General features: G+C 39.9%; 1 protein-coding gene across 1 annotated transcript; it reads right to left on the bottom strand.

Annotated features, from left to right (window-relative positions):
• Positions 1 to 33,584: 33,584 nt before the first annotated feature.
• Positions 33,585 to 121,641, bottom strand: CACNG7 (calcium voltage-gated channel auxiliary subunit gamma 7). Its single transcript, XM_063436269.1, has 6 exons — positions 121,587 to 121,641; positions 68,108 to 68,345; positions 54,604 to 54,690; positions 43,273 to 43,413; positions 39,247 to 39,392; positions 33,585 to 35,233 (listed from the first exon to the last, which is right to left on the bottom strand). The coding sequence occupies exons 1-6, from the start codon at positions 121,620 to 121,622 to the stop codon at positions 34,976 to 34,978; spliced, it is 906 nt and encodes a 301-aa protein (XP_063292339.1). The 5' UTR covers positions 121,623 to 121,641; the 3' UTR covers positions 33,585 to 34,975.
• Positions 121,642 to 144,179: the final 22,538 nt, after the last annotated feature.

Below are 144,179 nucleotides of genomic sequence, written 5' to 3'. Positions count from 1 at the left end.
CATTCGTATGCTGACGGCATGAAAACCGCCAGCATTCAGGTAATCGTTTCACGAACGGTGAATTTCAACACCATTCGTGAAACGAACAAACTACCGAATGGAGACCACACACAGGAGGTCGTGTGGCCCCCATTAAGGATTGCAACAATGTTGCAATCGGTATTTAATAAGGATTCAGGGTGGCCGTCGTTCGACTACCGACCATGCGGCGGTCGGCCATTTTTGGATCCTTTGTTCGTCCAGCGGTATTTGGTCGTCGAGCGCCTGGAACTAAAATTGGCTACTCGATGGCACGAATACCGCTGGACTTCCAAGCCGTTCGGGAGCCCCGGTCTTTCGGTAATGTGGTCTCCTAAGCTCAATCGGTAGTTTGAAGCAAGCATAAGTATAATATGTATTTCGTGCGGTGTTCGGTTAGTTAAGCTGGGATCGGAGCGGTACTTTCACGAAATGTGCACTCAGACCCCAGCTATCTACCGAACGTCCAGCCATGTTAATGTACCGAATATTACCCAAGTTATGGATTTTAAATGTAAATTGTCGGTTCTGCTGCACGAGGGGATAATCCACTTAGCGGTATATTCCAGTGGGAGTATCCCTCTTGTCCAGCAGTGCCTGATGGGAGAAATGCAATGCATGATGGGAGAAATGTGGGGAATGCCCCTGCTATGTCATTATGGAAACCCCTTGCATGGGGACCTGCATAAATGCTGGAACTTGGAATAAAGCACTCAGTTGACTCCCAGCCTATGTCTCGTCTAGTTCTTGGGAGGGAAGGATTCTTATTACGCTACCTGGAATATTGTATGCTGTACCTGCCTATGCTGATTATTGCCTGTGTTCCTGTCTACCAGCGGAGACCTTGTGGATTATACTGCCTCTCCGCTACAACAACAATGTAGTAGAAAATTATAGGCAACACCCCTGTCTGAGATACTTGCTAGTCCACAGTGCATCCATCAAAAAACATCCAGAGAGTTAGCTACATTCTATGTCTACTCACTGACATGTCCTCTAAGGCGCATGAAGAGTAACTACAAATATTAATATAGCAGCTTTGTAAAAGAGAGAAATGTGGGGTAATCCCAACCCACCTCTCAGGGTGTGACTCTAGCACTCTAGCTTTATGGCAGTCCCAAATAATTGAGAATAGGGATTGCAGGGTTTGCAATAAGAAATAGGTATAGTAATAGGAAGTAGCTAGAACATATATAACAGGCAGGGATGGATCATCATTTTGATCTTATTTATTTTGGCTATCCATGACATCTTAACCGCTTTTTTATATTAGAATTTCCTCTCTACAGGCATTAAATAACTACAGCTTAAGAGAAAAGCTTCATAGAAAAGGCAGTGTTTACATTCCCCCCTAGGGACATCTCCAAGTGGCCACTCCTCAGATGGCCACTGGAGGTGCTTCCTGGGGCAGTGCTGCACAGTAGGCAGTACTGTCATTCAGTGCCTCCATGCTCTGCTCTAATGCAATGCATCTCTATGAGTAGGTGCCTATTAGCTAAAACGGTTTTAGCACCACCCCCATCCCGCCTCCTTGCCGATTTCAGCCAATCCAATGATTTCCCAAAAATCTGCAGTTCTGATTATCTCACCAGGAAGGTGGATCGAGGGCAGGTCGAGCATTGGTGGACCCATGCGGCGCTGGATATAAGGTGAGTTTTTACCGTTTCTAAGCCACCTAAATTGTTAATTAAACACTGTTAGGTCAGGAATACATGTCTTCACCCTATAGTGTTCCTTTAAAGGAACACTATTGTCACCTAAATTACTATAGCTAAATAAAGCAGTTTTAGTGTATAGATCATTCCCCTGCAATTGCACTGCTCAATTCACTGTCATTTAGGAGTTAAATCACTTTGTTTCTGTTTATGCAGCCCTAGCCACACCTCCCCTGGCTATCATTGACAGAGCCTGCATGAAAGAAAAACTGGTTTCACTTTCAAACAGATGTAATTTACCTTAAATAATTGTATCTCAATCTCTAAATTGAACTTTAATCACATACAGGAGGCTCTTGCATGGTCTAGCAAGCTATTAACATAGCAGGGAATAAGAAAATCTTAATTAAACAGAACTTGCAATAAAGAGAGCCTAAATAGGGCTCTCTTTACTGGAAGTGTTTATGGAAGGCTGCGCACGTCACATGCAGGGAGGTGTGACTAGGGTTCATAAACAAAGGGATTTAACTCCTAAATGGCAGAGGATTGAGCAGTGAGGCTGCAAGGGCATGTTCTATACACCAAAACTGCTTCATTAAACTAAAGTTGTTCAGGTGACTATAGTGTCCCTTTAAGTAAGGGGATATAATTGTGTTTAAAAATAGTATCCAGACATACTGTTGGTTTTAAACCCAAACAGGTGGGATGGGTAGTTCTTCAAATAAATTCATAATTAACATGAAAGGATTGCACTATATCTATCTGTAATTTTATCAGAAGGGCTTGTGTTTCGGCTTGGTTAAGCATAAGTGGGGTCATAGTAAGACCATAGTCCTTCAAGAGAAACAACAAGGCTGATATCACCTAGAGGTAGAAGGATGACTTAACGTGAGGATAATATCACAGCAAATAAGGGCAAGCTATATTCCACCCCATTGATCCTAATTCCCATAATGTCAGAATGTTGCCTGATCTTGTGCTCTAAGGAAGGAATTAGTAGCAAAGGGGAAGTGTGCACCCTTGACTAATGCCATTTGTGATATTAAAAGGCGTTGAGATAAAGCCAGTATTGGAATCTCTGGCGGCAGGGGCCCCGTATAGAAAACTCAATAAAGGGAGAGAGAAATCCAAATTCTCCAAGGACACCTCTCATGAATGACCAATTCAGCATATCAAAGGCCTCCTTAGTATCTACAGCCAAAAGAAGGCCTCCACAACCAGAAGCACCCAAGTGGGCTATACAATTTAGTATTTTGTAATTATCAGAGCCCTGGCAAGCACGGATGAAACCAGATTCATAATTGAGAATGCTTTCTGGCTAAAATTGGTGAGAGTCTATTAGCAATGAGTTTAGTGTATTATTTAGTGTCACTACTGAGTAGCAAAATGGAGCAAGTAAACACATTGTGCTGTAAGATCTGATTGCAAACGAAACCTTTTTTTAATTGAGACTGTGTTATAGCTAGTGGGTGTGACTAGGGCTCCATAAACAAAGTGATTTAACTCTTTAAAAACTCGTTTATTAAGCTACAGTTATACTGGTGATTAGAGTATTGCTTTAATGTGTATTACATATGTGTCACGTGTGTATAGTCAACGTATGAATTTAGCAAGGGGTCATTATGCATTATTCATCTGGCATCCGCATTCACAGGATGTGATACTCCTGGTGCAGATAGATTGTGTGTTAGAATACATGCATATAAGCTGTTTGCAGTCTAACTGTGACATATACCAGGGTTATGAACAGCTTTAGATATAGTTAGAGTTCCTGGTAATTGAATGCAATATTTTGCTTAGATCTCTGTGCAGGATGTTGAACATAATGTAGTGCTGTCTTACCCATAGTTTCCCATGATGTAAATGTTATACTACACTATTGTATATTTATAGGTAGCACTTAAAGGGATCCTATAGTGCCATGAAAACAAAGCTGTTTTCCAAGCACTAAAGGGTTATTAGGTCCCCCCTTGTAGAACTGAAGGGGTTAAAACCCCTTCAGCCACTTAACTGAATACAGTGCTGATGTCCCTCGGCGCTGTGTCAGGCTCCGCCCATGCTCCTCCTCCGCCGATGTCAGCCGGCAGGGGATAACTAATGCTCATGTGCGGCGATGTCCGCGTACATTAGACCTCCCCATAGGAAAGCATTTTTCAATGAGGTCTGCGAGGACGTCTAGAGTCAGACAACGGATCAAAAGTCTGTTTGGATTCCGGAAGCCCTCTAGTAGCTGTCTCGTAGACAGCCACTGAGGGCAGACTTAGAGCTGCAATGTAAACATTGCAGTTCTCTGGAACTGCAATATTTAACATTGCAGCACTAAGTGCAAAACGGTCACAGCACCCAGACTGCTTCAATTAGCTGAAGTGGTCTGGGTGCCTACAGTGACCCTTTAATATCAAAACTCTTGCAAGATTATTCACTAAAGTGTGTATACTTTAGACTTCAAAAGTGAATTTTAATTCTATAAAGTGGCAAACAGAAAACATTCTGTTAACCCTTAGCAAACGAAAGTGCTTTGGAGTTGTGGAGTGTGCCTTTAACTGAGTATCCCTGCAGGAGACTTCTTTGTTGGCTGCTTTTCTCCCCTGTAACGTTAATAAATCTGCTCCACAGTTTTTTATAGTTTCAATGTCAACTATTAATTATCTTAGGACATCATTGAATCATCCTCTAGTTAAAGCTTTCAGCTTATCTGCTCCAGAACAACTTGATATCCCTGTGAGGGTCAGTAGACGGGGTTAGAGACTATGTGAAAGCTAGATCATACAATGTATTTTGACTGTGACTCTGTTTCATAAATATGATATTTATTTTATAAATAATTATGCAATTCGCATTACTTTTTATATAAGGAATGTATAATAAGTGATTAAGGTTCTTATTTAAAGATTACCACCAAACAATAGATTAAAGGCACAGTTGTGTCCAATGCATATTTGTAACATATTTAAATTAGGTTAGGAGATTTAAAAAGCTAAACTGATTTAATCCTCTAGTTTAATGTGAATGATAAATGGAAATGCATGAAGTAGTTTCATTATTTAAAGCATATATTCTAGCTTCTATGCGTTTTCCAAGATCATGCAGTTTCAAAGCTCAATTCTCTGCCAAAAGGTTTTATTTTCAACACAGCACAGTGTGTTTCTTTGGAAGGTTGTATCTTCTTTTCTGCTACTCAAATAACAGAATGGGAAATACAAATTACCAAAGTAAATACAATGTGCAACAAGAGAGGTTTAAAATAAATATCTCTTTCAGGAAATTTGTAGGGAGACTTTATGTTTGAGGCATTGTGAAGTGAGTCCTGGGCTACTTAAACAAACTTATTTAACTACCAATTGACAGAGAATTGAGCAACATGATTACATGGGCAAGGATCTATACACATACTGACACATAAATACACACACTGACACACATGCAGATACACAGACACGTAGTAATACAGATACACAGACACACATGCAGATACACATATACACGCAATGACACACATACAAATACTTAAACACTTACAGATACATAGGGGCACACATTGACACACAGATACACACACATACAGACACACAGATAGACACACATACAGACACAGATTGATACACAGACACACGTGCTGCTTATGGTGTTGCATGTCTGTAGGAACACATATGAGGGATGCTGCTGAGGTATTGCATGACGAGAGGCTGCTTGTTGTATTTTGTGTTTGTAGGTGTACGAGAAAATAGAGGCTTGTAGTGTGTGGGGGTAAATAGGGGCTTTAGTGTGTGTGACAGGATATGGGAGGGTAGGGCCTGCAGTGTGTGGGCTAAGACCTGCAATGTGTGTAGAGGGGATAGGGGCTGTAGGGTATGAGGGGGAAATAAGGGTTGTAGTGTGTAGGTGATAGTAGTGTAGTGTAGAGGTAGGTGCTGTACTGTGTGTGTTTTTGGAGTATGGAGAGTAGTGTGTCTTTAATTAGGGAATAGGGGATATAGTGTAGGAGAATGTGGCTGTAGTATAGGTCAGGATAAGGAATGTAGTTTGTGGGAAGGTAGGGGACGCAGTGTGTGGCATAGGGGCTGTACTGCAGTGGGGGAAACGGCCTGTATTGTAGGGTTTGACAGGGTCTGCAGTATTAGGTTAAGGGTCGCAGATTGTGGGATAAGGGCAAAGTGAAGTTGCAGATAGGAGCTGTAGTGTAGTGGCATATAGGTGGTTTAGTGCTGTATGGCTGTAATTGTTGCTTAGGGTTCTATGTGTTTCTGGAGCATGTTACATAGTTACATAGCTGAAAAGAGACTTGTGTCCATCAAGTTCAGCCTTCCTCACATATGTTCTTGCTGTTGATCCAAAAGAAGGCAAAAAACACAGTCTGAAGCGCTTCCAATTTTGCAACAAACTAGGAAAAATTCCTTCTTGACCCCAAAATAGCAGTCAGGTGTCTCCTTGGATCAATCAGCTATTACCCCACCAATTAGAAATGATATCCCTGTATGTTATGTTTTTGCAAGTATTTATCCAATTGCAGTTTAAATATCTGTATAAACTCTGACAAAACCACCTCTTCAGGGCAAGAATTCCATTTCCTTATTGCTCTTACTGTAAAAAGAACCTTTTGCCTTAGATAAAATCTCCTTTATTCCAGCCTAAATGTGTGACCTCGTGTCCTATGTATAGCCCTGTTTATGAATAGATTTCCAGATAATGGTTTGTACTGGCCCGAATATACTTGTATAATGTTATCATATCCCCTCTCAGGTGCCGTTTTTCCAAACTAAAGAAATTCAAATTTTTAAGCTTTCTTCATAACTAAAATGCTCCATTCCTTTTATCAATTTTGTAGCTCGTCTCTGCACGTTTTCTAGTGCCATGATATCTTTCTTTAGAACAGGTGCCCAAAATTGCACAGCATATTCAAGATGTGGCCAGCGATTTATAAAGAGGCAAAATTATATTTTCATCTCGAGAATTTATGCCCCTATTTATACATGACAAAACCTTACCGGCCTTAGCAACGGCAGATTGACATTGCATATTGCTGCCTAATTTGTTGACTATAACAATTCCCAAATCCTTCTTGTGTGTGGTTATCCCTATTTCACCACCATTTAGGGTGTAAATTGCTTGTGCATTCTTAACCCCGAAGTGCATAACTTTGCATTTCTCTACGTTAAATTTCATCTGCCATTTTAGTGCCCAGTCCCCCAATCAATCTAAATCCATCTGCAGCAAGGCAATATCCTGCTCACATTTTATTACTTTACAGAGTTTTACGTCACTGATACGTGGCTTTCAATGCCCATTTCATGTTAAAATGAATTATTAAAAATGCTAAAATAGATGTAAACTGAAATGGAGAAAGGCCAACCCATGAAGGGAATAGAAAGGGGGGAGCATGACTGCTGCCCTGAGGGGTTGGCATAGCAACCAAATGGATACAGTTGGTTTACAGTTGGAAGCAGGGAATTCTGGGAAAATTACCAGACTACTGGTGAACAATGCTGAGGGAGCCTGGCAGTGTCTTTCCTCCGGTAGTCCCTGTAGAAATTACATTTATGAAACTAGAAAAGCTACAATTTCTGGGGAAATTGTGTGAAGTGTTCTTGCCTCCACCAGTAGTCTACAACTGAAGTGGGCGGAGTAACTGTTATCATTTATATAGCACATTTAATTGCAACGTTGTTGCACACTTACATTAAAACATACATTTATAAAAAACATTAGCAGGTGTACAAAAGGCTCTGTCTATGACATCACTTGCTGCTGCAGCCTGGCACAGGTCAGAGTATTTTGGCGGTAGCCATCTTCAAACGGTCGTATTTTAAAAACTATAAATGCTACAGCGAAGAGCTTTATATTGTGAGAATCACAAGACCCAGACCTACATTTTGATGCATAGTATCTCTGCAATATTAACAAAAAAGGCACAGTCACAGTTTAGAAATTGCCCTTCAAATGTGAGCTTTGCAGAGTGGAGTTTCAATGAATGTCAATGGACGGCGTGAGTTGCAAACAAATGGCCATATTGTGAAAACTATCAGGACTATGGCTTAGCTGTGGACATTTTTAGTGGCAGCAGGGGTAGCTGAACATTTTGATATAAGATTTGTGTAGGTGGGCCTAAAAATGAGGGAGTGGTGGCAGTTTAGAAATCATGTCCTGATTTTTCAGCTTTTGCCAGCTCCCACTCTAGCTTTGCCATTCATTCCTATGGGACAAATTTCGCAACAAGAACGACAATATTCCGTGAACCATTCGGCGAAACGTTCCACAAAGTAATAGCACACCAATCGGGAACAATCCGCACGTTTCGGTATATTTCTGTCTATGTAGTGTAAAAACTGAGGGAGGAGTTCATCTTGCAAGGCCTAATAGCGCCAGATTCCAGGTTCCTGAGCCCTAGTAGGCCCTCTCTTCTGGCTGGGCAGGATGTCACACCAGAGCATATGGCCACATGCCAGTGGAGATGGAGTGATGCTCGAACCTCCCCCAGGGGCGCATCCGTGATGTCCGTATGCACCGCTGCATGGACATCACAGGCCCCTACGTAATTCAGTTGATGACAGATCAAATTCAGGAGAAGTTTGTGCATTGCATTCAGAGGCAATTTAGCAATTAGATTCGGATGTCATTCAGGATTAGAATGTTATTCAGTCGCTGGATTCTGAGGCAATTCACAGGATGGAATCAGAGTACGTTCACTGGAGTACTCGGAAGCAGTTCACAAAAATTTGACGCAGGAATTCTGCTTTCAGTGCGGTTCGGTGAGCCAAAGAGAGCAAAGTGCAGTTTTCTGCACATTCGGCCGATTATCAGAGGATGAGAGAGAGACTGGTTCCCTTGCTCCAGGTTTGTGAGTATGCTTGCGCTTGCACTTGGGCTGCGCAGACAGAGCCAGCGGGGAGTAGTGGGTCTAAAAGGGAAGTGGTGCAGTTGCATAGAGCAGTGTTAGAGCGCTTCATCCCTGAGCAGGATTCAGGGTCTATACTGCATCCGCGGGTGGGAGTGCATTACAGGAGTTATGGATTTAAGACGAGAATTAAGTAGTACCCCCTCTCTGGGTCCAGTATGTAATGAAACTACGCTGGGTTTACACGTGCCCTTGGATATAATAAATACATTTTTTTTTTTTTTTTTTTTTTTTAAATACATTCGAATTTATGACTTTTGGCATTGTGGAACATCCATTTTAATGGATTAGTTTATATCAGCTCTTTCCATTTGACGCCTGATTGATGTAATTTCCTGTCTCCCGGCAGCATCAGCGAAGGGCGCAGAGGGAGCAGTGCTGGAAAGTCAGTGCTCCCTCGCAGCCCTCTATCCCCCTTACCCACCAACAATATGAAAGCAGATTAGGCGCCCACCGTTTTGGGCAGGCAGGTGCCTACTCTGCATTGCTGCCTGGGGGGGGGGGGCCTAAGGCTGCCGACCGATGCCAGCAGCACCCCCCATAAGGTACACTGGCCCTGAGTAGCGATCCAACAATCTATGGCTGGCTTCATGCCCACAAAGAGGGCTTGGCGTGCCTGCTGTGGCACGCGTGCCATGGGTTCGCCATCGCTGCATATGTTATTAAGTAAATAAAGGACTGTTTTGCCATGCTATATTTTATATTGTCAAATTGAATTGCATGTTCTGCTATTTCTAAATAACGTTTGGTTTTGTCCAGATTAACTGTGCAATGGTCAATATAAAATAAGGATTAATTAATTTACTTTGTAAAAGTTAAATCATTAAGCCCTGCTTAAGGCAAAAAACAAAAAACAAAAAAAAATAATCATATAGAAAATAGTACAAAATGAATTACTATAATGTTAATATGTCCACATGGCTACTACTTTTATGATCTGATATATAAACCATTTACTATTTCTTCTTAGCACTATGAGAAAATAAAATGCAGTGTATTTTTGTAAATGCAGGAGTTCTTTCTTTCAATCACAATGTTCATAGGTGTCAGCATGATTTAAGAAAGAAAAAAATCTTTCTCAGACTCGGCCTACTGGAGCCAATACATTGTTGATTCGTGAATGAACACGTTGCCATGGCAGCACAGCAGGTTTACACAGACACAGTCTAACATCAATACCATGTTGTTTCATGCAAATGCACATTGGCAGGGCTTTCAAAAGCTATTGAATGAATGATTAGCTGATTTGGAGGGAGAACATTTTAGGGGAAGGCACACTAAGGAGAAGGGATGAACATATATAAAAAGATCAAAATGGTTGCAGGCAAACTCTCCTGCTCTATATTTCAACACCTACCCACCATGCAGGTTTTGGGGATAGGTGGAAGCAGAGTTTACTGGTGTGAGGAGTGTCTGTTGGATTCACACAAACTATTTTTAACCCCTGATCCACAACACATTGAGTTACTTACTCAGTGACTACTGAGTAAGAACTCCTGCTTGAATTAAAATAACCAAAGGACCATTCATTAGGCCCATGCTACGTTCCTTCTACTAGTCAGCGATTGACTGGCAAGGGAGGCAGAAGAATATTTGCCCAAGAAGAAGTCTACTGCAGTCTTTTAGTACAGTACTGCAGCAGGTAGGAAATGTGCAAGATGTCTGCTGACCCTATACTGTGTGACTTTGTGATTGGACTGGTGGACTGGAATCTCAGTGGTCTCCATGTAGCCAATACATTTCATGCATGCAGTTATAAAACACAATATATGTTTTTAGATGTTTCATGCCTGCAATTACCAGTTAATAAATTCATCAAACTCACTTTATCCTCCGCATATTTGTGGGCAGGGTGGAGGTTTTCTCAGTGGGCAGGGTGGTGCCTTCTGTGTCTACAGACACCCAACATGTAAATCCAGCCCTGCCTATGAGACAGCTTCAAATAGCATTTACATTATTAACTATAAAACTGCTTTTCAAAATGTTATTTCGATGTCCACTTAACCAGTACAGGATATGTTCATTGGATTGTTATTTTTTTTTAAATTTCTCCATGAATCCTAGAGTGTAACATGAGGTTTATTGAATCCTTGAGATTCATGTATGGTTTTCTAAAGAACCAGTGAGTTTGAAATAAAATAAAGAATATTCAGCTTAAGAGTGTAAGTGCAAAACTGCAATGATCTGTTTAGTTCTGTAAAGTTAACCAGATTCCCCTGCAAAAGCCTGGAAGCAGGGGCTGTAGCCATTGGCTCCCAACAGGATCCAGGTAAGTTTTCAGTCTGTACTAAAATGGTTTCAATACTTAGCGTGGGATGTAACCTCTGGCACTATTACCACTACAGCAGTCTGTAGTGGTTATGGTGCTCATAATGCTCCTCTAAGTTTAGCTTTTCTCTGGAGCAATGGTGATCAGGAAGATCTTACACAGCAAAGCCCACTTAATTTGTGTCTCCTGCTCTGACTTTTACATGCTGCTGTGTTAATGAAACTCTGCTAAATCTCATAATTTGAGCTATGGGTTGATGCTACAAGGATGTCTACATATACTGTAGTTGTGCATCTTATGGAAGTTGCTGTGCCTGTTCTCACATCTACACATTACCTGGTTTTCTAGTTTAAAATAGAGAATGAGTTTTTGAGAATGGATTTTTGGGACACAGTGGAAGAGTCCTCACCAGCAGGAATGGGGGAGAGATCACATTTATGTGATTCATGCAACATTAAAAACTTTAAGACAGGCAAGTAGTTGGTTAGAATTGTATGGAAGTAGCAGTCTACAGTTGTAATGAAAATTATTCAACCTCCATTGAAAATTAAGTTTATTGTAAACATGTACAGACTTTCAGCTGTTTGCAATGAACAAACCAAACAAAAACAATTGAAATAGTTCAACACATCGAATGCTTCAAGTGGATTCCCCACATTCACTTATAATGACTTCTCCAGTCTCAAAATGATTCGACCCCTTTATGGCAAGCATCTTTAGTACTTAGTAGAGCATCCTTTTGCTGTTATGACCTACTGCAAACAAAATGCATAGCCAGCTTCTGGCAGCATTCCTGAGAAATCTGTCACAAACTTACCTTTATGCAGTGCCAGCGCTGCTCCTCTCCTCTGGCCACGCAGGCAGAATGCACCACATGGCTGCATTACCTCACTCCTCGAGCCGCATGGCCTGAATGATCCATGTGGCCGTGCAGCCTGAATAGATTGCTTACCTTCTGCTGTTTCGTGGGACGAACTGCAGCCCCTATAAATGAAATATTGCCATGATGTCATGACCTAAACGGACCATGTCATCTACGTGACCCAATGCTGTTTATTGTAGCAGAGATGATGTGGACCAGTGGAAACTCTTTTGAGCCTGTTTAAGGCTTGTTTTGGCCTCATTCATTGCCCTATCGTGGTTTCTTGTTAGATCCTCATTTAGTGCTCCTAGAGATTCCCTTGTGATTTCCTGTGTTTGACCTCGGCTTTGTATTTGAATTGTGATTTCTGGTATCCTGACCCAGCCTTGTCTTGACTTTGTGTATTTCTGTATCCGGGACATTAATTTGTTCTTTATCTTAATTCTCGCTAATTGAATACATTAAGTCTGGCCATTCTAAGACTCGTTAATACGTCTTTTGAATCCAAACGTCTTTTGTGGGTTTCCCAATTTTATGCGTGTTGGGGTACAACTCCGCTGACATTACAATGGGTCCATGGACCCTGCAAGAATGGGAGCTCCACAGAACCCTTGCCAGGCTAAATTTTAGGAAATGGATCATGAAATTGATCAATTTGCTCAGGCCTTCCAGACTTTGTTAACCAGAACAGCCCACCTCTCTCCTGAAAACCTTCCCCCTATGCCTCACCAGCCTGTGCCTTTCGTGTTTGAAGCTTTTGGTCTTTTATTTTTTTTCCCTCTTATTATTATTATTATTATTATTATTATTATTTTATTTGTTATTCTTATTTTTTATTAAATTCTATATTTCTTATTATAATTTTCCTAAGAATAAAGAAAGAATGGAAAAAGAATATGGAACATAGAAAGATAGAAGGATAAGTAAATCTAAATCTGTACTGTTAATTAGATTTTTTAATAATATTTTTAATATTATTGTATTATTATATTTTGTTTTATTTCTCATAATTGTATTACATTTTTCTAATCTCCAGCATCATCTGTTCTACATATATATTTCTACTCCATACACTTAGTTTTTTCATATACATTTTTATATACCCTCATGTAATAAATGTAACATAACTTATTACCCATCCTTTATATATATATATATATATATATATATATATATATATATATATATATATATTCCACATCTCTCTTTCTGCCTATTTAGAATGTTTATTACTACCATTTTACCACCCCCAAGGTATACTTCCTGTGGGTTTAATAGCCCTGAGGATATTTTCCCCTCTATACACTTGTGTGTCATGTGCGCAGGTGCGCCCGGATCTCTTGGTGATAGCAGTGTTTCATGCCACCAGAGACACAGACGCACACTACACACCAGGTCCGGCTGGGATTTCTGTCCCCTCCTTCTCCTCATCGGATGCATGTAGACACATGCGCACTATTGAGAGAGATTATTTCCCAAGTACCACAGCACGAGACCTGTGACACGGAAGCAAACTCGCTCGTTACGTGATTTTCTCTCCTTTTTTACACTTGTTCTAAGCTTCTTTCTTAAGTAAGATGTATATCTTACACATCCTTAATACCAATGCTTGTTATCTGCACATAAGAAAGGTATTTTTATATACTGAGAATTTATCTGTAATGTCTCTTTGATAATGTAATTTTGGCACCAAAATTCAATAAGATATGTTTGTTAATCCCTATATTATTATTATTATTATGATTATTATTATGTTATTTATATAGCGCCATCAAATTCCGCAACACTTTACAATGGGTGGACGAACAGACATGTAGTTGTAACCAGACAAGTTGGACACACAGGAACAGAGGAGTTGAGGGCCCTGCTCAATGAGCTTATATGCTAGAGGGAGTGGGGTAAAATGACACAGAAAGGTTAGGATAGTATTAGACTAGTGACAGTTGCAGAAGAGGAATCAGTTGGGAGCTATTAACAGTTTAATTGAAACGCTTTTATGAAGAAGTGGGTTTTTAACGATTTTTTGAAGGAGTGGAGACTGGGTGAGCATCTAATGGAGAAGAGGGATTTAGATAGACTGGGGGACTGGGCACTCAAATGGCAGATGAAATTTAATGTTGAAAAATGCAAAGTTATGCACTTCGGCGTATAGAATGTACAAGCAACGCATACCCTTAATGGAAGCAAATTAGGGATAACAACACACGAAAAGGACTTGGGAATTGTTATAGACAACAAACTATGCAACAATGTGCATTGTCAATTAGCAGTGGCTAAGGCCAGTAAGGTATTGTCATGCATGAAAAAGGGCATTCATTCTCGGGATGAGAATATCATTTTGCCTCTTTATAAATCACTGGTCATACCACATATTGAATATGCAGTGCAATTGGCACCTGTTTTAAAGAAGGATATTATAGCACTGAAAAAGTGCAGAGGCAGGCTTCAAAATTACTAAAAGGAATGGAACCTATCAACTATGAAGAAAGGTTAACAAATTTAAACCTCTTTAGTTTAGAAAAATGTCGCCTGAGAGCGGATATGATAACATTATACAAGCATATTCAAGGCCAATACAAACCATTGTGTGGAAATCTTTTACAAACCGGACTTTACATAGGACACAAGGTCATACGTTTAGACTGAAAGAAATAAGATTTTGTCTAAGGCAAAGAGAAGGTTTTTTCTACTTTAAGAACAGTAAAGATGTGGAATAGCTTCTTGATCTAAGAATAAATGTGACTACCATTCTGGGGTCAAGAAGGATTTTTTTTCCTAGTTTGTTGCAAAATTGGAAGTTCTTCAAACTGGGTTAGTTGCCTTCTTTTGGATCAACAGGAAAAAACAAATGTGAGGAAGGCTGAACTTGATGGACGCAAGTCTCTTTTCAGCTATGTAACTATGTAAGTACATGTACATGTCTCAGGTTTTACAAACACTTCTCAACAATGGTCTGTATTGAAAACTGAACAAGTGTTTGTTTGATCAAGCAGATGTCCATTTCTTGGGTTATGTTATCTCGACCTCGGGGTTCAGTATAGATCCCAAGAAGTTGTCAGCTGTTGTTGAGTGGCCTTTGCCTCAGGGATTAAAACCTATCCAGAGATTCATAGGGTTCGCTAACTATTACAGGAGGTCTATCAAAAACTTCTCCACCATTATAGCCCCTATCACGAACCTCACTAAGAAGCCTGCCAACCACTGTGCATGGCCCCCTGAGGCAAGGGAAGCCTTTGAGAGCCATAAAAGAGCTTTTGTGTCTGCTCATATCCTCAGACATCCTGACCCGTCACTTCCTTTAATATTGGTAAGTAGATGCTTCTGAGGTAGGAGTAGGAGCTGTTCTTTCCCAACACTTGTCCCCTGACCAACCTTTACACCCATGTGGTTTCTTCTGTAAGAAACTCTCACAGGCGCTATTACCGGACTTTACATAGGACACGAGACCATGCGTTTAGACTGGAAGAAAGAAGATTTTGTCTAAGGCAAAGGAAATGTTTTTTTACTGTAAGAACAATCAGGATGTGGAATCCTCTGCCTGAAGAAGTGGTTCTATCAGAGTCCATACAGATGTTCAAACAGCTACTAGATGCATACTTGCAAAAACAGAATATTCAAGGATATAATCTTTCAATGTAGGGTAATAACTGCTTGATCCAAGGATAAATCTGACTGTCATTCTGGGGTCAAGAAGGACATTTTTTCCTAGCTTGTTGCAAAATTGTGCTTCAAACTGTTTTTTTTGCCTTCTTTTGGATCAACAGGAAAAAAAAAACAAATGCGAGGAAGGCTGAACTTGATGGACGCAAGTCTCTTTTCAGCTATGTAACTATGTAACTATGTAACTATGATATTGGCAATAGAGAACTATTGGCCATTATCGTAGCCTTGAAGGAGTGGAGACAACTCCTAGAAGGTTTGAAAGATCCCATCATGGTGCTAACTGATCATAAGAACCTTCTGTACATCAGAGAGGCAAAATGGTTGAATTCCAGGCAGGCAAGATGGTCTCTCTTTCTGTTCAGATTTGATTTTATAATTGCTTACAGACCTGGACCATGCAATGCCAAAGCCAAAGCTTTGTCCAGGCAGTTTAATGTGAGTGAAAAGGAAAGACCCGAGGAGTGTTATATCATTCCCCCGGAAAGAATTGTAGCTTCAACAGTTCTTTCCGTATCCTCTTCACTGTTACGTCGATCATATCTACTCAATCTGAGTCCCCTGAAGACAAGCCTAGTGATGCATTGTTTATTACCCCTACTGTCAGACAGGAACTTATGACTTTAAAAGACTTTGTGCTTGCTTGTGACAAATGTGCAGATAACAAGACCATTCACAGGGTCCCATGTGGATTACTCCAACCTTTACCCATACCCACTAAACTCTGGTCCAATTTGTCTATCGATTTTATAGTAGAACATCCCCCTTACAGTGGAAATACTGTCATAATTATGGTTGTAGATATGTTTTCTAAGATGGCGCAATCTCACTGTAAAATATTTTAGAGCATGCTTAAAGAAGATTCAGTAAGGAGAGCTGAAAAATGCAGTGTGTGGTTAAACACAAGTATTTGAAATTCAAAACACTGAGAAAGGCGTCATATGAAACAAACCAGCTTATCACAGGAGTATAGGCAATACATTTGTACATGAAAGGGCACAAATAAATATTTTATTTATGGAGATAAATCACGTTAGAAACTGCTTAATTTAAAAAGCTACCATAGACAAAAAAATCTCTCTACATGGCCTAAGAGAACACAGTGAAAATGATCTTACTGTTATCTTGTTATCAGGTTAGAATATCTACTCTCCATACATGGTTCAAAGACTGAGACCTTAGCAACAAATGTCTTTACTAAAATGCGTACACAAGCATTTTGGTAATGAAGCAAGTTAATCACATTTCTGAGCCAAATGCTTCTTATCAAGCTGATTATTTTTAGAACCTACTCCTAGATGTTAATCCAGAAAGAACAAGGAAGTTCCATCTACTTGCCTATCCTACATTACAATATCAGTGTCACCATATGAACCATCTTGAATTGATATTGGTAAACATCAAACTACAGAATCCACTAGGTGGAAGGATGCAGCAAACTGTTCTTATAAAAAAATCAAAACATGGATTCTCACGGAGTTACTTTGTCACGTTCACAGTAAATGATGTGGAACACAACTGCAGATTTCTTAGGACTTTGATCTTTTATTAAGACACTTAGATGGAACTGAGATTTCAGTTCCAGAATTACAGTTACTGTTGCTTTAAATAATAAACGGTTTGTTTCATTTAGCATTGACAAGGTTCAGAATTCATTAGAGTCCGTTATTCTTGTTAACAGTTCAAATTATAAGAGATTATATACATTGGAATTATCAGTAGCAAGACTGGTGCAGCAAAACTTAAATAGTACTTGTTTTGAGGGATGCTGTAGCAGGATTGCTGAACAACTTGATAGCAGACTTTAGTATGAAGAAATAAGATTATCTGTAGCAAGACAGGTACAGCTGATCTTGAATAATACTTGATTTGAGGAAAGCTGTATCAGGCTTGCTGGACAACTTGATAGCAGACTTTAGTATGAAGAAATAAGATTATCTGTAGCAAGACAGGTACAGCTGAACTTGAATAATACTTGATTTGAGGAAAGCTGAAGCAGGCTTGCTGGACAACTTGATAGCAGACTTTAGTATGAAGAAATAAGATTATCTGTAGCAAGACAGGTACAGCTGAACTTGAATAATACTTGATTTGAGGAAAGCTGTAGCAGGCTTGCTGGACAACTTGATAGCAGACTTTAGTATGAAGAAATAAGATTGTCTGTAGCAAGACAGGTACAGCGGAACTTGAATAATACTTGATTTGAGGAAAGCTGTAGCAGGCTTGCTGGACAACTTGATAGCAGACTTTAGTATGAAGAAATAAGATTATCTGTAGCAAGACAGGTACAGCTGAACTTGAATAATACTTGATTTGAGGAAAGCTGTAGCAGGCTTGCTGGACAACTTGATAGCAGACTTTAGTATGAAGAAATAAGATTATCTGTAGCAAGACAGGTACAGCTGAACTTGAATAATACTTGATTTGAGGAAAGCTGTAGCAGGCTTGCTGGAGAACTTGATAGCAGACTTTAGTAAGTTGAAATAAAGCTTTAGCATTGTTAGCTCTTAACCCAGAGACTGTAAGTTACTTAACTTCTAGAAGTAGAGGGATTGTGTCCCCAGCTCTCCTCCGAGGCGGTTGCTTCAGTGAATGGTTGCCGAGAGTGCTGGTACCTGTCTGTGATGAGGAGAGATGTTGGGGACTTGAATATTCCTCCAGTCCGGTCCAGTAGCGAGTGGTTGTCTCAGCGAGGTATGTGAGCCGGTGAGTTTGGCGCGGTACGCGTTTCAATAATCCAGCCTCTATCAGCTGGTGCGGTCGCATTAAATAGCAGACCGCGGCAATGGGGGTGTGGCTAAGCTCCGTCAAACCCAGAAGCATGAGGAGACATCGGGAGGCTTAAGGCCTGACAGTACCCCCACCTTAATGAGCAACCTCAGGGTGCTATCTCAACATGGTTTAGAAGGGTAGCGTCTGTGAAAAGCGGAAATCAATTTATCAGCATGGATTCCAGAGGAGTTTTCCCAAGTATCTTCATCAATTCCATATGCCTTCCATCTAATGAGGTATTGTAAAGAGCCACGATGAACCCTTGAATCAAGAATTTTCTGAATCTTGTATTCTTCTTCACCCTGGACTAAAACAGTATCAGGAGAAGTAGTTACAGCTCCATGGAAAGGATGAGGATGATGAGTTTTAAGTAAGGATACATGGAAAACAGGATGAATTTTCAAAGTAGATGGAAGCTTCAATTCAACAACATTACAGTTGATTATTGACTTAATTGGAAATGGACCATGAAAAAGGGAACTTAACTTCTTAGATGGCCAATTTATGAAAATGTCCTTTGAGGAAAGCCAGACAAGATCCCCAATCCCATAATCGGGGGAAGAGTTTTCTTTAATATCAAAATTTTTTCTTTGAGTGGATGATGCAAATTCCAAAAGTTCATGTAAAAATTTGAATAAGGATGACATGTGAGAGATTTGATTCGAAACAGAAGAGTTAGACGAAAGATTTGTTTGAGCAGGAAACAAGGAGGGATGAAATCCATAGTTGGAGAAAAATTGAGTCATCTTGCTATTAGTATGATAGGAGTTGTTGTATACGAATTCTGCCATGGGCAACCAGGTTATCCAATCATCTTGTAAGTGAGAACAATAACATCGTAGATATTGCTCTAAGCATTGGTTGACTCCTTCAGTTTGTCCGTCAGTTTTGGGATGATATGCGGATGTCAGTTTACGTTGGATATGAAGAGAAGCACATAATGCGTTCCAGAATTTGGAAGTAAACTGAGTCCCTCGGTCTGAAATGATTTCGTCAGGCAGTCCATGAAGTTTTACAATATTGTCAAGAAATAATTTTGAAAGTTCAGAGGATGAAGGTAACATCTTTAAAGGGATAAAATGGGACATTTTCGTGAAGCGGTCCACTACCACTAGAATGGTGGTATGCTGTTGAGAAGGGGGAAGATCCACCAGGAAGTGCATAGAAATGGATTGCCAAGGTTTTCCGAGAATCGGTAGGTTCAATAATTGACTACTTAGGTGCTGATGTCCTTGTTTGGATCTTTGGCAGATTGAGCAAGTTTTAACATATGATTTAACGGTTTTGTCTTGATGAGGCCACCAATAATATCTCTTGGACAATTCAAGGGTCTTTTTTATACCTGGATGATCTGCCAGGTTAGAATCATGAATAAAATTGAGCACTTGATTTCTGAAAGCAGGAGGTACATAAATTCGGTCCTTGAAATAGTAGAGTCCGTCTTTCTTCGATAGTTTAACTGATGTAGGAAGATTAAGAGTATCTTTACTGAGTCCTTTTATGTCGTCGAGAAGGGAAGATAAAGTCCCAACGACTGCATGAGGAGGAGGTTCCAGTTCGGTGTTCGAATAACAAGAGGTTATAGCTGGTTCTTTAGTAGGCTGAAGGATTGGAATATGTTGCAAGCATGTTTCCTTGCAATAATCGGAGTTAAAAGTAAGAGAAAAGGGGGACCAAGAGATTTGAGGGTTGTGGTTCCTTAACCAGTTGATCCCTAGTATAATAGGAAAAAAAGGTGATGGGATAACATCAAATATAAGATTTTCAGTATGAGTATGATTGGTGGTTACTTTTAGAGGGATGGTTTCATGAAGTATTGGTCCCGATGAGATGAGGGACCCGTCAATCAATCTAACAGGAACAGAAGTTCTTTTATGAATACAAGGAATTTTATTCTTTGTTACAAAGGCTGAGTCGATGAACACTCCATTTGCACCGGAATCTATGACAGCCTTGGTCATAATTCTTTTATTGTCCCACTGTAATATGAGAATGATAGGGGACATTTGAGTATTTGCTGTAGAGGGGAGTGCACTTAGGATGGAAGAGGCATGAGTCTGCCTACTGCCCTTTATCCGTTTCAATAAAGGGCAATCAGAGACCAAATGAACTTGAGAGGCACAATACATGCAGAGGTTTAATATACGTCTTCGATTTTTCTCTTCAGGAGTGAGGGGACTTCTTATTACCCCTATTCCTATAGGTTCAGTTGGTAAGAATGAGTTGTCTGAAGGCTTTGGAGGATGAAATGATTTTTTCCCAGTTGAAGTTGAGAGAGCCTTTTCGGCCTTTCTTTCTCTAAGCCTTCTGTCAATGCTGATCGATAGATGAATCAGAGCATTCAAAGTAGTAGGGAGTTCTATTCTAGATAGTTCATCCTTTCCAGCTTCAGATAAGCCGATTCGAAATTGGTTGCGCAATGCGATGTCATTCCATTGCGTTTCTACTGCCCATCTTTTAAACTCAGCGATATAATCTTCAACGGGTCTATGTTTTTGCAGCAAGGTTCTAATTGTTAATTCAGCAGTATTTTGTTTGTATGGATCTTCATAGAGAAGAGACATGGCTTTAAAGAATTCCTCCAGTGAATCTAAGACGGGGTCATCATTGTCCAAAAAGGAATGGGCCCAGGACATAGGTTCACCTCTCAGAAATGAGAACTGAAAAAACCTTAGATCATTCTGTGGGATAAGATCTAGGTTTTAAAGCAATCAATAATTTGCAGGAATTAAAAAACTCCCTATATTTGGAACGATCACCATAAAATTTTTCAGGGTTACATACAGCAGGATCGCTAGTTGAGTGCAGAACAGTATGAGGAGAATGCGTTTGTAAGTCTCTGACATAAGTGAGAATTCTTTCATTTGTAACCTGCAGGTCTTGCACACCTTGGTTAAGTGAATCGACTCGTTGATTCAGCAACAATACTTTAGAATCGAAATCTGCTGGTTCCATTACAAAGGCTGGATTATTCTGTGACGTTCACAGTAAATAATGTGGAACACAACTGCAGATTTCTTAGGACTTTGATCTTTTATTAAGACACTTAGATGGAACTGAGATTTCAGTTCCAGAATTACAGTTACTGTTGCTTTAAATAATAAACGGTTTGTTTCATTTAGCATTGACAAGGTTCAGAATTCATTAGAGTCCGTTATTCTTGTTAACAGTTCAAATTATAAGAGATTATATACATTGGAATTATCAGTAGCAAGACTGGTGCAGCAAAACTTAAATAGTACTTGTTTTGAGGGATGCTGTAGCAGGATTGCTGAACAACTTGATAGCAGACTTTAGTATGAAGAAATAAGATTATCTGTAGCAAGACAGGTACAGCTGATCTTGAATAATACTTGATTTGAGGAAAGCTGTATCAGGCTTGCTGGACAACTTGATAGCAGACTTTAGTATGAAGAAATAAGATTATCTGTAGCAAGACAGGTACAGCTGAACTTGAATAATACTTGATTTGAGGAAAGCTGTAGCAGGCTTGCTGGACAACTTGATAGCAGACTTTAGTATAAAGAAATACGATTATCTGTAGCAAGACAGGTACAGCTGAACTTGAATAATACTTGATTTGAGGAAAGCTGTAGCAGGCTTGCTGGACAACTTGATAGCAGACTTTAGTATGAAGAAATAAGATTATCTGTAGCAAGACAGGTACAGCTGAACTTGAATAATACTTGATTTGAGGAAAGCTGTAGCAGGCTTGCTGGACAACTTGATAGCAGACTTTAGTATGAAGAAATAAGATTATCTGTAGCAAGACAGGTACAGCTGAACTTGAATAATACTTGATTTGAGGAAAGCTGTAGCAGGCTTGCTGGACAACTTGATAGCAGACTTTAGTATGAAGAAATAAGATTATCTGTAGCAAGACAGGTACAGCTGAACTTGAATAATACTTGATTTGAGGAAAGCTGTAGCAGGCTTGCTGGACAACTTGATAGCAGACTTTAGTATGAAGAAATAAGATTATCTGTAGCAAGACAGGTACAGCTGAACTTGAATAATACTTGATTTGAGGAAAGCTGTAGCAGGCTTGCTGGAGAACTTGATAGCAGACTTTAGTAAGTTAAAATAAAGCTTTAGCATTGTTAGCTCTTAACCCAGAGACTGTAAGTTACTTCACTTCTAGAAGTAGAGGGATTGTGTCCCCAGCTCTCCTCCGAGGCGGTTGCTTCAGTGAATGGTTGCCGAGAGTGCTGGTACCTGTCTGTGATGAGGAGAGATGTTGGGGACTTGAATATTCCTCCAGTCCGGTCCAGTAGCGAGTGGTAGTCTCAGCGAGGTATGTGAGCCGGTGAGTTTGGCGCGGTACGCGTTTCAATAATCCAGCCTCTATCAGCTGGTGCGGTCGCATTAAATAGCAGGCCGCGGCAATGGGGGTGTGGCTAAGCTCCGTCAAACCCGGAAGCATGAGGAGACATCGGGAGGCTTAAGGCCTGACATACTTGAATGTAAAAAGGCCATAGGTTGGCAGTACGTATTCAAGCAAAAACTGAATGCAGAATGAAACGTAACCCTTTTACAAAGTTAGATTAATAGCAAAAGGATTTACTCGGAAGTATGGAGAAAGCTATGACAAGATCTTTGCACCTGTAGTCAAGGTCAGCCCAATTAGAACATTACTTACTATTGCAGGATTTTATCGGCTTCATGTAGAGCAGCTAGATGTAAAGTCAGCTTTCTTGAATGGCATAATAGATGAAGGACTTTTCATGATGGAGCCGGAGGGATTTGAACCAAAGGTCTAGTATGCAAGCTGCAGAAATTAATATATGGATTCAAACAAGCTGCAATGTGTGCAGTGTGGAATGGGAACTTATGTGAATTGCTCATAGAACATTTAATTTAGAATAAAGCAGACTAATGTCTATTTAACAGACAAAGAAATGTAGAATTTACTTATTTACCATTAAATGATATTGTGCAGTAAAAAGGCTGTAAAGTGATAGTAGTGAAAAGACTGTACAGAGACTGTACAGATAATGTTAGGTAATTGAATAAAGAAGTAGAAGTTAAAAGAATGGGAAAAAAATCTCTCAAAATGCAAGTAGTTCTCAAAAATACAGAGTTTTCGTTTTAATAGAGTATATGCATCTCAAGAAAGCCAATGCTGTAGCTCCACCCATCTGTACAAACTAGAGCCTGATAAAAGTGAGATTTAACCAACAACAATATGTATAAAAATATAGCACATAGGCTTTTGTACCTAGCTACAACTGGCATTGCATCTGCAGTGGGAATTGTGCAGAAAAAGTGAGCTCTAGTTAAGAGACTGGATTGCACCCGAGAGTAGTAAGAAATCTCAAAGGGTCTGTTCATCTTAATCAAAAGTTTCAGCTGTCAGATATCCTGACCTAGACTACTAGGACATACAGATGCAGATTGGGCTGGAGACACATGGCACAATGGCTTAAGCAAATTATTGAGGATATGAGAATGCCAGAGCCAAAGCTGTATAAATATGGTGCAAACAGAGGAACGAAATGCACGCACCAAGCACAATGACATTAGATGTCATGCAATAAGAGAAGAAATATCTTCTTATTTTATATAACTTCTTCTCTCTCTCTCTCAAAAGCCATTTTGCCTTGGAGGTGTAGCACATTTTTTTCTTCTTTTATTAAATACATTTGTTCCTGTTTAGGCAAACCACTGACTGATGATTCTTTATTACCTAACTTCATATGTGTTCCCTGCTTTGATGTCTATCGGCTGCTTTTTCTGCTGTGCTAATACACCTCTGCTATATTTCAACAGGTACATGGGGTGGTGACACCAACCCTAGTGACACCACTGCCAACTATGACTATGACACTGGTATCAACAGATATTCAGAAAACATTCTTGAACTCTTGTTATGATTAACTTACTCTGTACACTATAATGGACGGTCATCAAACAAGTTTGTAGATTTTATTTCTCATCTGTTTCAGATGCTGTTGTAGACTGTAGACTGATGTTGCAGACATAGCATGTCTTCCTTCCAGATACTAAGCACTTCACATGTATATGTATTTGCATAATACGATCTTCAAGTGCAAGCAACTCAACCAAAATGTGATCAACTCAAGGAATAAAATGCCTTATTGGAATTGCAGCTTACACAAACTCAAAACAATCACTTTGATTTTGCTGTGTAGCCATTTAAGGTGACAATGCACTTAGGCTTAGTCAGTTATTCTTGGAGATAAGTGAAACCTTCTCAATGAGTCATGAGCACAAAACTGTGCGCTGAGAGAGCTTGTCTTGCTTATAGACACACAAGAATCCATGCAGGGAACATAATGTAGATGCTTTTGCATTGAAAGAAAAAAAGTGAACTAAACTCCTAATGACCTTCTACTCTGTTTTTGTTGATTAAATAGATTTTCGTTTAAAATAAAATTGAGTAATTCAATGTTCTTGCTCTTAAAGAAGCACTCCACTCTCTCTTTCTACCTTATAAAATTGCTGATTTTGAGCATAATCCATAGTTATATAAAGCTTCTAAATTGCACCCTCCAGTATCTTAATCAGACAGCACAAAGTGGAAGGCATGCTTCTCATAGAGAAGTATTTGACTTAGTGTTTCTTAATTAAATGTATTGCTGGTGCAGCACAATGATTGCGGCTGTGTGGCTGCTATCTAAAATTTAACAGTGTATATTTATATTTTTAAAACCTTAAAAGTAAAAAAAAAAAATGTATATGGTTGGTGCCAGCATGATTGAAAATATCAAAAAAATTTGTTTTCAATTACTTAAAATTGTGTTATTGACCTCCCCCTTGACAAAATGATGTGTACATGTGCTACATTTTGTTTTACACTGTAAAGCATTGAAAAGGCAATTTGGCCCTTAACCTCTTAGTGACCAGACCGTTTTAAATTTTCTTACCGTTAAGGACCAGGGCTCTTTTTACATTTCTGCGGTTTTTGTGTTTAGCTGTAATTTTCCTCTTACTCATTTACTGTACCCACACATATTATATACTGTTTTTCTCGCCGTTAAACGGTCTTTCTAAAGATACCATTATTTCCATCATATCATATAATTTACTATAAGAAAATTATAAAATATAATGCAATAAAATAAAACAAAAAAAACACACTTTTTTGAACTTTGACCCCCAAAATCTGTTGAATATCTACAACCCCCCAAAAATACCCATGCTATAGTTTCTAAATTTTGTCCTGAGTTTAGAAATACCCAATGTTAAGATGTTCTTAGCTTTTTTTTGGAAAGTTATAGGGCTATAAGTATAAGTAGCACTTTGATATTTCCAAACCATTTTTTCAAAATTAACACAAGTTACATTGTAACACTGATATCTGTCAGGAATCCCTGAATAACCCTTCACATGTATATATTTTTTAAAAGAAGACAACCTAAGGTATTAAACTATCGGTATGTTGACTCTTTTCATGCAACCATCTTACCACCAATCTATGCCAAATTTAAAAAAAAACCTAAAATAATTGGTGATTTTTTTTATGTTGCCTTTAAGACAGTATAGCAGCCAAGGAATGAAAATTAACCCCATCATGGCATACCATTTGTAAACGTAGGCAATCCACGGTATTCAAAATGGGGTATGTCCAGTCTTTTGTAGTAGCCGCTTAGTCACAAACGCTGGCCAAAGTTAGCATTTTTATTTGGGGTTTTTTGCATTTTTTTGGGTGAGTCCAGGGCTCCTATTTGCTGCAGTCGTACTAGGTACGTCCGTGGTCCTTAACCCCTTAACCTCTTAAGGACACATGACACGTGTGACATGTCATGATTCCCTTTTATTCCAGAAGTTTGGTCCTTAAGGGGTTAACTACCATTTTTTTATCGGATGTACATAGTACGTCCACGATTGTTAAGGGTATATACATAGATATATATATATATATATATATATATATATATATATATATATATAATTTAATATATATATATATATATACATATATTAATATAAAAATACAGTTAGAATAAAATTCTATATATATATATATCTATGTATATTGATTTATTTTTTAATTATTTTTACAGTTTATTTATTTTTTATTATTTATTTTTTCATTTTATATATATATATGTATATAATATACATAGTTGTTATATATGTTATATATATATACATGTGTAATTTTACTATAAGTGTATGTTTACATTAATATATGTATTAATAAAAAATACACTTAGTATGATGTTATATATAAGATATATATATATATTATATAGATATAATGTATGTGTGTGTGTATATATATATATATATATATATATATATATATATATATATACACACACACACACATATATATATATATATATATATATATATATTCTTTATTACCTTTTATTTCTTTATTTTTTTTACTTTTTTCAACTTTTTAAAAAACGTTTTTCACCAGCAGGCAGTACTGTGAACACCTATTGGGGCCATGTGACCACTCTTTTAGAGCAGAGGGGGGACTCTCTGGGCTCAATCCAGAGAGTCCCTCCTAAGCAGAAGACGATCGCCGGCGATTGGTAAGTACATGAGGAGGAAGAGGGAGGGTAGACGGTTAATTATTTAAAAATGTATTTATTTATTTTTTATTTACTCGAGGCACTCAGTACAAGCTGAGCATCGGAAGCCTGCCTGAAGGCTTACGATGCTCTGTCTCACTGCTGGGCTCCACGTGGGGGGAGCGATCACCCAGTGTTCTCCAGTGGCCCTCGGCAGTGAGGGGGTATTGCAGCGATGCCTCAACATTCTATTCCTGGAAGATTCCTTTATCTTTTATATTTTATATTTTTGTTTTAATAAATTTCATTGTTATACCTTAATCTGCTGCTGAGACTCTATCTGCTTCCGTGATCCATCTGGTTCCAGTGGTCCATGGGAATTCGAGTCTAGCCTGTATAGGCACCTTTGGGCTTCATATACAGAGCCTGGCACGGCTCTGAAATCTGTGAGTTGTACTATTTACCCACATCCACTAATTCTGATCAATACAGTACTCACTATGTTTTGTGTTATTGTTGTTTTTTAGATTGTGTAAAGATTACCCTGCCAACCATCCATCCATATACATAAGTATCTGTTAATCTTATATTTATACTTTGTGCTTGAAGGATTCACTTACACTTTGCCGTTGTGGTCAGAAGTCTGTCATTTTTACTGGATTGTCTCCATCCAGACAATCAGGTATTTAGTGATAACCCTTTAGTGATAATCTTCATTATACTTCTAGCTAGTCTTTGTCATTTTTTTCTAGGTTTTTAAAGTCATGTTTTATTGTCAGTAATTACTCACAGCCAAATCCTGCCATCTAGTACTGTCAATTATGACCAGCTTCCAGCACATTCATTTATAAGTGTCAATATCTCCACTCCTTAAGCATTCATAGTCAATATAGTAAGTACGTCCTTGTTCTAGCTCAGTCATAGTGATTCTCTACTACAATTTCTGATCTGACTCTGTTATCCAGTATCTGAAACATGTTTCCACTTTTTACTTTCCTTTTTTTTTGCCAGCAATATATATGATAAGCAAAGTCATAAGCTCGTCAAACTTAATAGTTTTCATCTGTAGAAAAAAAGTGTTTAAGAAGATTGTTCCAACATATCAAGTTCTCATGCATAAAGTCAAAGGAGTGCCGCACACAAGTAAGTTTACATAGACGCTCTGTGGAGGGGGGTCCTTAGCCCACCAGAAACAACAATAAATACAGTTCCACAGGTATCATAATGTAGGATGAAGGCAAAAAAAAGATTTATTGGAGTTCAAAAAGGCCAAAAAAAAGATACAACGTTTTGGCCTATGATTAAGGCCTCTAGTCCGAAACTTATCTTTTTTTTTTTTGTCCTTTTTGAACTCCAATAAATATTTTTTTGCCTTCACTCTACATTGTGACGTCTTTAGAACTCTATTTCATATTAATTGTTCAAAGTGATCCACCATGCGAAAAGTAAAGTTAGGTTAACAATGGGAGAAACTGATAATCTTGCATACATATTTTGTGGGAAAATCTTCCAGGAGTACAATTTTGTTTTTGTTATAAATGCAAAAGTTACAAACGATGATAAAAGTCCAAGATGTAATGGGATTTAAAACCATGCTATTGTAAATCTGAAGACGTGCTTTTTTAGAAGCAGTATCGTGATTTAATCTAAAATAAATATATACCACTTATAGATAAAAAAAAGCCTTACATGCAACACATTTTTACAAACAGTGGTCTCATAAGTGTAAAGAGTTTTTATAAGTAGTGTGTTCATTAATGACAAACATTTTTTAATACATCACTAACCATCAGTGTTAGGTTTTCGAGTAAAAATTATCTATCTGAAACAGTTAAAAAATAAATTCTTGCCTGGGTGCTGACCACAAGGCACATATATAACAAAAACAGCATGTACTCACACATGTTAACAAACGTGGGGTTAATGGTATTGAGTGTTATAATAACATGTGGATTGATGTTTTCACCTATGCAGGTTGAATGGTTAAATTGTCAATCCACATGTTTTTTTGAACATATAACACAATTTAAACCATGTTCACCAAGACCTGTGAGTGCACACTATTTTTGTGATATAAATATTTTTAGTAATGTTTTGTTTTTTTCCAAGCACAAACCTTGCTTTATAAGACAGCAGTACTCTATGTAGAATCATACACACTTGGTAAAGAATGCTGTTTGTTTATTAAGCAAACGAGAATCAGATTGCTTTTACTGAGAGAAGACTGTTTCATATGCACCAGGCGTACTAAACCAGAGTCTTGTCGCCTTAGGATAAAAGTACAGAAATTGTCTTTATTAGATGTTCCAAGATTGAGAATAAATGTACAGTCATATTTTGTGTGTGTTTGTGTGTGTGTGAGACAGGCTTTCTGTCATTGCAGACACATGCTACAGTATCTCAATATGGCAATACAAAATTCTGATAATTTTGTAACTTTCACAGATACAATTAATGTAAAATATCTAACTGGTTTAATTTGTAAAGGCACCAGTCACAGCAATTTACACTTTCAGTGCCAGAGAGGGTCACAATTGCATCGTTCTCTCCTCTGACAATGAATGGTAAACCCTTCAGTCAATTACATTCATACACCTTGATTCTAAGTTTGCACATATAATTACATGGGTGGCAGAGATGTTTCGTAAGGAATGGCATGCAAGATAATTGTAATAAAGGTGTTCATTTCTGCACCCTGCTCATTGTTTTCTACTGTTATATTAGGTGTTCATTCACTTTAAATTAACCAACCTATTTCTCAATATCATTGATGTCTAGTTTTCACTACAGTTGCTATGGACATACTTTTGACCAGCTAAACACGAGAAAATTAAGTCACCACTGCTTAATAGCCAAATGCTATCCATCTTTGCCTTTTTTTTAATATAATCTTTGCATCTAACTGTTAATGGCTTTAATTCATTTTGAATTTTTAGCCCTATCATCACCTTATTAAAAAAAAAAAAAAAAAAAGGAATGCAGAGAAAAACAATATTAGCGTAAAACAAATGAAAAGGTTAATAATAGGGTCAACATTACATTGCAATGAAAACTAAGCAATCTGTTTGGTCTGTTAGAACGCATAATATACAAATTTTTCTCATTTTGTGTAGGCAATATTTTGAATATCCCCACATTTAAATCATTTAACAAATGACATGATATGAAAGCACAGCTGAAATCTAAACTATTGCAAAAATATAATATCCTTAATTAGTAAGGAGAACATTATCTTATCGATAATGATCTATCCAGAAGTCTTTACCAGCTTAAGCTTTAAGTTTTCAATACAGTATATTTTTTATTAGCTAACCTATCACTGGTAATGATTTCCGGACAGTTCATTATTTAATCACTATTTCTTGTGTTACATTTCTTGCATTGCATTGATATATATCAACAATCTACATACATTTCAGTGCTATTTAGTCACTATCATAGTCTGCTCACGGCAGAAACAAAATGTCTTCCATGGATGAAAGGATATAGGATGAACAAATGCAAGCCATATCTCCTGGGTCCCTGTGAAAATCACAGCAACGAATTCAATAAATTCAGTCTACAAGTTTTGCTATAGTTATTAACCCAACACTTTAGAATGTGTCGTGAAGATAGTGCAACATGGAAAGTATATAGCCAATGTGTTGTTTGATGTCATCTTCGAGAAGTTGATTGGACCTTCCTTGAGGTTTGTTAGTCTAAATGCTGCCCTGGTTTTAAAAAATAAAGTTTCGTGTTCACTGTGTTATCAATGTTTAGATACAATAAGATGCTGAATTATGAGTATTCCCAAAAATTGTACTTTGCAAAGTTTCAGAATATCTTCTTGCTTCCCCTGATTATTTCTTGCTGGAAGAGGAAACAAGACCTCATGAACCATCAGCTTTAAAGAATTAATGAAATATAAAAGAAAAAAAATCCTAAAATAATGAAAATGTGTTGAACTGTCTGATAAGTATCTAATAATACCTCATACTGCATTTTCTAGAATGACCCCTTTTGGTAGACTTGGAGATTTATTTTGGTCAAAACTGCAATTCACAGAATTTGGACCAATTGGGTGATCGGTCGAAATGCCGAATTCCAAATTAAAATGTACCCAAAAATGAAACATGCAATGGCTTAGCATGTGTGTTTTGGTTCATGAATCTGGAATCTGATCATGGCATCATAAAAAAATAGATGATTGATGGAAAATGATATTGATTGCTAGGGGACAGTCATTGAATCAATAATTAAATCAACTCACAGATAAAGTGAGAAGTGAGCAATAAAGGGGGGGGGAAGGAAGCGCAATAAAAAAATTATATATCATATATTTATTAAAAATATTATTTATAAATAGAGTTTTTTTTCTGGCCCATCTCTTTTGGTTACATTTCCCCTTTGATCTGTAAGACAAATGGCGTGTAAATGCTTGTATCAGTGTACTGCAAAATATATACATAGGTATATAGATAAATAGTAGTCTAGGTTGAAAAAAAGACTTAAGTCCATCAAGTTCTACCTTGAAACCGACTCTTTTATGCTGTCGATCCCAAAAGAGGCAAAAAAAAATATAAACATATTTTTTTTAGCCTTTTAGCCTATTCTAATTATGCAACAGAAAGGGGAAAATATCCTTCTTCACTCAATAAAGGCAATCTTATTTCTTATTGGATCAACAACCTGTTTGCATTGATATCAAGAATATCGTTTAATATTTTGTTTTTGCAAAGAAAATCATCTAAGCCTTTTTTAAAAAAAAATGTCTGATCAAAGAACCCCTTTAGGTAGAGAATTCTACATCTTAACTTTTCTAACTATAAAGAATCCTATACTCTTGGATATTATAGTCATTAAAACTTTTTTAGCTTAATGAAGCAGTTTTTGTGTACAGATCATGCCCCGGCAGTCTTTTGGTGACTATAGACATGAACCATGTCTCACAAGTTTCACAAAATCATGTTTATTCCTGCTAATGATATTGCTGTTAAAATTATTTTTTAATATTATCCCTTAACAGCCCTTGCAGTAATTTCCCTACCACAAATGTTAAGCTCATGGGTCTATAGTTTCCAGGCTGAGCTTTTAAACCCTTTATAAATATAGGCACCACATCAGTTTTTTTCCAATCCTCTAGAAAGAAAAGTATCCTGAAAGATTAAAAACAGTGTTATGTATATTTCTACACTAAGCTCTCTAAGCACTCATGGGTGAATATCATCTGGCCCTGGGGCTTTGTTTACACTAACATAATTGCTGTAGAACTTTATCCTGTGTTAACCAATCACCTGTTTGCTGTTATCAACAGCTTTAGATTCTTCTTATCTATATACTGTAGAAGTAAAATAATCTAGAATTTCTGCCTTATCCTAATCATTCTTGATTAACACATCTGAGATTCCAATTGACCAACACATTCTTTCTTTACCTTTTTGTCATTAATAAACTTACAAAAAAGTAGTAAGTTCCCCCATATTCTTACACAAGACTCTTGCATTAGCAAGCAGACATTTAAAGTTACCATTTACATTATTGCTCTGTCTGCTAATTTAACTATTTTTGCCATCTCTACCCTGCCAACCCCCCTGCTCCCCACACACTACTTGAGTTTAAAGCCTCCTCCAACCTTCTAGCCATCACCCAGCAGAAAAGACCATCTTCCATTCAGGTGCAATCCATCACTGCTGTAAAGGATGTAATTTAAGCACAAAATCAGCCACTACTGAGCTGATACACTCAATAGGGCAAATCTGCAGGGGTGTACAGAATCAGGATTGGCTACAGCCTTTCTCTACCCTACTCCTTTGCTACCATGTATAACTCTCACCCAGTTACCTGCCTGGTCCACAACTGGCTCATCTCCTCCCATTCTACTAGCTGCCCCCACTAAAACCTGCTCAGTGAGCAGTAAGCCCCTTTCAAGGTTGTCACGCCACCTCAGTGTTGCAGTTTGCTTCTTCAGATCTCTAATCTGAGCTTCCAGAGAAGTGACTCACTCACATTTGTCACATAAGTATGCACCAGACATTTATATACACAGCAAACTGTAAGTAAAATTTTCAATTTTGCCCAACATTAATATTTGCCCCACTAAAACAACTGCAGAATTTAAAAGTCTGTTCTAACTTTTGTATTGTTCTATCTCCTGTGGGTTCATACTCCTGCTTAAGTATATACTAAGATAGACTAAAAGAGAATATTACATAGTTACATATAGTTGCATAGCTGAAAAGAGACTTGCGCCGACAAGTTCAGCCTTCCTCACATATGCTGTTGCTGTTGATCCAAAAGAAGGCAAAAAACCTAGTCTGAAGCGCTTCCAATTTTGCCACAAACTAGGAAAAAATTCCTTCTTGACCCCAAAATAGCAGTCAGATGTCTCCTTGGATCAAGCAGCTATTACCCCACTAATTAGAAATGATATCCCTGTATGTTATGTTTTTGCAAGTATTTATCCAATTGCAGTTTAAACATCTGTAGTGACTCTGACAAAACCACCTCTTCAGGCAGAGAATTCCATATCCTTATTGCTCTTACTGTATAAAAACCTTTTCCTTGCCTTAGATGAAAGCTCCTTTCTTTCAGCCTAAATGTGTGACCTCGTGTCCTATGTATAGCCCTATTTATGAATAGATTTCCAGATAAAGGTTTGTACTGGCCCCGAATATATTTGTATAAAGATATCATATCCCTCTCAGGCGCCGTTTTTCCAAACTAAACAGATTTAATTTTTTTTAATCTTTCTTCATAACTAAAATGCTCCATTCCTTTTATCAATTTTGTAGCTCGTCTCTGGACTTTTTCTGGTCCAAGTCAAAGTGTGGAAGCTCTGTGAGTTGCTACTGTGTATATAAGTGCATACAAAGTCACAGAGATGAAAATTAAGTAATCATTCAATAACTTAATTAACTTTAGCGGAAAAGTGCACTCAGAAAAAAAAAAAAGGATTTTCAAAACCCTTTAAATACACTAGCAGCTTCACGATATAATAACAAACCAAAGTATTGGGTTTTACTTTCCACATCCAGCAGATAACTATAAATAATATTATAAAATATTTTTGAAATACAGTTATATATTTTGCAGTTCACTGATTGGCCTATTTCCTGAATAAGATCTTCTTTACTTAAATTCTGCCAAAAATTTGAAAAAAATGTGAAAAATATTCTGTTTTGGGGGAAATTTTTGGATGAGCCAAATTTTCTTACCATTCATAATTATACTTATTGGGTAGCAAAGAATAGTCTCTTATAGAATATAAAACTATAATTTTCTTTTACATCACTACAAGCTAGCCATTTTTCACTAGGTTTTGTGGTCTATCTGTATGTGATTTCAAGGGAAGGAGGTAAACTGAAGGTGCATAGACTTCTGGATGTGTGGCATACAATTACATATATGTACAAAGATAAGGAAGACTATTAAATTTGTGTGCAAAGATGTAGATATAGGTATTCCTGCCTGAGAAACATGATAGGAAATTAAATTAGAAAATAAAAATATAAAAAATTAAATGGAAGTCAGATGGAAATAAATGGGTAGTCCTTCAACATAATTTTGTTTTCCATTTTCTCCAGAGGACATGAGACAGGATATATTTCACTGTTATATTATATCATCCCAGAAAATTATTTAGTCATTTTTGAAAAGCATAAGATGTTAACAGTGGCTGAATCTGTCACTTTTTCCTGAAAGGCAGAGAAAAGTTTTCGAATGTTCAAGGTTCAGCATGGAATAGCTAATTTTTTTAGTATATTTTTACCAAGTCATCATTTTATATGAAGCTATGCTGTCCTCCTTGAATTATGGTCTTTGAATTTCCTTTTTAACTGATTATCTTTGAGTTGGCATTTCTTTGAATTGAGCCTGATGAGGTTTCCTTCATATAAAGTTTGCTCAGGAACAAAGGAGAATTCTGAATGTGTTCATTGTAATTCATGAAGAAAAAAAAGTTTGTTGCAATTCACAGGTTTCTTGATAGAATTAAGAAACAATTCCTAGATTGGCAAGATATATCTATCCCTTCTGAAAATGAATAACGTAGCTTCTTAGTTGTAGAAGCATGTGTAATAAAAGCTATAAATGCAGCCAGATTTTTTAAAGAGTGAAATAGAGATGACATCCAGTCATGTATAAGGTTTAAAATAAATTCAGTAGAATCAAACAAGAGTTCTGACTGTCAGTAAAAAGTATAGCATAACTAAAAAAATGGATTAAAAGAAAAGAGGAGCTATAACGTTCCGGACTCTTGGAAGCAATAGTTTACATTTTAGGATCCACAATATGCTGTATCTGATGAAACAGGTCAAATTGTGAATTTTAACCTAGGACGATGCTTAGCAACTTCCAAAAAGTTTGAAACAGGCCCCACCTTTAGCAAGGTGAAGTAGAAATGTGTATGTGGTCTGGATACTTGATAGCTGGAGGATAGTTCTGAGTCATCTGAATTGACACATCACTGGAGATGTCAGAAGGGCTTCGACCACGGTGCCATACTTCCGGATGCAGGAACTGACCTGAGTAGTCTGAGCAGTCGCTAAGTCGTGGACGGTAGAAGGCAGGGTGAGGACGATACATCTCTTCTTCAGCGTAACGTTTGGTGAAGAGATATACTGACATTACACCAGCACCCTGCAGCATTGAAAGATAAATAGAATAAAGTGAATGCTCTTTTTTTATCTATAGTGTTAGTATGATAAATTTCAAATGACGATTCATAAAAATACAGATATGTCTTAAAGCGAGTCCTTGTCCAAATGATTGTACAAATAAGTAATTAGAATTGTGTAAACTGTTAAAAGGGTTCTATAGTGTTAGAAATACAAAGTTGTATCCCTAACACTGAAGTACACTCTGTCCCCCCTTCCCCCTCACTTCCCCTGGCATTTACCCGATTTCAGCACTGATGTCCCTTTCTTGATTTCAAAGACATTGGATGTCCTCATGCCTGGAGTCCATTAACTTACAGGAAGTGCCTCTAGTAGCTGTCTGATTGACAGCCAGTAGAGGCAGTCTTAATTCTGCAAGATAATTATTGCAGTTTCTCTAAAACTGCAATGATTTACATTGCAGGACTAAGTGGGACAGTGACACTGCACCCAGACCACTCCACTGGGTTACTATAGTTTCCCTTTACGCTTAGCAATTAAATCATATGTAATCTAGCTTTTTTTTTTTAAGAAAATACATACAATCTTACTTCTAAACATGTTCTGAAAATAATGATGATAAAGATGTTTTTATAATTCCACAATCTGTTTACACATTGGACATACCTGCTTTTTAGTATTTTTTCTTGAGCACTGTTTTTCTCATTTAAGCTAGTTTTCAAATTTGCAAGTAATTTTAGAATGTTGAAGTATCTCTGTTCATTGTTGATGAATTAGTTGCTAAAGGGTTTAAATGCTGGGAATTCAAAGTGAATTCAGACGGAATTTCAAATGTAAGGCCAAAATAGCCAAAATGAAAATGGAACGGACTTGGAGAATTTTTGTAATATGGCTATTTTGATATAAACTTTAAATTCACTCTAAATTCACTTTCAATATCTCTGTATGTGTTGTATTTTGATTAATGAGTAAACCATGTGTATACAAATTGCATGTTGCCTGTATATAGTTTTTATTCTGATAGCATTTTCTAATCAATTACAAAAAAATGCCAGCAGGAAAATACAAATATAAAATCTCTACTAATATATACTGCACGACAATTGTGTTTGTACGTATTTCTGAACAGTAATTTACATATTGTTATTGTTTGCCTTATCCATTTTCAATTGTAACAACATTCAATGGTTAGCTTATACTTTGCTATAGGTGCTCATGTTGCTTACTGCATGGATAGTAAACTCTATGGTTCACAAGATGGCAAACTAAGCTTATAATTTTTCTTTGACATGGAGGCCCATGTTGTGCTCAGCTCTTCCTTTAGTTCTTTAATACCAGCAAAGAAAAACCAATAAAAAATATATAAAGTACACATAACCTCACATACCCTACCCCATAATGTTGTAACCACCACTATATAAGCTAAAGCACATCCTCTGCACTTCCTCTTTATTTGCTGCTCCCTACATATCAGAAGAGTATTGACTGCACATACCAGTATTGTTCATTGCAATTTGGTATATCTCATTGTGTTTTGCTGTACTGTGTTTGTTCACATTTGCCTGTGGCTGTTTATTGTCTCTTTTTTGTTACTGTGTCTCTAACTGTCTATTTTTAGCATTATGTGGCTCTCTGTGGTCTCCAGTGCATCTCCACTCCCCAAGAATTGCTTTCATGCTGGCCACAATCTTGCTTTCAGCTAGCATGTGTTTTAGGCCTATTACAGCTGGTTCCACAGAGTGTTTCTGCTCTGGCTGCCTCTCTCACATCCCCTATCCCTCCTCTGTGGTTTTTGGTGCCAGCTCTTTGCCAATGGACACAATTTTGCAAGATTGTGGCCGCTAAGCTTCATGTGATTTAGGCTGCGGCTGCCCTTTTTTCAGCCTGCCTTCCCTCTAGTGTTGCACTTGGCTGACCCTCAAGTGCCTGAGCCTTTGCCTCTGAAATTAGGATTCATGTTTTCCTTCAAGTGCCTGTGCATTGTTTCTGTTGTTGGAGATTATTGGCGCCGGCTGCCCTGAAGTGCCTGTTCTTTGCTGTTTGGTACTGCTACTACTCCAGCTCTGGTGGTTTACTCTGTCTCTAAGTCCCTGGTTTCTGCTTTGGTCTAGTTAGTGTATTCTGAGCCTGATGCCAAAATCTAGAATATTCCCTAGCTAGTTCCAGGAAGTTAGGGATCCTCTTTCCCCTGATTTGGATCTTGTTTATCCTCCCTCCTCACCTGAAGTTAAAGGCTGCCCTACTCATTTTTTTATGTCCACCCTGACTCTCATAGTCTTAAGTGTTCCCCCAATGTGTATAATATACCACCTTCGGTATTTTATTATTCTGGCAATGATGTAACATCATTGAGTTCTTTCGCCCACACTCCCCCTCCTTGTTCAAATATCTGTGCATGCTCTACATGGGTAACTTTAGGAGAAGCAGAGAGCTTATGGGAATATTGAGCCTGACAAAAAAGTGGACATTGTTTAAGCACAACTTTTTGTCAAACATTGTAAACATGTGTAGAAATTATACAGAAGACAAGTAGTCACTAATGTGTCTTTGATAGTACTTCAGTTCTCCCCTGTCCATAGGCACCCCCACACCATGAGGAAGCAAGCAGATGCTCTCCACTGTTCTCAATATCATCATATATTTGAAGTCTGTCGGAATCAGTGGTCCATGAGCAGACCTCTCCTTGGTCTCATTCTCCTCAATGAGAGAAGTATTTCTCGGACTTCCGGAGCAGCATTGTTAGTAGCCAGCCCCCCTCTGAGAAGCAACAAGCCATGCGTCTATGCTTTGAGAATTTGATGGTGGAGGGCATTGAAAGGAACTTGCTCACAAAAAGAATCGTTCACACAGAATCTTTCTGCCTTCAGACGAGAAGTGAACGACCCTGCAGAGACTGCACCGAAAGGGTTAAACAGGTTCTGCGAGGACGTTTTTGTAATAAATAATTTCCTCTTTTACCGAGGGAAAGAAACAAACATTTTGCACTTTAACTAGACGGAAGCAGTTAATGTGCACATTACCAAGGTAAAGTGCAGAAAACTCTTGATTCCGCTCTTTAACTGAGCAAATCAGTTAATCTGCAGATTAACTAGGCACATTAACTGATTTCTCACTTTAACTGTAACATATACATTCAATAACCACTTAACTAGGTAAGCTTTTCTGTCCCTGGCTAAGACTTCCCTGTGATTGCCTGAATTTATCATGGCGTTGAATAAACATGGTATGTTTTTATTCTGGTTTTGGTTCATGTTGACATGGTAGCATCACAAAGCTACTGCCTGTTCATGCTGCACATTTCCTGTTTTACTACATCCAAATGTGATTTATTGGACCAAGCTGCATGTTTGTGGTAGCCTTTTTAGCATACTGAACTCAATGTAACATTTGTTGAACCAATTGGAGATAACATGTGCTTTGGGTAATGTCACATTATACTGATAGAAAATGTATAGACTATGGCCACAAAGGAATCAACTTGGACAGCATGTCTTGTAGGTTTGTCATTTAAATGATGCTCAACCCCTTCACTACCAAACAATTTTTTCATGACAAATATTAGCATAACTTTTATATCAAACAAAGGATGGAAACCTAGCACATAGAGATACGATAAAACATCAGTTTTATGTTTATATTGCTGTTCAAACATAAATTGAAAATTGAGCCAATAAACACTTTTTATCTGTGAACCAAATGGCATGAAAATGCACCTAACAATATCATGAGAAATATATACATAGTATTTATATTATGTATATATTGTACATTACTCTAATTTGAGAATTTTCACTCCATTGTTGTTAGTCTGAATTGTTTTTCCCGAAATGATCAACCAAACAAAATTTGTCCTTACTAAAAGGCAGTGGATGAAACCCTTATACTTCATATTCGTAAAGTTTATTAGTAACGGTAACATAAGTATTAATGAGAGATTAGGATTATTGAGTTTGTCATGGGGCCTTGTTCTGTTTTCATGTTTCTAAAGTGAATAGTAAATTGGATTAAGCAATGGAAAAAAGCTATTTCACAAACCTCTTTAAGGAGAAATGAAGATGCAGCAAATGCAAAAGACCAACCATAGCGATAATGAAAGTATTGCTCTGAACTACTGGGACGGTTCATGACTTCATCATTGATACTTGAGATATAAAGGACTAATCCGACCACCAAAGAAAGACCTGAAAAATAAGAGGTGAACAACATTTAAATTAGATTCATGTAATTTGTTCATTTTAATCTCCGTATGTATGATTGTGAAGATTTAAGGGTGCCACATCTATTTTATGCACTTTAATGATAGAAGCTCACAGGGAAAGTTCCACTTATAATGTATTTGGGATTTGTTTATCAATCATGCCTTGGGCTAATCTGCATATGACTCACCTGTTCAGGCATGTATATCGGAAAACCATTTAAAGGGACATTCCACTGCCAATATAACAATCACTGTTTAGTAGATACTCCGAGTCCCCAATGAAAACATTCATGCATTTATTTATGCCTTTTTTTTATTAGTGGTATATCTAAAAACACCTTGCAAAAGCTGCAGGTCTCTTGCCTGAAGCATTTGACAGCACTCTCCTTTTAACACCGCCCAGACTTTCTGGGGCTGTCCAATCACAAACTTCCCAATGCAGCTTAATAAGTATTTACAAGGCAGATGTTCTGGGCAATTTTCTGCCTTTTGAGTTTAGCTCCACTGAGCTAACCAAACCAGGAAGTAACAGGACCAGTTGTCTGCTTGAAAGCCAGGGGGGTGTAACCAGGTTAATTTATAAAAGTGCCAATTTCTATTGAAATCTGCACTTTTGTAAACTGAAAAAAAAAGGACACACTCTTCATACATAAAGCATTTCAGCAAGCAAAGGTGCTTTAAGGCTCTGGAGTGCCCCTTTCTACATTCTTCATTCTATATTTAGATTTTTTCTCTTAATTGACATTTAATGTATGAAAACTACATAACCAGATGTGTGTATATAGGTCACATGTAAATTAAAATGTAATGTATATACATATGTCTGATTTTCTATGTTTTCATCTGGTTAAAAATAGAACAATGGGAACTCAAATGTGTTTCCTGTTTCTCGATGTCTCAAATCACATAACAAATACCAACAATATTTGGTATTATTATGGGAAAGAGAAAGTAATGATAGAATTTACCTCCAATTTAAAGGAAATATATTTAAAATAAAAGGTTACAGTGAAATGCCAGGGTTTTGCTAGGGCCAAAAAAAAAACGTCCCGGGCTTGAGACCAAAACTTATTTGGTGACTCCTCCCCAAAGCCCCACTTTGGCACCACACACACACATTCATAAACATCTTAAAAGGATACCCCTGTGACCTTGTATCTTGGAGGTTCGTATCTAATCATGGTAGATGGGGAAGACAGGTGGCCACCCGCTGTTTCAGCAAAGCCAGCAGCCACAAGCCTTCTTTAGGGAAAGCACTCAGACTGTGCTCTGCCAGCCCTACACTCCCTTGTTAGGCAGCTCCCTGGTCTCCTCTGCTGCAACTAAGTCTACCAGACTGCTCCGCTCTCCCTGCCCTAGCTCAGTGAATCTCAGCCATAAGCAGAAGCTGCACAGTGATAAAGACACAGAAAATATGACATTCATTATCCCTGTGTGTCTCTATCACTGCAATGCTTCCACTACTGGCTGACTCCTAGACTCACTGAGGAGACTGGGCATCGGCAGGGACAGCAAAGTAGCACAGAGAGTTGGGTTTATAGTTCCTCACATTCAGGCTGGAGCCCCCCATGATGCCACTGGTGAAATGCAAAATTAGAACTTGATGATATTTTTTAGAATGGGACCAGGTAGTGGAGTGCTGCACACTAGTATCTTGATTCACCCGAACGCTGTGGGGGATGTCCGCTAGCCCCCAATATAAATACAGAAGCATAGAGTCACAGGCTACACAGTGCAGGGTGAAGAATAAAGTATATTTAATAATGGCCCCAGAGAAAAAACAAAGATACAATGTTTTGACTATGAGGTTTAAGGCCTCACAGCCAAAACGTTGTATCTTTGTTTTGTCTCCTTGACCATAATTAAATATACTATATTCTTCACCAGGCACTGTGTAGCCTGTGGCTCTATACTTCTGTTTGCAAAATGGGAGTAACATACAGTGGGTTCTCTACCATATCGACTGGATCTACAGTTCTTTATGACTTTTAAGTTCTGCAAATAAACAAACATGGGCTGATACTTGTATATAGCTAAAATTAGTATCTCTTGAAATGAGACATAATAAATCACGAAGAGAGCTCTGTCTTCTGCCTTGTTTGTCCAATTAACTAGAAATAAAAAAGAAGCCCAGCTGTGAGCAACGGAACTTCCCTGATACCAGACGTTCAATTTAGAATATCGGAGAGCTGGAAATAGTAAGATTTTTCCAACAACCTTTTCTTTATTAGTCCTTCTCTACGATGATTAAACAAGAAATCCCGGTTTGCTGTACAATAATAAACTTAACCTTCAGTAGATCATGGTAGAAGCTCCATCATGAGATAGTGGGGATTCCCATTGACTCAGAGATTTGTTTCACTATGAATGGCAACTCATCTAAATTTGGGCAGATCAGCTGATCGTACAAATTCCCAAATTCCAAGCCAAAATAAAGCTGATTCACAAACCAAACAAATAACGCAATGGATGAGTATGTTAATTTTAAATTGTTATTCACAATGCAGTCCATGATTTAAAAAAAAAAAAAAGAGATGACCGATAGGAAAAAGATGATTGATGGCTAGGGGACAGACACTAAATATTGATTTTATTCATAGATCAAATGACCAATGTGACCAATAAATGGGGGGAAAGGAGCAGTAAAACAAATCTATAATTATATGTTTAAGTATTATATATTTAATAAATATGTAATATATAAAATATAGATATTTTTACTGTTCCTCCTATTTTTTCTATATTGATCCTTTTTTATCACTTGATTTGTGAATCAATTTGTTGAAAAAGCTCCTATCAGTGTACTGCAAAACATATAAATATTTATTTATTGAATTTATTGATTTTGATTAGCCTGATTAATTATTTTTTTTTTCATTAACATATGGCTGAAATTCCGCTGTCAAAACATATTTTCAATTTTTGGATAATCTAGTCTAGATTTCTAAAGATACAGTTTTGAAAAAGATCTAATAGACTTATCATATACATATATAACTAAAGCTATGTTCTTCTTATACATAACACCATTTCACTGCTAGTCCATTTTGCTTGAAATACTTTTAGTGTATTTTAGCTTTAATAGTTATTAGCTTAAGTGCGTGTTGTTTGAAATTCAAATAAAATTCAAAGTGAATTCAAATTTAAGGCCAATGTAGGCACACTGGTAAAACCACTTCCAGTTGGTCTACTTTACTTAAATTTGAAATTCACTTTGAATTCTCACTATAGTAAATAGCCCTGTTACTGTTTAAGCAGGTATTGCATTACATCTTTAACCAATTAATAAAGAACAACAGTGATAGATGGATAGATCAATCCTATGTATGAGGGATCTAGCAAGTGTGAGTAATGCTAGCAGTATCTTGCACTATAGTTTTTTTTAGATTCACGTCATGCAACAGAATCTTGTAAAAATATGCAAGTGAATCATCTTTGTGAATAACACTTTTGTGTTTATTTTGACACTTTATGTGTGTTGTTAGTGGGAGAGGTGGGACACAAACATTGTTTGCTGCATTCTGATACAATCTCTTTTTATCACAACGCTAACTTCCTTATTTATTTTAAATGATTTACTGTTGATACCGAGTTAGGTTGAATATCTGTCATTTTTACTAGAAGATATATATGTGCATCGGATGCAAAATGATAAGTGAAGAATGACAATTTGTTCAGACTTTAACAGTAAAAACATGTACCGTAATTTATTTTATATAAAACCAAAATATTTGGCAGCAACTTCTTTTTATATCTATTTTATGTTGTATATTTTGTTAAGGCTTTCTTCACAGCAAGAAATCTGTAGCTCACTCTCCACCTTAACAGTGTGTGTATTGTTTTAATAGTGTGTTTATTCTTACCAGAGAGAATAAAGAAGATTCCAGAAACAAAAGCCAGTATTGTCCTCTGTGGCCGAATATGTCCAATATTACTGATTACAAAGGCAGTAAATACAAGAAACAGACTGACCATGGGAAAAGGAGTGGCACTGCGGATGGTTTCTGTAAATAGCAAATAACAAACAACTTATCGAAAAGGCTTTCTTAATAATTATCACTGCATTTCTATACCAAATCATGCACTTTAAGATCTAAAGACGAAATAAACATTGAAAGAACCATAATTATATTCTCTAATAATGTATCTATCATCAATTATATAAGGAGGGGATCCTTATCTGGTCTTGAATTAACATAATTATTATTTTAATTTTCCATCAATTTCATGCCTCCCAACTATCCTGATTTCGGCGGGGCAGTCCTGATTTCCAAATCCTGTCCGTTCTGACTTTGTTCCCTGGTGTCCCACTTTTGTCCCCAAAAAAGTGTTGCACAAGAGGTTCATTAGACACAATCGCACTGCATTTAGGGCATTAGGACCCCGCAAAGAAAACGGAAACACTGCTCTCTCTGCATAGCCCACGCACTGTGGTCTGGCCTGCCTGATTGGCAGGCAGGTTTGTATGCATTCACCTAGGTTCCAGTAATTTGGATGCCCTTTCAGGGAGGGTCTGCCCCCTTTAAGCAAAGTCAGTTATGCAATACTGTCATTGGCCTACAACCTTTAATCTCCTCCCACCGGTGTCCCGCTTCTTGGGATGTCACCGTTGAGGTGTATGGAATTCTGCCATAAAAGGTGTACTGCTACATAAACACATTAGCCTAGGTCAGAGGTGAGCAACAGGTAGATCCTCAGATGTTGTAGAGCTAAACATTGACTTTCTAAAGCATTCTAAGGACATACAAAGCATCCATGAGCGTCTGCAGCTAATTTTCCGGGGGGGGGGGGGGACTGTGGCGAAACCAACCTCGCCACATGTCCTTGGAGGGGGCTGATTGCCCGCCTCTTGCCTTTGGACTATGGACCACTCTTTATGGGAATGTGATACCCCAGATAGCTATACCATGGAGCCTATTCATATAATGAAAGACTATGGGAAAGACTTTAGCTCCATGGCAATTGTACTGTGTGAATAGGATCTGCGCGCTATTCAGTAGTTTTGTGCGCTCAGATCCCAGCTATCTGGGGATATGTGAAATGTAGGTGTGTTATGGATAAAAAGTAACTTTCTGTATTTTAAAGTGTTTTATGTCTTTCTGTAACCATGTGGTTAATGGAGTCTGTCTCTGTGCTGGGAGGTAATTGGATTACTTCTCCAGCACAGAGAAGGCCCTGTAAAACCGGTCTGAGCTGGGAAGCTAGGGGTTTTAAAAGATACTTTACTAACTTTTGAACCCCTGGTCTGATCCATGCCATTTTTTAATATGTTGTTCCCTTGAATGGATTGATTGTGGATATGTAATTTTGTGTGAATGTGATGTATGGTTTTGAAGTTATAAATATTGTGTAAAAAGTATATTTTAAACTGTATGAATAATGGGATTATGTGTCACACTAAGGGGAGGGGATGTGTGGGAGGTAACATCTATGTCATTGGTTATTTTATGCCTCCCCCTGGGTGTGGCCTGTATGTGTACTCTTGTAATAAAAGCCAGGCTGGATGTGCCAGTCCAGAGTTCCTGCTTAACCCTGAAGCTGAAGTGTTGTCTCATTCTTGGGGGGAATTTGACTGTATGCCGACTGCCAGGAGTGTAAGCTGTTCATATTGCTTTTCCTGTTCGGCTGCTTCCAGGGTTCGTGTGTCTGCTGTTCGAGAGTTGGTGAATCCATGCAGTTTGGGAGTCCGGGAAATTGGTGCTTACAGTAGCTGCTGGTCTATCTAAAGGGGATTATCGCCTAAACTGGGTTTTATCCCCTTTTGAGCGAAACGGTCCGTTACAGGGACATCCATGCTCTGACCCTTTTTGACAGTGACATGACATAAAGGGGAGGGGCATAGTCATTATCACATAAAGTCATTATCACATAAAGTGCAGGCATGCAAAAGATTCGAGAAACCTGATGCAAAAGATTAATAAAAGATTAATAAAAGATTAATAAAAGAATCAAGTTGCCATTGTCTGATTTAAGTATTGCAATTTCTAATCTGTTTTAATGTTAACACTATTCAATGCATATTGAATTGGATCTATTCCCTAGATCCAATTCCCTCGCATCTCATCCGTACTCTGTCTTTCTCCACCTGTCACAAAAATTCTCAATCTCTCTCTCTCCTGGTATATTTCCATCGCCCTTCAAACATGCAACTGTAACCCCAATTCTAAAGAAGCCCGATCTTGACCCTAACTCCCCATCCAACTATCGTCCTATCTAGCTACTGCCTTTTGCATCCAAGATCCTTGAAATAATTGTGTATGCGAGATTGACAGACTTCCTCAAGTCCAACTCTCTGCTAGATCCGCTTCAGGTTTCCGCGCTAAGCACTCTGTGGAAACGGCACTGACTAAAGTATCCAATGATCTACTCGCTGCAAAATCTCGTGGTAACTACTCTATCCTAATTCTCCTTGACCTGTCTGCGGCTTTTGACACTGTTGATCATCAACAGCTTCTTCTCATCCTCCGCAATATCGGTCTACAAGATATTGCTCTCTCCTGGTGCTCCTCCTACCTCTCCCAGCGCTCTTTCAGTGTTTCTTTCTCTGGCTCTGCTTCTTCTCCCCAACTCCTCTTTGTTGGTGTCCCCCAAGGTTCAGTCCTTGGTTCCCTACTGTTCTGCATCTATACTGCCTCCCTTGGTAAACTCATTAGCTCCTTTGGCTTCCATTGTCATTTCTATGCGGATGACATGCAAATCTACCTGTCCTTTCCTGATCTCTTCCCGTCCCTCTTGACTAGTGTCTCTGACTACCTCTCTGCTGTTTCTAACTGGATGGCTGCCCACTTCCTTAAACTAAACATGACCAAAACTGAAATTCTGGTCTTTCCTCCCTCAAGTGTTGTTACTCCTGTATCTGTCTCCCTCCAAGTCAACGTTGCTACCATCAGCTCCACCATGCAGGCTCGCTGCCTAGGTGTTCTCTTTGATTCTGACCTTTCCTTCAAGCCTCATGTTCAATCTATCGCCAAATCCTGTCATTTCCATCTCAAAAACATTGCGCGCATCCACCCCTACTTAACGCCAGATGCGACTAAGGTGTTGGTCCATTCCACTGTCCTTTCTCGCCTTGACTACTGTAATCCGCTTCCCAGTGGTCTTACGTGCTCCCAACTTGCGCCGTTACAGTCCATAATGAATGCGGCGGCGAGGCTCATCTTCCTGTTCGCCCGCACTCACCCTTCTGTCAGTCCCTACATTGGCTTCCTATGAAATATAGAGCTCAATTTAGAATTCTGGTTCTTGCTTTCAAATCTCTACATAATGCTGCTCCCACCTATCTATCCTCCCTTATACACAAGTATGTCCCGTCTAGGCCCTTACGATCTGCTGAAGACTTACGTCTATTTTCTGTCTGTACTCCCACCTCTGATGTTCGCCTTCAAGATTTCTCGAGGGCTGCACCGTTCCTGTGTAACTTGCTTCCCTCCTCCGTTAGATGCTCACCCAGTCTCCACTTCCCAGTCTCCAAATCCTTAAAAACCCACTTCTTCATAAAAGCGTTTCAATTAAACTGTTAATAGCTCCCAACTGATTCCTCTTCTGCAACTGTCACTAGTCTAATACTATCCTTACCTTTTTGTGTAATTTTACCCGAATCCCTGTAGCATGTAAGCTCATTGAGCAGGGCCCTCAACCCCTCTGTTCCTGTGTGTCCAACTTGTCTGGTTACAACTACATGTCTGTTCATCCACCCATTGTAAAGCGCTGCGGAATTTGACGGCGCTCTATAAATATCATAATAATAATAATAATAATAATAATAATGCACCACATTAGTCATAAACACATGATCAAGGCACTATAACTGAATTATAAAAATAAAAATGGCTGCACACAAAGCTACCGCCATAGCACTAGGTTGCGTGCACAGCAGTTGCCACAGTACTTGGACATTCACAGCACTAGCTATAGCACCAGAGTGTACCCACAGTACCAGATTGCACCCACAACACTTCCTGCACCTTATAAATGCCAGTAATAATAATAAAGGGCCCTGGAGGGGGGCCCTCTGACAGAGGCTGTCTCGGCATCCATTAGAGAGTCTGTTAGAAAAAAATAAATTTTCACCTGTGTGTCTCTTAACCCCGTTTTGTGTTTCTTATCCCATCTTTTGAATATTTCACCCCTCTTAGTTTACTTTATGCTCCATTTTTTCCCTTTGTGTCTTATACCCCCCCTTGTGTGTCTTTTACTTTCCCCTTTGTGTGTTTTACTTTCCCTAAGCCCCTTTGTGTGTCTCTTACTTCGCCCAGTTACTTCCTTTGTGTGTCATTGTCCCATTGTCCAACTTCTTTGTGTGTGTCATTGCCCCCTTCCTTAGCCCATCTGTGTGGTCCTGTCCCCTTCCCAGCCCCTCAGTTTGTGTCATTGTCTCTTTCCCAGCCCCTCAGTGTTCCTTGCCCACATCCACAGCTCCTCTGTGTGTCATTGTCCTCTACTCCAGCCTCTCTGTGTGTTCCTATCCCCTTTCGAGACCCTCAGTGTGTGTCATTGTCCCTTTCACCAGCCTGTTGTCTTTGTCATTGCCTTCTTCTCCATTCCCTGTGTTTCTGCTCTCCACCCCTAGACTGCTAAATACATATACACAGACTGCTGAATACACACACAGAGACTGCTGAATACACACACACACACACACACACACTGCTGAATATACAAATGCAGATTGCTAAACACACAGAGACTGCTGAATACATACACTCAAAACTGAATGCACACACTCAGACTGCTGAATACATACGTTCACTGCTGAATACACACATACAGTCTGCTAAATACATACACACAGACTGCTGAATACATACATTCACAGCTGAATACACACATACACACATACTGCTGAATACACACACACACAGACTGCTGAATACACGCAGATACTGATGAATACATACACTCACTGCTGAATACACACACACAGACTGCTCAATACATACACTTACTGCTGAATACACAAACACACAGAGCAAGCAGTCCTCCCTCATTCATTCATTGACAAAACCAAGGATCCAGTCCCTGCAATAGATACAATATGACATTTTTCAAAGGCTAGGATATGGTTATAAGGTTATTAAAGGCTAGGATAAGAGAGAGAAGTTTGATAGAACCTGCTAGAAAGACTACAGGCTTCTCATTACTCACAGCTGCAGTCTAGGAGCACGACAACAGGTTTCTGACATTTTGGACATTAGGAAAGGGTATACTGCCATTGCTTTGTGCAGCCTCAAACACACTGTGGGGAGAAGTAAGGCACCTAGTTAACCCTTTCGTGACTGTAGCCAAATCCCTTTTATCTAATGTATCATAGTCCACATTTGTGGTAATACTGACTACATGGGACATACTGCAGAGATGGAACTTTAAAAAAAATAAAAATGAGGTACTACATCCTCCTACTCTGACTTCATACATAAAGGCCTGAGTTATTTTTTATAATCTTGAAGGTGTTGATTATCAGATTGACATTTTTTAGCAGAGCCTGTCTATCCACTGGTGTCCCCCCACACTCCCTTCATGCCTCACTTACGTGAGCTGTAGGCTGCCTCCCCATGCCTCACTTACCTAATCTGTAAACTGCCCCTCCCCCCCATGCCTCACTTACCTAATCTGTAAACTGCCCCCCCATGCATCACTTACCTGATCTGTAGGCTGCCCCCCATGCCTCACTTACCTGATCTGTAGGCTACCACCCCATGCCTCCACTTACCTGATCTGTAAACTGCCCCCCCATGCCTCACTTACCTAATCTGTAGGCTGCCCTGCCAACCCTCACTTACCTGATCTGTAGGTTGCCTCTGCAGTCTGGGAGTTGCTGGCTGCACTCTGTGCTGCTCCCCCACGGATTCAGTCAGGAGAGAGAAGCAGGGATAAGATGTAGCTTCCTATCCCTGCCTTTCTCCATACACAGCGTCACCTACTGGTATTGCAGTGTATTCTCAATCTCAAAAGAAAAATACCAGCACAAGCTGAAAAATCCAGGGGGTGGGGGGAGGGGTATTGCAGTATTAGTATAATACAGGGCTTCCCAAACTTTTATGGGCCGAGACCCACTTTTCAAAATGGTAATTTTTCGGGACCCACTTGCTTTTAATGCGTATTTTAAAAAGTGAACACCATGGCAATCCGCTTCAGAGGCATACAATTGGCACACCATGGCAAACCGCTTTAGAGGCATACAACTGGCAAACTATAGCAATCCGCTTTAGATGCATACAATTGGCACACCGGGGAAATCCGCTTTAGATGCATACAATTGGCACACCATGGCAATTCGCTTTAGATGCATACCATTGGCAAACTATAGCAATCCGCTTTAGATGCATACAATTGGCACACCGTGGAAATCCGCTTTAGATGCATACAATTGGCACACCATGGCAAATCGCTTTAGATGCATACAATTGGCAAACTATAGCAATCCGCTTTAGATGCATACAATTGGCACACCGTGGAAATCCGCTTTAGATGCATACAATTGGCACACCATGGCAATTCGCTTTAGATGCATACAATTGGCATACCATTGCAATCAGCTTCAGAGGCATACAATTGGCACACCATGGCAAACCGCTTTAGAAGCATATAATTGGCAAACTATAGCAATCCGCTTTAGATGCATACAATTGGCACACCATGGCAATTCGCTTTAGATGCAAACAATTGGCATACCATTGCAATCAGTTTTAGATGCATAAAATTGGTACATCATGGCAATCAATTTTAGAGGCATACAATTGGAACATCATGACAGCTTTAAATACATAAACTTGGCACACCATGGCAATCAGCTTTAGATGCATAAACTTGGCATATCATGGCAATCACTTTTAGATACATAAACTTGGCACATCATGGCAATCAGCTTCAGAAGCATTCAATTGGCACACCATGGCAATCAGCTTTAGATGCATAAAATTGGCATATCATGGCATCACTTTTAGATGCATAAACTTGGCACATCATGGAAATCAGCTTCAGAAGCATTCAATTGGCACACCATTGCAATCAGTTTTAGATGCATAAAATTGGCACACCATGGCAATCAGCTTTAGATGCATAAACTTGGCATATCATGGCAATCCCTTTTAGATGCATAAACGTGGCACATCATGGCAATCAGTTTCAGAAGCATTCAATTGGCACACCATTGAAAACAGTCAGATGCATAAAATTGGCACACCATGGCAATCAGCTTTAGATGCATAAACTTGGTATATCATTGCAATCACTTTTAGATGCATAAACTTGGCACATCATGCCAATCGGCTTCAGAAGCATTCAATTGGCACACCATGGCAAACAGTCAGATGCATAAAATTGGCACACCATGGCAATCAGCTTTAGATGCATAAAATTGGCATAACATGGCAGTTTTAGAGGCATAATTTTGATATATCATGGCAGTTTTAGATGCAGAAACTTTACACATCATGGCAATCAGTTTTAGAGACATACAACTGCTTACTCACAGACTCAGAATCAGAAATGTTGTTGTCCTGCTCTTTCATCCAGGCACCTCACATTGATTATCCTAGTGGTGGAACTTATGTAGAGAGGACCGTGGTGCAAGTATGTTTTCTGGGCCCCCATCTAGTGAAAGTGTGGCCAAAAGGTAGATCTCCATCTGTCGGAGAACTTCAACAATAATATGCCAGATGGAGATCTACCATTTGCACATCATTGCAGGGTTATATTTGTGAGCAGTGTTTGAATGTAAGCATGTTTTTGTATTAAGTATATGTGTGCATGTATGAGTGTATTTGTATGTACTGTTGCTATTGGAATGTAGTGGTGTACTTGTTTGTAATGTTTGCATCTGAATGCAGGGGTGTTTGTATATGTAGTGTAGGACTTTAAATGCAGGTGTGCTTTTTGTGTGTAGTGTTGGTGTTTGAATGAAGGGGTGTTTGTAGATCATTTTAGTGTTTTAATGCAGGGGTGTGTTTGTATGTAATGTTTGCGTTTGATTGCAGTGTGTGCGTGTGTGTAGTGGATGCAGTGTGTGTATATTGTGTTTATAAAATATACATATACACAATGTGTGTTTCAATGTAAGCATGTTTTTTTGTATGGAGTATGTGTGCAGTGTATACACACACACACAGACACACAAATACACAGCGATACACACAATGACACTTAGTTTCCCACACACAGATACACAGACACTCATGTACACAGATACACACAGACACACAAATACACACACACACTGACACAAAAGGACACGCAGAGACAGGAGGTGAGGGTGACAGTGTGGGAGGGAGTGTGTGTACTGGTAACAGTGTGGGGGGCAGTGTGAGAAAGGGTTACAGTGGGTGGGCAGGGGGAGAAAGGGTTACAGTGGGCAGGCAGGGGGAGAAAGGGTTATAGTAGGCAGGCAGGGGGAGAAAGGGTTACAGTGTGGGGGGGCAGGGGGAGAAAAGGCGACAGTGGGGGGGCAGGGGGAGAAAAGGTTACAGTGTGGGGAGAGGGGCAGGGAGAGAAGGCGTTACAGGGGGGGAGGGCAGGCAGAGAAGGCGTTACAGTGGGGGGAGGGGGGCAGGCAGAGAAGGGGTTGCAGTTGGGGGGAGGGTAGGCTGAGAAGGGGTTACAGGGGGGAGAGGGGCAGGCAGAGAAGGGGTTACAGTGGGGGGTGGAGGGCAGGCAGAGAAGGGGTTACAGGGGGAGGTGGGCAGACAGAAAAGGGGTTACATTGGGGGGGCAGGCAGAGAAGGGGTTACAGTGGGGGGAGGGCAGGCAGAGAAGGGGTTACAGTGGGGGGAGGAGGGCAGGCAGAGAAGGGGTTACAGGGGGGAGGGCAGGCAGAGAAGGGGTTACAATGAGGGGGAGGAGGGCAGGCAGAGAAGGGGTTACCGTGGGGGAGGAGGGCAGGCAGAGAAAGGGTTACAGTGGGGGGAGGAGGGCAGGCAGAGAAGGGGTTGCAGTGGGGGGGAAGGCAGGCAGAGAAGGGGTTACAGTGGGGGGAGGGCAGGCAGAGAAGGGGTTGCAGTGGGGGGGAGGGTAGGCAGAGAAGGGGTTACAGGGGGGAGAGGGGCAGGCAGAGAAGGGGTTACAAGGGGGGGAGAGGAGGCAGAGAAGGCGTTACAGGGGGAGGGGGCAGGCAGAGAAGGGGTTACATGGGGGGGAGGGCAGGCAGAGAAGGGGTTACAGTGGGGGGAGGGCAGGCAGAGAAGGGGTTGCAGTTGGGGGGAGGGTAGGCAGAGAAGGGGTTACAGGGGGGAGAGGGGCAGGCAGAGAAGGGGTTACAGTGGGGGGTGGAGGGCAGGCAGAGAAGGGGTTACAGGGGGAGGGGGGCAGACAGAAAAGGGGTTACATTGGGGGGGCAGGCAGAGAAGGGGTTACAGTGGGGGGAGGGGGGCAGGCAGAGAAGGGGTTAGGGGGGAGGGAAGGCAGAAGAAGGGGTTACAGTGGGGGGAGGAGGGCAGGCAGAGAAGGGGTTACAGTGGGGGGGAGGGTAGGCAGAGAAGGGGTTACATTGGAGTGGGGGGGCAGAGAAGGGGTTACATTGGAGTGGGGGGGCAGGCAGAGAAGGGGTTACATTGGAGTGGGGGGGCAGGCAGAGAAGGGGTTACATTGGAGTGGGGGGGCAGGCAGAGAAGGGGTTACATTGGAGTGGGGGGCAGAGAAGGGGTTACATTGGAGTGGGGGGGCAGAGAAGGGGTTACATTAGGGTGGGGGGGCAGAGAAGGGGTTACATTAGGGTGGGGGGGGGCAGAGAAGGGGTTACATTGGGGTGGGGGGGCAGGCAGAGAAGGGGTTACATTGGAGTGGGGGGGGGCAGAGAAGGGGTTACATTAGGGTGGGGGGGGCAGAGAAGGGGTTACATTAGGGTGGGGGGCATTGTTTGGGCTCTGTGCCCTACCTTCATTAGACATCCCTGGTGGTCCGGTGGGTTACCTCTCCGGTCTGAGCTCCGCCGGGTGCTGAGCTGCAGGCCGTGTAATAAAAGCCTCGCGAGCTCCCAGAGTGTTGCCATGGTAACGCTCTGGGAGCTCGCGAGACTTCTATCACACGGTCTGCAGCTCTGCACCCGGCGGAGCTGCAGACCGGAGCTGCTGGGCAGACTGATTGGAGGCAGCCCGGCGGCATACAGGGCAAGCCGCCGGGCTCCCTCCTGGTGTCAGTCTGCCTGACTAGCCGGCGGCCATGGATGTGTGGGTCAGCGCGACCCACTGGGAATCGCCCTGCGACCCACCAGTGGGTCGCGACCCACACTTTGGGAACCGCTGGTATAATACATTTAATACAAAATTAAGAAAGGGACTGGAATTTGATGTGATACAGTGCTAGTTTGGCCTCCAAATGGCCTATTAGTAATTGCACCCTATGCACTTGTAGTCAGCCCTCCTTTTGTAGGAAGGACTTCACTTTACCCCCAAAACAGCATGAACCCTTCATAAAAAACATATTTTTTTTAAATAATAAGTTCCCTTTAGATTTGCATACCCAGATCACTCTGCCTCTCATTTGTATCTTAATGTCTCTCTTTTCTAAGAGCTCCATATTGCTGATGTGTCTGAGTGTATAACAGTGCTTAACAGTGATAATACTCACAGTAATGTATCTTTAACCCCTTAAGGACCAAACTTCTGGAATAAAATGGAACCATGACATGTCACACATGTCATGTGTCCTTAAGGGGTTAAACTGCAATTGACATGTTTAGAAATCAGTCTGTGTAAATAAGATACATTGCTCGTGTTCCAAATTACATTTTTTTGTTTTGCATTCACTCATTACTAAGTCGCCTAAACAGTATCACCCTTGGTCACAACCCCACTCAACCCCCTTAAATAAAAGGGTCCCTCTTTGTCCATTTGAAATGTTGAGAAGTATGGATTTGTCAGCTGTGCATTCATACTATAAATCTCCTATTCCAGCACATCCCAGTGCTCTATTAGATCGAGATCAGATTGTTTGGGATATTCAAATCTAAATATATATCATACCAAAAACATGTCAGGGACAGAGCCACTTAGATTACATTTGTTATCTAGTATTAACTTTTGCTGCAACAATTGCAAGTTTCTAGTCAATTCTCCGCAATGCCTGGTTTAGAGAAAAAATGTTAGTTCAATGCAATTTACATTCTAATTAATAATTTCCCAGATGTTTCCTTAGATCATAGATACAGAATCAATTACTGTAAAAAAAATAAACAGTTGATATGTTGAAAATGTAGAACTTACTAAGTATGTTCGCAGTATTTTCCGTTACAATATCTGTATCCGGCCCATGGAAAAATTCTGATGCAACACACCTACCCTTCTCTCGACCTGCAGTATCAGAAATAATGAAGCAATGAAAAATAATTTACAGGGTGACTCTCATAATAAACACTGCATGCACTCAGCTCAAATTATTATTGTTTTTGTTTTTTTTTTTTCAGTTAAAGGATGTACCAGCTACTAAAAAATATTACAGAACGTAGACAATACAGTAGTTTTCAGGACTTTTCTGGACCCCCTGGTTTTAGTAAATGGATAGTCATCCTAATAGTGGGTCAGCACAGAACAACCTACCCTCCGTTTCCCACCCTTTCTTTTCCTTAAAGGGAAACTATAGTGCCAGGAAAACAAACAATTTTTCCTGGCACTATAGCTACCTCCACCGCCTCGTGGGGCAGAAGGGGTTAAAAACCCTTCTGTCACTTTAGAAGAAAAAAAAGAGTTACCTGCACACTAGCCCAAATCCCTATGCATATTTAAATAAACAGAGGTTATTTAGTAACTCCAATGACCATTAGATGTAAGCCCACCTGCTACGTCAAGGCAAACCTCATGCTTGCTTCAGCTTCAGGCAAAGAAATCTCTAATGAGACAGAGATGGGTATTTTTCTAAACCCCTACATACTTATTAACCCTGAATAGGGAACACATGGGATAGGTGGCTGCATTGTAACATGGCTGTGTGATGTAAAAGTGAATCCAAAAACACAAAAAGAAGTCCTGCGCTCAACTCACACTACTCTTGGGCTGCAGCAATGACCATAACACACATCAGCCCCAATACATTAAATAAATACCAAAGGAAAAAAAAGTTACTTGTGCAGTAGCCCAAATCCATAAGCATATTTAAATAGTGATGTCGCGAACATAAAATTTTCCGTTCGCGAATGGTGAACGCGAATTTCCGCAAATGTTCACGAACGGGGGAACCCGGCGAACCGCCATAGACTTCAATAGGCAGGTGAATTTTAAAACCCACAGGGACTCTTTCTGGCCACAATAGTGATGGAAAAGTTGTTTCAAGGGGACTAACACCTGGACTGTTGCATGCTGGAGGGGGATCCATGGCAAAACTCCCATGGAAAATTACATAGTTGATGCAGAGTCTGGTTTTAATCCATAAAGGGCATAAATCACCTAACATTGGTCTTTCAGCCAAATTTACTAATACTAAGTAAAGATTACTCAGTATTAGTAAATTATGCCCCTAGTCGCTATACCGCGAGTAGGGGCATGTCTATTAAACAGTGAGCAGCCTGTGGCTGCTCACTGTTAAAAAAAATAAAAAATAAAAATTAAAAAGGGTCCCTCCTCCCTGAGCGGGTGGGGGCCCTAAAGTAAAAAAAGGGGGGAGGACCTATTGTCCTCCCCACCGGCCCCCACCCCTGAGCGGCGGGTGGGGGCCCTAAATCAGAATAGGGGGGGACCTAATGTCCTCACCCCTGGCCCCCATCCCTGAGCGGTGGGTGAGGGCCCTAAATACTAATGGGGGGGGACCTAATCTCCTCCCTCCTGGCCCCCACCCCTGAGCGGTGGGTGGGGGCCCTACAGTAAAATAAGGGGGGGACTATTCGCCAGCGAACCGTTCGGGACATCACTATATTTAAATAAATAGAGGTTATTTAGTAACTCCAATGGCCATTACATGTAAACCCACCTGCCTGTTTTTTTGTTTTTTCTTTGGTTTTTATTGTATGTATTGGGGCTGATGTGTGCTATGGTGGTCGTTGCTGCCGCCTAGGAGTAGTTGGAGTTTGAGCGCAGGACTAATTTTTGTGTATTTGTATTCCCATGAAAGTCAGGGCAAGTATACTTTAAATTAAAAGAATACTATATGTATCAACACAGCTTTAGCTTAATGAAGCGGTTTTGGTGTATCGATCATGCCCTGGCAGTGTCACTCTTCAGTTCTCTACCATTTAGGAGTTAAATAACATTTATTTCTGTTTATGCAGCGCTTGCCATATCTCTCATTGCTGTGACTCACACAATAAAGGATATTAGAATACTTAGGTTCCTTTTCTGGAAGTGTTTAGGAAAGCTATGCAAGTCACATCCAGGGAGATAAAACTAAGGCTGTTAAAACACAATGATTTAAAGCCTAAATAGCAGAGAATTGAGCAATGAGACTGCAGGGGATGGTCTATACACCAAAAGGCCTTTATTAAGCTACAGTGGTTTTGGTGCCTATAGTATCCCTTTAAATCAAAAACTAAATAAATTAACTGATAAAAAAAAATGCAATATTTGCAACACTTAATAAAAACTTCCATAAAATTATAAAGTCAGGAGACAGACATTTACCATATTAGTTTTTATATGGATTTTATCACTAATGCAGCAATAATATGGGTTAACCCTTTGAGTGCCGGAGGTGTGCCCAACACATTGCATAGTAATTATTTTGGCTCTCCTCTGGTACTTAAAAAATTCATATTATCGGGCTCTTGCAGTTATTTTTAACAAACCTTGTTGAATCACAATGTAGCTGCATCTAGTTCTCATATGTGTCACGGATTTCTAAGGTTAAGGTTAATGCACATTCAAACATGTACACTTAATCACTTCACCGCAAACCCACAATGGCCTAGATTTATCAAAATGTTTTATGATTTAACCCTCCTAAACTACCATGTGATAGATCTAGGCCAGAGGCAAGAGAAGGAGCAAGTTCAGCCACATCCTATGAGGATATTGTGCTTTTTATATTGCTTCTAGTTTATCTGCAAAAGGAGAGCTTAATCCATTAAAGCTAAAATATCTAAAATTAAATTGATGCAGTACATTTCCCGAAACAAACCTATTTTCAATGCCTTATGAGAGCTCCCCGTGTTATCACCTTGAAATTGTATATTATGTATCAAGAATTCAGTCCATTTGAAGATCTGGAACTTTAATGATGAAGAGTAAATTGTTGGAATATGTGTCTTTAGCTACATCAATTTGAAACAAAGTCAGATCTCATTTTCTATTGATCCAGTTTGATTCTCCAATATCTATACTGATCCCGTCTAAAATTATGTTTCACTCACTTTTCTTATGTTTAGGCTTTAATTTTTGTGAATATCTGTGTTTCAAGAAAACAAGTACAAATGTGTATATTTACTGGCAGATACACTGATCTGATCGACAATAAAATCACTGACAAGTGAGGTTAATGACATTGATTATATTATTACAATGTCACCTATCAAGGGGTGGGATATATTAGGCAGCGGGTGAACAGTCAGTTATTGAATTTCAAGTGTTGGAAGCAGGAAAAATGGTAGCAGCAAAAAGATCCAAGTGACTGACAAAAAAAAAACAAATAGTGATAGCTAGACAACTGGATTAGAGCATCTGCAAAAGAGTAAGTCTTGTGTTCCTGGTATGCAGTAATTAGACTTAGTACCTACCAAAAGTGGTGCAAGGAAGTACAACCGGTGAACCAGCGTTAGGGTCAACACTCATTGATGCATGTGATAGTGAAAGCTAGCCCGTCTGGTCCGCTCAAATTGCAGAAAATCTTAATGCTGGCCATGACAGAAAGGACACACAGTGCATCTGAGTTTTCTGCATATGGGGCTGTGTAGCTGCAGACTGGTCAGAGTGCCTGGTCAGATTACCCATGATGACCCCTGTTCAATGCCAAAAGCGCCTTCAGTGGGTACATTAGAGATCAGAACTGGACTATAAAGCAATGGAAAAAGCCTAGTCTGATGAATTATGTTTTCTTTTAGATCAGGTGGATGGCCGGGTGCGTTTGCATTGTAAACCTGGGGAAAATATGGCAGCAGGTTGCACTAGATGCTGCATACATATAGAACATACAGAGTGTATATGCTGCATGTATATACAGGGAGTGCAGAATTATTAGGCAAGTTGTATTTTTGAGGATTAATTGTATTATTGAACAACAACGATGTTCTCAATGAACCCAAAAAACTCATTAATATCAAAGGTGAATATTTTTGGAAGTAGTTTTTAGTTTGTTTTTAGTTATAGCTATTTTAGGGGGATATCTGTGTGTGCAGGTGACTATTACTGTGCATAATTATTAGGCAACTTAACAAAAAACAAATATATACCCATTTCAATTATTTATTTTTAGCAGTGAAACCGATATAACATCTCAACATTCACAAATATACATTTCTGACATTCAAAAACATAACAAAAACAAATCAGTGACCAATATAGCCACCTTTCTTTGCAAGGACACTCAAAAGCCTGCCATCCATGGATTCTGTCAGTGTTTTGATCTGTTCACCATCAACATTGCGTGCAGCAGCAACCACAGCCTCCCAGACACTGTTCAGAGAGGTGTACTGTTTTCCCTCCTTGTAAATCTCACATTTGATGATGGACCACAGGTTCTCAATGGTGTTCAGATCAGGTGAACAAGGAGGCCATGTCATTAGATTTTCTTCTTTTATACCCTTTCTTGCCAGCCACGCTGTGGAGTACTTGGACGCGTGTGATGGAGCATTGTCCTGCATGAAAATCATGTTTTTCTTGAAGGATGCAGACTTCTTCCTGTACCACTGCTTGAAGAAGGTGTCTTCCAGAAACTGGCAGTAGGACTGGGAGTTGAGCTTGACTCCATCCTCAACCCGAAAAGGCCCCACAAGCTCATCTTTGATGATACCAGCCCAACCCAGTACTCCACCTCCACCTTGCTGGCGTCTGAGTCGGACTGGAGCTCTCTGCCCTTTACCAATCCATCCATCTGGCCCATCAAGACTCACTCTCATTTCATCAGTCCATAAAACCTTAGAAAAATCAGTCCTGAGATATTTCTTGGCCCAGTCTTGATGTTTCAGCTTGTGTGTCTTGTTCAGTGGTGGTCGTCTTTCAGCCTTTCTTACCTTGGCCATGTCTCTGAGTATTGCACACCTTGTGCTTTTGGGCACTCCAGTGATGTTGCAGCTCTGAAATATGGCCAAACTGGTGGCAAGTGGCATCTTGGCAGCTGCACGCTTGACTTTTCTCAGTTCATGGGCAGTTATTTTGCGCCTTTGTTTTTCCACACGCTTCTTGCGACCCTGTTGACTATTTTGAATGAAACGCTTGATTGTTCGATGATCACGCTTCAGAAGCTTTGCAATTTTAAGAGTGCTGCATCCCTCTGCAAGATATCTCACTATTTTTGACTTTTCTGAGCCTGTCAAGTCCTTCTTTTGACCCATTTTGCCAAAGGAAAGGAAGTTGCCTAATAATTATGCACACCTGATATAGGGTGTTGATGTCATTAGACCACACCCCTTCTCATTACAGAGATGCACATCACCTAATATGCTTAATTGGTAGTAGGCTTTCGAGCCTATACAGCTTGGAGTAAGACAACATGCATAAAGAGGATGATGTGGTCAAAATACTCATTTGCCTAATAATTCTGCACTCCCTGTAGAATGTATGTGATATACGCAGGATACCAAGTTATAAAAACTCTTTTCTCAATTTTGCTCTTTCAGTTGTTCAGTAGGTAATTCCCTAATATGCTTTCCTAACAAAATAAATTGATCAGAAATAATTCGTTTCAATTTAGTGAATTTGATCGCTTTTGTTTCGTTTTCCACAGAATCCGGACGCTTTTGAATTGCGAAATTGGGAAGAAATTCGATTGGAAACTAAATGCATGGCATTTGCAAATTACACTTAGAATTGTCTTCACTAGTTTGAGATACAAATAGGAAGATTTCCACATGGGATGATTACCATTCAGATGTATTATGCCAAAAATATTCTGTAGGGTTTTCAAGAAACACCAGAACTGGAACAGGAAAACAGAAAGTAAGGGACTAAAACCCATATGACACCTACCAAGTTGTCCATTTAAAATAAAAAAAATGTTTCTTTTTTTTAAACTGACATTTAAGTAACATTTCCATCCATAATCTGGACCAAAACATTTCTAATCACTTTTTTTGAAGAATTCTTCAAACAAATCTTAATCAGTCCATTCCTTTATTTTGCTATTTATCCACAAATTAAACCTTTACTAAGGCTTAGCATCTCTGCCCTGTGGCTGCTTACCAAATCCTCTTTACTTTATATCTCAAGGGTAAAGGGCCAGATGGGCCACTAACTATTGGTAAAACAGCAACAAAAAGGTGATAATCCTCTGAGTCACCTAACCTAATCTTTTGAATATGAACCTCTTGCTTCCCCTCTCCTTCCCCCCCGCCCCACCCCATATACTGTTTTAATATTCATATCACACATCTCACATCCATGTTTCTCTGTGCTGCGGTGTCTCATGTTGAATACAATGTTGCCCATGTTTAGATACAAGTATATTATTAATAATAAACAAAGATGCGTGATGGCCAGTTTTACCGCTTTCTCTTCCCTAAACTTCAGTTTATGGAAAATCTAGTACTTTTTAGTACATATCTGAGTACGTTCGATAAGCACATTTTAAATTTGTGATATCACTTTCATAGACTGCTATTTATGGGAATATTTTTGCTCTATGGAGTGCTAAACTTATCGATATTAAACTACAGATGATAGCAGGACAGCCACACAACATGTTTGTTTGTTATAGTGGAGCACAGGTTGTCTCTTTGGAGAAAGAAAGAAAAAAGAATCCTTGAATGCTATTGTATCCTTGCCTCCTTTAACCCCTTAAGGACACATGACATGTGTGACATGTCATGATTCCCTTTTATTCCAGAAGTTTGGTCCTTAAGGGGTTAAAGGCATGTATCGACTGTTCTGGTTCATTATACTCCTTCATAATCCACTCATTCGTTCTCCTCTACTCTGTCTCTCTGCATTGCAGTGGTCTAACACTTTTCAAAGCCATTTTCAGAATTGTTGATACTTTTTTCTGTATTTGTGTATGTGCTTTATCACATATGTATGTGGATGCAGTTGTATTTGTTTTAGACTGTTTGTCATGCACTGTTTTCACAATACCTACACATAACAGTAAATGTCTGATATTATTTGGAGATTACATATCTTATTTAATTTTAGCAGTTCTGTTTGCTGTTTGTTGTGTGCAAAATAAATGTAAGTTTTTGTTGTTGTTGTTTTTTTATTAATTAAGGTGATAGAATACAAACAGTGTGTGAATGGTGGCATGTAGATGGTAATGTTATTAAAGGGACACTATATGCACACAGACCACTTAAGTGCGCTTCTGGGAGGTTCCACTGAGGTGGGGGGGGGGGGGGGGGGTTGGGAGGGGGGCCCCAGAGGGCACTATATTGTTAAGAATACAGCTTTGTATCCCTAATGTTAAAGATTTCCTTTAAGTTATCTAGTCATGTAGTATGTCAATAAAGGCATTTGTGAATTAAGTAGTGTTTACATGGTAGAATTAGTATATGATGTTAATGCAGGCTTTAATTGTAATGTAAATGTAGTCGTGCAGTGTAGTGTAAGATGTGAATATGAGCATGTAGTATTTAAGTAAAGGCATGTAATACATGATGTGAATGCACATAAGTAGTGTTTGAATGAGGATTTATTTCTTTATTACTGGCATACATATTCTGCAGCCCTGGTATCTGAAGTGAATACAGTGATGTACAATGTTTATATGAAGGAATGTGCATTGTGTGCATATTATTGTCTATGCTGCTGTCAGACTCCTTAACGTACCAAGATATTTCCCATGGTGTTTGTAAAGTAACAAAGCAGTCTGTTAAGAGAAATCTGTGACTCTGACTTGTTCAATGCCATCTCTACAGCATAAATATTTATATAGCCACAGTAACAAAAAAGCCTTATGACAGAGGTCACGGGGAGCTATTATCTATTTGAAATCAAAGCTATGAACATTACCTCACCAGAGAAGCTTAGTTTGTTAAGCCACTAGAAGGTCATTAAGGTCTGAGACGGTGATGGTAAAAAAGCTATGCTTCCACAAAAATAGAGATGAAGAAGACCCTACAGATCATGGTCATTCAGTAAATATTCCAGAGAACAGCCAGATTTGGAAGATAATATTCAAGGGAAATATATGGGAGATCAACTCATCAGCATCAGGTAGTGGAAAAATTAAGAATGACTCTTTAAGCAAATCTACCTTAATAAAATTCCAAAAGTGGTGCCATACAGAGAGATGGAGCAGCAGCAATAGCTGCAAACAATTTGGAAATCTTGAAAGAGATGATCAAGGACTCCTGGGTTCTAACTGTCATAAAATATGAATATATATTTGGAAAAAATTCATGGAGAGACCAGGAATCAAGGCTTTCAAAGGTGAAAGAAAGTTCAATGATAAAAAGCGTTCACAATGGAAGATGTAGTTATTGGGGTTCCAGAAAAAGAATAAGGCAAGAAATTCTATTCCAGAATATTTCTGTGAAAGAGAGTTGAGCGTTTCTGATGACCATTCTGTAGCAATGGCTTCACCTATTCCCATCTGTAATTCCTATTGATATCAAAGCAAAGAAGTATCAAATATTAACTTTGGCTTAATAACTTCTTTCTACCCACTGGAAATCGTATGGATTAGAAAACACTTTTTTAGCACATTGTCATATTAAATAAGTCTGTTGAAATTTTTACAATGGCATAGCAGAAAGCCCTTGCAGAATATTCTAGTTAATTTCAACAAGGAATAAGTAGTAATGGCAGTATATAATTCCTCTGACTCTGAAGTTTCTAATGGTGACTACAATAGTGAGTCATTCCATCAAACATAAACCTGGCATACTCTTGAAGAATCAGAATTGGTATTTGTGTTGATAGATCCATGCAGGACTACAGAATATAGAATAGGCTACAGAATATTTGTCAAGTCCAAAAGAGAAAAAAATCATCCCAATATTTCAGAATGCCAGTGTGACAAACGCTCCTTCCTACGAACGTTTGCCACGAACTCCTGGAGGAGTTCTCACGAATGACAATGAATGCTAGCTACCTGGCGGCCGTTCGCATCAACAAACCCACGAAAGGTCCTAAGTGGTACTTATTAGTTCCATAGCGACCGCTATGGCACTAATTTCGGCATGAGGACTTTGTGGCTCCCGGCCACCTCAGCAGTACTTACCCGTGAATGTTATGGAACTGTTTTCGGCTAGGTGACCTCTGTGCATAAAAGGCAGAGTTTGTCTCATTAAAATCAGTTGTACTCCCAGAACTATGTGTTACTAGTTACTGGGAGAGGAAACGGCTATTCACTGCTCAGCATCTTGTTCCGGCTCGTAAATGATTCAGCGGGGAAAGTCCTTTTAAGGACTATAGCTCCCTAGAACTGTGTGTCGTCCAGTCCCTGGGAGGGAATAGAGCTAGACACCCTATCCTGTTCCAGGACAAAAAGGGCTCCAGGAGTACCCCAGTCAAGCCACGGCAACTGGGGTAGAAGCGCTGAGGTTTTTCCTGGTTCCAACTTGGAAGCGATCCTTGGTGGAGGTACCCATCCGGGCTACAAGGAGCTCCACTACCAGTTTGGTTGGCAGCAGCAGCAGTGGCATAGCTTCCTGGGCGACTGGGGAAACGTCCTTGGACACTGGTTCATCTTCTGGGATCCCACTGTGCTGTCTGGAATTCATGGAGATGAATAGAGCTAGCACCAGTATAGCAAGCCTACAAGCATCTCTGTCCCAGGGAGAGAAATGTGATGGGAACTATCCTGCGCTGGAGACTCAGGGTTTCAGATTTGCTATTGGGGTGTGTGGGTGTCACAATAGCCCCTTGAAAGTGGGGTCATGGGGTCATATGGGGATAGGTGTGGGTTTGAGTTTGGGAGGGGGGCCATGGCAGATTCACTGGGAATTCCCTTTCTCTACTTCCAAGTCCCTTCTGATGTCTAAGTCAGACACAAGTCATCCTGTGGCAATGGGTCTCATTGAAATAACTGAATTCAGTAAATAAGAGGTGTTACCCAATACTTTTGTCCATATAGTGTATGTGCACATATGTGCATTGGTTAATCTGAATCCACAAATCAGCATTGTAATGTGTCTGAGCTTAAAGAAAACTGTTTCAATAGGCTTCTTACTTTCTTTACTTAGAAAACATATTGATATCAGATTAAGGCAAATTAGCAGAGGCAGTCTACCAACCACCTATTTAAGCAACAATGACATTACTGATTATTTTGTTCTCTGAGAAATATCTTTATTCCATCACCTTATCCACTAATGGTTTACAAATGAGGCAGATGGACAATCCTACCTCTATATTTTTCCTCTCGGTTCGAGCCAAAGAAAGGATCCCTCACTTTACTTGTCAAGTTAAATATTAATGACACAAGTTGTCTACAAAGATAAGATATGACTGGTTTAACTAGAGTGGTCAGCTGGAAATTTGCAGGGCATTAAGGCTAAGCTCTGATCCTTATCTTACTTTCTGTATCATCCCAGCACCCATATAAGATCTGACAGTGCTATGTTCTATGTGCCACATTTTCATTCTTTGGTTATACCTCCCTTCACGGCAATGCTCACAGTCTTTTCCTTCCTAGAACACAGCTCTGTTCTCATAATCATAAGGTGCATGTTTATAAAGATATGCATTCAATGTTTTAAATGTTATGTAAAATAAAAGCAATTACCTTATACCAATTGATGGATTGCATCACCCACATTGGTGCAATACTTAATCCATATACAATAAAAACTGTCTCACTTGGGAAGAATACCTCCTTGTGCTATACGTAGCAATTTTCACAGTTGGTTCTTCCCACTCTTACCTCCCAATTTATTTTTTTTTATTTTGTTTGTATCTCCTCCCCTTCCCATCTTTCAATGTACTATTTTACTGAAAAAGTGCCCCCGCCAGGTTATTTTGACACTTTTCATTAATGCATTATTTGTATGATGACCTGACTCTAAATAAAGAATTTAATAAATAAAATAAAAAAAAAGTTAGCTTTAAAAATACATAATTGAGATATATGGGATAATTAGTTTAGCTATCACATAGGATGACTGGAACTGCTTAGGAAACTGAAAGTCGCTATACTACTTGAAGGAAAGGGAGCCCAGCGCAAGTTGTGCTTGAAGTAAAAGACAAGGAATGAAGATAACACATGCAACTAGGATATCTCATCACAAGCTACCTGACAAATCACAGCACTTCTAAGCCACTCTAATAATTGAAAGCAGGATTAGGGTGTTCTGTGTACCATCACCTTCACAAATATCCAAAATTGTGATGTTACTTAGAGTGACCATTTAAATCATTAGCTTAGGTACATATTTACTATCAAAAACAATTGTGACTTATTCTGGGTGCTTTCTACACAGTCCCATTGTAACTGTCCACTTATTACTTTAAATCCTTGTTCAGCAATGATTGCCACAGGCGGAACCTGGATTTAAAGTAATTCCCCAGGGAAACCTCTTGTCTATAAAAGTATACATGTTCTTAGGCATAATTGTGTCCATGCTGTTAGTTAAAAGATATGCTGTAGATAATCCAAATGTTTATATATTAAGTATTGTAATCCAAATCCTTGTACATACAGTTGCAAGAAAAATTATGTGAAAGAATGATATGGATTTCTGCACAAATTGGTCATAAAATGTGATCTGATGATTATCTAAGTCACAACAATAGACAATCACAGTCTGCTTAAACTAATAACACACAAAGAATGAAATGTTGCCATGTTTTTATTGAACACACCATGTAAACATTCACAGTGCAGGTGGAAAAAGTATGTGAACCCTTGGATTTAATAACTGGTTGAACCTCCTTTGGCAGCAATAACTTCAACCAGACGTTTCCTGTAGTTGCAGATCAGATGTGCACAACGGTCAGGAGTAATTCTTGACCATTCCTCTTTACAGAACTGTTTCAGTTCAGCAATATTCTTGGGATGTCTGGTGTGAATCGCTTTCTTGAGGTCATACCACAGCATCTCAATCGGGTTGAGGTCAGGACTCTGACTGGACCACTTCAGAAGGCGTATTTTCTTCTGTTAAAGCCATGCTGTTGTTGATTTACTTCTATGCTTTGGGTCATTGTCCTGTTGCAACACCCATCTTCTGTTGAGCTTCAACTGGTAGACAGATGGTCTTAAGTTCTCCTGCAAAATGTCTTGATAAACTTGGGAATTAATTTTTCCTTCAATGATAGCAATCCGTCCAGGCCCTGATGCAGCAAAGCAGCCCCAAACCATGATGCCTCCACCACCATACTTCACAGTTGGGATGAGGTTTTGATGTTGGTGTGCTGTGCCTCTTTTTTGCCACACATAGTGTTGTGTGTTTCTTCCACACAACTCAACTTTGGTTTCATCTGTCCACATAATATTTTGCCAGTACTGCTGTGGAACATCCAGGTGCTCTTGTGCAAACTGTAAACGTGAAGCAATGTTTTGTTTGGACAGCAATGGCTTCCTCTGTGGTATCCTCCCATGAAATCCATTCTTGTTTAGTGTTTTACGTATTGTAGATTCGCTAACAGGGATGTTAGCATTTGCCAGTGACTTTTGTAAGTCTTTAGCTGACACTCTAGGATTCTTCTTCACCTCATTGAGCAGTCTGCGCTGTGCTCTTGCAGTCATCTTTACAGGACGGCCACTCCTACAGAGAGTAGAAGCAGTGCCGAACTTTCTCCATTTATAGACAATTTGTCTTACTGTGGACTGATGAACAGAAAGGCTTTTGGAGATACTTTTATAACCCTTTCCAGCTTTATGGAAGTCAACAATTCTTAATCATAGTTCTTTTGTGCGAGGCATCATTCACATCAGGCAATGCTTCTTGTGAAAAGCAAACCCAGAACTGGTGTGTGTTTTTTATAGGGCAGGGCAGCTGTAACCAACACCTCCAATCTCATCTCATTGATTGGACTCCAGTTGGCTGACATCTCACTCAAATTAGCTCTTGGAGATGTCATTAGTCTAGGGGTTCACATACTTTTTCCACCTGCACTGTGAATGTTTACATGGTGTGTTCAATAAAAACATGGCAATATTTCATTCTTTGTGTGTTATTAGTTTAAGCAGACTGTGACTGTCTATTGTTGTGACTTAGATGATCATCAGATCACATTTTATGACCAATTTGTGCAGAAATCCATATCATTCTAAAGGGTTCACATACTTTTTCTTGCAACTGTATAGTCATGTTTAAGTCCTTAGATGTTTAATGTAATTTAGATATGTGTGCAGACAACTGAGCTCCACCTTGTAACTCCACATTTGTAATTCTGTTGTTACCCCCTTTTTGGTAATTTCTGTAAACAAATGTATTGTATGTCATTTTACAATTTTCACGGTGCTTATGGTTCACGGTGCTCAACCCTCCCTTTGATGCAAAATATTAAAAGTACTGCACCCGTCAGAAGCTCTCCTCTCGTAATGTACTCAATGCCGCTACACCCATGTCATCTGTGATAAAGATACTGAGCTTTTATAATCACATTAAAGAGATTGTTTGCTTCCAAAAAAAACTGTTACTAGAACATTGCACTGAATTGCCAAATAGGCTAAAACCATACACCCTCCCCTTATGCCCTTATTTTTTTGTACCAATATCTGTTTTCGTGCATTACATAGCAAAGTGAATCTTACCTGCAACAAAGCACACCCTCCAAAGTCCAGCATGAAGAGCCATCTTTACTTCAGTCGTCTGGTTCTGCGGCAGAACAATTCCCTCTTCCATATAAAGCCAGTAATCGGTGCTGACAGCAATGCCCACAAGAAGGAGACCACACGCTCCAAAGACGCTACTGAGTAGGGTCAATGCCCGACTGCTGCAGTTACTCATTCTAGAAGGCAGGACAAGTCCAAATGACAAGGATGGAGATACCTAAAGTGCAAGAGATGATCATTAAAATATTAAAATATATTACTAATATAACATTGCCTTATCAAATGCATCAATTCACAAATCAAAATAAACAGCAATTAGATAACTGTTGCAGCCTTTATGGACGTTTAATGGTGTCTAGGTTAGCAACTGGTTAACAACCTTTGTGTGCATAGTGTTTGGCACCATATATAATTTATTACTTGACAACCACTAAACCAATGTTGTAGACTAGACACTTTTCAGCTTGTCAAAACAAGGGCCTAGGTCATTTGTACATTGAAAATGGGCTTTGGCCCCAAATATTTGTTTTGTATATGTCACAATAAATCATGTATGATGTTAGATGGCCATACCTGCCAATATGCCCACCATCATGCTCTTTATTTATTTTTTTCTCTTGTATTTTATTATTGCTTACATGGTATATTTTGATCTTTTCTGGCAGTACTCATATTAAGAAGAGGTGGCACAGACATAATGACCCCTCTTGCATATTAAACCCACCATGTTTATTAACCCATTCACACACCCAAACCGTGTTTTATTATTGTTTTGTATTGTTCCTGGCATATTTAAAACTCTACTCTACACCCAATCGCTGGAAGGATTGCCTTCAGGAGGATCTACTCACCATTATATCCTTGGTGGGGATCATACCACCCAAGTGCTATCTCTTGAGCAGTGTTACTGCTCTACTAAACATGAGTAAATTACCATTTACATTTTTACATGTTTTGGTTTTACTCAGTGAGCACTATTGTTTGCTTTTTTTATGTTTTACTTTTTTATATTTATCTGGATCGGATCCTGTGAGACTTACCCCTAAAGAGCTACATGTCCATTATACAGCTGTACGCTGTTTTACTCCAAGATGTCAGTAAGGTGTTGGGGGTATTTCTTACATTCAGTGTTTGCAGCTTATTTCACTGTTTAAATAAATAGATTTTTCAGAGCTTATCCCATCTTTTGTATTTACTCCTATCCTATAGGATAGGATGTGGAAGCGGCAGAAAGGGGGTGGGACGTCATGCCAACAGTGAAAGTGTGCTGGAATATAGCAGGGACGATTCAGCACTCACAGAGCTCAATTTCCCTTTGCAAACTGCGAGGACAGGAGTCGAAATTGAAACCATGCTGTACATATTGCTCTCCATACAAACCTAAAACTGTCTTTTTATTTTATTAATTCATCTTCTAAAGAAAACTTTGGGAGATTTAAAATTTTTTATACAATATACATTGTCCTTTATCTTGCACACAGGATCTTAAATGAAAGTATAAAAGTAAACAACAATAAACCAGTTGGAGAACCCAGGGACAGGTTACGCAGTTCACTACACATAACAGAATACCGGGGCAGTAGCCCCTGACAATGCCTACAGTGACTCCCTGAAGACACCTAAATCCGTCTGCCCGCCCACGGAAAACGCAATAGGTCACGTTAACTGTCAAGCTTGTGTGACCTACTTATCTCAAGTTTTCTTGAAGCTAAACTGTTATGTAACCAAGTAAAAAGACTGAAATGTATTTCTTGAAAACTACAAAATAATGGAAAAAATAAACAATGTCAAAAAATAAATAAATAAATAAAAGTAAACAAAAAATAAATCTCACAGTTGGTGTTATAAAAACAGATAAATAAAAATGGTCAAACGTCCTGGTTATACGTATTTGTAAAAGCTATGAACTAACGTAAAAGCATTGACTAACAGTACAGCTTACTGAAAATGTCAAAAGAATGCAAGAATATCTGCATTTAAGCATATAGTAAAGGCAGTATTATCATACATTTCTAAAATAAAGTTGTTTTTTTAAAAGTGCTGTTTCTATTTCTTGTACACACCAGGCCTTCTGCCAATTATTTTATCCAGCCCACTGAGGACTGATCCTGAAGATAGTTGGGGACAGAAAATCAGGAATGTCCCACCAAACCGGAATGGTTGGGAGACATGTGCTTATTGTGTCATCTTTTAACACAATTCAAAACTTTTTAAAGGCAAACAAAATCTTACATTCAAATCAAGGTATTCTCCGTAAAACACATTCTTCCCATTATTTGATTTATTTGACTTTATTTTACGGTTAATATTGGATTTGTAAGATTGGATCTTAAAATTCAGTGATATCTAATACATCTGAAAATGAAGCCCTAACTTTTAACATTCATGATTAAATTGAAAATCTTAAAAATGTACTAAACTGCATATTCAGCAGATTATTCTGCCTGTGAAGATGTTAACAAGCAACCTAACACATTGCTATAGTCACACTTTGCTTCATACTTCCCTGTTTGAGAAACGTTACATCGCAATAGCGGATGTGTTATTCTAAAGTTTAAAAAATCAACACCGAATTTATCAAGATGGCAAATCAAGATGGAATTTACTTCTACATAGTTTGACTATATTTCAGCTTTAACACCACATGATCCCACATCTATATATACTATCCATATCTAAAAAAAATAGCTAATTAACTTAGTATTAAAGAGACATGGTGTTTTTCAAGGCACGGAACATGCTTTGCCAAACATGTAAAGGACAGTAGCAGTAACCATCCATTAAATATTATGTATGGGAAATATATAATTAAAGGGACAATCTAAACAATCTAAACATAAAAGGATTTATGTTTTCCGGCATGGGGAAGTTTATATTAAGAATGATTTATAAAAATGATTACTACTACAGCAATGTTTCCTTTCGTGCATAGATGACAGAGGGAATGCTGTCCAACAATCAGTCCAAGAGTAAGTTATGTATGCTGCATGCCCATGCTATGGTTGTTGAACTACAACTTCCATGATTCTCTGACCATCTATTACATGGAAAGAATTATTGTTGGGGTTGTAGGCCATAAACATCTTGGGGCAGAGTTTGAGATCTATTGTAGAGCTTGGCATAGAAGAGCTTCTTGGTCTAATCATTCTTCCTGATTGTGGATGCTGTTTACATTTATAAATTTGCTATACGTTTCTTCAAATACCCTTGGAGATTAGCCTATTTTTGCGTATCTACTTTCGTAATACCTAATGTAGGTGAAAAAAAGTTTTTTTCTGCTGCTCTGCTAAAATTCTAGACCATTTCTCCACAAAATCTTTGAATTTTGAAAGTCTGAACTTGAGTCTTTTTTCACTGTAAATTACCGTGCTGTCCGTTTTTACAAGAACCCTGTAAAAGATAAACAAATAAATGGAAAAAGAAAATCACAGAATGAACACAATTTTATTTGTTTTATGTATGCTTAAACAAAAAACCTATACAGAAAATTGCTGGAGTGTATTAAATTAATGTTCTAGTTATACGTTTTTTATAAAAGAAAATTACTAGGTAGTGAAAGAGTTAAATGGACATGTTGAAGACTAGTTTTATTGTGTTGGATACTATGTGAAAAGAGAGAATTTTTTGAACTAATTTATATTTAGCTTGGTGGTGGAATTACTCCAAATTAATGATATGAATTTGTGTAATTTGGAGGCTAATTCATGCTTACACTGTGAGCATAAGGGAAGGCTATTAGTATTTGCAAAGATAAATGTTATGGTGATAACATATATTTGTTTATATGCAGCTTGTTAAATATAAGGCCCCATAATAAAGAAAATTGTGTCTGGCACAGCTAATGATACACCACCTGTATTCCCTTGATACATTGCTCTAAAATGCAAGATTATGCCAGCTATAAATAACTGCATAAACTGGAATGGCCACTGAATAAATGCTATAGCATGATTTCAGAATTGTAAAGTCACATGACACTGTTTGACATTGCCAGTGTAAATCTGGTTATGTAGAGGAGAAAGTCAAGCTATGATCAAGAAAGCAAAATGTAAGATTCATTATATCAAAATTGGTACAATTAAAAGGATGAAAATAGAGACCGCTGAAAGCGATAAAAGTGGAGAGGCTAAGAATAGAATTTTTGGGGGATCTGGGGAATTGAATCAATGCGCCCTAATACCCTTGGCGGTGTGCCAACTATGGCTCTTCTGATCTTGTATACAGCCAATTAATTCACAGTGGAAGCGTAGCAAAATGTATCCTTTTGTTAGATAGAATCTACAGCACAGGGAGGGAATGTAGGGGGGCTACGCATTTGCTGTGGATTGAATATGTATACTTCTTGCTGCATTACATTATCAAGTCTCTGCAGGATGCATCTGTTGTAAAAAAATGGAGGCAATATTTCACTGAAAGAAGGGAAGAGAAAATGAAAACTTAAAATTAACAATAAATAAACAAAAAAGATCTTGTGAGGAAAATGGAGGTTCATCTGACTGATCACAATTCGGTTTACAGCTGCCATTTTTATTCAGAGGTCTTTCAAAGGACCTTGATATTTTTTAAGACACAAATGTTTTTGCTGACTCTCTTAATTCTCATTATTTGTCTAACAGTTGTCATTTCTTGATGTGAAAGGCTTGTTTTACTAACAGTATACCTTGTGAATCCTGTCCTTGAAGTGTGGTATGAAAAAACCTAGATATGGACGCCTGCTGAGCCTTCCATACCCTTGTTTGGTGAAACACCCAGAAAAGTCTCTGCCTCATTAAATCCATAAATCCATAATTGTATGCTCCAATATTAAGTATGGATGCGCTAAACTACTTTTAGCTTTGTATTCGTTTTTTTTTTGTTTTTTGTTAGTTTCATTAACTATGGTTTTGTAATAATGAGTAACTAGTATATAAGTTGTGGATGGGACTGCTCCAGGCCAAAAATGTATTTCTCCATTAAGCTACTTCCAGTGTAACCCTTTTAATAAACAAACTCTCAAAAATCTGCCTAGTGTGGTCTGACTTTGTACGCAGATAGCTATATAATATAGGATGCACACTATAACAACTTCAAACAGTAAATATAATCTGACTTTATTATGTACAAAAAGTGCTATAGTGACAAACAAGATAAAAAATAAACAAAATAACAGAAGTAGAGGCAATGCAATAATACAATGGTCCAATGCCAAAAAATCTTGCAAGCCACAAGACAGAAACACACGTCACCAAACCCCCCAACATTTCTGCACCAACTGGCTGCCTTTATCAAGAGTTTCTGTATCCATGTTCCAATGTGTCTGTTTATAAAGCCCTCATACAGCTGATTGCCGTAAGCATGAAATTGTTACAACCTCCGGAAGTGACATCTTCACCTCAGGTGTTGGTACAATGTCTTAGTAATTATATTGAGTAACATAACAATACTGTATAAAATACAATTGTCTACATTAAATATATGTATTGACTAACAGTGCCCATGTTGTATAAGAGACAATTAGGATAGGTATTTAGCTAGTAAACTACTAGTTTATCTGCGCACGTGCGCTCTATCCGGCGTCTATACTTATTGGCAACTTCCAAGCGTGTAACTATATACTGCGCATGTGTTTTATAACTGCTGTCGCGCATGCGTGCAACAACATACCGCGCATGCGTTTTATAACTGCTGTCATGCATGCGCGCAACGGTACTAGACCCGCACATGCGCATAGTGGTACCATACCCGCGCAAGAGCAATGTGTCATTTGAAAAAGCCGCCCGCTCACAGCAAACGATCACTTAACACATAAGGCAATTAAACTGACACTCTAGTCTCTTATATGTTCTCAAAAACTAACCACAATACCATTAAATATTAAACACAAATATGCTCTATAAATATCAGTATGTATAATACCACTCTAAACATTGTTAGCAAGTATGTATTTAAACATGTATAGAGGACTAACGAAATCAAATGAAAGTATATTAAATATAGTCATAAAAGACCAAATACTACTAGATACACCTTACAATCTAAAGTGTAATCAGTGATCCTATACCAAAACCCAACACCCACTAATAAGATAAAACACATAAGAAAAATATCAAATCACCAAGTGATGTGTAAGAAAAAAGTTTATTTATTAAACACACCCTGTGTCATAGATTGATCGCTAAAGGGCAAAATATTTCATACATATACTCTGCAGTGCTCCATATGGTACATAATGATTACTTTGCTACATAGTACCAACTCATTGAAACATAGATATTATGTGGAAAAAAAATTTATAATATATACAAAACATTATAATACAATGTAATATATCCGACTTTTTACTGTTATGTAACAGTTATGTAACAGTTACAAAAACATAAGTATCAATATTACAAGTATTTAGCATATTGACAAGATTATTACATCCCTTAAAGAAATATATATAATTACTATATTCAAACAAATAGCACAATCATGGCATAGATAAATATTAATGTACACAAAAATTAATGTACCTAACTTTATATGCAGCCCATATGTGACAAACGCTCCTTCCCATGTACGTTTGCCACGGACTCCTGGAGGAGTGTGGAAGCTGGCCTCCTGGCCACTGACTATGGTCCACTGACTATTCAGGAGTTACCCTGCCCAGCCGCCATTAGCAGCTTTCCCTGGGTGTCCCTGGTTCGGCACTTTCCCTTAATGCGAATGGAACTGAATGCTGGCTCTCTGAGGGCTGTTCGCATGAACCAAACCCACAAATAGTCCCAGTGGTAATTAGCCATAACCACTATGGAACTAAACTCGGCATGAGGACTTCGCGGGTTCCCCGTCACCTCAGCGGGACTTAGCCGTGAATGTTATGGGACTGTTTTCGGCATGAGGTGACCGTGCGGTTCCCGGACAAGTTGTTTTGCGGCTTTGAACCACTTTGAATTCCGTCAGGAGAGCGCTTTTTGGAGGGAAGGTGTCTGAGACTAAAGGGAACAAACGCTACCTAAGAGCCAGATGGAGCACCCCTTATTGCGGCCGGAGGAGCTCCCAAAAGTTGACCAGCAAAAGCACCAAACGCCCTGGAACTATTTTGGACATAGGACCACGTGTGCAACCGGTCAGAACTTTAACATGGTTGAGTTTCCCCTACACTGCATGTATCTGAGCGCTATTTGGAGATCTTGGGCACTTAGTTCAGGGCTAATTAAAGATGTATTATTTGTTGGGTTATTTTATGTTTTTATTATGTTTTGTGGTACTTTTATGTTTTTATATTTTTGTGTTTGTCTCTCTGTTCCTGGGAGATAATTAGCTTACCAGTCTTTAACGCAATTATCTCCTGGGAGGGGCTTGTGCTGAATACAATGGAGACCCCCTGCTGGGGGCTCTGCATAAAAGGCAGAGTTTGGCTCATCAAAATCAGTTGTACTTCCAGAACTATGTGTCAGATAGTTACTGGGAGGGGAAGGGCTGTAATCACTGCTCAGCACCTTGTTCCAGCTCGTGGAGGATTCGGCAGGGAAAGTCCTTGTAAGGACTAGAGCTTCCAGGACTGTGTGTCATCCAGTCCATGGGAGAGAATAGAGCTCCCCTATTCTGTTCCAGGACAGAGAGGCTCCAGGAGGACCCCAGTCTAGCTATGGCAACTGGGGCAGAAGCACTAAGGTTTCCCCTATTCTGTTCCAGGACAGAGAGGCTCCAGGAGGACCCCAGTCTAGCTATGGCAACTGGGGCAGAAGCACTAAGGTTTCCCCTGTTCCAGCTAGGAAGCACTCCTTGGTGGAGGTATCCAACCGGGCTACAGGGAGCTCTGCTGCACCATCGATCATCAACAATCTGAAAATCTGAAATAACTTTACATATTATGGTCCATGCAAACATAGTTGTGAAATTGTAAACCAACTTTATAAACCTTTAAGGGATACTCTGTGCACTAAAAACACTTAATGTCATTAAATTGATGCTCCACCCTGCCACTGGAGATATAATTAAGGTGGAGATCATACTCCATCTTAGACATAACAATATACCAGCAATGGGTAACTGTAAAAGGCTTAGAGTGGTCAGCCAATGCTCTAAGCTCATGACTGGCAAAGTTCAGTGCTAATCCACAACATGACAAGCTACTTAATTGTAAGTAGGAGAATAAAATAATGCAGTGCTATATATGCTATATATATATATAAACCACAAAACACATGCATAACACTTTGTAAATAGAACACATAATTCACACATACATAGCACAGAGCAAACACATGCACAGAATAAATACACATAGAAAACTAAAAAAGAACACGTACACAGCACTAAATGCAAAGACATGTATTTATAGAACTGTACATAAATGTTTTAAATGTTAAGCTCTGTTTGAGCAATGTATGAATGTCACTAAGATTGGAATAGTTTAATTATATATTTTTAAGCAGTGTGCTGTACAATATAACAGTGTTATAGTCAAATTGATGGTTAATGTATGCTATTTAAAGTTGTACGTAATATATGCATATCTAATATCCAAACTTTTGCTTTGAATTTAGTTTTTATTGTTACTGATTACTGTGTTTTCTGATTACTAGTGGGTTTTGAGAAACATTTTCTATTTTTTTTTTCAGAACCAACAGTGGGGTCCTACATAAGTGTTTCTCTGTTGTATTCTTACACCATCCTCCATGTATTGATAAGAGTCCAAGAGGAGACCAACTCTTATGAAGGTCCTTGGGATGTCTAAAAGTATGAAAATAAGAATATAAAAATAATAATAGTGAGCATAGGAAAATATAAAATGAAGAGCCCACACTGAGCGTGTGGCATAGTTCCCAGTGTGCCCGATCAGTACGTGGAAAATGCTATGTAAGGGAAACAAGAGACACAGGTTTACCTGGATGATGCCAGAAGCCATGTAGAGATACATGTTGTGCTTGATATGTATGTATAATAGGCAATAGAAGAACAATTTCAATATATGCATGTTTGTCTGCTCTTAAAGGGACACAATAGTCACCTGAATAACTTCAGCTTAATGAGGTTGTTCAGGTGAGAACTATAGTTCCCTGCAGCCTTTCTCATGTAAACACTGTATTTTCTGAGAAAATACAGTGTTTACATTGAAAATACAGTGTTTACGCAGAGTGAACCAGAGGGACTTCGGAGTTGATGGAGGCATAATATGCCTCTATCCACTCAGATCTGCTGTCAGCAGAGCACAGGGCAGCACTGTGCACAGCATCCTGTGATACAGTATCTCCTCCCTCTGCATGCAGACATTGAACTTTCCTCATAGAGATTCATTGATTCAATTCATCTCTATGAGAAGATGCTGATTGGCCAGGACTGTGTTTGAATCATGCTGGCTCTGCCCCTGATCTGCCTCTTTGTGAGTCTCAGCCAATCCTATGGGGAAGCAATGTGATTGGATCAGGCAGACTGCTTATTTTTCTGAGTCTAACAGCATGCAGATTTACAGCTTCTGGCTTGAATACAATAAGATTTTTACTATATTTATGGAGGCATGAGGGGCCCAGGGGGCTAGATGGTGGTGTTAACACTATAGGGTCAGGAATACATGTTTATGTTCCTGACCCTATAGTGATCCTTTAATGTGACATCCACTAGGTACACAGTGTGCCTTCTAGAATTGTTTCCCTAATTTCTGTAAATTCTATGAGCAAACCCGTCCCCTTTCCAGGTGCTTACTCCCCCATTTGAGCGGTGCCAGTGACATGATTTGCGTCATTGGCCTGCTCTCTTCTACACCTGCCCACTGGCTTCCCACTTGCAGGAAGCTATTTCCTACACACAGATATTTAATATGTAATTATATGTTTTCACCCTCTCAGTTCCAGGGGTGTGCCATTCACATTTCTTTGCAATGTGATGGTCATATATCCTGAAATCATAGGTTTAAACTAATGTTGTTTTGTTTGGTTTTACAGCTATTTTAATGTTGAACACGTCCAATATATCAGGAAGTTATGTTTTTCAAGAGATAAGGGGTGCAATCTGTCTCCGAATCTTTTTAAATCTTTACCATTCGTAACCCGCCCCCATTGGGAACTCACACGCCGGACCAAACATAGACGCAGCCCCGACAGCACCACCGCCCGATAAACCGATAAACCACTAGACAATTCGGAAATGCAAGGCCAACACATGAGACAACTCACACACGCAAAAGGTCTACATCGGACTCCCACATACTACCTCACCCAATCCACCCGCGGCACCAGCCAAGCCGCCCTTCAAAAGCGGCAAAGCTGCACACACGCCTCTCATGGCTCAAAGTGCCGGCTTTACTTTCCATTCTGCCTTATCCACTACCCCTCCACCCCATCTGATGTATATACACCCATTCAAAACACTGAAAAACCCTGACAGACGACAACCAAAACTTCATAAACCACTCCAAGCATATTGTTTGTAACAACCTAATCAATCTTCCCTTCTGTACTCATCGATTGTAAACTGTATCTTAAGACGGCTTTTGAACAAGCCCTGTATACGCTCTCTGTCATCACAAAATAAAGAATAATTAAAAAAAAAAAAAAACGTTACCATTCACCATTTTATTCACCCCTTCCCAACAATTATATGAGTTAATCAAGCTGTATTTCTTTATGATACTCACAACATCATGCTTGCACATGTGTGCTCCATTTTAATGCATATCATGTTATGTGTACTTACAGCAGTCCATATCCCACTGGAAACAGAAGCTGCATTCTGTAGGTATAGCATTGTGTAAAACAAAATCAAATATCTGCACAGACTCTTGTATGGACAAAGCAGAGGCGGAACACACAAAAACACACCTCTGCAGTTAAATACTAACACTACAAAAATACCACTTCTGTATTCAAACATGAACACTAAACATAAATACACATCTGCATTCAAACATCAGCTATATACACAAATACGTATATATTCGCACAGACACTCCATACAAAACAGGAAAACTCCATATAAAAACGCACTTTCGTTCACACACACAGGATTGCAGCTTGTAGTTGACCTTGTAGTGTTGTACGACAGTTGAGATCTACATTTTAGCCGCCCCTCCACTAGATATGCCCATTTTTTTTCCACCAGGGCCCTCTCTACATTAGTTATGTCACTGGATAAGGCCTGGTTAACTCCTTATTCCGAAATGCTCAATTCCTGGCATCCTAACCGGATACCGTTTAGCATTGTCACCGTATCAAGAATCACACAAAAATTAACAGGGTTATTCACTAAAATAAGGATTATCTAGAATTCTAAGTGAATTTCAAGTTTAAGACAAAAATAACCAAACCAGAAAGATTCTTCAAATCAGCTTCCAGTTAGACTATTTGAGCCCTGAATTATAAATCCACTTTAAATAACCAACAATTCTCACTTTAGTGAATAACCCTTTAAGTGCTATTCTCTCAACAGTATAAACAAATTATTCTACATACAACTGTTCATTATACAAATACCCATTTTATGCTTTTCAAAGGCAAACTATTTTATATATGCAAGAACTATATTGTCTCCATGCTGCTGTCCTAGTCCATTTCTATATAGCTGTCTATAATTTCTAATTACAATAATATCCCTGATAGCACTGGCGGAACTACAGTGGTCGCAGGAGTCACTGCTGCGACCGAGCCCTTCACTACAGGGGGCCCAGCCACCCTGGAGCCCTGCTGATACATATTCTGATATTCCTGCAGCCAGGGGGCGCTGACAGCAGGTGAAATCAGACTAGGAAGACTTGCAGTGCAGGTGGAGGGCCCCAGGCTGGCAATAACCGATCACACCACATCTAAGTGACTTCATTCAGGCAAGTCTCCCCCCACCCTGGGCAGAGGGGCAGGGAATGAGGACAATGCACACTTCAGACTGTAGGAACCTTAAAAGTGTACTTCTATTGAGTTATCTCAGTGTTTTATTGTGGTCATACCTGGTGTCCCTGTAGATTAATTAGAAATCCTCTGTCTAATGGTTAGTGAAGAAAGGGTCTGGGGCCAGACAGCCTAATCTTAGTTTACTCTTCTTATTTTGGTAGAATCCCATGAAAGTTAGAGAGTGTTTGAAGCCTGTATATGGGCTGCATGAAGTGTATATAGAAATGAGAATACTGGGTTATCTCTAATCTATGTACTGTGTTCATTACAAGCTACTTTTGGACAGGGTGGCCACAAGGTGGTGCCCCTTCAGCCCAGCTATTGCAGAGCTGGAACTTTCTGATACTTACATGAAGGATGTCAAAGCTTCATGGGAGTTGCAGTTCTACAAAAGTGTCAGGACTTACCTGTTGGCTTCTCCGCTATTCCGATTCTGACACTTCCGGGTAGATGGAGTGACACCATGCCCCCTTCTCTGACGCGGCTTCCTCAAGCTACATAGGGAAACCGCGCCAGTTTCAAAGCGCTTGGTTATTTTGAGGCATCGTCAAGATCTTCTGAACAGCTACTACAACTTTATCTCTAACTACTTTTACGTGTACCGAACCTGGACTCACTGTTTACCACTGATTAGAGATGTCCCGAACAGTTCGCCAGGAACTGTTCGCCGGCGAACATAGCTTGTTCGCGGTCGCCGCGGCGGGCGAACATATGCAATGTTCGGCCCGCCCCCTATTCGTCATGGAGGTGGGAGGGTCTGGGAGGGAGGGTCTGCTGCTGATTGGCTGGAATGTGTCTGCTGACTGTGAGGTACGAATGATGACGAATAGGGGGGGGCGGACCGAACATCGCATATGTTCGCCCGCCGTGGCGACCGCGAACAAGCTATGTTCGCCGGCGAATAGTTTGGGACATCTCTACCGCTGATCTTCATTCTCCTTCCCCTGACCACAGATTGTTTACGTTTTGCTACAGCTTCTAAAAACTCCAAACTGTATATATATATATATATATATATATATATATTTATTCTTGAGATTCCGCATTAAAGGAACAGCAAGTGGAATTGGATCTCATTTCCCAGCAAATCCTAAGTATTACCGTATTTTTCGCTCTATAAGACGCACTTTTTTTCCCCTAAAAAGTGAGGGGAAATGTCTGTGCGTCTTATGGAGCAAATATGAAGCTTTACTTACCTGTCTTGTAGCGTGGGCCGGCTTCACAGCGCGCACCGCGGTACAGGAACTTCAATTTCAGGTTCCGGTTAAAAATTAAAAAATGTTTGGTACACCCGAATTTCAACCATGTGTAGGCTAGGCTCGGCTGAATTACACCTAATAGAACGCATCCTTCCCTGTTCATTGACCTCTTGATAAACTGACTTTTTATTTAATTTTGAACGTGTCAAGATACTGTAAGATCCTCAGCAAGGTACAAGTCAGCAACCTAACCAAAGGACAAAGTGGGACAACATTGTCATGAGTATTACCATACCATAAAACTGCCAGACTTAATGCTAGGAATGAATAGGAATATCTGCACTAATTTTAACAAAATAAACAGATCAACGTTACATAAAACAAAGTCAATGTAACCTGGACCTGGTACGCTGGAAGGCTGGAACTACGGAACCATGGCCAAGGCAAAGTCAGAGTCAAGAACGAGAAGGGTCTGGTACACAGGACTGCTAAATCAGAGTCAGAGACAAGCTGGACTCGGTACACAGGAACAATGGGTAAGGCAAAGTCAAGGTCAGGAACACACTGGTCCAGGAACATTGAAATAGTAATAAGAGTCAGAATAACTCACTTGAGGGTATATAGGCCACAAATTCAGATGAAACAGTTTGACCAGAAATTAATGCATGTATGTCAATCTGAGCGAGCAGTCTCTGACCTTTACAAGAGTGCCTAGTCTGTTGAGAGTGAGATCTTGCTGGTGCTTATTTGTTGGAAAGTCCCCTTGTATTATGATACAGATATTTTAATATTTTTTTATTTCTGGTTTTGATGCTGGTGTGTCAGTAACAGTATAGAAACTATCATTACCAAACTTAGACACAGATGTGTCAATATAAGCATGAACCTTACATAACGTTTATTTAGTCTTATAGTTTAGCAAGTTGACTTATTATGACAAATCAAGACAGAAAACACTGTTGTATTTCCTATTAAATATTCTTAAAATAAAATGAAATATATATTTAAAATATTGCAACAAATTAGATGTTCATGGTTTTGATTAAATGTAATTTACTCCTTTTTTTAACAAAATGCAATTAACACAACACCTTGATTTTACAAAATGGTGGATCCAAAATATTATATTTAGGAATACACTAGCATAAAAGTCAATTTCTCTTATCTTCAAAGCTATAAAATATCATAAAAGTAAGTGAAAAAGGAATCTGCGGTTATAGCAGAAATACAAAACCAATCAATACACGGAAAAATAGTATTTGAGGTGACCTTAAAGCACCTATTCCATTGGTTAGATTTAAGAGCATAAGATTTTATTTCTTTTTTTTAATGCACTGTAAACATGATGTGTCAATGAAAATAGACCTTGCAATATAAAATGGAAAAGCAGTTTTGCAAATTAGAAATGGAATTCTCTTACTTCCTCCCATTTGGAAGATAGTGCTATCCTTGCAAGTGGAAGGCTTGAATGCATGCAATTTATTTTTTACTAGCTCTGCACTCCTGCTCATTTCTTGCTAGCTTTGCATGTGTTGTGCAGTTTTCCAATGTAATCTGACCACTCGGTGTGATTCCTAGTCCCTCAGGCGCTCCTTTGGAGATAGTACTGACAAACCTTAAAAGATCTGAGCATTCTGAAAATCTATCCTTTTAACACTGTGATGAGATTTCAAGCTTAGTTACTCATCTTGCATGTAAGAATTCAAGTGGATGTTTTACTATTTTTGAAATAAAACACTACAAAATGGCATCTGTGGTTCTACTGACAGTGAATGGATTAATGAAATTTGAATATTTTTTTAATTTTGTTTGTAAGTGGCATATTGACCTAATAAGTGTGCATATAGTTATTCACGGTACAAGTCCTTAATCTGTATCAGTCTAAACACACAATGCTTTAGTGTTATTGGAATCGGTCAATACATTTGATTACACAAACTGTATGCATCTTTGGTGTATCTTGTGAAAGTTGGGCAGCAAGCTCTATTGCTATGGCAAATTGTCATTAACATTATGCTATTATGTTTCATTATTAAACAAAAAAATAATAAAGTTGTTCCTACCAGTACCACGTCATCCTACCAACATCCCACCCTGGTTCTGCTTTTGTCAATCTCATACTTGCTGTGCCAATTCCTCTAATTCCTCTGCTCTAACACATGTGATGTTCGGAAGCAGAGACATCTTCAGTAGTGATACAGTATACTGTCTCGAAGCTCCAGAAAAATGAGACTTAACAACATTTTTCCAATGTTCTAACTGAATATAGGTACATGGACATACAAGTATCAGGGTTAAGGTTGTGAGTGACATTTAAGGGCATAAGTAATATTTAAGGTTAATAAAGTTTTAAGTTAGGGATGTGAGGGACATTCAGGAAGAGATGTTTAATTATGAATTGTATTTATGTTTGAAAAAGTATCTAACTTTGGGTTCATAGACTGAACTTAGAGTTCTGGTTATAAGCATGATTCATATTTAGGTTTTGTGGTAGCATTTAGAGTTTATTATTTTTTTTATTTAGGTGAAGGGTAATATATAGGATTAGGCCTGCTGTTTAGAACCAGTAATGACATTTAGGATTATGGTGGGTTAGGCTTTAAGGGTATGTCTATTTAGATGGCAAATTGAAAAATATAGAGTAATTATAAGAGCATTGAAAAATAGTGCCAGGTAGTTTTTATCACACCAATATTTTGTGTATGAATACGTGAAGAACATTTGACACAGTTAGAGACTGGTTTAATGAACTGAACATGTTACAGCTGGTTACTGATGAGTATGTAAATGGTCCATATTATTCTAATCTAATTTGGTAGTCATTGAAACAATGAACAGACATTTCATAATCACTTCTGTATCATGACTAAAAAAGAAACAAGAGTGGATTTAGAAGTTTCCAACTCTGTTCAGCTAATTAAATTGTTAGATTTACTCAACTTGTCCTCTGTATATTTCCGTCTACCTGTTTTATATCACTCAGTCGGTTACAATTGTCTATAATGAGACAGTTAACAGGGACACTTTAGTGGAGGTTGTCTTATGGACCTACACTATTGTCTTTTAGAAAAGTCTATAGTCACCCATACCACAGCACTGGAAGCACTGTATGGTAGAAGAGAGTATGACAGACAGAATAAATATGTTGCATGAAATTACAAAAATAAATACTACATCTGTGCATGAAGGTACACATTATTACAATAGAAAGGTAAACTCATTGCTTCACATTGCTATGGTATTATGGTAGAAGAGATCATGTAGTAGCAAACTAAACTGTTTTGCATCTATGTTTTAGAAAATGAGCAGCACACCAGACGTGTTTATTTGGAGCTCCTGCTTCACAAATACAAAACCGACCCAAAAGCCACGAAAAAGCCGAACCGAGACCCACAAAGCAAACAGCAACGACCACCGAACCCCCTACAGAGAGATGGGGAAAAAAAACAAGAAAATCACTCGCCAAGAGAGCTCCCACCAGCCCGACATTAGGCGCTCCTTTGAAAGGCCGCAACCAGCTATGCAGGCCAAAATGGCGCCGAGCAGGCCCCACAGCGACAGTGAGTCTGATTCCTCGGTGGAAAGGGAGGAATCCCAGACCGCAACCCCGACACCCGCGTTATACGGGTCGGAGACCTCGGACTCTGATGACTCACCCTCCACAAAAGGGGACATCAAGAAGCTTCTCACCGATCTCCGGGAGATGTGGAAATCTGACCTGGCCGGCGTGAAGACGGAGGTCACTGGACTGAAGGGGCGCCTAGACGCAATAGAAACCCGAGAGGGTAACAGAGACGACTCCCTGACAGACACCAGAAGGCAGGTAGAGGCTCTCACACTCCAGCTGCAGGGGCTCACGTGCACGGTTACGATGATGGACACACGCCACCGTAAGCGGAATGTCCGCATACGCGGAGCCCCTGAGGACATAGTCTCAGAGGCCCTACTGGATTACTCAAACCAAGTGGCTGCGGCAATGGGAGCAAAACCAGATGGAGACACAAGGCCGATAACGGCCGCGTTCCGAATACGAAAATCCCCGACCGCCCCAGCGGATGCCTCAAGAGATATTATAGCTGTCACCCGAAACGTCGCAGTTAAAGTGGCGCTGATGGCCTACTCCCGGAAAAACCCCACCGTCACCGTGGACAACCACCCAGTAAGAGTCTTTGCAGACATCCCATTTGCAACTCTGCTCGAGAGGAGGAAACTCTCGCCGATCACCCAACAACTGCGAGACAAGGGAATCCGTTACCGGTGGGGCGCAACAGGCACATTGGTGGTCTCACAAAAGGACTCGATACTCACGCTCTCCGCTGACGAAGACCCTGCAGGATTTATCCAGACCCTCCAGTTACAGCAGCAGACACCCATGGCGGGAGAAGCGTCAGCAAGGCTGAAAGGAAACGGAGCAGACAGCATCCATACAACCCCCCACAGACCTGAACGAGCAGGCGACTTACGACTCTTACCGCAAACCAGCTGCACGATTGCAAAAGTCATGTGAGAACTTTGAGGCGATGCCTGCAGATAAAAACTCTCAGCCAGGACTTTATACTTTATAGTTTTGCGTTCCCTACTTAACAATTTATCATGAACCCCTTTATTATGGGGTTATTATTATGATTATGATTCCTTTATTTGTATTCTATTTGATTTTATTATTGCATGTTATTTTATTATTGAATTTACATGATACATACAGCTAAGGGAGGGAAGCCTCGATACGAGAGGTATAGGCGATCCTTTTTAGGGCGCTGGAGACCGCCAGCCTGACCCAATAGGCCACCACCAGCGGACATATGCACCCATTAGATTATTATCCCTCGTTAAGTTACTTTAATGGGAGTGAGTCAAACAGCACCACTTGACCCACTAAACACTACGTTCATTATATCTCATCCTCTCTGGAGCACCCCATTGTAGGACTGCCCGACATCAGCAGCGCTACACTATCAGTCAGTCGAGTGTCATTAACTCAGTGGTAACCCATAACTTATGTCTCCCACCGTGGCTTTGATGCCGCACACATACCTGACATGCAGACGGAACTGCTTGTTTTATGATCCCAATAGTTACCCATCTTGCAAACAGACAGGCCTTCAGCACAACCTTTCCCCTTATTATACTGGCTGCCAAGCTATTTAATCTTTCATTTTTAGTGTAACGGGATGGAGTACCAGGCTGTGGACTCACCATGCAAGCCTAACCTACTAGAAATAAATGGCCCGGCACCAGCATAATACCCGCTACTCCTCCTGCTTGGTAACTATGGTTGAGCAGACAGTTTCACTGTAAAACGCCTTGAGGTATAAGCCTTGCCTGATATACCTAAGCGCGCCACAACGGATGCACCGCATCCGAACAAGCTTGCCCCTTAAATATCCTACCCTTTATTAACACTGGCTAAAAGCAACTAAGAATGTATCAACCTGTTTTCTTGTTACTAATTTTCTTGTATGTCTAGATAGACTCGATTCCATGCCAATCTTAGTATTCACCAACCGCTTTAGTGGTAGGATGTATGCCTGTCTTTATTATAACAATGTGCAGTTTCGATTTTAGACACGTAAAACTGGATACTTCTGCCACTAGGCAATGTCACGATTATTGATATCCTGTGTATTATCTTGAAACACAACAAAAATAAAGAATTTAAAAAAAAATACAACACTTTTCAAATGCTGTATATAAATTCAGGCATTCATTAAACAGTAAATTCCAGATTTACAAATTTCGGTTAACCTACTTCTTATCAGTGAACTGAAATAATTACGTAATTCGCTCTAGTGTTAAGTGAAATAACTAAACTATCCTGTGCAATTGTAAATCCTCTGCATTAGAGCTTAGCCTTCATTTTTCACAGAGCTTCCTAGCTGGGAAAATGATTATATTCGTTTTGCAAAGTTGTTTAATTTTTTTTGTTTGTTAAAAATTTAATTTATATTTAAAAGGGTTTATTTTATTGTAATAAATGGAAGTACAACAAGTTTTAACAAGGCAAAGTTTTGGAGATCACAAATGTGGAACAAGGCTTCCTCTGTTCCTGTGTGTCCAACGTGTTGCAAATACGTGTCTGTTAGTCCACCTATTGTACAGCACTACAGCTTTTTAAGAACTTGTATTATTATCTGTACATTTTGAACATGGGCACTGGGCATTCCGCAAATAACATTTGATTGATTTGGGTTATGGGCACTGTTGGTACTATGATGCTGGGAATCTATAGCACTTCTCACGGGGTTTAAGGCCAACATTAGTACAATCATGCTTGGTTACAAACTTGTATAATGTATTGTATGTAGCACATATTTTAAGGTGGGAAGAGCAGGAGAGGTAGGAAATGTAAGCATGCACAATCCCCCATTTGTTCCATTCAATGTGGTACAGAACTTGTGGAAGGAATTCTCATGTGACTCCCTGTTAAATAAAGGGTAACTGGGCTCCCCCATGTTTCCCTCTCTTATTACTCTCCACTTCTCCTATAGAAGCAATTCTTGAGGTATTCTTGAATCATTCAGCTCACTTTATTGGAGTTTTGAATAACCTCAAGTTTGGGATAAGGGAACACTGGTGTTCCCAATAAAACTTGTATTCTTGACACTATAGTTTTGAAATCGCTATTTATGTGGGCGGCCCGCTTCTCCTGCCTTTAAAAAGGTTATTTTACTCACCCTTTTTGCCAGCACCACGTGGGTCTTGTTGCAGCTGCCTCCCCTGGCTTGGATGAGATCCTCAACGTCTACAATTTCAGTCAATCCAATTCAATCAATGCACCTCTATGATGAATGCTCAGCGTCTCCATGCGCAGCATGGAGACAGTGAACAGCAGTGCTGAAACTGTGCAGCACTGCCCCGGGAAGCAACTCTAGTGCCTGTCTGAGTGATGGCCACTAAATGTGTTCCTAGGCAGAAAATGTAAACACTGCCATTTTATTAAAGCCTGTAGGGGCATGCAATACCCACCAGAACAACATTAAGCTGTAGTTGTTCTGGTGACTTTAGTATCCGTTTAATGCATGTCAGTTTAGACTTAATATTACCAAATTAAATGCTATCTTTTGCCATAATTGACATTATAACTTATAATTGACCCTAATAATATTTTTATACTGGTGGTAAACCAAGAATAGATTAAGAGACCTCTAATTTTCAAGAATGCCCTTTTAACGTTATGGCCTAAAATTAATATTTTTGAATAAGCTTTTGAAAAGATTTAATATTTTTGGATAAATTTAAAATTATTTAAAACATTTTAAATATTCTAATATTTTGAAATTTTATATACATTTAAATATTTGTTTTTATATTTTAATCATTTTAAAGGTTTATCCAAAAATATTAAATCACCTAAAAAGCTTATCCAGAAATATTAATTGAGGCCAATATTGGTTAAGAAAAAAACCTCTTTAACCCTTTTACCTCGGTACTCGTGTATATCTGACGATTCCCAGAGTATGCATTCATACTCCGCAATGGTGTTTACACAAGTTGCTTAACTGCAAATTAAATTTGTTTATTGTAAATTAATTTTTTTGCAAATCGTGCCAATTGTAGACCTTGAAGTTTACAGCCCAGACGCACTAACAGCCTCCATGTCCATAGTATTAAAACACTGCGCTGGATATTCCAGCTGGAATACATAAAGAGGCCAAATTATATTTTCATCATATTAATATATTGCTTTTTACATGATAGTACCCAACAGGCCTTTAAAACACATTACTGACAGTACACAGTACTTAGACTGTTCTTATAATTATTCCAAAAACTCAAAGACATTCCCATTCATCATTGTCCATAACTCAACCTCTTTTGTGGAATATGGTTCTTGTGCGTTGCACATTCTAAACCACATAACTTTGCATTAATCAACATTCTCTGTCCTTATACATGATTTATCCATATCCCTCTGTAGAAGAGCAATTTTGCATTCACACCACATTACCTCACTCATTTTGTGTCTTTAGTAAACACTTTTGATGTCCATTTCAAGCTCATTAATAAAATGATTAAAGAGAATTTGGGCTTTCGTCCAACTTGCACATTTTAAACTAACACATTCTATCTGCAGTCTGTGCAAGATTTAAGTTACAGTTATCATTAAGTTACAGTAGAAACCTAAAAAAAAAAATGCCTTACCAACATTCAAATAGATCCATAATCTAGATTTCGACTGACTTTTTCACAGAAGACATGATCGTTACAGAGTATTTAGACCCAAGTGTAGGACATACTGGTTTGGAGATTCATCTGAAAATTCTGAACTCCGAAATTCTATACCAGGGTAGTCCACCGTCTAATGCCTAGTGCCCACTTATTTATATTTTTTATGGTAAAATTTCCTTACCACCTAACAGTGCCGTATTAACTAAACTAAGCTTTTTAGCGCAAGTGCGAAATATTTTTTAGAAAGGAGGGTTTTCCTGTGGAGTGTGAATGAGACACATGGAGGGGCTGGTGGTCATGAATGTGACAAATGGAGGGGCTGTAGGGGGCAAAATGTAGGTGATTGAAGGAAAAGAGATGATTAATGCTTAAGAGACAACCACTTGCATGCTGCTATGATTAATCTATTAGAAACTGCAGTAGCAGGCAAGTTAGATTGAGCAGCATTTAGTCAGACAACAGTAGAGTTTGACCCAATGCCCTGCTTAGCTAGATGAAAAGATAAATTCTTTCAAAAGAATCACTATACATCATTTAAAAAATCAGTATCCAAAAATCAGTATCCAACATATGCAAATTCCTACTGACCTCAGTGTTCCAAAAAAATCCCAGAAACAGTAGGTAAACTACTGACTACCTACCACTAGAGACGTTAATAAGATTTGAATGCACACCTGTGTTTAAGAAAGAGACTAAAAACGTTAGAGCAAATGGATAGAATGGTGACTACAAATACTAATACATTTCTGCTGGTGCTGGAGTCCCAATTAAAGAGTCAAAGATTTATGTACAATATTTTTCACATATAATAAATTCAGCAGCCAAGCTGGGCACAGTGGCCTGGAAGTTGGAAGTAAACAAATGAGGTGCTGAATCTCCTTTCTTTTCTTTTTATCTGTAAATCATTTTCTTTGGGCATAAGAAAATTGTTGGGATTTATCAAAGAATACAAATCTAAAACTAATCATGTCCATGTGTAATCCCATGCCACTGAGGTATCAAGGTAAATGTTATATATCTTTTATATACTATTTAATATACACATCTAAAATGGCTAATTGTGTTTTCATTTTATTAAACCAAATTTTTTTTATCTCTTCACTTCATGGGGTATAGCAAAGGACATTGATCTTTGTGTTGAAAGAGTATTGGCTGCATTTACAGAACCTTAAATCCCATTTCCATTACCAAATCAGTTTTATAAATGTTTGCAGATCCTTCACTTGTTTTTATTATCTAATAACACTAGCACTAACATGATTACTTAAAAGTGTCCCCTTTCAAGAACTAAGATCCTTTTTCAGGGACCCTAAATAATGTCACTGATTTATTGGCTTCAAAACCTCCAGAACTGATGTTGTACAAACATATGTTAAATAGGTTGAAGAACTACAACAAGACTTTACAATAGTCCCATAAGTATCTATGCGCATATTATTTTGATTATTATATACATTATATATCAGTATTATATTGTATTATACTGTTATATATAATCATATTATATTTAACATACTGCACTTGGAATTATTTCATAAAGCACTATGCAGATGTTATTAAGTTGTAATTACGGTAAATAAATATTCCTTAAGTAATATTAAGAAACATTGTTTTTTTTTTTCTCTCTTTAAAAGCTGCTTATAAAATGTGGGTATAATTCCTAAGGATAAAGATCATAACGTAATGCATTGCGTGACTGCGTTCACATATCACTTTGTCCTAATGCTGTATTGCATAATTGATTAAATAAATAAAGATTATATATGGAAAAAAAGTTTTTTTTATATTGCTTAATTGATTTAGTAAGTTATTACTGGTAACTGTACAGGGAGTGCAGAATTATTAGGCAAGTTGTATTTTTGAGGATTAATTTTATTATTGAACAACAACCATGTTCTCAATGAACCCAAAAAACTCATTAATATCAAAGCTGAATATTTTTGGAAGTAGTTTTTAGTTTGTTTTTAGTTTTAGCTATTTTAGGGGGATATCTGTGTGTGCAGGTGACTATTACTGTGCATAATTATTAGGCAACTTAACAAAAAACAAATATATACCCATTTCAATTATTTATTTTTACCAGTGAAACCAATATAACATCTCAACATTCACAAATATACATTTCTGACATTCAAAAACATAACAAAAACAAATCAGTGACCAATATAGCCACCTTTCTTTGCAAGGACACTCAGAAGCCTGCCATCCATGGATTCTGTCAGTGTTTTGATCTGTTCACCATCAACATTGCGTGCAGCAGCAACCACAGCCTCCCAGACACTGTTCAGAGAGGTGTACTGTTTTCCCTCCTTGTAAATCTCACATTTGATGATGGACCACAGGTTCTCAATGGGGTTCAGATCAGGTGAACAAGGAGGCCATGTCATTAGATTTTCTTCTTTTATACCCTTTCTTGCCAGCCACGCTGTGGAGTACTTGGACGCGTGTGATGGAGCATTGTCCTGCATGAAAATCATGTTTTTCTTGAAGGATGCAGACTTCTTCCTGTACCACTGCTTGAAGAAGGTGTCTTCCAGAAACTGGGAGTTGAGCTTGACTCCATCCTCAACCCGAAAAGGCCCCACAAGCTCATCTTTGATGATACCAGCCCAAACCAGTACTCCACCTCCACCTTGCTGGCGTCTGAGTCGGACTGGAGCTCTCTGCCCTTTACCAATCCATCCATCTGGCCCATCAAGACTCACTCTCATTTCATCAGTCCATAAAACCTTAGAAAAATCAGTCTTGAGATATTTCTTGGCCCAGTCTTGACGTATCAGCTTGTGTGTCTTGTTCAGTGGTGGTCGTCTTTCAGCCTTTCTTACCTTGGCCATGTCTCTGAGTATTGCACACCTTGTGCTTTCGGGCACTCCAGTGATGTTGCAGCTCTGAAATATGGCCAAACTGGTGGCAAGTGGCATCTTGGCAGCTGCACGCTTAACTTTTCTCAGTTCATGGGCAGTTATTTTGCGCCTTGGTTTCTCCACACGCTTCTTGCGACCCTGTTGACTATTTTGAATGAAACGCTTGATTGTTCGATGATCACGCTTCAGAAGCTTTGCAATTTTAAGAGTGCTGCATCCCTCTGCAAGATATCTCACTATTTTTGACTTTTCTGAGCCTGTCAAGTCCTTCTTTTGACCCATTTTGCCAAAGGAAAGGAAGTTGCCTAATAATTATGCACACCTGATATAGGGTGTTGATGTCATTAGACCACACCCCTTCTCATTACAGAGATGCACATCACCTAATATGCTTAATTGGTAGTAGGCTTTCGAGCCTATACAGCTTGGAGTAAGACAACATGCATAAAGAGGATGATGTGGTCAAAATACTCATTTGCCTAATAATTCTGCACACAGTGTACATCGCTTGGTTATGTAAACAACATTTGATGTTAGTTTATAGATAACTATTTTCATACTGGCTAGGGAATCTGACTTATAGTCACCTATATTTTATAGTGGAATCTGCTGAGTTAGAAATACTTTTACACATCATCTCTTTAGCGCTATAGAAAATGTATTACCCATACTTTGATTGCTAGTAAGGCATGCATTGCCAAAAGGTGAAAAAAGTAATCTGCGTACTACATTGTACTTTCAAATTCAGGACAAATATAGTGAATGTGCCTCCAACATTTGTACATTTTTAATAAGTGCTGGAATCACTAAGACGTCTGCTGTGAATATAAATAAAAGATTGACCTTAACATTTACTTTTGTTTTCCATCATTAACCACTTCATGCAACAAAGTGGCTGTGTCATATGTTTATATTAAGGCTTGGGGCATCCTCAGCATTCTGACCTATTTTTTTTCTCTAATACATGCTCACTGTTTTCTCAATATGTACTATATTTCTCACAAAATACAATAAATGATGAGTTAAAATTAGTTATAATAATTTAATGAAATAGCTGTCCATTTTTGTCTTCCAAGAACCAAAATAACAATGACACGTAGATTGTCAGCTAATGGACCAGAAACTGATAAAACTCTGTTGTTCCAATTAAAACATACTGCAGTGAGGCACTTTTATATATTGTTAGATAGGCTGAAAAAGAGACGTGTCCATCAGGTTCAGCCTTTCTCACATGTTTTTGCTGTTGATCCAAAAGAAAGCCAAAAAACAAACAAAACACAGTTTAAAGCACTTTTCAATTTTGCAATAAACTGTGAATAAAAACCTTCTTGACCCCAGAATATCAGTTCGATCTCTCCTTGGATCAAGAAGCTGTTACACCACATATTAATTACATTATATCCCTGAATATTATGTTTTTGCAATTATTCATCAAGTTTCTGTTTAAACATCTATACAGACTCTGATAAAACAACCTTATCTGGCAGAGATTTCCACAGCCTTATTGTTCTTTGCTTTAGACTAAATCTCCTTTCTTGCAGTCTAATTGTGTGACCTCATGTCCTGTGTATAGTCGTTGTTATGATTAGATTTCCAGTCAATGGTTTGTATTGCCCCTGAATATATTTGTATAACTATATCTATTATATATCCTCTGAAGCATTGCTATTTTAAATTAAACAGCTTTACATGTATTAACCTTGTGTAACCTTTTGTAGCCTGCATCTGCAGTTTTTCTAGGGCCATAATATCCTTTAGCAAAGGTTTTTGCATATTCCAGGTGGGGCATCTGAGATCGCTGTCCAGAAGAGTGCAGTTCTAAGATACCTGGCAGTGCTGTCAGACTCCCAGGCCTCTTTTACATGACCTAATAATGAGGAATGCATACACAGAAAAACACAATAAATAACCACCCAGGAGGGGTGAAAAAAAAGTATGTATGTATGTAACTAGCAGAATTTTTTAATGACAATCTTTTGGGAGAACCTCCCTTTCTCAAATCTAAAGCATTTGTGAGCATACAATAGATTTACTATAGCCCATGACTTTAGCTTTTGTGAGTTTGGCAAGTTATACCAAAAATATGTTTAGTAGCTGGCTAACTCAGGCTTTTTCTTTTTTAGTTCTATAGATCTGAGCACCTTGACTCCTGGCAGTGTGCTAACGACACACTTACATCGGGAAAATAGAATCTTTTAAAAGTCTAAGTTATGATTTTAAGACTGCTCGTGAGCCACGCTAGTAAACAGCATGGATTTATATACTGTATACTGTATTATTATTATTTTTTTATACTCAGTGGAATTATTTTCTTAAGAAATGAGTCTGCTTTTCTTGTTGTTTGGCACTATTCTCTAGTAGACTGAAACTGAATACCCCCAAACAATCGCCTTTAGAAATAAACTAATACCATTGTGTTGCTACAAAAAAACAAAACAGAAATCCCCCTGAAAAAGGATACTTTATTTACTATCAACATATATATGTTTAAAAAGAATTGGATAAAATACACAAATAAAAACACACTTATTCGGGAATATAACTCCAGTGTTAGAATCTATTGCGCACAGTGCCCAGGACGCGTTTCGCCAAAGGCTTCCTCAGCTGGGTAGAAAAAATCTGTCAACAGAGATAGGAAACATAGAAACATAGAATGTGACGGCAGATAAGAACCATTCGGCCCATCTAGTCTGCCAATATTTTAAAATACTTTAATTAGTCCCTGGCCTTATCTTAAGTCTAGGATAGCATTATGCCTATTCCACGCATGTTTAACCTCCTCACTGTGTTAACCTCTACCACTTCAGCTGGAAGCCTATTCCATGCATCCACTACCCTCTCAGGAAATTAATACTTCCTGAAATTATTTTTATACCTGTGCCCCTTCTAATTTAAGACTATGTACTCTTGTTGCTGTAGTTCTCCTTCTTTTAAATATAGTCTCCTCCTTTACTGTGTTGATTCCCTTTATGTATTTAAATGTTTCTATCATATCCCCCCTGTCTCGTCTTTCCTCCAAGCTATACATGTTAAGATCCTTTAACCTTTCCTGGTAAGTTTTATCCTGCACTCCATGAACCAGTTTAGTAGCCCTTCTCTGAGCTCCCTCTAAGGTATCAATATCCTTCTGAAGATACGGTCTCCAGTACTGCATACAATACTCCAAGTGAGAAGGTGAGGTCTCACCAGTGTTCTGTACAATGGCATGAGCACTTCTCTCTTTCTACTGCTGATACCTCTCCCTATACAACCAAGCATTCTGCTAGCATTTCCAGCTGCTCTATTATACTGTCTGCCTTTAAGTCATCTGAAATAATTATGCCTAAATCCCTTTTTTCAGCTGTTGAGGTTAGTAGGGTATCAAATATCTTATACTCTGCCGTTGGGTTTTTACATCCAAGGTGCATTATCTTGCACTTATCCACATTAATTGTCAGTATCCACAGCTCTGACCATTTTTCTAATTTTTCTAAATCATTTTCCATTTGGCTTATCCCTCCTGGAACATCAACCCTGTTGCAAATTTTAGTATAATCAGCAAAAAGACATACCTTACCATCAAGACCTTCTGCAATTTCACTAATAAAAATATTAAAGATAATGGGTCCAAGTACAGAAACCTTTGGCACCCAGAAACGAAAAGTTGAATTGAAAAACAACATTGGCTGAAATATATTAACTATGTTCAAAGTTTATGACTGTCAGTCCCCCACTTTGCCTTGTATTCAAACGCCTCTACCTCTACCTGCAAGGTCCAGACTCTCGGTGCATTTGGGCCTCCCAGAGTGAGGTGTTCCTTAGAGGCTGGAGATGTTCATGCAAAGCTGAATAGGAAGCAACATCTCACAACTCGGTATTGTTTGGTTTGCGAATGGGTCCTTACAAAGCCGGATTCATTAAGGCCCTGAAAGCGTAAGAGGGCATTATCACCTAGGGCAGGGATAGGCAACCTTCGGCACTCCAGGCGTTGTGGACTACATCTCCCATAATTCTCTTACACCAATAATGCTGGCAAAGCATCATGGGAGGTGTAGTCCAAAACATCTGGAGTGCCAAAGGTTTCATATGTATGACCTAGGGGGTGTGGCTTCCTATTTAAACCTGCTTACACACGCTGTCTGTGCTCTGTATTACTGTGCGCTTTTGCCCTATCAGTTGTATTCCTGTGTTATTCTGACTACCCTGACAAATTAAATAGTACTAGTGCTAAATGAGCTGAAGTGTAATCTGTTGTAAGAGCATTGTGAATATATACAAAGCAAAGGGAATTTTGTAAAAAAAAGTATATTAAAAAAAATGCAGTGCAAAAACTAAAACCTTTGGCTTGACCTCCGTTTACCAACCTGTGCTGCCTGACCTGATTGTTTGCTAGTCTGACCCCACCTTTGCCTCATCCTTACTGGTGCCTTGCCTTTGATTTCTCTTAGCCTATTACTGCATACTGGGCTCTGCTTACTAAATGACATTAAAAACGTTGTCTTGTTTATTTCTTGAAAATTAAATATTAAAATATTGAGAATGGAAACTGTGATATATAATACAAATATTGGAACTTTATCAGTCTACTGGACTGTAGATCCCCTTCCTCTTGCTAATTGCTAACAATGTTCATTATATATCATATAAAAATATCTAATCATTATATGTATATAAAATATAAATATAAGAATGACCTTGCACTCCTACTCACAGTCTTGTCACCCGGTGCTCGATAGCACCAAAATGTATACTGGATAAGAAAAATCAGCACTCCCAGGGGTTCCACAAAATTATAATTTACTTGAAAAAGTGTCACAAACAGCCAAAAAGCATGGTCTTTACATGGTCCTAAAAATTAAACATAACACATTGCAGGGAAGTTGGTACAGAAGGAGAGAATAAAGAGAAAGAGACCACTGATATATGTATATTACTTTTTCTGTTTTATTTTTTGTTGATGGCGAATAATAAAGTGGACTACCTAGTTCAGTCTTCCTGCTGGTGATTGCAATAAAGAAGGAGAAAAGAGAGGAAGAAAAGAAAAGGAAGAAAAATGTAAAAAAAAAAATAGAAAAAAAGGAAAAAATTAAATGTTATTGTTTTTATTTGTTGTTTATTAGACGGGCCTTAAAAGTAGTTGGTACATGTCACACTCAAAGGGGTGAGTTTCTACTCACTAGGACAACATTTTTCACTCACCAATGGCTAGGGGTGATTGGAAGCTTTGAGCCATCTGTATGTCTGTGTCATATGTATAATAAGCCAAAAAAAATATAATATACAGAATATATATATATATATTCTGCCAAAAATATATAACAGATCTAAAGAGATCTGCCTCTGTGGGTGCTCTTATTACTTAGGCACCTGTAAAGAACAGTATAGAGTACCTAAATATGTATCTATGTAAGAAGGTTCAGGTAGTATTGGAGTTATTATAATATATGCATCTTATAATAATAATTATTTATTTATTTCTATTTAAAAAGAACATGATTAAAATGTAGCTGTTTTTGCTATTCAGGTTCCAGAATCGTTTTACCCCTAAATAAAATTGCATATACACAATACACAGCACATGTAGCCAGTGAGTTCAGACACAAGACAGTTTGATACATACTCTCCTTTAAAAATTAACTAAGATTAGCAGATGTAATTAATAATTTTTAATGGAAACTCAAAATCAATTAAGAAACATTGCAGCTCCTTTTAGCTTCCGGTAGAATATTTCCCTTCTCAGTTTAATCCTCCCTTGTTCTTCTTATCCCTCTACTACTGTAATGGTTAATCAGAAATACAAATTGCAGTGTCCAGAGGCTCAACCTCCTCTGCAATGCAGCTACAAATATATCTGACTTTGAATACTGTCCTGAGCAAAGATTCATGGTTGCAGTGCACATGAAACCATGCCTTATTAATGGAAAACTGTCAGGATCTTTTATTATTGTTTTAAATAAAAGAGTACATGAATTATGTGTATTATTTTGCAATGAATACATTGAAGTTAATACATCTCTCAATTGCATCTCCTGGCTTACCTCTACTGTGTAGGGGGAGCCTCTTTTAAGTTCTCTTTCATCAGAAGAACAACTTATGTGACAAAATTAGGCGCAGGTAATCAAGAGCTAGTGTGGGTTTACAAATCCTGACATTATGTGCAAGCACATTGAAATCGTACATTAGTAAAAACAAACTGGACCGCTTTCCATTATAGTCCATCTAGAGCCAGAGAATGGTTCTAGAAAACAGATGTGCTTGGGGCTGATACCAATGATCAAATGATGCTCTCAGCCAATAAATATTGCCTAATTCTGGTATGAGTTGAAATGGTATTGTTGTAATGAACTTCAGTTTATCATAAAAACTCAGACCAGATGGTTCTAAGGACCCCAACACAGCAAAGTAGGTCTCAAGGTATTGCAAATAGACGATGACAATGAACTCTTGGCACAATAGCTACTACAGCACTATTTAGTGGTTATTGTGCTTAGTTTCCTTTTAAAAATAAAACTTCTCATAGCGAGATCACTAGTTTATACAAATAATATCCTCAAATGCCATAGTAGACAGTCTCTGTTTCCTAAATTCCAGCCTAACCACCAGATGCAAATAACTGGCTAGGTATATATTGGTAAGAATCGATATTTCTGCAAATGAGTGAAGATTAAACAGCGATATGTACCCAAAGTAAAATAAATCACAATATCCTTCTCTAATCTGGCCTAAGAGTTGCAAAGTAGGTATGGGTAGAGAAGTGAAGTTCCATGCTCCACTGTGAAATATGATCTTAAAAGGCGATGCGTGGAAGGAATAAGCAGTCCCTTGTAATAACTTCCAATCACTAGTGCAAAGGCATCACGTTGTGCTGCAATGAAGGTAAGATTTATTAGGATCAAAAGAACAAAATCATATACAACGTTTTGGCCTCAAGCCAAAGTGTGCAGTGCATATGATACGAAATATTAAGGGGGGAGTCCCTGGCATGTCTGGAGACTAGATACAAAGGAACACAGTTTTTAAAATATAAACAGAGCAGATAAAAAGAGGTTTCATGTTGTATTTTGACCGGCTTGATTTTTATTCTTTTGATCCTAAATAAATCATACTTGCATTGCACCACATGTATATCACAATGAATATAAGTTGCTCTGTATGTATTTATGGAAAGTAGCTATTAAACAAATGAGATACAAAAAACAATTATTGTACTAAATATTGTTTGACTACCTTCATAGCATATTATGTGCCAGGACTCTCATTATGTCATCTTGTCCTGAAGGCATTAGTAAGAGTCATCATATTTAAAGAAATTGTTTATGCAACCATGCACCATGACACTGGCATATGGCATGCATCTTGTGGGAGTTTTTTTTTTGGCAATCTTTATTTAGAATTTTTCATTTCTTACAGGAAATAAGTATTACATAAGAAAAGTAACATCACCTCAGTAGGCAAACAGGGCACACTGTTGGTGTGATTTATGTACCACTGCATACAGTAATATCATGATGATCTTACATTAAATGTACGCGTATGTAGTTTATGCATAAGAGCGACACAATGCACTGCATAAGAGCGACACAATGCACTACTCACTGATGCGCTCATTGCCTCCCGGAACGAGCGGGGGTGCATCACTGAGTAATGAAGCGGGCAATTATTTTCAATGAGGTCTATGAGTAAAGCAGTAGCAAGGTACATAGATGAAAAAGGAGAAGCGAAGACATGAGAGAGGTAAAAGAGAGAAAAAAGAAGAGAAAGGAGCAAAAGAGAGAGACAAAAAGAAAAAAGGGGCGGAGAGGTGATAGATAAGGATATGAGTGAGGAGGAAGTAAAGGATGCTGGGATGGGTCTTAGAAGGATGGTCATGTTTGCTGAAATGGTCTACCAATTAAGGTCGGGTGTCCAGGTTGCACCCTGTGGCTGTGATGGGCGCCCCCGTCTGCACCAGCATGGACATCCTCCCCATTAGTGGTGCAGATATGATACAGCCATGCCCTCCAAGTCTTCTCATAACGCAAGTTGACCTTTCAGCGTAGCTGTGCTTTCCTAATGTCCACTGATCTCTTCGACCCTCTCTAGCCATGCTCAGTCGGTACGTGGTTCGGGCAGTTTGCACAGAGTAGGGATCAAAGACTTCACCGCTGTTAGCAAGTGTTTTGACAATTAATTCTTGTATTTGGAAATTGGAAGCGTGGTATGGCACAAAAGGTTGTCTGGAGGATCAAAGTGGATGCCCTCATCTTCTGCAGCCACCATGGTGTCATGTACTTCCCTCCAGTATATCACCAGTGTTGGGCATTCCCAGAATATATGAATTAGTGAAGCCTCAGAGCTGCCACATCTCCAGGAACATCGGGAAGAAACCTATGGAGCTTTTGTGGTGTGGCATACCACTGCGTGAGGATCCTGTAGTTAATCTCTTGGAACCTTGTGATCCCACATGAGTAAGTACGGTCATCTTCAGCCACTCCTGGTCTGAGAAGGTCATCTTTAGTGTCTCTTCCCACAGTGCCTGAAACCTGAATGGTTGTTTTGGTCTGCAGTAACACTACGGTGCACCAGCATTCCTGTGGAACAGATGCACTTGAATGGCAGGTGTGGTCTGTGTAGAGACGTCAGGTGGGAGATCGTAGCATTGAAATGTTTTATCTGGTGAAATTTGAAGCATTCCAGTGCAGTGGGAGGTCTATCTAGAAGCAGAGTCTGCAGAAGGAGTATGGTGCCTGCTTGGCAGAGAAACGAGAGACAGAGGTTTGAACATTGAACAATTTGAACAACAGAAATTCTATTTCTTTGCTGCACTGACCCGCTGTGAATGCTGGGTTGCCTGTCAATGGATACATTGGGCCCATCATTGCAGAAAGGGAAAGCCTAAAACTAAATCGGTGCCACACCTTCAATGTAGCACATACAAAAGAAAAGGCATCGTGTACATCTTAAAACTAATGTAAGTGACATGGAACATACAGAATTATTAATTGGAGATCAACACCAGCACATTTCATTCATGCATGGCCTTTTTCAAGCTAAAAGGTGGAAGGTGTGAATTAACTCTAAAAAAGATTTCATAGCTAATGCAAAAAAAAAAGCAAGGGGAAAAAAGGACGCCACTGACTTGCACCAACAGAGATACTGAGAGGCTCTGAAAGGGAGCCACTGACATTTATTTTGTCTGTTGGACGACTGTAGAGTGCCTATATACTTTAGATGTGGGTCAAATCTGTACTTGGAGATACTGTATAAATCAGCGTAGTAATCCTAAAATAATGATAGCACTATCAGTGAAATGCACTGTATCAGTGTTATGCAAAGCTCTGGCTAGAATCCAGTCATGTTTATCTTGAATCTCAAAGGCTTGTAGTGTATACTGCAAATGGAAGCAACTTTTGAGAAATAGCTTGAGCTGTCTTTAAAGTAATATAGACTTATTCCAAGTGCTCACTCAATCCTTTACCCCATCACCCTGGTCAAATCTCGAGTGGGCAACCTTTTAGAAAAAAACAGCACCCTTTAAGGAGGATAAAATCAAGCATGTAGTTTTCTATAGGCAAATGATACATTTGATAGGCTCTAAACAGAATGGGATATAAAAGTATAACTATTTTAAAAGCTATATAAAGAGGATACTCCTTTAAAATATATTTTAGTTTTCTCGTCTAGCTTTAACAGTAAATATATGATTTTAATAGCCACACCATAGGACGGATTTTACCTTTCCACATGCCAGCAGATTATCTTTAGGTAAATTGTCCCCCTCATCCCATATGCCAGCAGATTCATTTTGGGTAAATTGTCCCCCTCATCCCACTGTAGTAAAACTTCACACACTTTTAAAGCATTAAAGTATAAAAGCTATACAATGACAAGCTACATTTCATGCATGGATATGTTTAATCATAAAACAAGATGTACGTCTACCTGGTAAAATTTAAATTTTATATATTTCATTCTGCATGTTAAAATGGCATCAATGTTTGGGGGACGTGGTTGACAGTGACCTGAACCAGATGTGATTGTGTGGAGCTCCGACACGGACTCACAATATATCTGAATTTACTGTGATTCAAGACTGCATACCGAACATCCATCAACACCACCCCCCAGATGACGGTGTAAGGCAAAAACACAAAAAGTTCTGACATCCAAAGGATTCCAGTATGCCTGATATCATGCTTTCATTTGAGAGGCCTATGGAGTGCATGCCACCTAAGATGCCACCTAAGATGGTACCCGCATGAGGAGTCTACCAAGAGTCCGATGAAGGCCCATCTACAAAAGGGGATATTAAAAGGTTGCTGCTGGATATGAGAAACGTGTGGAAAGCTGACCTCCAGGAAGCCCAGGCCAAAATGGGAGTCATCCCAAAGAGGCCCAATGAGGTTGAAGTAAGAGATACAGCAAGAGACAGCCAGATGAAAGAAAACAAAAAAAACAAGTGGTAAATCTTACCAACCAGGTTCAGAGGCTGACCCGAACATTCGCTGTACTGGAATCCAGACACAGTAGACAGAACATCCGTTTGAGAGGTATCTCAGAGAATGTCAAGGGGGTCATTCTGTCTTTTACCCAAAGGTTAATATCCTCCATAGGCCTGAAGGGGAATGTCGGCCCCTTGCCAGTGTTCAGAATCCGTCAAGCAGCTGCAGTCCCAGAAGGGGCACCCACAGACACTATTATAGTACCTAAAGATGTTACAGCAAGATATGCTATTATGGCAGATCTGCAAGATATGCTATTATGGCCAGCTCAAGAGCCCTGGGAACTATACAATTTGAAGGCTGTTTGGTAGCTATTATATGGTGACCTCCCATTTGCAGTATTAGCAGAAAAGAGACAGCTGTCTCCAGCTGCCAAGCGACTAAAGGTACCATTCTGTCAAGTACCGCAGGGGAATTGAGAGCTCCCTCATAGTCATGAAAGAAGATAACCTTCTTACCTTAACCTCCACTGACAACCCATAGACAGTCCTTCAGAAGCTCAACTTGGCGGCTGGGCCACCCATGGAAACTAAGAAGTGGTCAGAGCGGATACAGTCTCAGGATACCCCAGAGGAGGGGATCTCGAGGCTCTGGCCATAAAATCAGGCACTAATGTCCGTAGGTTGCAGTTTAAAGTGTAACATTCAGCCTTATAATGTCCATTTCTATACCACTGTCACAGAGGGCTAAGGGATGACACTGGAATCTGGCTTCCTTGCTCAAATGTATTACTGCTCTAACCTCGCGCATAGTCAGCAGTACGTATTGCCATATAACTTACAGTTCTTGAGTTCACATAGTGCTACGTTCACACCTATTCTGATCAGATTAGGTCCTTACTGCAGTAACAATTTATATGTGTAAATCCTTCCTGACATATTACAGACCTCTTGATTTTCTTTATTTTTTAATACAAATAGTCATGCAAAGAGTTTTCCTTTAATGTATGACTTTATTTTTATTGAATCTTTTCTCTTATATTGATTTGGATGTATGATAAGTAAACAAAACTCAGATATACTATAAATTGGAAAAAAATACATTAATGTTTAAGGTATGAAATTACTATGCCAACAGATAAAAGTGGAAAAAGTGAGATGAAAAAAATATTTTTCTATATCTGATCTAGAAGCAAAGTGCATGAGTCATTGTTGCAGACATTCTAAAAGAACTACCTGTGCTATATAAGGGATTCCAGAAATAAATTTATTTTGTTTTGTTCCTTAGTTTTGTGGAAATTCCCATACGTTTCCACCAGCCTTGACACTCCAGGCTGTAGCTTGGCAAATAAGAGTCCCTAGTTCTTGTCTATATAGGCTGAAATTTTGGGCATATTGCAAGGGTTAAAGCATAAAGGATAGTGACTGATCAGTAAATCAGTGGCTCAGTTATCTGCTTTATACTTATGAAATGTTGTTAGCTCCCATAAAGAGTTGCTATACTTCCTGATAACATCTGTTGTATTAGACACAGGTTGGAAGCACAAACAGGTTAGGAGCTGCATACATATTTTGAAAACCCCAAGAAGAATGTAGTTTATAATGAGTGGGCCAGTGAAGACAGGGTTAAGATGCTGATTGCTGAAAAACAAAATTTTTTTAACCATACAAATTTAGGCATGTAAAAAAAAAATAATAATGGTCAAAAGTTATAAAATGCTTAAACGTTGTGTTGGTGCCTGAAGTGTCAGTTTAAAGCACATTTAAGTTTATTTTGCCCTTTGTTATCCCCTCATATTAATGCATTATATAAAGAATGTACTAAAAATAATTCAAAAAAATAATGTTGAAAAAATAAAGACACTTACCATCAAAATTACCAATTGAATCACTTGCCACTACAACCAGAACTCCATTCATTCATACTATGATATTTGCTCTATTCTTAACCTTAAAACCTCTGCATTGCAGGGGTTCATAAGATACATATTTTGTCCCCAAACAACAATACCACACATCATATAGGAAGCATTGCAGTTCAGGGACACTGTCTTAGAGCTGCAGAGATTTGTACGAGTCAGTGCAATTTTAAGCCAATATACAAGCTGAGGCTTTGGGTGTTCTATTTACCATCACGTTTGCAATTATAGCAATGATGGTGCTTAAAATGACCATTTAACATGCTACTGCACTGGAGTGTATGTATTGGGTGGACATATGGGAGGGATTATCCTCCATTTAGATATGTACTATTCATAGGGGAAATTAAAGAAAGAAGCAGATAAGCAACAAAAAACAATCTGGTACAAGTTGCAAGTATTTTAATAAATAAACTAGAATAATGTTATATAGTCCAACCAATACAAAAATAACACATAAGCCTGTAAAATGAGAGACAGGGGTTAAAAATATTACTTTCATAAAAAATGTCAGCGCTCTGCGAGGGCAATTTCACTGGGAAAATGCGGTATATAAGCCGCTCTGGCACCAAAAGTATAAAACAGCAAAGTAAGTGCCTTCAAAATATTATGCTGCAGCTGCTGCCCATGCTCCCTCCCTATTTATTGTTTTTGTCATGGTCTTTTATTGGGGTTAAGGCCACCTGTCTATTCAGAGGGGGGGGGGGGGGGGGAGGGGGGATCTATGATATTGGTTATATTGGTTAGAACTATGGTAAGTCAGGAGTTAAATCTCTGGGTGGTTAAAAACTAAACACCTCATGTACCCCAGTTCTAAATTAAATCCAACTGTAACCCTAAAATCCTAAAACACCCCCCTGTGCCCAAATACTACATTTAACCCCACTTTAATCATAAACTCAATAATTCTAAAAATCATTTACACTCTTGATCTGTTAAATCTTAAATTAAAGGAAAACTGTAGGCACTTTACTAACTTCATCTTATTAAAGTTGTTTTAGTGTCTTCAGTGCTGTCCACCCCGTCCTACCCTCTAGAAGGCAATAGAAGGCTTAGAAGCATAGCTTCAAGCCACACCTCCAAGCCCTATGCGTATGAGAGCCAGGAATATAACATATTGTTATGTCACACGCACACATGTGCAGTGTTGCTACAGTCAACGATTCTCTATGGAGCATTCGTAGGTGCACCCTTTATGAGAAACATTTAATTGTCCGTCATCCTGGAGAACTTGAAGAGAAGTAGCACCACTACTTTTTCTCCAGCGCTAATGGAGACTCAGGGCTGGAGAAAAAGTAATTATTTATTCATTCTCCTTCTTTTACTCTACCTTCCTGCTCCTTGCAGACGCTATCTGCTCCTTGCTGACCCTTCCTGCTCATTTCTATTCCTTTCTGCTCCTTTCCCTACTTTACCTTTGCTCTCCTTCTGCCTCTTCCAGCTCCTTGCTGCTCCTTTCTACTCCTTGCTGCCCTTTCCAGCTCCTTGCTGGCCCTTTCTGCTCCTTCTTCTACTTTACCTTTGTGCTCCTTCTGATTCGTTCTGCTCCTTTACCTTTGTGCTTCTTCTGATTTGTTCTGCTCCTTTACCTTTGTGCTCCTTCTGATTTGTTCTGCTCCTTTACCTTTGTGCTCCTTCTTTCCCTTCCTGCTTCTTGCAGACCCTTCCTTATCCTTGCAGACCCTTCCTTATCCTTGCAGACCCTTCCTGCTCCTTGCTACCCCTTCCTGCTCCTTGCTGACTCTTTCTGCTCCTTGCTGCCTCTTCCTGCTCCTTGCAGCCCCTTCCTGCTTCTTGCAGCCCCTTCCTGCTTCTTGCAGATCCTTTCTGCTCGTTGCAGACTGTGACGGATTGCCTGGCACCCCAACCGGGTGCCTCTGCCAATCGATGCCCCTAGTGCTCACCGAGGACTCCAAGCACTCCACTAGACACCTTAAGCACTGCAGACCCCACAACCACCGTAGCTTGGTTGGGGTCTCGCCGTCCTCCACCCACCCTTGACCCAAGGCCAGGATCCAGCTTCCAGTGGGTGAACCTCTCCTACTCCAGAGAGTATAGCAGGAACAGCTCTTATAAGAGTTAGCAAATCCAAGGGAGTATAATGAGTATAGCAATCCCCAGACTGAATATAGCTGTACCATCCACACATGAGACGAGGCTCTATGTTGAGGGTGAAAAGGAACTGCTTTTAATGGTGCCACACTTGGCCTTATATGACAATCCCCATGCAAGGGGCACTCTCACATGGACCTTGTGGGGAACTACATTACAAAGTCATAGACCAACAGTCTAACAGTGTTTAAATGCATGACACTCCCACATATAGCATACAATCCCTCCCCTCTGCCTGGGAGGTAATTGAGTCAGATATTGTATTAACTCAATTATCTCCAGGTAGAAAAACAAATATTTTTATAAAACCCAAAAGTACCCCAAAACACATAATATTCCCAAAACATGTTAAATCCCCTGATAACCCTGATCTGGGTGACATATCCAAAAATCATCCAGATCAGTTCAGGGGTTTAGGAATTTTATGGAAGTCACATTTTGACCAACCGCACGCATTGTCCCATGCCCAAAACAGTTCCAGAGAATCAGGGCTTGCGGACAGTCTAGTTCAGTAGTTTTAAAACTAACAAACTACCAAACAGAGTAAATAGTTTTACCCTGGAGCTTGTTCCCCTCATCCAGACGAATGATTTCACTGAACAGTGCCCTTCTAAGTTGTATAGAAACTAACGCAGGCAATCATGGAAGTCCAGCGGTGTTCGGGAGTTTCTGTGTCCAATTTTAGTTCCAAGAGATTTATGCCCAAACACCGCTGCCTGCATTCATGCAAACAAGATGGCAGCCACCTCGTGGTTGTCCATAGGAATTGCGGCCACCCAGATGAACAATTAGAACACTGCGGTGAGAAACGTTCCAGGTTGTTAATAGGTGTTAACAAGCTCCAGGTGGTCTCTGGTTTGTGCAGTTGTTCGGTAATTCGAAGTGGCATTTCGAACCGCTTCGGGAGTTCGAAGTGTAGCCATACCAGTCCAAAAAGGCACAAAAAGTGTTTTCAACCAGAGTCTATTACAGGGGCCATTGTCAAAGGGCAGGAAGCTGGCAAACAGGCTCCTCCAAAAGCCAGTGGCGAGGTTACTTTTGCCACACAGACCCTTCCTACTCATTTCTGTTCCTTTCTGCTCCTTCTCCTAATTTACCTTTCTGCTCCTTCTGTCCCTTCTAGCTCATTGCTGACCCTTTCTGTTCCTTGATGTCCCTTCCTGCTCATTTCTATTCCTTCTCCTACTACACCTTTCTGCTCCTTGCGGACCCTTCCTGTATGCTGCCCCCAATTCCTCACTTACCTGATCTGTAGGCTGTACCCCCATGCCTCACTTACCCGATTTGTATGCTGCTCCCCATCCCTCACTTACCTGATCTGTAGTCTGCCCCCATGCCTCACTTACCTATTCTGTAGGCTGCCCCCCATGCCTCACTTACCTGATCTGTAGGCTGCCCCCCATGCCTCACTTTCCTGATCTGTATGCTGCCCCCCATCCCACACTTACCTGATCTGTAGGCTGCCCCCCATCCCTCACTTATCTGTAGGCTGTCTCCCCATCCTTCACTTACCTGATCTGTAGGCTGCCCCCCATGCCTCACTTACCTGATCTGTAGGCTGCCCCCCATCCCTCACTTACATAATCTGTAGGCTGTCCCCCCATGCCTCACTTACCTGATCTGTAGGCTGCCCCCCTATGCCTCACTTACCTAATCGGTAGGCTGACCCCCATCCCTCACTTATCTGATCTGTGGGCTAACCCCCATCCCCCACTTTCCTGATCGGTAGGCTGCCCCCCATGCCTCCATTACCTAGCCTGTAGGCTACCCCCATGACTCACTTACCTGATCAGTAGGCTGCCCCATCTCTCACTTACCTGATCTGTATGCTGCCCCTCCCCCATCTCTCACTTACCTGATCTCCCACGCCCCCATCCCTTACTTACCTGATCTGTAAGCTACCCTCCCATCCCTTACTTACCTGATCTGTAGGCTGTCTCTGCAGTCTGGGATTTGCTGGCTGCATGTGCTGCTCCCCTGCGGATTCAGTCAGGAGAGAGAATCAGGGATAAGATTTAGCTTCCTATCCCTGCCTTTCTCCATACACCGGTATTGCAGTGTCTTATCAATCTCAAAAGAAAAATACCGGCACAAGCAGAAAAATCCAGGGGGGTTGGGGGGAGGGACTCACATCCAAACTTTATATCTTACCTCCTGACCTGTTGGACTCATGTGTAACATAAACTGATTAGCCATAAGATTAAACCCACTGACAGGTAAAGTAAATATTAATTGTATTATTACAATGGCACCTGTCAAGGTGTGGGATATATATTGGGCAGCAGGTTAACAGTCAGTCCATAAATTTCATATATTGGAAGCAAGCAAAATGGGCACATAAAAAGATCTGAGTGACTTTGACAAGGGCAAAATAGAGATGGCTAGACAACTGGCTAGATGAAATAGAGATGGCAAGATAAAGTGGTGCAAAGAATGACAACTGGTGGACTGGTGTCAGGGTGCCCAAGGCTCATTGAGGCACTTAGGGAGTGAAGACTAACCCTTCTGGTGCGATCGCACAGAAGAGCTACTGTAGTTCAAATTGCTGAAAAACCTAATGCTGGCCATGAAAAAAAGGTGTCAGAACACACAGTGCATCACAGTTTGCTATGTATGATGCAGACTAGTCAGAGTGCCCATGTTAACCCCTTTCCACTACAAAAATGCACCTTCAATGAAAACATGAGCATCAGGACTGGATGATGCAGTAATTGAAGAAGGTTGTCTGGTCTGATGAATCATGATTTCTTTAAGATAGGGTGGATGGTCGGGTGTGTGTGTGTGCGTCTTTTACCTGGGGAAGAGATGGCAGCAGGATGCATTATGGGAAGAAGGCAGGCCACTGGTGGCAGTTTTATGCTCTAGGCAATGTTATGCTGGGAAACCTTGTTTCCTGGCATTGAAGTAGATGTTACTTTAAAACGTACCATCTACCTTGAGATTGAAGCAGACCATCATTCATTGCAATGATGTATACTGATGGCAGCGTTCTCTTTCAGAAGGATAGGGCACCCTGCCACACTGCAAACATTGTTCAGGCTTGGTTTGAGCAACATAACAAAGAGTTCAAAGTGTTGCCTAGGTCTCAACAGGAAGGACTCGGCATAGTTCTTTGTGAATAAACGTCACTTTGGAGGTAGGAAGTCTGAGTGTACAAATAATGGAATCGATCTCGAAATCTAGGCATTGAAGTGATTGAACCGGAGTCAGTGAATGATTTCATGACAAATCTTAGAGACTTGAAAACCTAAACTGCCAGTTTAGTCTGTCGACATAATCTCGATGCTTCTGCACAGAAGATCAAGATATCATCTAAGTAAACAATACATGGAACACCCTGTGCCACCACTGGTCTGAGAAGTTTTGTGAAGTGTCATGGTGCCAAACTGGGACCGAAGGGAAGACATGTGAATTGCCGTGGAAGCCCTCGTCATCTGAAGAGTGGGAAACATAAAAAGGAGGAGGGCTGCGCCATGCAGGTGTATAAATGAATATTACGCAAGTCTAAAAATGGAAAGCAAATAGAACAAATGTGAGTTTAATATCACCATCTTACCCTGTTTATTATTCGTACATATTACACTATTGGATTTTTCTACCCTTTCTCTCTCCATATGTTATGAACACTTGAGAAAATTGGAGCCAAATCGTATCCTCCGACCTTAAGAATATCATCACGCTACACCACACTTGAGAGGGATACTCCTGCATGTGAGATACACTACCCCCTTAATTGGAACTATTTGGTTTAAATTTTTAGCCTTATGTACTATTCATTTATACACCTGCGTGGCACAGTTAGAGCTATGTCTCCAAGTGAGAAACACACCTGTCTTTCTCTCTCTGTGGTGTGGAACTGAGCTCTGTGATAGATTATCATGGAGCTGCGACAGCTTAACATTGCCAGAGAAAGGATGACAATATTGCTATATGATTGTGTCCAATCATTTCCTGAGTTCCCTGGCTAAATAACTCTTGTCTTAATTAATTATGAACCCTAAGCCCAGAAGTGCAGTTAAAAGGTTCTGTGATTGAGGAGCTGTAATTTCGGGAATTCCATGATGCCACTATAATTAAAAATTAAAATGAAGATACAAGTGTGCTAACTTTGTATCCTTAAAAAAGTTAACATGGGGATTGGAAAAGATAAATCACAACTGTTAAGCATTTTAAAAATCACTGATTCAGATAAACCGTTTTGGGCATGCATAGAGCGTAATGCAGGAAGACAGAGATAGACAAAGTTACAGGAAGATAAGTGACAGAGTAATTTGCTGTTCTTGTCTTACAAATGCAGTAAACACAGGTTCTGTCTGACTAAAAACTGGAATATCTGTAGCCACTAGCCACCTTCTGAAGGTACATAGAAAACGGATTATTCATGCACATAAGATTATAGTAGTATTAGCAACTGTGAAATTTTCAGTTAACATACCACTCCACGAACCACAGTCTACTATGATGAATGCCTGTTGTATTACCGTGAATAGCATTTCATGCATTCTCCAATGCTTCCCAGAAACGTAAGGTGCCAGTGCAAATATCCAAATGTTGTGATAAGATGGACATTTGGAGGGCATGCAGATAAATAATGATATTTTTCTAAAGCTCTTCCTCTGCAATGGGCAAATATATTTGCAATTTGAGCCTAACATACCCCTCCCCAATTGTACAAAAATCTAAGATCATAGAGTATAGTTCTAATCTTCAAGGCAGATTATATAGAACAAAAAATGGCATATTTGAGACAGATTAAATTTCACTATTGACTTATGCATTACTACAGAGTTGCAAGGGTCAGCACTGCCCCTCAATGTGCCCCCCCACCAGAGCACCAGAGCTTGGGAGGCAGCCACCGCAAACTAAACTTGGCAGAGAAAGCACCTGCCTACCAGCACAGCGTCTGCCTACCAGCACCTGCCTACCAGCACCTGCCTATCTTAGCCAAATATAACATTGTTGGGTGGAGGCCAGGGTGAATGAGAAGCGAGGGAGGCAGGGAGCTGTGCACTTAATATGCTCTCTCTGCAGAGCTCTCTCGCACACCTTGCCATGCCGTGCCAGCAGCTGGGATATGACGTCATCCAACCATAGGTCACCAGGAAGAACAAGTTCTATCATCGAATGAACAAGGCTGTACAACTTGGTACTTTGTTAATCATGGGAGATTTTAATTATCCAGACATTGTTTGGGCCAGAGGGACTAGTAATACAGTTGAGGGAAACATGTTTTTGAACCTGATAAACAACAATTTCATGGCCCAATTAGTAGAAGCACCAACTAGAAGAGATGATTGTCTGGATCTTCTCGTAACTAATGTTGACTCATTTTCAAACATTCAAATTAAGGAGCACTTGGGAAATAGTGACCATAATATGATATCTTTTGAAATCAACTGAAAAAACAAACACATTTATGTGGGATGTATAAATACACAATTTTTTTTTTTTTTTTTTTTTTTAAAGGTTAAATTCAATAGACTAAGGTCATCAGTAATACAAATTGACTGGCAGAAAATAATCACTGGCAAAACTACATTTCTCAATACATACCATTGGGAAACAAATATAAAATAAGCAAATTAAAACCAATGTGGCTTAGTAGAAGGGTTAGTGAAATGATAAAAGATGAGAAAATGGCATTCAAAACATTTAAAGGAACACTATAGGGGTCAGGAACACAAAGATGTATTCCTGACCCCATAGTGTTTAACCCGCCATTAAGGTGGCTTGCCCTCCCTTAGCCCCCCTATAAAAGTTTAAAACTCACCTTATTTCCAGCGCTGTGCGGGTCCGCCAGCACTGACTCCGCCCTCTTTGTGACATCATCAACATGGACGATTTTTAGCCAATCCAATGCTTTCCCATAGGGAAACTATTATACTTACCAGAACAACTACATTAAGCTGTAGTTGTTCTGGTGACTGTAGTGTCCTTTTGAATCAGAGGGGTCAATTGTATGCTATATAAACATGCCAATAGTGCTTGCAAAAGGGTGATTAGATGGGCTAAACTTGAAAATAAAAAGCTTAGGTTCATAGAGAGCAAGGTCAAGGCCAAAGAGTTGTTTTAAGTATGTTAATCCCAAACATGGTTAAAGGGAATCTCCAGTGCCAGGAAAACAATCTGTTTTCCTGACACTGGAGGGTCCCTCTCCCTCCCACCCACCAATCCCCGGTTACAGAAGGGGTAAAAACCCCTTCAGTGACTTACCTAAGGCAGCGGCGATGTCCCTCGCCGCTGTCTCCGCCTCCGCGACGCTCCTCCTATCCATTGCATCGGCCGGTGGGTGAGACTGATCTCGCCCAACGGCCGAGGGGACCTAATGCGCATGCGCATTACGTCTCCCCATAGGAAAGCATTGAAAAATCATTTCAATGCTTTCCCATGGGGTTTTGAGCGACACTGGAGGTCCTCACACAGCGTGAGGACTCCAGCGACGCTCTAGCACAGGTTTCCTGTGCTAAAAACCAGGAAGTGCCCTCTAGTGGCTGTCTAGTAGACAGCCACTAGAGGTGGAGTTAACCCTGCAAGGTAATTATTGCAGTTTATAAAAAACTGCAATAATTACACTTGCAGGGTTAAGAGTAGTGGGAGTTGGCACCCAGACCACTCCAATGAGCAGAAGTGGTCTGGGTGCCTAGCGTGTCCCTTTGTGTGTGTGTAAGAGTTAGTGTGTGTGTGTGTGTGTGTGTATAAGCTGTGTGTGTGTAAGAGACTTTGTGTGTTACAGCCAGTGAGTGTAAGAGACTGTTTGTGTGTGTCTGTTAGAGCCAGTGAGTGTGTATAAGCAGTGCAAGTGTGTAAGAGACTGTGTGCGTTAGAGCCAGTGTGTGTGTATAAGCAGTGTGTGTGTGTATATAAGCAGTGTGTGTGTGTATATAAGCAGTGTGTGTGTGTGTGTATGAGCGAGTGAGTGTGTGACGCAAGGGGATAAAGAAAAGTAGGATGAAGACACAAAACACATAAAAAGAATGCCAAACAGGGGATACAATATACAAAAAGGGAAAACAAGATAAAAAGGTGGTAAGATGCACAAAAGGGCCAAAATAATGGGTAAGAGGGGCAAAAGTGGGAATATTTGACAGACAGGTGAAGATAAATTTTGGGGGCAGCAAAATGTGTCTTCGCCTGTGTAGACAGAAGTCCTTGCACCAGCCCTGGGTGTATGTGAAAAACTATTTCTAAACAACAATTTTTGGGAATTCTTATTATGAAAACAAGAATAATTTAGAACAGGTAAAATCATTTTTTTATTTGAGAATAAATAAGAGAAAAAAAAAAGTCTGTACACTGGAGCTCAGTCACGCAATGCATTCTTTATCAGTACAATACTACAGAGACGTCACTGAATGTCAAAATATACAGGTATCACATGGAGATATACATTTTTCCTGGGATGTTGAATTTTCAAAAGGATAACTATATGGGACATATCCTAGACAATCCTGCCAAAGCCACAACCCATATTAGCCCACCGAGTACCGACTATTGTGGCCAATGTGTCTTAGAACATGTTCAAATCAGTTGGGTACCAAACCTTGACCATCACTAGCCTAGCAGGCACCAATCATAACCTGAATTGCAACATGTATCACACTTGTCTAAATGGATAGCTAGGCCCTTTTTAATTGTTGATATTGAGCTGCAATACACAGGGAAGGTGCAATGATTTATAGTTTCATTTTCAAGATGCATTTTGCTGTCCTTCTCTCCAACAAATGCATCTTTGCCTGTGTGACTCTAAAACCCCCTTTTAGTGTGTCTTTTACCCCCATCCCCTCTGTGTCTCTTTCTTACCCAGACCTTGTGTGTGTCTTTTTCTCCCCCTCTTTAACCCCAGCCCCTTTGTCTATTTCCCCCCTTTTCTAGCCCCTCTGTGTCTCTCCTTCACAGCCTCTTTGTGTGTCTTTTCCACCTTCTCTAGCACCTTGTGTGTGTCTTTTTCCTTTCTCCCAGCCCTTCTGTCTCCCCCAGCCCCTTTTGTGTTTCTTTTTCTCCCCCACTGCCCCTCTTTGTGTCTTATTCCCCCACACAAGCCCCTCTGTCTCTCATATCCTGCATGTCTCTTTGTAATCTTTTCCACTCTCTTCTCTCGTCCCTTTGTGATCTCTCCCCTCCTCTGCCTTCTTACCTCTATCTAGTGTGGCAGCACAGACTTTGATGACAATCTTCAGTATCCGCTACGCTGTCTGACAGGAAGCTGTTAGTTGCTCCCAGCAAGAACTTCCTGTCAGACCAGGTAGGGGAAACAGAATGGAAAAAAGCATACAGGAAAAGGTAGATAAAAACAATGTTTCTATGTCTGTCCTACATTAGATTTTTCCCCTGACCTTGCCTGGACTAAAATAGGCTGTGTTGTAATATGCTAAATCTTTAATATAAATGTTTAAAAAAACACAAAACATCACATAAAAAAGGTTAACATAATAATAGCTTATTTTAATGTTTTATTTAATGGTGTAAGTTCGAGAGAAGTGACAGTTCCTCTTACATGTTATAATTTCACTCTCCACCTTACAATGATGCCAGGAAATGAACAAATTAAGAAAAAATATCCAACTAATACCAGCATTAAAATATCAAAAAGTACCTTTATTCCTTGATCAGGAAATTTGGCTGGAAAACATGGAGAGCAGCAAAGACAGATGGCGCTATCATATCTGTGTGTTAACAGCACTTTATCAGAGACCAAGGGTGATGTATCACGACAGCTATTTCCTGCATAAAGCATGTTACTAACACAGATCTACCTTATTAAACCTTGGAATAAGTGTTTTTCTGTGGTCCTGTACTCACAGACTTCTAACAAACTGCCTGTAGCGGACCACAGGTAGCCCGACCGGTTATCTCCGCTAATTCCCTTCCTTCAGCCGGTCGGGAACCAGTTAGATAGTAAGAAGATGCCACTGCAGGGGGTCTCCATTCAGTTCAATACACTTCCCTTAGTCCCGGGCAGGAGGGGGCTGGGTTACAGATAGCCATCTCCCACCCTGGGAGATACCAACAGCACATCCAGTTACACACATTAGAACATTGCACATACGGGGGGGAAACTTAAGAGCTCCGCGCCCCGGGAAGGGGTCACACATATAAAACATACATCACTAGCTAGCACCAGGTCCCAGCTGGGATCCCTGCAAATACTGGGGCTATCAGATGTACAGAGCCTGAGAAACCCTCATACACAGTCTGGGCTTGAGGCTCTGTACATCCCCGAAAGTAGTTCCAGGGGGTTGCTTGGTTTAGTCTGGCAAATCCAAACTTCGTGCCTAAACCAAGCAACAACCAATCAGCTGAAATGCGCAAAACTAATTTGCGCCAATTTGCACTCAGGGAGGTGAAGGGTTTCACCGCCCAATCAGAAGAAAGGGCGCAAAACCCCGTTTGTAAGGGCGCTTCCTCTCTGATTGGTCACCTGCACCTCGCAGCGACCAATCAGCACTCCCTTATGCCAACTCATGAGGAGAATGGAGTGAATGGGCACTGGTTGCACTGGCCCTGGAAGCTGTAACACATAAGTAATGTAGCACAAGCATCGATCTTACATTATATCATGCCCGCATGTGTCACTCACTTCTCAGGATTTTTAATATCATGTTTACTTATCCCTATATTTAACAATATTTATGAAGAGATAAAAATAAAATTTAGAAATCCATACTTTTTACTGCAACTGATTGTCTTTATCTTAGTCCCCTTTCAGTCATTGTTATAAGCGCTGTCCTTTGACAATCCTTTTCCTTTTGCCTAGTCTGAGTCATTTATTTTACTAGCACAGGATTTCCCAATAGGCAGATCAGGCACTGTCCTGTGGGGGGGAGTGGTGGTGGGGGGGGAGCTTTCTTTGCCTGCTAAAATCCCCCTTGCCTACCTCATATTCTTTGTCTGCTGGCTGCATTGAGTCTGAAGCATCATATATGTGCATGGACCTGCCCCCTCAGACTGAACACAGCGATCTGCAGCAGGGAGAGGGGAGAGGTCTGGCAAGAAGGGAGAGAACTGGGGAAACTCAAATCAATGGTACATACACACTGTTACCCACAAATCTGTCCACACACACACAGTTACCCACAATGCTGCACATACAACAACTAGTCAGCCAAAAATTAAATAAAAAGGAAAATGAGGTGGAAGCTAATGGGATCACCAATTAGAAAATACGCTTACTCTTATTGCTTATATACTGACTGCTTAGTCTATCAATTATGTCTCATACTGATGTTTTTAAACGGTGTATAAGGACAAGAATAGAGCAAATAATTAAGAATACTTTATTGGGATTGATCCCTAGGGCAGACAGAATATTTCAGTACATTCAAAGAGTTGCCATCATGAATAGACTAAGCATCCAATATATATATAGGGGTATATTATCTATGTGATGATCCCAGTCCCTTTTTACTCAATTTTTTTTTTGTTTGTTTAATTGTTGACTGATTATTACAAATATACTATACACAATTGAGCAGGGAGACTGCAGGGGAATGATCTATACACGAAAAATGCTTCATTAAGCTATAGTTATTTTTGATCCCTTTAATGTTTTTATGAGTTATGTCCAGCATTGGAGAGAAATAGGGTAGCACCTTTAATTTCTTTTATTTTTAAAGTTCTATTAATTCATACTGCTACTGCCCATACTTTTACATACACACACTTATAAACACACTTTTACCCACACAAACACACACACAGTACACACGCTGTACATACTATTTACAAACTTACAGATACACTTAGAAATACATACACACAGACATGCACTCAGGCATTTACACACACTGCTACACATGCACACAAACACATACTATGCACATACTCAGACTGTACAGACACACTCACTCTTTATGTGTGTGTGTATACATATAACTATTTTTATCATATTTAAAAGTCCAAGTACTTTTGTTTTATTAGTTTGGTAGGTTAGGGATGGGGACAGTGGGAGGGCTTGAGAATGTTCTGCCTACAAGCAGTAGTGACGTAAATCCGGCCCAGATTGCAACACTGTTAAAAAATATATATATATGTTTTGTCAGCTGTATTGAGGAAAGAAAATCATGTTTTATTTTACATTCCTGACTGTGCTCAGTCAAGTGTGTGGTATGCAAGCACTGGGCAGGGTTTCTTAACGTCAAACACAATAATGTTACAGCAATGAGTCCACAAAGCACTAACCCATTTGGCAAGACAAACACCTATTTTGACTGAATAAATCTGTGTTGGTTTACACAACACACAATCATTGGTATACCTCAAAGATCATCTCACTAGTGCAGTTATGAAGCAACATATACAAAGATACTCAACTATGTATTACTTAGGGAAGCAGAACAAGAATGTTCTAGAACAGGCTGCAGGTCCACTGGTTATGTCTATGGTTCTGCGCAGCTGTCACAACCTTCCACCAAGGCCGCCTCCTTCGCTACTACCATCTTTGGGCAGAGGAGGGGGATGGTGAGTATAGTGCCAGTAGTTGGAGGCAAATTGGACAGGAACAGCCACCATCCAGTATAAAATTAAAAGTAAAATGAAAGAAATCTTCTTGCCTAGCTGCTATTGCCCGTTCCATATACACCAACTTTCATTCTTTGATTCTGAATTGTGTTACTGATTTTGTATTGGGTTGGTGGTCATGTCTTGTTCACCGTTCTAAAACCTGAATTAATTAAAGGAACACTATAGTGTCAGGAACACAAACATGTTTTCCTGAACCTGTAGTCATAAAACCACCATCTTGCCCCCCTGAGGATTGGCCAGCGGAGCTATCACTAGGTTGTAATATAAACACTGCATTTTCTCTGAAAATACAGTGTTTACTACAAAAAGCCTGCAGATAATTATACTCACCAGAACAAATACAATGACCTGTAGTTGTTCTGGTGACTACAGTGTCCCTTTAATTAATTTAAAATTAAATTGTTCTTGCTGCTTCTACCCCCTTTTTTCAAATGTCTTTTGTTTTGGTTTTGCCATGCCAGACTGAGTCTTGTGGAGCCTATTTATTCTCCATAGGTGCAGTTGAGAGAAGCTAATAGGGCACGCTTTCTTTTTTTTCCCACACTGAAAGATGGCAACTTCTGTGAGTGAGCTCTGGGCAATTGACCACTCACTCACCCCTTCCACTGTAAGAAAAAAAAAATCTCTGCAACAACATATGTAGAAATTGATATGGGTATTTCCTCTGCTTTCAAAGCATAAATACACTTTACATTCATTATTATCATCAACATCAACTCTGCAGAGTGTTAAAATTATAGAAAGGGGATAATTGAAGGTGAAGAAGGCCCTGCCCAAACAAGAATACAGTTTATAAGGATTTTGAGGTTGGCAAATATGTATCATTAGGTGTCTTACTTTATGTTAAGGTGGTGTGGCTGGTATTAGAACCCAGGTTATTTAATTATAAATCAGTGACATTACCACTGCTCTAACCAGCTAAAATATATGGAATACATCAGACCAAATCTATATATTGTAGTAAATCACATTGCTCTATTCACTTCCTTTTTAATTCAAGTGGCAATTAGACTTCAATAGCCCCATTGTATTAAATGGAAAATTAACGAAGCAATGTTTGTGAATGACAGTGGCTCGTTCACTGATGATGCATGGTATAATGTATACATCTTGCCTGGACTATTCATGATTAGCACAAACCCCCTTCTATGTGATTGTAAAGACTGATTTAAAGTGTTTTTTTTTTATTATTAATTATTATTATTATTATTATTATTATTATTATTATTATTATTATTATATAAAGCAATCTGAAAATGGTAAATTCTCCCCATGGTGAGCAAATGTCTTCAACTGACCTATAATAACTTCTTTCAATCCCTTAGAATATTCAGTCAAACATTTCAGTATTTAATGAGCCCAAATCAGGTTGCAAAACTTAGTTTAATCTAGCCAAGCTATGACTATATATGAATTTTCCAAATCAGCACTTTTGCCTAAATTTTGATTTTCAGTTTACAATTTAATGTTGAATGAATAACTGCCATGAGACTTTCATCAGGTGTCAGTACCATGTTATTTTCATGTAGGTTGCCAGAATACTTTTGCAGACATATGGATTTTAACATACGGTGACACACTTTCTTTTTATCATTATTTTTAGAAACAAAGTATATATAAGTTAATATAAGAAATACAATGTAATGGTAATTACTCTGTCATATCTCCTAATACCTCAAATATTCAATTATTATAAATTATTAGGGTTATTTAGTAAAGTGAGAATTTAAAGTGAATTTCACATTTAAGGCCGGAGTAGCCAAACTGAAAGCATAGCAGGCTTATAGAATTTGTCCGGTTTACATATTTTACCTTAGATTTAAAAATCTCTTTTAAATCACCTTGAATCCTCACTTCAGTGAATAATCCTGATAAGACAGGGTTATTCACTGAAGTGAAAATTGTCAAGAATTCAAACTGAAATTCAAATTTAAGGCCAAAGTAATCAAACTTGAAGCATAAATGACCTGGAGAATTTTTCCGGTTCAACATTACATTTGAAGTTCACTTTGAATTTCTGGTTATTCTCACTGGAGTGAATAACCCTGATAAAGTTCATACGTTTATGATTCAACCAGTTAAACTATATAAATACCAAATGCCGTGCAGTACACAGAAATGATTCAGTCCAAAGACACTGCTACCTATGAACCATCAAAGGCCGTACAGTGATGCAGTTTTATTTTCTTATGCAGTCTAGGCAGTATAATAAGGAATAGTAGTAATTCCAGTGGACCTTGTGTCCTCGAGACCCCAACTTACAATGTACAACTAACCCTTCATTTACCCAACGCTTACCTATCCAATCCTCTGCAGTATCAACTCAGCCAGTACCTGCATATCACACTTCACTAGAAAAATACCTTCTAGCCAAAAGCATTACATCGAAAGAACAGAATCAGCTTTTTTTCAGAAAATCTGCTGCAGTCCCTCCCTTTGCACTGCTCCCGATCTTTAATCTTTCTAATCTTTAAAATAAAGATGCATTAACACCGTACACTAATTCACTAATTTATCTGCTGATATCTAAGGTTCTTGAAAAAAAAAAAATAATAAATACAAAAACCTTTATCATACCTCCTCCAAATATATATGTGCATATAAATATATATATATATATATATATATATATATATATATATATATATATATATATATATATATATATATATATATTTTGCGGGTCACTTAAATCATTGCTGGTTCCCACACTTTTTTATACGTGCTCCTCCCCTTTCTAAAAAGAACTCATTGGCGGTGCTTAACCGCATATGCCACCCCCCATACACACTAAAATACAATCAATCATCTAAGTACTTATCCATGTTAGTATATTTACTATGCCTCAGTGAACTCAACAACAACATGTACACTACATGTCACAAATTGCATGTATTTTCAATTTCACTGTATACAACCTTTCTAAGATTACACCCTATAGTGTGTATGTATGTGTGTGTGTATCATGCTTATATATAGATATATGTACGCGCATGTATATGTGTGAGTATATGTGAGTACTAGCACGCATGTATGTATACATCTATGCCTCTGTATCTCTATCATCTATCTATCTATCTCTCTGTGTTTAACACATCTGCACATTTCCAACTTTCTATTTACAAATGCATTAATAGTCCAAAGAAGATGCACTGTTTGGTATTGAGTATGATAGATAGATAGATAGATAGATAGATAGATAGATAGATAGATAGATAGATAGATAGATAGAACCACTAACACTATATGATGCCTCTATATAGAGAGAGTGCATTCTAATTAAATCACACCTAAAAACCTCAGGGCTAAGCATGCAAACATTTATACAACAGTTGGTGGATAATTATATGTTATATATGGATCCATCCCACAACAAATCTCTGTTGGGCTCAGCTGCATTACCACTCAGCACGTCTACACATAGCGTTACCTCACACATCTCCATCCCACAGTGGTACCCAGACATTCCCCAGCACGTCCTAGCATAGAAATCTTCACAACATTCAATCGCATAATGAGACGAACCAGGCTGACAGGGAAATAATATAATGAAAAATACAAACCGATCAAGAAAGCAGGATTAAAAGAAAATCTGAATCAGCTCATCGCCAGTGTGATTAAAACCTTGAAGGGTCAGGATCAAGGTTTTAACCCCATCCTGTCCACATCCCATTGATACATTGTAGCACTGAGGACCAGTGCTGTAATAACCCAAAGCAGAACATTCTAATCAGCTATTAATGTAAAACCAAATGCTCACCTTATCCTGGCTGTGAGGTTTATGATCGGGAGATATCTCTTCTTAGCCTCTGCATAATTATTACTTCAACCCCTTAAAATGTCCTTTCTGTAAATATCTCCAATCGACTTTTTTTTTTTTCTTCTTCTTCTTCTTCTGACAAGGAGCTTCTTGTATCAATAAAGTCTCTGATCTGCAGCCAGGTATCAAGTTGTTTTTGTTTTGTTTTTTGTTTTTCTAGAACTGAGTCATACCCTCAGTGATATATGCAGAGAGGGCTCTTCAAAAAAATAATTACATTGGTCTAGGTAAGGATCTGTATACAGGATAGGGGGAGGGGATGGGGACTGGATATTGCAGCTTGGTAAAGGCTATGTACTGGAAAGTCATTGGTGCTAGAATAAGACTGAAAGCGACCTGTCTGTAGCAGCAGGGAGGAAGCTTCTCCTTTTCTGAGAAATCAAAATACAAGGAGGGACATAATAGAAATGTATCATTTCTGTATCATCTATATCTTTTAAGTGAGAAAATGTGAATGTTCTCTCTTCTCTGACAGCGAATTGATGTGAATAAAAAAGTAGTAATGACATACGCAGACTGCAGTGGTGTGTGGAGACATCCACAGCTTAGTAAAGATGTGTTAGGCTCCTTGGTCTATCCTGAGATTCCCATTGTCTTTCCTCTACATAGCTTTTCAGGAGCACTCTATCCACTGAGTGGCCAAGAATTCACAATTCCCCTCTACCCCTCCTTCCCCCTTTTTTTTTTCTCCATCGGTGTGATGTCAGAGGGAGCTCTCTTAAAGAGACAGCTTACGTTTTCGTTCTCATCACTCTACCTCTGCATTAAGCATTCTTGGTCGTACCTGCCACCCGTGGGGACTGCAGTGTAAAACTGCACTAACATGGGATATCCAGGCAGTGCTTTATTAATATGCAACAGAATGCTCAAATGTATTCATGTTTCTAGCTTTTGAATATAGAGGACAAAGGACAACATAATATATTTCTGGTAGGAAGGGGAGCACAGCTTTCTGCAGATTATACTTGGTATGTGCAATTTTGCCTGCTGAGTTCTGTGAGCAGAGTAAATAGATGAACATCATGTCACATGACGGCATAGCACTTACATTTATTGCCATGTACATACCTTGCAGGGGTCCCCTTTTGCCTCACTGAGATGCACATTTAATTCCCCCTTTTTTATTTACCCTGGTGTCACTCTCTAACAACACATTATAATGAGCAATTTTTTTTAACTCTTGGCTCAACATTTAGACTATTTTAAAAGTGTTCTTAAAAGAAAACAAGTTTATGCATGAATTAGTTTGTGTCACACTATATTTTTTTTTTTGGGGGGGGGGGGGGGAATCACATATGGCTACACAGTTACAACCCACTAGCTACTAAATACTAACAGCCCTGGTCCACTCTACTCCTGGATGGCAAACTCATTTCTCAACTGGAACTGGATTCAGTGCCACTGGTCTGCAGAGAGGGTGTGCACATTGGCAATTCTTTCACCCCATGCAGTGTATAAGAGTTTAAAAAGATCAGTGTATGCATGTCCCCTAAGTAGCATCATATGAGCTTGAGGGAAATGGGCACATCAGTGTATATGTGTATTCTGCAATAGATGTTTTCAGTTACCAATTGATGTGGGAATAATATTCTGAAAAAGTCATACTTATGCTGATATTTTGTGAAAATGGATTTTCAAGTTGTGTGACGCCATTTCCTGTTTCTTTCTGCCACCTCTGTTGAACATTCGGTTTTGTCCAAATTGATATTTGGCCAAAGTTATGCCAATCTACTGTAATAATATATCCCTGAAGCGCCATGTGGACTTAAAACTGAGCAAACAACTAGACGATGCCCAAAAATGTTCAGATGCTTCGGGATTCGAAATTTTGCCCGTGATGCCTAAAAGAAGAGCTGATAGATGGGGGAGAAAGATGATTGATGACAAGGGGACAGTTACTTAATGTTGACTTTATTCACAGATCAAGTGATAAGTGACCAATTGTGAGAAAAAGGAAGGAGCAGTTAAAATATCTATAATTATTAATTTTACATGTTTATTAAAAGTGTGTGTGTCTGTATATATATATATATATATATATACATACGAAGCAAAAACCAAAAACTTTATGGTGGGGAAAAAAATGTGATTGAAAACCCCTTCCACCTGAAATCTGTATATATATATATATATATATATATATATATATATATATATATATATATATATATATATATATATATATATATATATCTTTTTTCCCTCTATGGGTTACTTCTTTTCACTTCATCTGTGAAAGTGGTGGGAAAATAATATTTAGATTATGCATATATTTTGCAGTACACTCAATATCCCATTTTCTCTCCCTTTGGGGTTTGTCCAAATGTTTCCTCAAATAGTTTTTTTTAAGAGCGAAGTTTGGCTGAGTTGGACCACTACATCGACAAGCATTGGACATCTCAAACAAAATATAAATTTCACAAAACATTTTTGACCAAACCGAAGAATAGCACTGTGCACAAGTTTATAATTTAGTAATTCTAGTTACTGACATAAAAATGGAACTTGAAAAACTGGTTTAATCATTAAATTTTGATCTTAAACTAATTGTAAGAAAATTCTAATAATTTAAATTATGTTAAAAGTGATATTTGGTTGAAAAGCCAACCTACTATCAGTGGCTTAGTTACCACGGTCACAGGGGTTACATCTCCGACCGGGCCCATTACTTCACGCAGGGGTCAAGTCCTGGGGAATAAAGTGTGGGAACTCACTCGAGTTCCACCCCCACCCCACAACCAAAAAAACCCCAAACTTGTATGCATATATAAACGCGTACACACACACACTCAGGTGCACACATACACTTACAGACACACACGTACACTCACAAAAACAGACACACAGACACACACACAAATTCACAGATAGACACACATACTCTCACAGACACACATACACACACACTCCCAGACACATACACACACACACATACATACACTCACAGACACACACACACACACACACTCACAGACACACACACACTCAGACACACACAGATACACTCACAGACACACACACTCACTCACAGACATACACTCTCACACACACACACACACACACTCCCAGACACATACACAGACACACACACTCCCAGACACACACACACACACACTCACTCCCAGACACATACACACACACATACATACACTCACAGACACACACACACTCCCAGACACATACACATACACACACCAACACACACATACACTCCCAGACACACTCACTCACAGACACACAACACACACACACACATATACACAAAAAATATTTGTATATTTTTTTTAAATTAAAAATGTCCACCCAGCCTCCCTACCTGGAGAGCTGGCGTGGACCTGTCCCTGGGGTCCAGTGAGGCTTCAGTGCGGCCGGCTCTTGTCTCGCTGTCAGACGCGGCGAGGGAGCTGTGTTCTCTCTGCTCCCTCTCGCCGCACGGGCTGTCTGCTGATGCCGGGAGCCAGAAATGACGTCATATTCCGGCTCCCGGCATCAGCAAACGGTGCGGCGAGAGGGAGCAGAGAGAACACAGCTCCCTCGCCGCGTCTGACAGAGAGACAAGAGCCGGCCGGGGGGTCCATCAGGTGGCCATTAGGCCACCTCTTGGGCCCCCCATGACAGGGGGAAAACAGGGGGCATTTGGGGGTGGCATTTTTTGCTGCCCCCTGAGTGCCTGCAGGACCACAAACAGGAACGGCATTCCTGCTCTAAAAAAAGTGCAGGAACGCCGTTCCCACGCGTTCCTGCAGGACTCGAGCCCTGACTTCACGGGGCCCAGCTGCAGCTGTGACCCCTGTCATTGTGGGCTATCACAACATCAGGACCATTGCACTGCCACACCAGCACAGGAACCATGGTTGCTGGGTGACCGTCATGTGGGGAGCAATGTACTGTGCTGTTCACCTCCTTCTGGTCTCTGTGTATAGCGCTGCTGATCAGATAGCGGTCTTACAGGAAGTCCTCACTGAGAGAACACATCCTGTTAGGACTGGTACCGCTTGGCCACGCTACACAAAGTCAAAAGGTCTAGGAGGGGAGAGCGGGAATGGACAAATTAATGGGCTCGGGGGTGTGAGAGAAGGAATGAGACAAATTAAGGGGTTGGGGGGAATGCGACACATGGGAGGACTGGAGGGAGGGAATGAGACACATGGATGGGGCTGGAGGGGAGAGGGAATGAGACACATAGGTGGGGTTGAGTGGAGAGGGAATGAGGCGCATGGATGGGGATGGGGGGAGGGGGAATGAGACACATGGAGAGGCTAGGGGGAATGAGACACATGGAGGGAGATGATGAAACACATAGTGAGACCCAGGGCAATTGTTGCACCAGGGCCCCGTGGTTTCTAGTTATGCCTCTGCCTACTATATTTAAAGCATCACTGTCTAAAAAAAGGAAATTGTCATAATAAAATTTTAAACATTTCATTGTTACTTAACTGGAATTCTACAGCAATTAAAAAATATTATAAAAAAGGCTGGGCTAACTTTATTTTCTATTGAGCCTGAGTTTTGGCCAAATGTAAAAGTGCTTAGAGGATAAAGGAACACTATAGCATTAGGATTAAAAACAGATACTCCTTACACTATAGTGCACTGGTCAATGTTTGGATATCTGTCCCCCCCCCCCTCCCCCCCCACCACACACACTTGCTAAAGTAAAAAAAAAAGTTTACTTACCTTCAGTGCTTTGTCTGTGGCTGGCCCCACTTCCTTGGCTGAGAATATCCAGCTTGATGATCTAAGCCAATCTAATGCTTTCCCATATGAAAGTGTTAGGAGGTTAGTGCACATCGCTAAGATCATCAATCTTTTATGATCTCGACCAATCAAATGCTTTCCAATAGGAAAGCATTGGAAGGCTATTGTGCATTGCCGTACTGCGCCAAACAGCATCTGCTCATGGAAATCCATTAAAACAATGGCGGATATCTATGAGTAGCAATCAACACCTCCATGCAGAGTTTGGAGACGCTGAATGTAGATGCCGCACACAGTGCAGCACTGGACTAGGAAGCACCTCTAGTGACTGTCTGAGTGACTGCCACTAGAGGTATTACTAGGCAGCAATGCTGTACTGTGCCAATCAAATGGTCTTTATGAGACTAAGTGACTGCCACTAGAGGTATTACTATGCAGCAATGCTGCGCTTTGCCAATCAAATGGTCTTTATGAAACCATTCTGATGGAAATAACAAGTTTTACTATGCTTTTTCAGAAGAATCACCTAACAGCCATTAGAGGCATTTTATCACTGCAATGTAAATATAATATTGCTGTTTCTGCAAAATAGCAATGTTGTCAGTATGACAGGGTGTGGCGGAACCAACCTCGCCACTGGCCACTGGAGGACACTGGTCGCCCGCCTCCTGCCACTGGACTATGGCCCCATGTTTAACACTGTTCTTTTTCCCTGCAGAAAGGCTGGTTCGTGCCTTTCTGCGGACTGTTAAAGCCATGCTATCCCAGATAGCTATGCCATGGAGCCCAGCCGTATACTGAAAGACTGTATGAAAGACTTTGGCTCCATGGCGATTGAACTGTATGTATGTGATCTGAGCGCCATCCGTTAATAATGTGCACTCAGATCTAAGCTATCTGGGGATATATTGAGTGTATATGTTTTATGTGATAAATGTAACAGTATGTATTTTTATGTCTTTTATTGTCCTTTGTCTGCCATGTGGTTAATGGAGTTTTGCCTCTGTCCTTGGAGATAATTGGATTACTTCCCAATTATCTCCAGGACAGAAAGGAGGGATTGTGATGCATTGCGGGATTGTAAGCTTGTGATTGGTCAATGTCCAATATGTTTCCCAGTTTCCCATTTGGTCCCCTAGTGGAGTGTCCACCAGGTGGGAGACCAGCATAAAAGCCAGGCAGGTAGCCCAAGTCCAGATAAATTGGTTTGCAATCTCTATATTTAACCCTGTACCGTTCCAGGACACCATAAAACCTGTACATTGGGGGTACTGTTTTACTCGGGAGACTTCGCTGGACACAAATATTAGTGTTTAAAAACAGTAAAACATATCACAACAGTGCAATTTTGAAAATAAAGGGCACTTTGACTGACGATATAAGACTGTATGGTACCCCAGGAATGAGAATTACCCCCATGATGGCATACTATTTGCAAAAGTAGACAACCCAAGGTATTGCAAATGGGGTATTTCCAGTACTTTAGTAGCTACTTAGTCACAAACACTGGCGAAAATTAAAGTTCAAATTTGTTTTTAGCATGTTTCACACACAAACAAATATGAATGCTAACTTGGGCCAGTGTTTGTGACTAAGTGGCTACTAAAAATACTGGACATACCCCATATTGAATACCCTGTAAGGTGTGATTCAGAGATTTATGACAGATAACAGTGTTACAATGTCACTATTGATACATTTTTTTAAATATATATATTTCGAAACAAACAGCAATGTCCTACTTGTACTTATAGCTCTATAACTTGCAAAAAAAAAGCTAAGAAAATGTTAACATTGGGTATTTCTAAACTCAGGACAAAATTGAGAAACTATTTAGCATGGATGATTTTTGGCGGTTGTAGATGCGTAACAGATTTTGGGGGTCAAACTTAGAAAAAGTCGTTTTTTTTATTTTTTTTCATCATATTTTACAATGTTTTTTATAGTAGATTATATGATATGATGATAATTAATTATTATATGATATGATGAAATATAATAATATATATTATTATAGGATATGATGAAATAATGGTATCTTTAGAAAGACCATTTAATGGCGAGAACAACGGTATTGTCAGGATCCCGCGGTCTCCCCTTCCCCTACCTGTCAGCGAGTTCCATCCTCCTCCTCTCCCCCCAGCGGCAGCATGTATAACACTGCATGCTGGGACCCCGTGCATTTATGCGAACGCCGGGGTCAGTCACGTGACCCGGCATTAAAGGTGCAGTACCATAATCACAGTGGGAGGTTTAAATATCTCCCACGTGTGTTTGTTAATTCTGATTGGAAGTTATCCAATCAGAATTAATCACAGGATTTATATACTTACCTTTCCTGTCTCTCAGTGCCCTGTTGTGGTCTTGTGATACCTGTATTGCAGTTTGCTCGTGTTTCTCTCTGGTTACCGATTATTTGGCTTGTTATTCCGATTTTCCTGTATTCTCCACTCCTTTGACCTCGGCTTGTTTCTCGCTCTCCTGTTTTCTGGCTCCCTTTACTTGGCTTGTCTCCTGACTATTCTTAGTGTGCTTAACCCGGCCATTCTAAGGACCGGTATTGCACCCTTCCTGTGACCTGTTAGCTTGTAAGGTCCCGAATCGTGCCAGGTATATAATATGTGTGGGTACTGTAAATGAGTAAGAAGAAAATTACAACTAAACACAAAAAAGAAAATTCAAAAAACGGTCTGGTCACAAAGGGGTTAAACAACATGAGCTTACTCTTAACTAAACACAAACACAATACTCAATAATTAAAAAAAAAAAACATTCAGAATTTATCTGAAAACTTTCTAAACATTTCTCTTCAGAGGTCACCATTAAAGTTTATGGAAAGTTTTGTATCAAAATAATTTGGAAAGCTTACTGCTTCGAGGCCAAAGTTTGCAGAATGCCAGCACCAGAGCTGTAGGTGCATTATATGCTACTTATAGATATGCACTCTATGCAAGGTCGTAATACCCTGAGTGTAGGATAAGTATATCTAGTGATGCGCTTGTACTGTTCTTTCTGGGAACAGTTGCCTGGTGGCCCCAAAAGACAATGGGGAACAAAGACAATGGGGAACAAAGTCAAGACTGTTGGACAGGACCCTAAAATACAGACTATCCCGTCAAATTCATGACTGTTGGGTAGTTGGATCGGTTTAAGTTTAAAAACAGCCACACTTTGTGTTTAGCCCACACTTTCTTTTTTTTGAGGACTACACATTTAACATTTCCTACTTGTGTTTTTTTTTTTTTTCATCAATAGCTGTATTCATTTATCTTTATTTAAATACTATAGGATTTGGGACTAGCCTTTCTGCGGCCATTTCAGATGAGTTGGAGGGTAGTTGAGAACTTTATTTTAAGAGGTGCCCTCGAAGGCACAGTAAGGATAGAGTTTAGAGTTTCACCTTATCTCTTAACCTCCTTATACTCTTTATCCTAAGTTTTTTATTTTTCATTTATATTGAACCTTTGTTTAGTTATTTATCAACTAGAGATTTTAGGATGAATTAACTACCCCCTACCTCACTCTTAGACTAATGTCTGGATAAATGTTACACTTGTCCTGTTAGGGATACTTTCCCACGATTTCCAGGTGGCTATAACTTTGTTACAACTGTTACAATTTCTCCTGAGTGGCAGACATTGATAGCTAGATCCTGTAAGACAGGTTCCATATACTGTTTTGGTTATGTTGATTTAGATTTGTTTCTTATCTTTTATATCTTATCAATGCAGGTATCTTGTTTTTATATATGAATGCATATATATTTTTATAAATTTAAATAAAAGTTAAGTTTTACAATTAATGGGTTGCTTCATTTGTGTGTCTGCACACTTGCTTCCCTTCCCCCTTTTTTTTCCTCAGTTGCTTTTGTCTCCTTTTTGTGTACTAATTTTACTACTATGGGTTACCCCCCAATCATTATTGAAGCAACCCTTATCTCCTTTGTTTGAATTTACTTTGACAAATATCACCCACCATAAAGATTGCAGGACTTGAAGGATCTGTTGTTAATGTCTTGGTTCCAGATACCACAAGATACTTAGGAGGCCTTGTGGAGTCCTTGCCTCGAAGCATTGTAGTTTTTTGGCAGCATGAGGGGACCTACATGATATCAGGCAGACAGGGGCAGACTGACCGGTCGGGCACTTCGGACATGGTCCGAGGGCCCGGCCGGGAGGGGGGCCCGCCATCAGGGGGCCCGGCCGCCCCTTTAAATGCTGCAGCCGCCTGAGCGCTCTCTTAAGAGCCTCAGGCGGCTGCAGCTTCTCACCTCCCCTCCCCTCCCTGTAGCGTGGCCGAGCTGCTGTGCGGTCCGCGGTGCCCGGCCGGAGTGATAGGAAGGTGCTCAGTGTGCACCTTCCTGTCAGTCCGGCCGGGTACAGGAAACAGAAACTTCTGTTCCGCGCGGAACAGGAGTTTCTGTTTCCTGTACCCGGCCGGACTGACAGGAAGGTGCACACTCAGTGTGCACCTTCCTATCACTCCGGCCGGGCACCGCGGACCACACAGCAGCTCGGCCACGCTACAGGGGAGGGGGTAAAATGAGATTGGGAGGGGGGGTGTTAAAAAGAGAGTGGGAGAGTGGGACGGGGGGGTGTTAAAAAGAGAGTGGGAGGGGGGGTTTAAAAAGAGAGTGGGAGGGGGGGTTAAAAAGAGAGTGGGAGGGGGGGTTAAAAAGAGAGTGGGGTGGGGGGGGGTTAAAAAGAGAGTGGGGGGTTAAAAAGAGAGTGGGAGGGGGGGTTAAAAAGAGAGTGGGGGGTTAAAAAGAGAGTGGTAGGGGGGTTAAAAAGAGAGTGGGAGGGGGGTAAAAAGAGAGTGGGAGGGGGTAAAAAGAGAGAGGGGTTAAAAAGAGAGTGGGAGGGGGGGTTAAAAAGAGAGTGGGAGGGGGGTAAAAAGAGAGTGGGAGGGGGTAAAAAGAGAGAGGGGGTAAAAAGAGAGTGGGAGGGGGGTAAAAAGAGAGAGGGGGTGTAAAAAGAGAGAGGGAAGGGGTTAAAAAGAGAGTGGGGGGTTAAAAAGAGAGTGGGGGGGGGGGTTAAAAAGAGAGTGGGGGGTTAAAAAGAGAGTGGGAGGGGGGTTAAAAAGAGAGTGGGAGGGGGGTAAAAAGAGAGTGGGAGGGGGGTAAAAAGAGAGAGGGGGTTAAAAAGAGAGTGGGAGGGGGGGTTAAAAAGAGAGTGGGAGGGGGGTAAAAAGAGAGTGGGAGGGGGGGTAAAAAGAGAGAGGGGGTAAAAAGAGAGTGGGAGGGGGGTAAAAAGAGAGAGGGGGTGTAAAAAGAGAGAGGGAAGGGGGTAAAGAGGGAGGGGGGTAAAAAGAGAGAGGGAGGGGGTAGAGAGGGAGGGGGTAAAGAGGGAGGGGGTAAAAGAGAGAGGGAGGGGGGTAAAAAGAGAGAGAGGGGGTAAAAAGAGAGGGAGGGGGTAAAAAGAGAGAGGGAGGGGGGTAAGAAGAGAGAGGGAGGGGGGTAAGAAGAGAGGGAGGGGGAGTAAGAAGAGAGGGAGGGGGAGTAAGAAGAGAGGGAGGGGGAGTAAGAAGGGGGTAAGAAGAGGGGGAGAGAAGAGTAAGAAGAGGGGGGAGTAAGAAGAGAGGGAGGGGGGAGTAAGAAGAGAGGGAGGGGGAGTAAGAAGAGGGGGGGTAAGAAGAGAGGGGGGAGTAAGAAGGGGGTACGAAGAGGGGGATGGGGGAGTAAGAAGAGGGGGAGGGGGGAGTAAAAAGAGGAAGGTGGAGTAAGAAGAGTGGGGAGCGGGGTAAGAAGAGGGGGAGGGGGGTAAGAAGAGGGGGAGGGGGAGTAAGAAGAGGGAGGAGTTAGAAGAGGTGGGAGTAAGAAGAGGGGGAGGGTGAGTAAGAAGAGGGGGAGAGTAAGAAGGGGGTAAGAAGAGGGGGAGAGAAGAGTAAGAAGAGGGGGAGTTAGAAGAGAGTGAGGGGGGAGTAAGAAGAGACGGAGGGGGGAGTAAGAAGAGGAGGGAGGGGGGTAAGAAGGGGGGAGGGGGGTAAGAAGAGAGGGGGGAGTAAGAAGGGGGTACGAAGAGGGGGAGGGGAGTAAGAAGAGGGGGAGTAAAAAGAGGAAGGGGGAGTAAAAAGAGTGGGGAGCGGGGTAAGAAGAGGGGGAGGGGGGGTAAGAAGAGGGGGAGGAGGAGTAAGAAGAGGGAGGAGTTAGAATAGGTGGGAGTAAGAAGAGGGGGAGGGGGGAGTAAGAAGAGGGGGAGAGTAAGAAGGGGGGTAAGAAGAGAGTGAGTAAGAAGAGGGTGGGAGTAAGGAGGGGGTAAGAAGAGGGGGAGGGGGGTAAGAAGAGGGGGAGGGGGGAGTAAGAGGAGGGCAATTGCCCCCTCCCCTGTCCGCAGGCACCGTGCGGGCAGCCGGCAGGGGAGGGAGGAAGAGAGGACCCGGGAGCTCAGCCTGCAGCTCCTCTGGGTCCTTCTTGCGCGAGCACAGATCGTTGCCGCGGTTACCACAGCAACGTTACGGCTCTTGCGAGAGTAAACTCTAGCCCTGGAGCTACGGGCTAGAGTTCACTCTCAACACTGTGACCACAAGGGATTCCTGGTGGTCGCAGTGGTGAGAGTGAACTCTAGCCCCATAAACACACTGCCCCCACACACACCATACACATTTACACACATTGCCTCACACACATACACTGCCCACCCATACACACACAGCCCCCCATACTAACATTGCCACACACATACACAGCCCCCTCATACACACATTGCCCCACACACCCTACACATTCACACACTACACCCACTCACACACACTGAACCTTTCACACACACTGCACCCCTTACACATTGCACCACTGCTCCTATACCCTACTACAGCCTCATATCCCAGCAGACCCCAGGTAAGTTGTCAAACTGTTCTTAAACGGTTTGACTACTTACTCTGGGAGGGGGGCCCGGCCCTCCTGGCACCATAACGACTACACAGAGCAGTAGTGGTTATTGTGCATGGATTATTTCTTTAAATAATCTACAAGTGCCCCAGTAGCCAGCAAGCCAGCCAGCCAGCCCACAGGCCGGCCAGCCAGCCAGCCCACAGGCCGGCCAGCCAGCCCACAGGCTGGCCAGTAGCCAGCCAGCCAGCCCACAGGCCACCAGTTAGGCTTACAGCCAGCAAGCCCACAGCCTGCCAACCGCAGCCAGCAAGCCACAGCCTGCCAGCCAGCAAGCCACAGCCAGCAAGCCACAGCCTGCCAGCCGCAGCCAGCAAGCCCACAGCCTGCCAGTCGCAGCCAGCAAGCCCACAGCCTGCTGGCAGTAGCCAGCAAGCCCACAGCCTGCCAGCCGCAGCCAGTAAGCCCACAGCCTTCCAGCAAGCCCACAGACTGTCAGCCAGCAACAGTAATTAAGGTAAGAGGAGCCAACTTGGCCTAGGTATCAGCGAGCTATGTTGTGTTGCTATATTGTGAATAGGAACCAGAGTGTTGGAGACCCCCCTCCAGGCCCCATTAGACTCCATTGTAGTCTCTAATGGGACCTGGAGGAAATTCTTTCTAACACACTCTCTAAAGGACACTGAGATAGCCTCTGCCCCCCCCCCCTCCATGGCCCATTAGCCCTCAATTGTAGTCTCTACTGGGGCCTGGAGGCGACTGTTTCCAGCAGGGACACTGAGATGGCCTCTGTTAGAAAGACCCCCTTCCAAGCCTATTAGACTCCATTGTAGTCTCTAATAGGGCCTGGAGGAGATTCTTTCTAACACACTCTCTAAAGGACACTGAGATAGCCTCTGCTAGAAAGACCCCCCTCCATGGCCCATTAGCCCTCAATTGTAGTCTCTACTGGGGCCTTGAAGGGATTATTGCACTTTTGTTCCTTGTGTCTAAAGATTGTGTAGGGTGTGGCTGGAGGCGGTGCATGGAGGCAGGACATGGGTGGCGCTTGCTTCGGAGTATAGGTGGGGCCTGTAAGGGGGCCCTTGATTTATTTTGCCTGGGGGCCCTGAGGGTTTTTATGTTGTGGCTGATCAATGTATAGCGTTAGGAATACAACCATGAGTTCACAACACTCTAGTGTTCTAGCACCTATTTAGATTTCTATGCTCACTAATTTAAAAAAGTGTCTTAGCCACCTGCTGCAACTCCCATGTTGCCTGACTCCTCTTTGGCTTTTGGTCCAGTCCAATGCTTCTCAGATAGAAGGGCCATGAGAACCATTAATGTCTAACTTCACAGAACAATGTCTGACTTGGTTCTAGACATGGAAGCACCCTCTGGTGAATGTCAGGAAGACAGCCACTACCATTCATTTTAAGCCCTAAAAAGGAAACATTGCCATATCTCCAAAACAATAATGTTTTAGATTGTTGTAACAAAATTCCAGAGGCACTGCACACAGACCACTACAGCGATGTGTTTATAGTGTCCCTTTAAGGCAAAACAGTTATTCTTAAAATTTCCTCCATGTTAATTTTTTGTAACTTGTTTCTATTAATATATCTTCGTTCTACATACTGTCAGAGCCGTCTTTAATAATAATTGGAACCCGGGCAAGCATTTGTTTGGGCCCCTTGGACCCTGCCCTCTACCCCACCCACCAACACCCTGGCATGCAATCACGCCCTCCACCCCAATGCAGTGGTGGAACTAAAATAGCAAGAGCCCTGGTGTAAGAATTTTATTTGGCCCCCAATTGCAAGGTTGGACAAAAGGTAGAACCAATTCTACCTTGGCTCTACCAATTTCCTATGCTTATAGGGTTGTATTTAGCACTGTTTGAATGTAAGCATATTTGTGTATGAAGTATGTTTATGTGAATGTGTTTCTATGTGGTGTTGGAGTTTGGACGCAAGTGTGCATGTATGTGTAGTGTTGGGTTTTGAATGTAGGGGTGTTTTTTATATATAATTTTGGTGTTTAACACAGAGGTGTGTTTGTATGTAGTGTTGAAGTTTGAATGAAGGGTGTATTCAATGTTGGTACTCAGATGCTCAGACACACAGGTACACACACTGACAAATGCAGATACACAGGTACACACACTGACTACACACAGACACACACTGACAACATACCGATACATAGACACATGGACTGACAGACATACTGACACACACAAATACATACATTGACAGACATATAAACTGGAAAAATCTAATGTGAGAAAAATTCAAGGATGGTTCACATGGGTGTCTGCAAGTTTCTTTAGCACATCACCACTGTCAAGTACACAATTCCTTAACAAAGGGTTGTAGAACCTTATCCATAAAGATGAATAGTAGTTATGTCGTGAACATAAAATTTTCCGTTCGCGAACGGCGAACGCAAACTTCTGCAAATGTTCGCGAACGTGTGAACCGGGCGAACCGCCATAGACTTCAATAGGCAGGCGAATTTTAAAACCCACAAGGACTCTTTCTGGCCACAATAGTGATGGAAAAGTTGTTTCAAGGGGACTAACACCTGGACTGTGGCATGCCGGAGGGGGATCCATGGCAAAACTCCAATGGAAAATTACATAGTTGATGCAGAGTCTGGTTTTAATCCAAGGGCATAAATCACCTAACATTCCTAAATTGTTTGGAATAACGTGCTTTAAAACATCAGGTATGATGTTGTATCGATCAGGTAGTGTAAGGGTTATGCCCGCTTCACAGTGACAGACCAAACTCCCCGTTTAACGCACCGCAAACAACCGCAAACAGTCCATTTGCACAACCGCAAACACCCCATTTGCACAAGGTTGGATACCGATCGATGGTTCGATATTCTGAGCCCTCTCTGATTTACTGTACACAACTATTCGATATTCCCACAAATTTTATATAGCATTTTATGTTTGTTTGAGACCACCTTAAAAATATTGGTTATCGCTAAAAATCATGATCACTATATACTTTCTCTACAAACCTCTAAAACAAACCAAACTACTCATCCATCCGCTATACCACTTTATCCCACCTAGAACTAGTGCCCAGTTAAAATACTTGACTCTTACTTACCCACACTCAGTCATGCCACACACATTTCACCACTACTCTCACTGAATCCCTCTGACTACGGCTAAATTCATCATCTACATCAGAACACTTCTCCTAAGATTGGGTTGTATCCATGTCTCGGGTCTTTCATTTAGAATAGGGGCAGCTTCGGTCTCCTTCAACACTAACACTCCAGTGCATATTATTAAAAGATTGGGCAGATGGAAATCCTCAGTCTACATATTCCCGAGAAAGAAATGAGGAAAGCTTTTAAAAGCTTTTAAAAGTTTGGCTTTGTAAATTTGATGCAATAAGTGTGTTTTTCTTTAATACCTTTTCACCCTCTTTGCATGAACCCGATTTACATATATTACTAATATGTTTCTGAACATATATATTATATTATTCACTCACTCACTCACTCACTCACTCACTCTCTGGGCCGGCCTAAGACACCATGCTGCCTAGGTCCAACGATAAATGACTAGGGGGGATAATGTATAATGAACACAGGTTACTGGCTATGGGGGGGATAATGTATAATAAACACAGGTTACTGGCTATGGGAGGGATAATATATAATAAACACAGGTTACTGGCTAAGTGGGGATAATGTATAATAAACACAGGTTAGTGGTTGTGGGGGATAATGTATAATAAACACAGGTTACTGGCTATGGGAGGATAATGTATAATAAACACAGGTTACTGGCTATGGGAGGATAATGTATAATAAACACAGGTTACTGGCTATGGGGAGGATAATGTATAATAAACACAGGTTACTGGCTATGGGGGATAATGTATAATAAACACAGGTCATTGGCTATGGGGGGATAATGTATAATAAACACAGGCCACTGGCTATGGGGGTATAATGTATAATAAACACAGGTTACTGGCTATGGGGGATAATGTATAATAAACACAGGTTACTGTCTATGGGGGATAATGTATAATAAACACAGGTTACTGGCTATGGGGGGATAATGTATAATAAACACAGGTTACTGGCTATGGGGGATAATGTATAATAAACACAGGTTACTGGCTATGGGGGATAATGTATAATAAACACAGGTTACTGGCTATGGGGGATAATGTATAATAAACACAGGTTACTGGCTATGGGGGGATAATGTATAATAAACACAGGTTACTGGCTATGGGGGATAATGTATAATAAACACAGGTTACTGGCTATGGAGGATAATGTATAATAAACACAAAAAAAAAAGAATGCAGGTTCAGAATTAATCTAAATTGTATGCTGTGTAGGAGGTGGGAGGGTCTGGGAGGGAGGGTCTGCTGCTGATTGGCTGGAATGTGTCTGCTGACTGGGTCAAAGTTTACTCAATGATGACGAATAGGGGACGGACCGAACATCGCATATGTTCGCCATCTGTGGCGAACGCGAACATGCGATGTTCGCCAGGAACTATTCGCCAGCGAACCGTTCGGGACATCACTAATGAATAGTGGTTTCAGTACAGAATCTGAATGAGGTGCTGTCTATTGCAAGCAAACCGTAGCATGGAGTATATGTGTAACAGTATGTGTATGTATGTGAGTGTATATTTATATGTTTAATAGTGTTTGTGTGTGTGTATGTAACAGTTTGTGTGGATTTCTGTATGTGTAACAGTTTGTGTGTATCTGCGAGTGTATGAGTGTGAATATGTGTAACAGTGTGTTTATTTGCATATATGTTACATAGTTACAAAGTTACATAGCTGAAAAGAGACTTGCGTCCATCAAGTTCAGCCTTCCTCACATTTGTTTTTTTGCTGTTGATCCAACAGAAGGCAAAAAAAACAAACAGTTTGAAGCACAATTTTGCAACAAGCTAGGAAAAAAAAATCCTTCTTGACCCCAGAATGGCAGTCAGATTTATCCTTGGATCAAGCAGTTATTACCCTACACTGAAAGATTATATCCTTGAATATTCTGTTTTTGCAAGTATGCATCTAGTAGCTGTTTGAACATCTGTATGGACTCTGATAAAACCACTTCTTCAGGCAGAGAATTCCACATCCTGATTGTTCTTGTAAAAAAAAACAAAAAAAACATTTCCTCTTTCCTTTGCCTTAGACGAAATCTTCTTTCTTCCAGTCTAAACGCATGGCCTCGTGTCCTATGTAAAGTCCGGTTTGTGAATAGATTTCCACACAATGGTTTGTATTGGCCCTGAATATATTTGTATAGTGTTATCATATCCCCTCTCAGGCGACGTTTTTCTAAACTAAATAGGTTTAAATTTGTTAACCTTTCTTCATAGCTGATATGTTCCATTCCTTTTATTAATTTTGTAGTCCGCCTCTGCACTTTTTCTAGTGCCATAATATCCTTCTTTAAAACAGGTGCCCAAAATTGCACAGCATATTCAATATGTGGTCTTACCAGTGATTTATAAAGAGGCAAAATTATATTCTCGTCCCGAGAATGAATGCCCTTTTTCATGCATGACAATACCTTACTGGCCTTGGCTACTGCTGATTGACATTGCACATTGTTGCATAGTTTGTTGTCTATAAAAATTCCCAAGTCCTTTTCGTGTGTTGTTATCCCTAATTAACTTCCATTAAGGGTATACGTTGCTTGTGTATTCTTTATGCCGAAGTGCCTAACTTTTCATTTTTCAACATTAAATTTCATCTGCCATTTGAGTGCCCAGTCCTCCAGTCTATCTAAATCCCACTGGAGCAAAGTAATATCTTGCTCACATTGTATTATTTTACAAAGTTTTGTGTCATCTGCAAACACTGAAACATGACTTTCAATGCTGTCTTCAAGATCATTTATAAACATGTTAAATAGAAGTGGTCCCAGAACAGACCCCTGAGGGACACCACTTGCCTCCTCTGTCGAGCTTGAAAATTTACCATTAACGACAACTCTTTGTATTCTGTTTTTAAGCCAATGTTCTACCCAAGAACAAGCATTTTCATCTAGACCGATTTACTTGAGTTTGAACACATCTTTTGTGTGGAACTGTATCAAATGCCTTGGCAAAATCCAAATAGATCACATGCACTGCAACACCCTGATCTATACTTCTACTTACTTCTTCGTAGAATGCAATCAAGTTAGTTTGACATGACCTGTGCTTCATAAAACCGTGCTGATGTTTGCTGATAACCATGTTCTTCTCAAGGAATTCTTGAATATTATCCCTTAATAGCCTTTCAAATATTTTACCAGCCACAGAAGTTAAGCTCACAGGTCTATAATTTATAGGTAAGGATTTTGAACCCTTTTTGAATATAGGAACCACATCTGCCTTCCTCCAATCCTCTGGAACACTTCCTGAAAGAAAAGAATCTTGAAAGATTAAAAACAGAGGTTCCCTTATTTCTACACTTAGTTCCTTAAGTACACGTGGGATGGATACCGTCAGGCCCTGGAGCTTTGTTTATATTAACTTTCTTTAGTTGCTGCAACACCTTGTCTTGAGTTAACCAATTACAATTATTCTGCAAGTTTTTAGTAGCAATCATTTGCACATCTATTGCCAGGGGTTCCTCCTTAATATATACGGAGGATAAACAGTTATTTAAAATTCCTGCCTTTTCCTGGTCTTCATTAAATAACACCCCCGTTTCAGTTTTTAATGTACCTACACTTTCATTTTTGTTTTTTTTTAGAATATTTTTGGTCTCTTTAGCTATCATTTTTTCATTTTGAAGTTTAGCAAGTCTAATTGCCTTTTTGCGCGCATTTTTTGCTTTGTTATATCTTTTATAAGATGCATCTGATTTGTCCGATTTAAATGCTTTAAATGCCCTTTTCTTATTTTTAATGTGTAACAGTGTGTGTGCTTTTATGTCTAACATTGTGTGTATGTATAAAACATCTGCATCCACGTATGTCTAACATTGTGTGTTTGTATGTATAAAGCATCTGTATCCGTGTGTGCCAGTTAGAAGTGAAGAATAAAACTTGTACATTTACCGAATTGTTTAAGTTTGTCTGAGAAGAAATCTGTACATATAATTTCTGTTTTATTATATGTTTATATGTTGGCTATGCAATCACTGCTTCAAAAAAATATTATGATAATATTTTCGTGGATCAAAAAGTACTCAGTTGTGAAGGGATTAACAAATTAAAAGCTAGTTTTTCCCAGGAAAATTCCCTTATAATGTTTTTTTTTTCTGAAGAGGTGACAGGCATATTCTTTTATTTTTTCTCCAACAGAAATAAATAAAACAGTAATAATACAATTAGCGCAACAATAATTTTAGGGGAATTTTTTTTACCTTTTAACCCCTTCAGGATGCATTACAGATTTATTCTGTCAGGGTTGTCATACCCCTAAATACCCATGATGGAATAATTCCATCATTACCTTTGTCCAACATACTTTTTGTCAGCAGATGCCGTTTCCCTGCTAGTTACTTAATCACTCAATACCTGGGGCTGCCCTTTTTCAGCTTGGACCACAATTAGTAGCCCCATGCTGATTGATGAGCTGTGGCTTCCCTTTAAATTAGCGTGGCTGAAATAGCATGTTCTGTGATAGCCCAGTGAGGTCCTTTCTGTTGTCAGTGGGGATTCCAACTGACAAATAAACATTTTATAAGAGGGTTTTTTCTTAACTGTTTGGAGAAAGAAAATCCTATTTTGTTTTTGTTATGTTCAGTGTGTGCTTTAGAAGTGTGCAAGCACTGTGCATTGTTTGTTAATGTCAAACACAATAATGTTACAGCAATATATCCACCAAACACTGATAAATAAAGTTGTGCTACTTTACACAATACTCACAATCATTCAAATATCTTACCTAATTTCTTATAATACAAAAAATAAACCCACCATCATCAATGTCATGTAATACTTCTAAATCGAAATTGAGGGTGGGTAGGGGAAGGGTTTTGTTTCCCAAACCAACATCAGCAGTAATTCAATGGCTCTTGAGAGTAGAAACACCTCATCTCCAGCCATGAGGAGTACTGACACCTCTGTTGCCGCCATCACCAGTTTTGGTAGTATTTATCCTCAGCAAAATGTGCACCACTGTATGCAGCTCAGTCTTTAACATATAATGCACCCTTTTAAGGCTGAGCCACCAGGTTCCAGTGCCTGAAGGAAGATGGAGGAGTCGGAGCTCAGTGGTGAGGTTGGGATAGTAATTGGAAACAGGGTGTGTATATGTATGTTTGTCAGTGTGTGTATCTGTATATCTGCATGTGTGTCAATCTGTGTATCTGTCTGTGTGTCAGTGTGTGTATTGGTGTGTCTGTGAATGAGCACGTGTCAGTGTGTGTATATGTATCTGTATGTCTGTTTAAGTATATGTGTCTGTATATCTGCATGTGTGCCAGCGTGTGTATCTATGTGTCTGTTAAGGCCAGCCTTAGGGGTGTGTAAACTATACGATAACAGGGGGTGCCGGACGGAGGATGGAGGGCAGGGCCATCAGGTGGATAACAGCTTGTACATGCAGGGGCTGGCATTGCAAAGTTTCAAAAGCTGTTTGCAAGTAACATATCGGGGGCGGAGCTAAATGGGCAAAGGGGTCGGAGTTTAAAGGTGCATTGCGGATGGTGATAGTACTTGTTGGGGTGGTGACAATGTTGGGGCTGGTAGTCTGTGGGGAGGCTGTGGTTTAGTGGCCAGCCTCCTCACACTGAAATAACTTTTTTTTTGTGTGTGTAATCTATTTCCTAGTGGTCTCCTCCTCCATACAGAGCTGCAGATGACGTGTTGGAGATCTCACGAGCTCCGGCACTTGATGTGTCAGAGCGTTGACGTGGTCTGATTGGACAGATATCGCAAGGTCTGCGATATAATTGGCAGAGCTGCAGACTGGATGCTGATGAACTCTCTCCGGCAGGCTGCGTGCAGGGGCCTTGCACCCAGCAGCATACAGGGCAAGCTGCCGGGCTCCCTTCTGGACCCATCCATCTGTAGTTTTAATGATTGGTTTGTGAACTTGTTCGATTTTAGAAACATTTCTCTGCCATCAGCATCTTAGTGCCATCTCTCTGACACCAGCCTCTTTACCATTTCTTTGCCGTCAGCCTGTGCCATCTCTGTGCCACCAATCTCTTTGCCATCTTTCTGCCACCAGCCTGTGTCATCTCTCTGCCCTTAGCCTACCTGTGCCATCTCTATGCCACCAGCCTACCTGTGCATCCCTCTGCCACAAGCCACTGCTCTATGCTTCTAGTGAGTGTTACAGTGTGTGTGGGAGGGTGACAGTGTGTGGGATGATTGTAGGGTGTTGGGGTGGTGACCGTGTGTACGGACCAAGGACCCAACTCAATATTGTTAATTATGAACTTGTTAAATTTTAGAAATGGGTTAGCGCAAACTGGTGTGAACTGGCTGAATCCCACTATTGCCTGCACCTCTATCTCTCATGAAGCCCTGGCACTTTTATCAGAGTTTATTCAAATGTTTAATCAGCAATTGGATAAATATTTGCAAAAAACATAATATACAGGGATATCATTTTTAATTAGTGGGATATAGCTTCTTGATGCAGGATTCTGGGGCCATGAAGGAATTTTTTTCCTAGTTTGTTGCAAAATTGGAAGCGCTTCAGACAGGGTTGTTTTGCCTTGTGGCGAAGGTGACATCGCCACTGGTTTTTTGAGAGGCCTGTTTGCCAGTCTCCTACCCTGTGACTATGGCCCCTTTAATTTATTGTTGCTGAGAGACCGTATTTGTGCCTATTGGGACTTTAAACAATTGCTCTTCGAACTTTCAAAGTGGTTTGAAGTTAACCACAGCCAAATTGACGAACGGCTAGGTGGTCGCCATTTGTATAGTCGAACACGTGGCTGCGGCCATCTTGTTTAGTCGAACGTGTTCAGCAGGGTTTTGTCTTTGAGTTCATGGAACTCAAATTGGACACGCGACGGCACGAACACCGCTGAACTTAATCTTCCATGGAACTTCGGCTATTCGAACGAGAGTCCAATGGCGTTTGGTGAACAAAAACCCACGAACAAGGGACACACATTAACTATGGTAATTCCCCATTCCGTTCGGTAATTCGAACGGTACTTTGACTGTTTAAAATAGACCGGCTGCACAGCCAAATTCTATGGAACTGTTTTGGGCATGGGACCATGCGTACCGTCGGTCAAAAAGAGACTTCCAGGAATTTCCCGAACCCTTGCTCTGATCTGGGTGATTTTTGGATATGTTGTTCACCCAAATCAGGGCTATTATGTGATTTTATTGAGATATGTTGTATTTTGGGGTACTTATTGGACTTTTTAATAATGTGTGTTTTTTTTTCTGCCTGGAGATAATCAAGTTAATGCATTATCTGCCTTAATTATTAAAAAATTAAAAAATTGTTACATTGTCTTTTTTGGCTTGTACACTTTGTGTCCCTGTGCCCAACAAGGTCCACCTGGGCGTCACTCTTGTTGGGAAACCTGAATAAAAGGCCAGCTGTGGCTTCCATTAAACAGACCTTCTTCACCCTCAATCTAGAGTCTTGTCTCTTATAGCAGGGGGAACTGCTATATAACTACAAAGGATTGCTATAATCACTATACTCCCTTGGATTCCCTGTGCTCTTGTAAGAGATATTCCTGCTTGACTCTCTGGAGGAAGAGAGGTTCACCCACTGGA

Source organism: Pelobates fuscus, chromosome 11 (genome assembly GCF_036172605.1).
Source record: "Pelobates fuscus isolate aPelFus1 chromosome 11, aPelFus1.pri, whole genome shotgun sequence".
Taxonomy (NCBI): Eukaryota; Metazoa; Chordata; class Amphibia; order Anura; family Pelobatidae; genus Pelobates; species Pelobates fuscus.
Note: the sequence above shows the minus strand (reverse complement) of the source record. Positions and strands in the feature narration are given on the sequence as shown.

What these genes read in the sequence shown, in the direction of transcription:
- CACNG7 (XM_063436269.1), bottom strand. Translation starts at nt 121,622, where the DNA reads ATGTCTGGGTACCACTGTGGGATGGAGATGTGTGAG. An exon ending in GTGGGATGGAGATGTGTGAG is followed by an intron (nt 68,346 to 121,586) that starts GTAACGCTATGT and finishes CTTGCACTTTAG; the next exon opens with GTATCTCCATCCTTGTCATT. An exon ending in CTTCATTTCTCCTTAAAGAG is followed by an intron (nt 35,234 to 39,246) that starts GTTTGTGAAATA and finishes TCAATGCTGCAG; the next exon opens with GGTGCTGGTGTAATGTCAGT.